This window comes from Glycine soja, chromosome 15 (genome assembly GCF_004193775.1).
Source record: "Glycine soja cultivar W05 chromosome 15, ASM419377v2, whole genome shotgun sequence".
Classification (NCBI taxonomy): Eukaryota; Viridiplantae; Streptophyta; class Magnoliopsida; order Fabales; family Fabaceae; genus Glycine; species Glycine soja.
In genome coordinates this window covers 34,463,079-34,607,257 of record NC_041016.1, presented here as the reverse complement: position 1 = coordinate 34,607,257, position 144,179 = coordinate 34,463,079, and positions in this window count along the sequence as shown.

Genomic DNA, 144,179 nt, shown 5'->3' with positions numbered 1-144,179 from the left:
TCTGTCCACTTTTTAGTGCTTAATAGTAGAAATTTTTTGTTATGCAGTTGAGGGCTTCAAATCATGGTTGTTGGACACGTGGAGTGCTTGCACTCACAAGAAGAAAGTGATGGCATCATCACTCATGGCTTTCTGGAATCTATCTTCTAAAATAGACAAGTTCGAGGCATCAGCACTCATCAGCACTCACGTAGGTGCAGTTTTTTTGCTTTGTGCAAAGACAAGTTTGTTAGAGAATTATGGAAAATAATAGTAGACATGTAACATCTTGAGAGAGAAAAGAGAAGAAAAAAACATAAATATAATGACTGAAACTCCCTTTGTTCCTATATTCCTATGTATAAGATTCAAATTTAAAATGATACTTGTTATTTTTTATAAGATTCAATTTAAAATATTTTAACATTGATTATTTTTAGACTAGATATATTAAAAGAAGAAAGAGAATGTATTGAAAACATCTTATCATATCTTGGATGATCTTTTAGGAGTGGTTTTCATATTTTGTTTCTAATCACTGCTGATGATGATGATTCTAATCACTGCCTAGCCTTCATGTTCATGAATTTGGTGAATCCTTGTTTGATAACAGCCAATGTCTCACCATGGAATTTTTTTTAATTAATTATTTTAATCATTTATATACTATGAATGAATTTGTACAGTGGTTGGTTTTTTGTTGTTTCAGGTAGTTCCTTTTCTTCTACTAGGAGTGGAGTATGGCCACCTAATTGCTGGAAACTTCATATGTCTGTCAACTTTTTAGTGCTTAATAGTAGAAATTTTTTGTTATGCAGCTCAGGGCTTCAAATCATGGTTGTTGGACACATGGAGTGCTTGCACTCACAAGAAGAAAGTGATGGCATCAGCACTCATGGCTTTTTGGAATCTATCTTCAATAAAAACTCGAATGTTCACAGGTAAGATAAGACCCTAGTAACAAAATTGGTATGAGCATGCTTTTCATGCAAAACTATTCATATGTCCATCTATTTTGAAGGACTAATACTTGGTCAAAAAGGTATCTTGAATCCTAAGGAGATTTGTTTTCTTGCAAGATATAGACAAAAGGTGATTTATTCCCTGAAGCTGGTCTACATAATAGAGTTGATGGTCTCATCATTGTTCGACATTTTCACTTGTTTTCCTAGTATGAGTTCTGCTTGCTTCATGTGTACTTATTTACATAATATTAATTTATTTATATGATGCTTAATTATATGTACTTATGATAATTAGTAAAAAATTAAAAGTCAAATAATTTTTAAATTTTCAGGTTATATTATGGTTTTATTATATACATAATTTAATATTTAATATTATATAATTCTTATATTATATAATTTAATATTACATACATAACTTTCAGCTTATACATAATTTTTATATTTTTAATATTATAGAAATAATTTTCAGCTTATTATATAATTTAATATTATTATATAATTTTAAAATTTTGATCTTATCATAATTACTTGACAATAATAAATTTTAAATTTTCAACTTATACATAGGTTTTAGTTAATTTAATATTATATTATTAATCTAACTAAGCAGCATTTTATATAATCTTAATAAATATGAATAATTATTTTTATTATCAATTTATAATATTAAATTTATATATAAAAATTATTTTAGAAATAACTACTTTCTACATCGGTCGTTTAATAACTGATCTAGAATGTAATATTTTCTACGTGGTTGGTTATGTCAGCACGACTTAGAAACCCCTTGTTTCTAAGTCGTGCTAACATAAGCAACGACGTAGAAAAGATTACATTCTAGATCAGTTATTAAACGATCGATGTAGAAAGTAGTTTTTCTACTACGTTACTGTTCTTTGCAACGACTTGCTTAGGGGCGTCTTTCTAAAATGGTCCTGTAACGACCGTCGTTGAAGGATCTGTGCTATACAACATCGTTAGTATCAAAGACGGGCGCCCACCGTCTTTGAAATGCTTATTTCACCGACGTAAAACGCAGTTTTCTTAGTAGTGATGATAGCTGCCGATAACATCGTTGCTGCCTACTCTAAGCTCCTTATCTTTTCTTTCCACCGTATTCCACGCTTTTTGGATTCTCTAAAGCATTTTTGCATTGCCTTCACTGAAACCCCATGCAATGAGAGGCGCGATACTCTCTTCCGATGGCACCCCTCTCACAGGGTAGCCTAGTTGTCTTATGGCCAACATGGGATTATAATTAATACAACCCCTTTCCCATCAAGGGGACGTTTAGGAACCCTTCACATGAGCACAAAACTCCGGCCCCTCCTTCCTTCCATCAGGGGAACCAATTAACGAAGGCCCCTACCGTACCTGCCAAGAGTTCTTCCTAATTTGCTTTCCCTTTCTCGGTACACATGCGATGACCTTGTAGGGGACAGACGAGTCTACTTTCATGACAAAAAATGTGGGAGACCAGCCATACATAAAGAGCGGGTGTGCAACAGACAATTCTCGCGCTGCTCTTCTTGCATCTCTGATCAAATGTGTCATAGGCATCGACCAAAACATCAACGACCGGGCTTTCCTTGCTATGGTGATAATCAAGAAAAGCATCGATCTCTGCTAGATCCACTAGCCCATCTACATTTGGAAAGAGGATGATCCCAAACACCAACAGTGCTAAAACATCAATGAATGAAGTCCACTCTCCTTGATCTGCCAAAGCTTTTGCTTTCTCTTCCAAGCGCTTCCTTGGTATCCCAACCACCCCATTTCTGTTTTGTTTCACTCGGTCTAGCTCTTGTGCCGAGATCTTGACCACTTTTTCTACTCTTGCCATGGAGGGGTATAACCCCGAAAATAGATACGACTTCCTTCCTCTTAGGGGGCATCCCTAGATCCCCTCAAACTCTTCAATGGTTGGTACCAACTGAAAGTCCCCAAATGTGAAGCACCTTAGCAGCTGGTCATAGTATTGAGCAAGGGATGCAATGACTTCAATGGAAACTTCTATCATAGCCAAATCATAGATTTTCCCATATGTTTTGTGGAAGGCTTGACGTCGAACTTGATCCATCTGCTGCCCTAGCTCTCGCAACCTGGCTACCTCTAGGCTCTTGGCTTTGACATGATAAAACCTTTTCTTAAAAGAGGGTGCTTGGTTCGACCCCATGTTTGCTACAATGAAAACTCTGTTGATCAATACTTCAACACCCTATCATAGAAAAAATATGATGAATGCATAACGGAATGTTTATGCTATGCATGACAAAATAAGTTTAACTATGGACACAAGAGTTTGAAAGAGCATCCCTTCTTACCCGTAATGCATCGGGTATCATGGTTTGTTTGCAGACATCACCATGGTGCCCAATGCATGACAATTAAGAAGGTGACGCAAACCTTTCGGCTTCCCGTGACAAAGATGACGATACAAATGTAATGCATGAGTGATGACACAACATGAGTATGCATGCATGAGAGCACGTGGTTGGTAGCACAAAGAGAAACATGACAATGCAATAAATTAATACCAAACTGGCATAACAACACGCCAAACACAGGAAAGACGCACACAATCATGACATCATAAAGATATGCATGGCTATATCAAGGAAACAAAACATAGTGTGTTTGTTCCGTGTCCCTATTTTAGGAACCTAATGGGAGGGACTAAAGGTTTACTACTTAGTGATAACTTCCAAAGGTGGTCGCACACATCTTTCAAAGGTTTCTAGAGATATCATCCTCTTTGATATCAAACATTGTGGCGGTAGGGACTACCAGCGACAACGTATCATCTAAGAGAAAAACTCTAGATGATGCTTCATTGTCATCAAGTGAGTCAGAGACTCAGCATAACCACAGATCAACCTCCACTTCCTATGTTTCCATGGACCCGGGTATAGGGCCCTAATAACTCACCGTGTGTGCAAAGGTGTAAGTGTCATGTGCGCATAGAACAAACAAATATTTCTAAACATGCATGTAATAAGTGAATAGGCACACTAAATGAAAAGCATCGAAAGAGTTATAAGAACACAAGAACATAAAAGAAAGAAAGGGAAACAAAACAAAGAGAAATTCATGATAAATATTGCACAAAAATTAAATGGCTTAACTCTCTAACAAAAGTCCCCAGTGGAGTCGCCAACTGTCGTAACCTACCCTTCGACAGGAGGGTGCGGCGAGACTCAGGAGTGCGTCTTCCAAAAAAAGAAAATGCGCAGGAGTTGCCACCAACGTTTATTCGAGGAAAATGTTAGAAAAACCAAAAAATGGTCTGCGAATTTTAAGAAAAAGGGTTCGGGAGTTATTGACATGCAGGGAAGGTATTACCTTAGCACCCTACACATTTGTCACAAGAGATGACAACCTTTAATCGAGTGTGCAAAATCATGACTTCAATATTTATTTATTTTTCCTTTTTTTGGTGTTTCTTTACTTTTTGGGCTTGACAAGAGCGTTGCCCTTGCTCCTACATATTCTCAAGCGTGGTGAGGAACTCAGACCTACGTAGTTCTTTAAAAGAAAAAAGTTATGCATTTTAAACTTGAAAGGTTCATTTTAACCAATAAAAATAAAAGAGACCGTTAAGGCGTTGGACCTCGAACGGACTCAAGCGACTTTTGTGGATAGAAAGCTCGATTACATGTTGATTTCATCTTGGTTTTACTTATTTACTTTCAATCTCATTAAAAGACATCTTGTGAGATAAATGATTAGTTGAAATTTTATTTTACAAGGATTAAATGAGATTACGACACAAATGATCGGCTAAAATTCGCTTTACATGAAGAAACTAGATTATTGATGGTAGAAGAATGAGATCAAGATATGCAAAGCAACAAGGAGGACCCTTAAGGGTGCATAGAGCGAATTCAAAACCTTAAAATAAATACTAAACTGTTGACGAACCAAGAACAAACGAAGAACAATGTAGGAATCGATCATGGTTGTGATTCGGAAGCGCCTCAACCTCATTTTTTTCTTCTTCTTTCTCCTTCTTCTCCTTAATTTCACCAAATCCTTTCAATATATGAAGGCTAAAATCCTTCCTTCAACCCCCTCACGCCTATTTATAGGAAATGAGAGGACTTGGTTCATTAGCAGCTCACCCAGGCGAGCTGGTTACTTCACCCCTAAGCTATTTGGGGGCCCAAGGGTCAGAAAAAGCTCCAAAATGACTTAGGGTCTGACACACATCACATTCGGGTTGTACCCTCGAGGAAATGGAGGTTGATGAATCTTTTCTTGGCTTATCGCCACCATTGCATTGTTGAGAAAATATGGGAGTAAATCAGCATATGATATTGGGATCGAGGTGAATTCTACAGGCTTTCTTTTAGGGAAATTCCTTCCCTAGTTGGTGTTTTGGTTGGTATTAGGGGTGGTGTTTGGTCTTGGCTGAGCAGCAGGTGGATTTTGAAGTCGATTTACGGGTGGCCTTTGTGGTTGATTGGGTGTTCTTGGTTGGTAGAATGGTGGGTAATGGGCAAAACTGATATTGGCTGAGTAGTGATATAGCTGGGTAGCATATTGGTACATGGGATTATAAGGGGCTAATGGAAAATTTAGCCTTGTAGGAACAATAGTCACAACATGGGCTTCTCCCTCCTTCTCCTTCCCTCCACTCATCTCTAGTCTTCTATTACTAGAATTCGCACAATCAGCATAATCAAATTTTCCTCTTCTCAGACCCACTTCGATCCTCTTGCCAGTAAACACTAAATTTGCAAAACTTGAAGGCATGTAACCTACCACCTTCTCATAGTAAAACTCTGGCAATGTGTCCATTATCATTGTTATCATCTCTCTTTCCATCATCAAGGGCACTACTTGAGCTGCCAGATCTCTTCACCTTTGAGCATATTCTTTGAATGATTCATTATCTCTCTTGCACATGTTTTGTAGCTGCATTCTATCAGAGACATGTCAGATTTGTATTGATACTGCCTAATGAAGGCATCCATTAGTTCCTTCAGGAAAGGATCTGAAAGGGTTCCAGGTTAGTATACCAGGTAATAGCTTCCCCAGCGAGACTCTTCTGGAAGAACTGCATCAGTAACTTTTCATCTTTCGCATATGCCTCCATCTTCCTACAATACATCTTCAGGTGATTCCTTAGGCAAATGGTCCTTTTGTATTTATCAAAATATGGCACCTTGAACTTCGGAGGAGTAACTACGTCGGATACCAAGCACAATTCTGATATGTCAGCAAAGCCATAATCTCCTCCTCCTTCAATGCCCTCAGCCTCTCCTCTATTTGATCCAATTTTTCTTCCTCAAATATAGTAGGAGGCCCTCCTCCCATCACAAAATGTAAGGTTTGTGATGGTAGTCGATACTGAGGGCCCCCCGGAGCGTTTGGCATGGGGACATTAGAAAACGCATGCCCTTCAGTGGTATATCCCAGATAAACCTTGAAATTCGTCAGAGTGTGGTCTTGGGGAGCTTCATGTGTTTCCCCCATGGGTTGAGAGACATAGGCATGAGTATGATCTGATTGGTGTTGTTGATTCTCAATGAATACGGGTACCAAATTATTGATATTCTCACTAGGAGCGTATACAACAATAGGCAGTGTATAATTGGGAGGCAAACCATATGGTGGAAAGGAAGACTTGCTCTGGAGCTGGACATAATGAGGCCCATATCCATTTGCCACCGCCTCACCTCCTTGACCTACTACATCTGAGACTGGATGACTCTCTTGATTGAAATCGGGCGTGTGAATCAGGTCCCTCTCAATAGTAGTACTAGCAACAACAGTTGTAGCAACATTGACCTCCATCATCTTCCTCATGCTTATTATTGCTTCCATCATCATTGTCATCTGCTCCTTCATGGTCTCCATATCGGCCTTCATTTGCTCTATACTTGTTCTATGTCACACATTATCCTTGTCTTGGCACGCGTCTAGTAAGGGTGTTTTAAAGTGTAGTCTTGCTTTTATTAGCACAATGATTACTTTTTTCTGATTTCAAGGAATGAATGTAATGAGAAGTGCATAACAATATGACAAAACAAATAAGCATGAAAGCATGTTAATTTTCTAGAGAGAGTGCCTTGGATAAGAAGCTTAGAAAGGAAGCTTCAATGGAGGAAAAGAACGAGAGAGAGAGAGGGGGGGGGGAGGCATGAAATTGAAGGAGGAAAAGAGGGAGAGAAGTTGAACTTTGAAGTGTGTCTCAAGAGACTCTCATTCATCAAAGTTACAACAAGTGTTACACATGCTTCTATTTATAGCCTAGATAGCTTCCTTGAGAAACTTCCTTGAGAAGCTTCCTTGAGAAATTTCCTTGAGAAGCATCCTTGAGAAGCTAGAGCTTAGCTATACACACCCCTCTAATAACTAAGTTCACCTCCTTGAGAAGCTTCCTTGAGAAACTTCCTTGAGAAGATTCCTAGAGAAGATAGAGCTTGGCTACACACACCCCTCTAATAGCTAAGTTCACCTCCTTGAGATGAGAAGCTAGAGCTTAGTTACACATACCTCCTATAATAGCTAATCTCTCCCATGCCAAAATAAATGAAAATACAAAAAAGTCCCTACTACAAAGACTACTCAAAATGCCTTGAAATACAAGGCTAAAACCCTATCCTACTAGAATGGCCAAAATACAAGGCCTAAAAGAAGGAAAAACCTATTCTAATATTTATAAAGAAGAGTGGACCCAACCTTGGCCCATGGGCTCAGAAATCTACCCTGAGGTTCATGAGAACCCTAGGGCCTTCTTTAGCAGCTCTAGCCCAATCCTCTTGGAATCCTCTATCCAATACCCTTTGAGGGTAGGATTGCATCATCCCCTCCCCTTTGGAAAGGATTTGACCTCAAATCCCAAGGTTCTTGATACTTTAGGCTCCTTCCCTCGACAATTGTAAAAAGAATAAAAACATATATATTAGTGGTGTTGGGTATGTTAGAGTAGGGTAAGGTCTAAAAACCCCAAGTATAGAAAAATATGGGAAAAACCTTTTGTAAAAGTTTGTTAAGTCATCGCAGCCCCAAATTTCCCTTATACTTGGTGGAGTGGGCCAATCAGGAATGACCTTTATTCTCTTAGGGTCCGTGGGAACCCCTTGACCACTATTTAAAAAATTAAGGAAAGTAATGCAATAAAATGTACCTTTTTCTATATTTTCATGTTGATTATTCCTACAAAAAAGTACGACAAGCCTACGGTGTCCCATATGAGCACCTAGTTTTGTATTAAAACCAAAAATAAGAACAAACCTACCTAATGAGTCCCTGTGTACATGAATTATGAAGATGTTGGGTGCATGAGTGATTTTACAAACGATGGTTGCAACACTCAACACATTCATCATATCACTTATCTTAGGGATTTGGTGCATAACAATACCTATTTTGGGCAACAAAAAACCACAAGGATTTAAGCTCTTATGAACCAAATCCTCATCCATCAACTTCTTTACTTGAATAATAACCTCAAGCCCAAGAGGTGTGGGAGTGCTAACAAGTGTCTTTTTACAAAGGAGAAGATGTGGAGGTTGTCTAAGAGGGGAAGTTTCTTTAATTTTTGTTTTTATTTCAAAATGACTTTCCTTCTTAGCTAACCTCTTGGAGGAGATACTTACCTCCTTACACTTTTTCTTAACCATTAAAGGTTGTCCTTCTTCTTGGGGGCATATTTCTTCACTAGATTATTCCCCTTTTGCTGCTTCACTTTCACTAAAGGAAGGTGAAGTAGTAGCCTCATCTTGACTACTATAAATTTCTTGGCCCCTCATAATCATTATTTTCTTGGTGGGGCATTTAGAAGTAATGTGTCCTCTTCCAAGACATTTAAAGCATTTTATAGAGCTAGTATTCTCTTGCATACTAGCCTTAAGGGGTTGCTTTTCTATTGTCTTTCCCTTATCATCTTTGGGGTTAGAAGGTGCTACCCCTAAGATGCCTTGACCTTGGTATTTCTTTGGATATGGATGAGAGCCATAAGATTTTGAAGTAGACTTCCTTTTAAGTTGTTGCTCTACCCTTATTTCCCAATCTAAGTAAGCCTCTACATTTTCCTTCCCATGGAAGTATGGGAGGTTAATGTTAGCCTCTTGAAGCTTTCTTTCCTTTCCTCTCCTATGGGAGTGAGTTCTAAGATGTGACCTATGCCTTCCTTCATAATAGTCATGAAGTTCTTCACTTAGGCTATTGCAAGAGTCATGACTACTATAGGAGGTGTCGCAACCTACCCTTCGGCGGGAGGGCGACGCGTGACTCGCGGGATGCGTATTCCATGAAAGGAATACGCGCGGAGTCGCCACTGTCATACCCTAATTTCGTCCGGGGACTTTTGCTCGATGACGTGCGACCATTCTTTGGTCCTCGTGAGGTGCTTGGCACCCATCATTAGGCAATTTGTGAAATTCCAGGACATGCCGAAAAACCAAAAAAATATTGATGCACAATCCGTAAGTTTCCGTGACACACCGGAAATCAAATGGAAGCATCGTTGCATAATTAAGTGAGGTTCCGTAACATTCCGTAAGTCAAAAAGGGGATGATTATGTAATCCGCAAGGTTCCGTAACATTACGGAAAGAAAACAAGTATCGTTACGAAATTCGTAAGTTTCCGTAACTTCACGAAAAAAAGAATCACCAAAAAACAGCAGAGGGGGGTGTACTTAGTAAAAATGGGGGTGCAAATAGCACCCAGGCCCACTTGGGCCCTCCGGAATATTCCTCCAGAAGGCGGTTGCTTCTGGAGGAAGCAACCCTGCTCGCCTGGGCGAGCTGAGCTCGCCTGGGCGAGCTGGGCGGCAACCACCTCCCCTATTTTGCTATAAATAGGGGAGGAAGTGAAGAAGGAAGGGGTTCAGCCCCTGAGGCACTTTTCTCTCTTTCGAATTTGCTTGGAAAAATCGTTTCCGTGAAGAAAATCTAAGCCGAGGCGCTTCCGAAACGTTTCCGTAACGTTTTCCGTGAGGAATTTCGCAAAGGTTTCAACCGTTCTTCGACGTTCTTCATTCGTTCTTCATCGTTCTTCGATCTTCAACGGGTAAGTACCTCGAACCAAGCTTTTCGATTCATTCTATGCACCCGTGGTGGTCCACATTGTGTTTCGTGCATTTTTATTCTCGTTTTGTTTACTTTTTATACCCCCTGTTGACGTGCTTAAGCCATTTTACTTAAGTCATTTCTCGCTTAACTTAAAAATAAAATAAATTTCCACCGAACGTTTGAATTGTATTATCCATTAACTTCGGTTAAAATAAATTCCGACCGTTCGGTCGTGCCGTAACCACGTTGGAAATCAAAAAGAGGTAAAAAAATAATATAATAATCAAAAAAACATCTGTTAGCCAAATAAAGCGGAAAATCAATCGGACGTTTTCTCTTTGGGATTTTCTCATTCTTAATCGAATTGATTAATAACTAAAGTGAAACTAAGGCTAAAATCAACTCGCCTAGTCAAGCTCGTCCACAAAAATAGGTTTTTGAAGTTTGTCATTTCAATTTCTCACTAAGTAAAATGGATCATTTTTAAGGTCCAACGCCTTAAAATGATCACCTCTTAAAGTAAAAAAGAATCACTTGATAAGAAAGAACTACGTAGGTCTGATTTCCTCATCGCAAATTGAGGAATACGTAGGAGCAAAGGGAAACACCCTTGTCGACCACAAAAAAGAAAAAATATAAAAAGGATATAAAGGGTATAAGGACATAAAAGGGAACATAAAAATCAAAATCATGTTTGCACATTCGATTAAAGGCTGCCGTCCCTTGGGACGGACGTGTGGGGTGCTAATACCTTCCCCGTGCGTAAATACAACTCCCGAACCTTTTCACTTAAAAGTTCGTAGATCGCGTCTTTTCCGGTTTTTCCGACGTTTTCCTCAAATAAACGTTGGTGGCGACTCCGCGCGTATTCCTCTCGTGGAACACGCATCCCGCGAGTCTCGCGTCGCCCTCCCGCCGAAGGGTAGGTTGCGACAGTTGGCGACTCCACTGGGGACTGTTTTTTTAGAGAGTTAGGCCATTTAATCTTGTGCAATGTTTTATCATGACTTTCTCCTTTGTTGGTTTCCTTTCATTATGTTCCTGTGTATATAAACTCTCTGTTGCTTTTAGTGCGTTTTAAATGTATGCATGAGGTAAATATTTATTCATTTGATGCACACAAACACCAACACTATTTGCACACACTGTGAGTGAAAAAGGGCCCTATACCCGGGTTCGTGGGAACATAAGGAGTAGAGGTGAATCTGTGATCATGCTAGGTCTCCGACTTGCTTGATTACAGTGAACCCTCATCTAGAGCTTTTCTCTTTGAAAACTTATTGTTGCTAGTAGTCCCTGCTGCTACAATATGTTCTTCAAAGAGGATAATACCTCTAGAAACCATCAAAAGAGATATGACTACCTTGGGGGTTATCACTAAATGCCTAGTTAGTTCTCTCCCTTATAGGTCCCTTAAATAGGGGCACAAGCAGACACGCTGCGTGCCATTTTTCACACTGCCATGCATAAGTATCATATACCCTTTCGCTTATGTTCAGTAAATATCGTCATACTGTGTACATTCCCGCATTGTGTCTTTTGCATAGGCATCGCATATGGGTTCTGTCTTGATCCCTTCTGTAAACAAACCAACGGAGGGTCCGTGTCGCCTTCTTAAAAACGTGTGTTGGGGCATTCTGCTACCCCTAGACGTCGTATCTAAGAAGGGGACAAATTCCCCGGACCCCCGCTTTTCTAGATTGCATCTGTGTCATATGCATTCCATCATGCATTCATCCATCCCACCCAAGATAGATGTCGGAGTTTTGATTCGCACTAGATTTTATTTCACTTTAGTAAAACATGGGATCAAGTCAAAAGCCTTCGCTTAAAAAGAGGTTTTATCAAGTCAAAATCAAGAGCTTAGAGGTCACCAGTTTACGAAAGTTGGGGCAATTAATGGGTCAACTTCAACGGCAAGCCTTCCGCAAAGCCTATGGTAAGCATTTTGGGACCTAGCTAGGGTAGAAGTCTCCATGGAACCAATTGCCTCCCTCGCCCAGTATTATGATCAGCCGTTGAGGTGCTTCATCTTTGGGGACTTCCAGCTATCACCAATGGTGGAAGAATTTGAAGAGATCCTAGGATGTCCTCGAGGGGGAAGGAAACCATACCTCTTCTCAGGGTTCTACCCCTCATTGGCCAGAATTTCTAAAAAAGTCCAAATCTCGGCGCAGGAATTAGACCGCCAAAGGCAAGTCGAAAATGGGGTGGTCGGAATACCGAGAAGATATTTGGAGGTAAAAGCAAGAATCTTGGCAGATAAAGGCGAGTGGACCCCATTCATAGATATTCTCACACTGTTGATTTTCTAGGGAGTCCTCTTTCCAAATGGGATGGGTTGGTGGACCTGGCAGCGATCGACGTTTTTCTCGCCTATCATAACCACAAGGAAAGTCCGGTTGTCGCTATGCTAGCCGACCTATATGACATCTTCGACCGAAGATGTGAAGAAAGCAATGCAAGGATTGTTTGCTGTACTCCAGCTCTCTATGTGGGGCTGGTTTCACACCTTTTTCTCCAAGAAGGTAGGCCCGTCTATCCGCTACAAGGTTACCGCTCGTGCGTCGAAAAAGGAAAGGCGAATTGGGACCAACTCTTGGCTAGCATGGGGGGGCGTCTGTTAATTGGTTCCCTCGCTAGAAGGAAGGAAGAATCAAGATTCTATCTTCATGCGAAGGATGTCCAAATGTTCCCTTGATGGGAACAAGGGGTTGTATTAATTATAATCCCGTTCTCGCCATAAGACAGCTTGGCTACCCCATGAGAGGAGCGCCATTAGACGAAAGCATCACGCCTTTCATCGCACGGGGTTTTAGTGACCACAACGCGAGGGTACTCCAAGGAGTTCGCAAGGCATGGGATGCGGCGTGAAGAAAGGACAGAGAGCTTAGGGGAAGCAGTAATGGGATCATCGGCGGCTATCATAAGTGGCTGAGAGTCCGAACACAAGGACTGGATTGGCTCCCAAATCTAAAGACTGTGAGAGACGATGAGGTTAAAGCTTCGGAAGAAAGTGATGAGGTACAAGCCCTAAAGGCAGAGCTTGAAAGAGCCTGGGTAGTCGAAGAGAAGTTCAAGTCCATAGCCATCAAAGTCTGAAAAGAGTATGATGAACTAAGGGATGTCAATATGGCCACTGATGAAGCCTTGGAATGAGAAACCAAGAAGGCCCGAAAGGAAGAACACGACCAAAGCAAAGTTTTGAGGGGCTTTATAGGGCAGCAATAGTGAGCTCAAGCTCCGAAGAGGTGAAAGGAATCATCACGGGTCAAAGGCATGATCTTGAAGGACGAGCTAAAGGCTTGCCTTAGGTCGAAAAGAAATTTGTCCCAACAGTTAAGCGAGACTGAAGGGAATATGTGGGCCGTCATCGATGAGTGCAAAGAGAAGCTAAATCTAGCGGCGACTCATGAGCAAAGGCTAGAGGATGAGTACGCCAAGATATCAGCAGAAAGCGAAGCAAGGGAAAGGGTAATTGATTCATTGCACCAAGAGGCAACAATGTGGACGGACCGATTTGCTCTTACTTTGAACAGGAGTCAAGAACTTCCCCCATTGCTAGCCAAGGCCAAAGCAGTGGCGGACACCTGCTCCGCCCCCGAGGAGATCCACGGACTTCTCAGCTATTGTCAGCATATGATAGACTTAATGGACCATATGATTAGAAACCGCTAGGAAGTTTGTATTGTCGCTCAGATCTTGACTAGTTATAACTTTTTGAATAAGATGAGTTTATCTCACGTTTTTACTCCAAAAATCAGTGCGAATCAAGTCACTCCTGCATTTTATCTCTAGCATGCATTGTATGTTGGTCTCGTCCTTTGTCACGGGAAGCCGGAAGGTCCATATCACCTTCTTAATTGTACACATGGGGCACTGCGCCCCCAAATGCGCAAGTAAGAAGAGATAATTTTCCGGGCTCTCGTGTCCGTAAAATGCATTCATATCATGCATCGCATACGCATCTCGTCATAACATCATAATGGACATATCCTGCATTTGTCCGTTATCATATTCCAGCCTCACATTTTGCATGAGTCATGGCATCATCATGCATATGCGTTCAACAAACTTTTTGATCTGCAAAATTGCATACCATTTGTTTTCATGTTTGCTCATCCTTGTGTTTTCCTCTACAAAACAAAAACAAAAAAGGGGGAAGCGTGAAACTTCACACTACATTCTTAGTTTCATGTGTTAGGCACCACGAGCCAACCATGTTGGGATCATAAACCCGTTTCACTTTAAAAAATAATTGAACATGGTACCTAATGCATGGTTAACTAGGAAATGGTGTTTCTTCGGGCATCTCAATTTCATAATTACATTTTCCGTGCATAAGCTTAAAGTATGCCCGAGTCATTCATCCCTATGAGATGTTGTTGAAGTATTGGCGATCAGAATTGCCATTCCTTGGATTATAGGGTTGAACCAAGCTCATGCTTTCACAAAAAGGTTCATCAAGTCAAGTTGAAATATGGAAGTAACCGTCTTGCAAAATTGGGGCAAAAGATGAATTGAGTCACATCACTGCTTCGTCTACTGCCAAACATATTTAGGATTATTGATGTCCTTGTTACTTCCAGTTTCACCTTGACAAAGATGTCATGGACCATGTTGAAAATCTAAATTGATTCAACCCCATATCTTGCGTAAAAATTCGCAATACTTCAACTGTACATCGTTCGCATGCATCCATGCTTTTCATTGGTTGCATTGCTCGTTGCATTCTTTCCTTGAAAAATAAAATAAAATGAACTTAATCATTGTTATAAAAAAAAAAACATGCTTTACGGCGTTCTCACCGAACTTGTGCTAGAGCTAGAGTAATGGGTGAAGTAGAGGAGATACAAGAGAAGATGAAGGCCGAAAATGGAGGCCATAAAAGAGCAAATGGCCACAATGATGAAGACCATGATGAGCATGAAGAAGATAATGGAAGCCAATGCGGTTATAATCGCCGCTATTAGCGCTGTCACTAAAGGTGAACCCGATGCTCCCATCTGGCCTCAAGCAAATGAATCATCCAACCTCAAATATGGTAGGCAAAGATTTGGGAAGTACGGATGACCCCATGATGTGCAAATTCAAAACGAGCACGCCTTCCCATCATATGGCTTGCCTCCCAACTATACACCACCCAATGTGGCATACACTCTCAATGAAAATCTCAATAACTCCACTCCGATACTCATTGAGAACCAATAACCTCATCAGGCACATATCTCTCAAACCATGGGGGAGACACATGAAATTCCCCACCACAATCTAGCTGACTTCGAGCCTTGGCTCGGATATGCCACTGAAGGGCAAGCAGTTGGTGGTATACCCTTTGAAAACACTTTGGAGGGCCCTCAGTTTCGCCCAAACCACAACCATTGCGTTTTGTGGTGGGAAGAGCCCCTCCTGCTATGGCCGAAAAGGGAAAGGCGGATCATCTAAAGGAAAGGCTCAGGGCCATTGAAGGAGGTGAAGATTATGCCTTTGCTAACCTAGAAGAGTTGTTCCTAATACCCAAACATGGTCATTCCCAAGTTCAAGGTGCCGGACTTTGGCAAGTACAAGGGGACTACTCGCTCCAAGAACCATCTAAAGATGTACTGTCGGAAGATGGGGGCATACGCAAAAGATGAGAAACTGCTAATACATTTTTCCTGAGAAAGTCTTACTAGGACAACTGTCGCCTGGTATACTAACTTAGGAACCTTCTTGAGTCCATTCTTGGAAGGACCTAATGGTTGCCTTCATTAGGCAGTGTCAGTACAATTCTGATATGGTTCCGGATAGGATGCAACTACAGAACATGTGCAAAAAGAGGGACGGATCATTCAAAGAACACGCCCAAAAGGTGGAGGGATCTGGCGGCCCAGGTGGTACCCCCAATAATGGAAAGGGAGATGATAATCGTGATGGTAGACACATTATCGGTACTCTACTATGAAAAGATGGTGGGCTGCGCACCCTCAAAGCTTTGCAGATTTGGTCTTCGCCAGTGAAAGGATCAATGTGGGTCCGAAAAGAGGCAAATTTGATCATCCTACTTAGACGACTGAGAAAACTGGGGCAAATAAAGAGGGTGAGGATGAGGGAGAAACCCATGCTGTGACTGCCATTCCTGTACGACCAAGTTTCCCACCAACCCAACAATATCTTTACTCATCCAATAACAAACTTTCTCCTTACCCACCACCCAGTTATCCACAAAGGCCATCCCTAAATCAACCACAAAGCCTGTCTACCGCACTTCCAATGACGAAGACCACCTTTAGCACAAACCAAAAAAACACCAACCAAGAAGTAAATTTTGCAGCGAGAAAGCCTGTAGAATTCACCCCAATTCCACTGTCCTATGCTGACTTGCTCCCATATCTACTTGATAATTCAATGGTAGCCATAACCCTAGCCAAGGGTCATCAACCTCCATTTCTCCGAGAATACGACTCGAACGCAATGTGTGCTTGTCACGGAGAAGCCCCGGGGCGTTCCATTGAGCATTGTAGGGCTCTGAAGTGTAGGGTGCGAGGTCTAATTGATGCTGGCTGAAATTTGAGGAGAATCGTGTGTAAATCCTGACATTGACAAGAGATGCCACACATGGGGCAATTTTGAAAGCTGTTGTTAGATGTCTCTAATGACTCACCAGGATTTTCAACTTTCACCGGAATGTGGGTGTAAGCCATTGGTCTGTTTGCTCAAGCAACCTGCGATCCTGAGTGTTGACTTCCAAGACCGTTCAATCAGAGATTACTCATCTTGCACGTTGGTGGGGGTGCCGTAAAACAACGACAAAGTTCAAAACAAATAAGTTTCAAAATAAAAAATAAAAAGGCATTTGATTGACTGTGTTTTCAAGTAAAAATATAGACGTTCATGTGACCTCATTTTGTCTTTTTAGAGAGAAGTGAGTTATCAAGAATAGGATGTTGGACAAATGGCCTCAGTTACCTTAAGAAAAAGGGGGGTTGAATTAAGATGCAAAGACTATTCCCCAATTGAACTATCACTCTTTCTTTTTGGATTAACAATGCACCCTTAACATGAATTACTCAAAAGACAATTCAAAATAAACTTCTTTAAAGCAAAAGATAAATAGCAATAAAAGAAGTTTAAAGGAAGAGAGGAATGCAAACTTGATTTATACTGGTTCGGCCACTTCCCGCGCCTACGTCCAGTCCTCAAGCAACCCACTTGAGATTTTCCACTCTCTTTGTAAAACTCCTTTTACAAAGTCTGAACCACACAGGGACAACCCTTCCCTTGTGTTCAAGAATCCTCTACAACAAGAGACTCTCAGTCTCTTAATCCCTTTTCAGAAGTAAGAAGAAGAGAAGAAGAAATCTCTCTTAAAAGGGATAGATTGTACAATGAAGATCAATCAAAAATTCCTTATTGAATATGCAAGTGGTTGACCAAGGAATCTTTTGAGAGGATAAGACATTTCAGTTCAGAAAAACTCTTGATCTTTCGAGAGGATAAAACTGTTTGGGCAATGAAAACTCACTTTAAAACATTTGAATGGCCATTCATAAATCATTTGAATAGATATGTCTCTTGGAAATTATTTTCTGGAAATCCCCTCTTGTAATCAATTACAAGACTTATGTAATCAATTACAGGTTTTAAAAATTTGAATTAAAACATTTTCAAACTGCTGGTAATCGATTACCAGAGAGCAAATCTCAATTTGAAAGGATAGAATTCCTTGGTCAAACCTTTTGCTTCTTCAATTTGGAAACTTCTTCCTAAGATTCTAGAGATCAACTTGATCATATATCTTGATTTTCTTGGATTCTTGTCTTGAATAAAACTTAGAAGCACTTGATCCTTTAGCATCATCAAGACATCAAAACATCTTGCTTCTACATAGGAGTCATTTGACTTAATCCATCAACTGAAAGATCCTTCAACTATTTCTCGTCCTTAGAAAATTCTTTTTGCAAGAATCAACTGCTTCTTTCATTCTTCCTCACTACGAGGTCGTGAAAACAAGACAACACTTGGTACCTCTAAGCCCTACACTGGGGCAACGAAAGGCACCATGCAAAAACCTCAAGCGAACCTAGGGGCAGATTAGAAGTTCTCACCCAATAGGTTCCCTCCTACAAGGTCATGACGAAAGACAATGATTGGTACCTCAAAGCCTTACACTGGGGCAATGAGGGGCACCGTGCATGAGCCTCAAGTGAACATAGGGGCCGATCAAAAGTTCTCACCCATCGATGTTTTTAACAAAAAAAAAGGGGGACAAACCCTAGGATTTCAATTGATTGATCAAACATCAAACGACTCCATTGCCGTCACTCCAAAATGGTCAAGTGACTAAATCAAACAGAACACACACTCTGAGGGAGTTCCCGGAGAGATTTGCAAAAAAGATAGGATGAGGTTGCATGAATTATCACCTCTTTCAAAAGGACAGTCAATCTGTGTTTTGAAAAAAAAAAAAAAAATCAAAATCAAAATCACAAAATAGGGAAAGAATGTCATGAACATTGTACAATTTTCCATAACATTGCATTATTGCATACAAAGCCTGCATTTACTGCATTTCAAGATGAAGGTTGCATACATTTGCATCCCCAAAAAAATCATTATGTTCATATTAGGTAATAAGTGAATAGATGAGAGGCCCTCTCAAAGAGTCGACCTCTTCCTTTCTTGTAAAGTCCTTTGGTACTTGTACCTATTGGCTCACCTCCAGAGGACTACATGTCCTCGCCTTGAGAGGGCTGCACGCCCTCACCTTGGGTACTAGTTACCCTCACCTTTTAGAGGACTACACGTCCTCGCCAACAGAGGGCTGCACGCCCTCACCTTCAGAGGACTACATGTCCTCGCCTTGAGAGGGCTGCACGCCCTCACCTTGGGTACTAGTTACCCTCACCTTTTAGAGGACTACACGTCCTCGCCAACAGAGGGCTGCACGCCCTCACCTTCAGAGGACTACATGTCCTCGCCTTGAGAGGGCTACACGCCCTCACCTTGGGTACTAGTTACCCTCACCGTTGAGAGGACTACACGTCCTCGCCTTGAGAGGACTACACGTCCTCACCATCAGAGGGCTGCACGCCCTCACCTCCAGAGGACTACATGTCCTCGCCTTGAGAGGGCTACACGCCCTCACCTTGGGTACTAGTTACCCTCACCGTTGAGAGGACTACACGTCCTCGCCTTGAGAGGACTACACGTCCTCACCATCAGAGGGCTGCACGCCCTCACCTCCAGAGGACTACGTGTCCTCGCCTTGAGAGGGCTACACGCCCTCACCTTGGGTACTAGTTACCCTCACCGTTGAGAGGACTACACGTCCTCGCCTTGAGAGGACTACACGTCCTCACCATCAGAGGGTTGCACGCCCTCACCTCCAGAGGACTACATGTCCTCGCCTTGAGAGGGCTACACGCCCTCACCTTGGGTACTAGTTACCCTCACCGTTGAGAGGACTACACGTCCTCGCCTTGAGAGGACTACACGTCCTCACCATCAGAGGGCTGCACGCCCTCACCTCCAGAGGACTACATGTCCTCGCCTTGAGAGGGCTACACGCCCTCACCTTGGGTACTAGTTACCCTTACCGTCAGAGGACTACACGTCCTCGCCTTGAGAGGACTACACGTCCTCACCATCAGAGGGCTGCACGCCCTCACCTCCAGAGGACTACATGTCCTCGCCTTGAGAGGGCTACACGCCCTCACCTTGGGTACTAGTTACCCTCACCGTTGAGAGGACTACACGTCCTCGCCTTGAGAGGACTACACGTCCTCACCATCAGAGGGCTGCACGCCCTCACCTCCAGAGGACTACATGTCCTCGCCTTGAGAGGGCTACACGCCCTCACCTTGGGTACTAGTTACCCTCACCGTTGAGAGGACTACACGTCCTCGCCTTGAGAGGACTACACGTCCTCACCATCAGAGGGCTGCACGCCCTCACCTCCAGAGGACTACATGTCCTCGCCTTGAGAGGGCTGCACGCCCTCACCTTGGGTACTAGTTACCCTCACCGTCAGAGGACTACACGTCCTCGCCTTGAGAGGACTACACGTCCTCACCATCAGAGGGCTGCACGCCCTTACCTCCAGAGGACTACATGTCCTCGCCTTGAGAGGGCTACACGCCCTCACCTTGGGTACTAGTTACCCTCACCGTCAGAGGACTACACGTCCTCGCCTTGAGAGGACTACACGTCCTCACCATCAGAGGGCTGCACGCCATCACCTCCAGAGGACTATAAGTCCTCGCCTTGAGAGGGCTACACGCCCTCACCTTGGGTACTAGTTACCTTCACCTTCAGAGGACTACACGTCCTCGCCTTCAAAGGGTCATGTGCCTTCACCTTTGTAGGGCTACACGCCCTCACCTTCAGAGGACTACACGTCCTCACCTTTAGAAGACTACACGTCCTCGCCATCAAAGGACTACATGTTCCCCATTTTCAAAGGGGGGCATGCCCTCACCTTTAGAGGATTGCACGTCCTTGCCATCATAGGACTACACTCCCTCGCCTTCGAAAGGCGACACGTCCTGAACTTCAGAGGGCTACACGCCCTCGCCTATAGAGGACTACGCGTCCTCACTTTCAGTGGGCTCCATATCCACACCTTAAGATAATTTAAGGTCCTCTGTCCTTAAATGCTTAACCGAGACTTGCACTCCCGGTTAAGGGACCAGTAGTTTCCTTTTAACGGTTCCTGGGCCACCCCCTGATATTGGAGGAGGGCCAACTGTGCGAGCACAACCAGAGAGGGAGGCTATCACACAGCTACTATGCATACTGGGGCAAGATTTCACCCGTGCCGCTGCAAAGAGAAGAGTGCGGACCATGCGCACCAACATGACCACTCTTACACAGATATAGATGACATTGCTACTTAGCAACATTCTGCCCAGCGACCGCAATGCCAATCTCCCCCTGCGGAAGTATCAGTTGGTCTGTGCCGTCCCGACATGGGTAAGTATGCATATGGTTCAACTGATTTCTGATACCATTTATTTGTTTGCAGGGATCGCACCCACAAAGACACCCAGTGAACCTGAAGAAGTCCAACAGGGCCCTGGGGTTTCCAGCTCTGGTTACGGGCCTCTATCAGTCCTACGGGGTGCCCGTACCCCCCCGGCAAGGTCACGTCATCATAGGTAAGTATGCACATCGCTCAACTGATTTCTGATTTCATCTATTGTTTGCAGGGATCGCGACTGCAAGACACCTAGTGGACCCGAAGAAGTCCAACAGGGTCTTGGAATTGTCAAGCTCTAATTACGGGTCTCTGTCAGTTCTACGGAGTACCTGTCACCTCCAGCAAGGGCATCAGGCCCCCTACTAATCGAGCTTTCATCAAGAAGTACTGCGCCCCAGACAGGCGTAGGGCGAAACACCACAGCAGTATTGGGATGGTCGGCAACGGGAAACAGACGCACCGCCATCACCTCTAGAGTTCACCTCTGCTCATCCACAAAAAGGTTTGAGTATTGCCTACGCAACATGGCCGACCAATAGGCGACCAAGTCCAAAGCCAAATGTAAGAAAAGTACTAGGTCAGTGACCGACAAGTCATAAGGCGTCCAGCTAAAGACGTTAAAGAAGCGCTACTAGGAGGCAACCTAGTACCTTTTGAATCTATGCTTGTTATTTGATCACTTTTTATAGTAGGATGCACCTAGTTGCTCATGATCCTGGGGATTTAAATAAAACAAGCGCAAGCTCGGAAGGTAGTCATACCTCACAAAATATATATATGTATGTTTAGGTAGTGAAAATACCTTAGATATGCATGTATGTAAACAAAAAAAAACACTTCACAAAATATATATGTATGTTTAGGTAGAAAGATACCTTAGATATGCATGTATGTAAACAAAAAAATAATTCACAAAATATATATATGTATGTTTAGGTAGAGAGATACCTTAGATGTGCGTGTATGTAAACAAAAAAATACCTCACAAAACATATATATGTATGTTTAGGTGGCAAGATACCTTGGATATGCATGTATATAGCAAAAATACCTCACAAAAATATGCACATGTTTAGGTAGCAAAATACCTCATGAAAAAAAAGAAGAAAAAAAAACAAACAAGAAAAACAAATAAACAAATGATAAAAAAGGAAAAGAAAAATAAGTTGTCAAGCTGAAAAACCAACATGCTTTTGAAAAGAGATGACTTCCAACTTTTCTTTGGAAAAATTCACTGATCATAACTAGTTTTTGAAAAAATGTGTATACACCTGAAGGGTGAATGCTGTGAAGATTTTCCCAGACGCCCGAAATGGACTCGGATGAATGCACAAATTGATAAAAGAACATATTTTGGAAACATTGGGTTGATTAAAATAGAGGAAATGAATCCTGAACCCTAGCATCACATGACCATAAAAATTTGACATTTGAGTGTCCGCATAGATGCATGCATGACCAGTTTTGCATAAAGTTTCCAAATCATCATTTTTGCATTTGTGTCATGGAAATAATGTGGGGCATCCCTTTTACCCTTGAACCAAACCAAGCCCTGACATGTATCATGTCTAGCCATTCTACAAGCTTTGAGCCAAAATCCTGACTCACCATAAACCTTGGCCCAGGGTGAGAATGTCAATCCTTACCCTCGGAAGCAAAAAAGAATAGAAGGGAAATTTCCAATCAAAGAAAAGAAAAGGAAAATTTCCAATGAAAGAGAAAAAAGAAAAGAAAGGAAATTCCCAATCAAAGAGTGGGAGAAACAAAAAAGAAAAGAAAGAAAATTCCCAACCAAAGAATGGGAGAAAGTAAAAAAGGAAGGAAGCTCCTGGTCAAAGAAACCAGAAGAAATGTGCAGAGAGGTCTTTGGACCAGACAATATCTGAACAGTACAGAATTGTCACCACATGAACAAAAAGGAAGGAAAGGAAACCACGACCTAAAATGGTCTTCTCCCTTTAATTACCAACCAAAATCCCGTGCGCTAGCGACCTTTTTTTCTCGCCCCGCACTAAACAAAAAAAAACAGAAAAAGAAAAAGCCAGGAAAATCAAAAGCCAAAAACACACAAAAGCCGAAAGAAGAAACCACCAAAAGAACCCATTCCCAAGGGAAGCCCTATTGATCCATGATCACGCATGTAATTTTTGATTTGATAGGAAATAATTTGCAAAGTCAAGTCATGACATATCTATGGTTCGGAATTAGGATGAAACACTTACCTGTGCGAGATTGATACACTTTGAATGGATTTCTTCTATTTTTGTCGAACCCAGTGTTTCCTCTAAATGGTCATTTAGAAACGAAATGCTAACATCCAAAATCTCATTTATGGTTATGGGAGATTTCATCAGCAGACTCTCCTTCCCCGGTAGACGCATTGTTTTTCACTCAAAAAAGCATATGCTGCTCTAAATCAGTTGGAATATTTGTCTCTTTGCTAAAGCATGTTTGCATTTTAGTGGAGAAAACACCGAGACTTTTTCCAGTCTCACAAGTTATCCAGAACTACGTAGGTCTGAGTTCCTCATTGGAGGATACGTAGGAGCAAGAGCCTCGCTTTTGTCGACCACACCGCCTTTTGTTGCCATGACTCAAGAGCTGGTAGCCCGCGGAGACACCTTACGGTTATCCGCACCTCGTCATTCAGTGACCCCAAGTGTGATTCACGAGCAGAGACCAATATGGTCATCTGCGCCCTTTCCGGAGATGTCAGCATTTTCCGATGGAGACTTTTCAAGTCTCACAAGTTATCCAGAACTACGTAGGTCTGAGTTCCTCATTGGAGGATACGTAGGAGCAAGAGCTTTGCTTTTGTCGGCCGCCCCATAATCTTTGTCATACTGACCCTGGGGTCATGTGACGTGCACCCTTGTATCATCCAGAGGCGGCGGGCCCGATGATACGCGGAGATACCTTACGGTTATCCGCACCCTTTTGTCATCCAGAGCCGGCGGGCCCGATGATACGCGGAGATACCTTACGGTTATTCGCATCCTTTTGTCATCCAGAGGCGGCGGACCCGATGACAAGCAGAGACCAAGTTTGGTCATTCTGTACCCTTGTATCATCCAGAGGCGGCGGGCCCGATGATACGCGGAGATACCTTACGGTTATTCGCACCCTTTTGTCATCCAGAGGCGGCGGGCCCGATGACAAGCAGAGACCAAGTTTGGTCATTCTGCACTCTTGTATCATCCAGAGGCGGCGGGCCCGATGATACGCGGAGATACCTTACGGTTATTCGCAACCTTTTGTCATCCAGAGGCGGCGGGCCCGATGACAAGCAGAGACCAAGTTTGGTCATTCTGCACCCTTGTATCATCCAGAGGCGGCGGGCCCGATGATGCGCGGAGATACCTTACGGTTATTCGCACCCTTTTGTCATCCAGAGGCGGCGGGCCCGATGACAAGCAGAGACCAAGTTTGGTCATTCTGCACCCTTGTATCAGCCAGAGGCGGCGGGCCCGATGATACGCGGAGATACCTTACGGTTATTCGCACCCTTTTGTCATCCAGAGGCGGCGGGCCCGATGACAAGCAGAGACCAAGTTTGGTCATTCTGTACCCTTGTATCATCCAGAGGCGGCGGGCCCGATGATACGCGGAGATACCTTATGGTTATTCGCACCCTTTTGTCATCCAGAGGCGGCGGGCCCGATGACAAGCAGAGACCAAGTTTGGTCATTCTGCACCCTTGTATCATCCAGAGGCGGCGGGCCCGATGATACGCGGAGATACCTTACGGTTATTCGCACCCTTTTGTCATCCAGAGGCGGCGGGCCCGATGACAAGCAGAGACCAAGTTTGGTCATTCTGCACCCTTGTATCATCCAGAGGCGGCGGGCCCGATGATACGCGGAAATACCCGAGTGGTTATCCGTATAAACATTCTTTTGCTATCTGTAAGACAGAACGCTTGATAGCATGCAGAGGCTGACATAGTCTTCTGCACCTTTTGTTCCTCCGGGAACAACAAGTCATTTACATGCGGAAATTTCATGGTCACCCGTGACTCTCGTCAACCGAGAGGAGCGAAATTAGTGTCATACACTGATTTTCGGGGACCTTTGCTTGATAACATGCGACCATTCTTTGGTCCTTGTGAGGTGCTTGGCATCCATCATTAGGCAATTTGTGAAATTCTAGGAGTGACAAGTCATGGTCACCCGCGACTCTCGTCAACCGAGAGGAACGAAATTAGTGTCATACACTGATTTTCGGGGACCTTTGCTTGATGACAAGCGACCATTCTTTGGTCCTTGTGAGGTGCTTGGCACCCATCATTAGGCAATTTGTGAAATTTTGGGAACAACAAGTCATTTGCATGTGGAGATTTTATGGTCACCTGCGACTCTCGTCAAATCGAGAGGCACGAAATTAGTGTCTTATCTTTACTTTCCTTTTATCTCCAATAAAAGACAAGTAAAGAGGGGCAACTGTCATACCCTAATTTCGTCCGGGGACTTTTGCTCGATGACGTGCGACCATTCTTTGGTCCTCGTGAGGTGCTTGGCACCCATCATTAGGCAATTTGTGAAATTCCAGGACATGCCGAAAAACCAAAAAAATATTGATGCACAATCCGTAAGTTTCCGTGACACACCGGAAATCAAATGGAAGCATCGTTGCATAATTAAGTGAGGTTCCGTAACATTCCGTAAGTCAAAAAGGGGATGATTATGTAATCCGCAAGGTTCCGTAACATTACGGAAAGAAAACAAGTATCGTTACGAAATTCGTAAGTTTCCGTAACTTTACGAAAAAAAGAATCACCAAAAAACAGCAGAGGGGGGTGTACTTAGTAAAAATGGGGGTGCAAATAGCACCCAGGCCCACTTGGGCCCTCCGGAATATTCCTCCAGAAGGCGGTTGCTTCTGGAGGAAGCAACCCTGCTCGCCTGGGCGAGCTGAGCTCGCTTGGGCGAGCTGGGCGGCAACCACCTCCCCTATTTTGCTATAAATAGGGGAGGAAGTGAAGAAGGAAGGGGTTCAGCCCCTGAGGCACTTTTCTCTCTTTCGAATTTGCTTGGAAAAATCGTTTCCGTGAAGAAAATCTAAGCCGAGGCGCTTCCGAAACGTTTCCGTAACGTTTTCCGTGAGGAATTTCGCAAAGGTTTCAACCGTTCTTCGACGTTCTTCATTCGTTCTTCATCGTTCTTCGATCTTCAACGGGTAAGTACCTCGAACCAAGCTTTTCGATTCATTCTATGCACCCGTGGTGGTCCACATTGTGTTTCGTGCATTTTTATTCTCGTTTTGTTTACTTTTTATACCCCCTGTTGACGTGCTTAAGCCATTTTACTTAAGTCATTTCTCGCTTAACTTAAAAATAAAATAAATTTCCACCGAACGTTTGAATTGTATTATCCATTAACTTCGGTTAAAATAAATTCCGACCGTTCGGTCGTGCCGTAACCACGTTGGAAATCAAAAAGAGGTAAAAAAATAATATAATAATCAAAAAAACATCTGTTAGCCAAATAAAGCGGAAAATCAATCGGACGTTTTCTCTTTGGGATTTTCTCATTCTTAATCGAATTGATTAATAACTAAAGTGAAACTAAGGCTAAAATCAACTCGCCTAGTCAAGCTCGTCCACAAAAATAGGTTTTTGAAGTTTGTCATTTCAATTTCTCACTAAGTAAAATGGATCATTTTTAAGGTCCAACGCCTTAAAATGATCACCTCTTAAAGTAAAAAAGAATCACTTGATAAGAAAGAACTACGTAGGTCTGATTTCCTCATCGCAAATTGAGGAATACGTAGGAGCAAAGGGAAACACCCTTGTCGACCACAAAAAAGAAAAAATATAAAAAGGATATAAAGGGTATAAGGACATAAAAGGGAACATAAAAATCAAAATCATGTTTGCACATTCGATTAAAGGCTGCCGTCCCTTGGGACGAACGTGTGGGGTGCTAATACCTTCCCCGTGCGTAAATACAACTCCCGAACCTTTTCACTTAAAAGTTCGTAGATCGCGTCTTTTCCGGTTTTTCCGACGTTTTCCTCAAATAAACGTTGGTGGCGACTCCGCGCGTATTCCTCTCGTGGAACACGCATCCCGCGAGTCTCGCGTCGCCCTCCCGCCGAAGGGTAGGTTGCGACAGCCACCAACGTTGATTTGAGGAAAACGTCGGAAAAACCGGAAAAGACGCGATCTACGAACTTTTAAGTGAAAGGTTCGGGAGTTGTATTTACGCACGGGGAAGGTATTAGCACCCCACACGTCCGTCCCAAGGGACGGCAGCCTTTAATCGAATGTGCAAACATGACTTTGATTTTTTATGTTCCCTTTTTATGTCTCTATATCCTTTATACCCTTTTTATATTTTTTCTTTTTGTGGTCGACAAGGGTGTTTCCCTTTGCTCCTACGTATTCCTCAATTTGTGATGAGAAAATCAGACCTACGTAGTTCTTTCTTATCAAGTGATTTTCTTTTACTTAAAAGGTGATCATTTTAAGGCGTTGGACCCTAAAAATGATCCATTTTACTTAGTAAGAAATTGAAATGACAAACTTCAAAAACCTATTTTTATGGACGAGCTTGACTAGGAGAGTTGATTTTAGCCTTAGTTTCACTTTAGTTATTAGTCAATTCGGTTAAGAATGAGAAATCCCAAAGAGAAAACGTCCGATTGATTTTCCGCTTTATTTTACTAAAAAGATATTTTTTTGATTATTATATTATTTTTACTTTTTTTTTTATTTCCAACGTGGTTACGGCACGACCGAACGGTCGAAATTCATTTTAACCGAAGTTAACGGATAATACAATTCAAACGTTCGGTGGAAATTTATTTTATTTTTAGGTTAAGCGAGAAATGACTTAAGTAAAATGGCTTAAGCACGTCAAGAGGGGGTATAAAAAAGTAAATGAAACGGGAATAGAAATACACAAAACAAAATGTGGACCACCGTGGGTACATAGAATGAATAGAAAAGCTTAGTTCGAGGTACTTACCCGTTGAAGATCGAAGAACGATGAAGAACAAATGAAGAACGTCGAAGAACGGTCGAAACCTTTGCGAAAGTCTTCACGGAAAATGTTACAGAAACGTTTCGGAAGCGCCTCGGCTTAGATTTTCTTCATGGAAACAATTTTTCCAAGCAAATTCAAAAGAGAGAGAAGTGCCTAAGGGGCTGAACCCTTTTCTTCTTCACTTCCTCCCCTATTTATAGCAAAATAGGGGAGATGGTTGCCGCCCAGCTCGCCCAGGGGAGCCACGTTGCTTCCTCCAGAAGCAACAGCCTCCTAGAGGAATCTTCTGGAGGGCCCAAGTGGGCCTGGTTGCTATTTGCACCCCCATTTTTACTAAGTACACCCCCCTATGCTTTTTTTGGTGATTCTTTTTTCGTAAAGTTACGAAAACTTACGAATTTCGTAACGATACTTGTTTTCTTTCCGTAATGTTACGGAACCTTGCGGATTACATAATCATCCCCTTTTTGACTTACGGAATGTTACGGAACCTCACTAATTATGCAACGATGCTTCCATTTGATTTCCGGTGTGTCACGGAACCTTTACGGATTGTGCATCAATATTTTCTTTTGTTTTTCGGCATGTCCCGGAATTTAACAAATTGCCTAATGATGGGTGCCAAGCACCTTACAAGGACCAAACAAAGGTCGCATGTCATCAAGCAAAGGTCCTCGGACGAAATTAGGGTATGACAGTTGCCCCTCTTTACTTGTCTTTTATTGGAGATAAAAGGAAAGTAAAGATAAGACACTAATTTTGTTCCTCTCGATTGACGAGAGTCGCGGGTGACCATAAAATCTCCGCATGCAGAAGACGATGTCAGTCTCTGCATGCTATCAAGCGTTCTGTCTTACAGATAGCAAAAGAATGTTTATACGGATAACCACTCGGGTATTTCCGCTCGTCAGCGTGACTCAAAAGTCAGTATGACAAATCTTGTGAGTGCGGAAGATGATGTAAATCTCCGCATGTCAACAGGCTTGTCGGCCGCGATTGACGAAGGGTGCAGAATGACCAAATTTTGTCTCTGCATGCCATCGGACACAACTGTGTCTGAATGGCAAAGGGGTGCGGAATGACCAAATTTTGTCTCCGCATGTCATCGGGCCCGCCGCCTCTAGATGACAAAGGGTGCAGAATGACCAAATTTTGTCTCTGCGCGCCATCGGACATGACTGTGTCTGAATGGCAAAGGGGTGCGGAATGACCAAATTTTGTCTCCGCATGTCATCGGGCCCGCCGCCTCTGGATGACAAAGGGTGCAGAATGACCAAATTTTGTCTCTGCGTGCCATCGGACACGACTGTGTCTGAATGTCAAAGGGGTGCAGAATGACCAAATTTTGTCTCCGCATGTCATCGGGCCCGCCGCCTCTGGATGACAAAGGGTGCAGAATGACCAAATTTTGTCTCTGCGTGCCATCGGACACGACTGTGCCTGAATGGCAAAGGGGTGCGGAATGACCAAATTTTGTCTCCGCATGTCACATGACCTCAGGGTCAGTATGACAGATCTTGTGGGGCGGCCGACAATAGCAAGGCTCTTGCTCCTACGTATCCTCCAATGAGGAACTCAGACCTACGTAGTTCTGGATAACTTGTGAGACTTGAAAAGTCTCCATCGGAAGATGCTGACATCTTCGGAAAGGGCGCAGATGACCACATTGGCCTCTGCTCATCAATCACACTTGGGGTCACTGAATGACGAGGTGCGGATAACCGTAAGGTGTCTCCGCGGGCTACCAGCTCTTGGGTCATGACAGCAAAAGGTGGTGTGGTCGACAAAAGCAAGGCTCTTGCTCCTACGTATCCTCCAATGAGGAACTCAGACCTACGTAGTTCTTGATAACTTGTGAGACTTGAAAAAGTCTCGATGTTTTCTCCACTAGAATGCAAACATGCTTTAGCAAAGAGACAAATATTCCAACTGATTAGAGCAGCATATGCTTTTTTTGAGTGACAAACAATGCGTCTACCAGGGAAGGAGAGTCTGCTGATGGAATCCCCCATAACCATAAATGAGATTTTGGATGTTAGCATTTCATTTCTAAATGACCATGTAGAGGAAACACTGGGTTCGACCAAAAATAGAAGAAAATCACTCAAAGTGTATCAAACTCGCACAGGTAAGTGTTTTATCCTAATTCCGAACCATAGATATGTCATGACTTAACCTTGCAAATTATTTCCTATCAAATCAAAAATTACATGCGTGATCATGGATCAATATGGCTTCCCTTGGGAATGGGTTCTTTTGGTGGGTTTTCCGGTTTTTGAGTTTTTTTGGCTTTTTCCTTTTCTATTTTGGTTTAGTGCGGGGCGAAAAAGTCGCTAGCACACAAGATTTTGGTTGGCAATTAAAGGGAAGAGACCATTTTAGATCGTGGTTTCCTTTCCTTCTTTTTGTTCATTTGGTGACAATTCTGTATTGTTCAGATATTGTCCGGTCCAAAGACCTCTCTGCACATTTCTTCTGGTTTCTTTGACCAGGAGCTTTCTTCTTTTTTACTTTCTCCCATTCTTTTTTCTTTGACTTGGAATTTTCTTTCCTTTCTTTTCGCTTTCTCCCACTCTTTGATTGGGAATTTCCTTGCTTCCTTTTTTTCCTTTGATTGGAAATTTTCCTTCTCTTTTTCTTTGATTGGAAATTTTCCTTCTCTTCTTTTTTGCTTCCGAGGGTAAGGATTGACATTCTCACCCTGGGTCAAGGTTTATGGTGAGTTAGGATTTTGGCTCAAGACTTGTAGAATGGCTAGGCATGATACATGTCAGGGTTTGGTTTGGTTCAAGGATAAAAGGGATGCCCCACATTATTTCCATGACACAAATGCAAAAATGATGATTTGGAAATTTTATGCAAAACTGGTCATGCATGCATCTATGCGGACACTCAAGTGTCAAATTTTTATGGTCATGTGATGCTAAGGCTTAGGATTCATTTCCTCTATTTTAAATCAACCCAATGTTTCCAAAATATGTTCTTTTATCAATTTGTGCATTCACCCGAGTCCATTTCGGGCGTCCGGGAAAATTTTCACAGCGTTCACCCTTCAGGTGTATACACATTTTTTTTTTCAAAAATTGGTTATGATCAATGAATTTTTTTCAAAGAAAAGTTGGAAGTAATCTCTTTTCAAAAGCATGTCGGTTTTTCAGCTAGACAACTTATTTTTCTTTTTCCATCTTTTTTCCTTACTTGCTTTCTTTTTCCTTATTTGCTCTCTTTTTTCTTTATTTGCTCTCTTTTTCTTTATTTGCTCTTTTTTTCTTTTTTTCGTTTTTATTTTTATTTTTATCACGATTTTTGTTTGTTTTACATAAATATTTTTTTTGACGATGTTCCTAAACGAAGAACTCTACACGGTTCCAGAATTTCAAACATCATTGATAGTAATGATATAAACACTAACGCAACAATCTAAATAAAAATGTATGCGTTGTACAAATGAAAATCGAAACAACAAAAACAAACATTAGTCTCTCAAGTCAAAACATAACATATAAATGATAAAAGAAATATGAAAGAAAACATGAATCTGGGGATCTCCCAGTCATGTATCTCCACTCCCTCCCAAGAAGTCAAGCAAATCGGCCATCTCCTCGTCCTCGTGGGCCTCCTCTCCATCGCCGGGAGCTTCTGGGGGCGCCTCTCCTGCTTGGGCCTCGGGCCCATCAGACCGGTTCCTCCTCTGGCCATACTCGCATTCCTGGCCCTCTTCCAACACCAACGGATATCCCAGGAGCTGGCCGATAGCGTCGGCATCAAACGGGATCCACTGACCCCTTACCCAGGACCTCATGTCGCGCACGCCCTCCTCTGTTGGCCAAGCATTGGCATAAAACTCAAGGACTATTTCTGGATCGAACTTGGCCATGGGAGTAACCAGTGATGTCCACCGCCGACGCCCTATTTCCTCCTGGAAATCAGTATACTCGTCGTCCCTGAGCTGGACGCGTCGCTCCCGGAGAAACGACCATCCCTTGATGGCCTCGAAGCGCTGCTGGTGTACAGCGCTCCTAAAGCGATGACTGTCATACTCAGGAGCGGAACTAGTTCCTTCGGCCGCCTTGTCCTTCCTGGACCTCTTTGAGGCAAGCTTCCTCGGGGCCATTTCCTGCGAAGGCAAACATTTGGAAAGTTAGTTTTACCAAGAAATGCTACTCTTAAAGCAAAAATAGCATACAACCTCCTCCAATAAACACAAACATCAATGTAAATTTAGAGCAAACTCATGCACATACTTCTTTACGAACGTTCACTTGCACAAGACATTCTTATAACTAAGAAAATTGCACCTATGTGCAATCAAGGCACCTTCGTTACCTAGATTATTTATATGTACTTCCAAGGCATATTTGTTACCTACATCTCATGCACTTCCTTGGCTAAATTTACATACATGAGTACTCAAAGCATTTGGGATACCAAAAATTGCACATGTGCACATTCCGGTATTTCTAATATTTATGCATATACAAACTTTGTGATGAATCTTGGCTATCTACACAATAAGGTGATACATTTCATGCTTTACTCAAGTGTTTTTGCTACCTAAAGCCGCATGCAAATTCAAGTATATTTTCTTTTGCTGACTAAAATTGTATTCAAATTAAAAGGTATTTTTGTAAGGTATTTTCTTTACATAACATGCAACATATTTATATTTTTTTTTTTGGGTGAGACAATTCATGGGGCTCCGAATAAAAGGCGAGGATGGAGGATTGCACTAGAGGGTCCTCACTAGTCAATCATGAAGCATGGCTCCAAACTCTTTGGTGGAGGATGCATGAACAAAAACACAATTCATGGGGCTCCGAATAAAAGGCGAGGATGGAGGATTGCACTAAGCAATCACTACGCATGGCTCCAAACTCGTGGGTGGAGGATGCATGAACGAAAACGCAATTCATGGGGCTTCGAAAAAGGGGTAGAGAATGGAGAATTGCACTAAGCAATCACTACGCATGGCTCCAAACTTGTGGGTGGAGGATGCATGAACGAAAATGCAATTCATGGGGCTCCGAAAAAGGGGTAGAGAATGGAGAATTGCACTAAGCAACCACTACGCATGGCTCCAAACTCGTGGGTGGAGGATGCATGAACGAAAACGCAATTCATGGGGCTCCGAAAAAGGGGTAGCAGGACCGAATGGTCCACCGGGTTTTTTCCACCTAAAAAGGCAAACATGCTTTTTGCAAAGAAAAATAAATCATTCGCGAGAACACCATGTCTTAGAAAAACAATATACTTATGCTAAGGGTAATCTTCCTTGTGCCCGAAAATGAAAGGAAGGATGTCAACTTTTAGCTATTGAATGAACATTCAGGGGAAACATTAGGTTAAGCTGAAACTGGGAATAAATCACTCATAGTGTATAAAAACTCACACAGGCAAGTGTTTTACCCTAATCCCAAACCATAACTGCACTACGACTTTATTTTGCACACGATTTCCTATCGAATCAAAGATCACACGTACGATCACGGATCAATAGGATTTTCTCGAGGGTAGTGTTTTTTGAGAGGAAACTGGGTGTTCCGGTCTTTTCCTCTTTGTTTATGTGAGGCGGGATATCGCCAGTCGAGAATGATTTTGAGTGGCAATCTGAAAGGAAGAACCACCAAAAATGGGTTTTCCTTTGCCGACAGTCACCTACCTTGCCGAAACTTTATCTGGCTTGAAGAATTTCTGTTCTCTTTCTTTCATTGATCGGGAATTACTCGGTTTCCCTCCGATCTTTTCCTTTTTCACTTTCTTTCGATCTTCGATCAGGAATCCTTCTTTTTCTTTCTTTTTTATTGTTCTTTTATTTGTTTTCATCTGTTTCTTTTTTCTTTCTTTCCATTTCTTCCTTTTCTTTCTTTTCACTTCTCTTTCTCCATTCCTTTCTTTGGGAAATCGGGTTTTAGCATTCTATTTGCTCTCCCTCGAGGAGATGAGATTTCGCTGTCCTTTGCTTTGGGGGAAAGGATGAGGATTCTTTTGATAGGCCAAGGTTCAAAAAATTCTAAGGTTGTGTCTCAATGGGGGCTTTTATCGTGGGAGCCCGATCTTGATATCTGGGGTAAAACAAATTTGGGTGTCAAGGTGTCGGTCTCAGGCCGAACTTCCATATTATTCCACAAGGCACGCCGACAATGATGATTTCGAAACAACGTGCAAAATTAGTCATGGCCACAGCCAGGTGGGCACTCAAGCATCCCATTCACGGCATTGTGATACTACGGTCGGGAATTTACACAAACAGACCGAACGTTTCCCAATTATGTTCTTTCATCAGTTCAATGAATTCATCCATTCTTATTTCGGTTATTCAGGAAAATAAACTCTTAGCGTCAGTCCCATGTTTCCAAAAGATATGTTTGCTCTCTACGAATGATTTATTCTTCCTAACTATAACATGTCGACCTTCGAGGTCTTCCTTTCTTTTTCCTTCTCTCTCTTTTTTTTTCTCTTTTTTTTTGTTTCATTTTTATATTCACAAAACTATACACCCATTGCTATTTGTGAGAAAGCTTTTCTTTGTACATCTACATTCTTATACATGACAAACTTTTTTTGTACACGCATTGGAACTCTTTCTCTTTACGTCACACGGTCTACATAAAAACTCTATTCTTGTTCAAAGATACACTCGTGGTTTATACAAAAATTTCTTTATATACATTTGTCGCTCACACACACAAGAATTTCTCTCCACGCATCACTTACACACACAAAAACCTTCTATACACATTTTCCTTTTACATACATATATATATAAAAACATTTTTCTTTTTCTTCATATATGTAGACATTTTATTCACAACACTTCTTTCCTTTTTTATCATGATTTTGGTTCATTTTATTTTTAGGACGACGTTCCTAAATGGAAAACTCCACACGACTCTGGAATTTCAAAAAAAACACTATTGACAACAACGAAACAAGTACTAACGTAACAACTCAAACGATATGTATGTACAAATCAAAAATCAATCAAAACGAAACAAACGTTAGTCCCTTAGTTAAACAAAAATAAAATGATACGTAACAGGAAAAACGGAAACATAAACATAACATAACATAAAAAAGAAATATGGATCTAGGGATCTCCCAATCATGTGGCTCCGCTCCCTCCCAAGAAATCAAGCAAATCGGTCATCTCCTCGTCCTCGCGGGCCTCATTTGCCTCGTCGGGAGCCTCTGCGGGTGCCTCTGCTGGTGCCTCTCCTGCCCGGGCCTCAGGCCAATCTCTGGGCCATGCGACCTTTGCCCATAACTGATCCGGAGTAGGGCATGGAAAAGAAGTAAAACCCTGGCTCTGCAGGCTGAGGCTCAACTAGTAAAGACAATCATGGGTCTGTACATGCGCCCGGTGGTTGGCCGCTTGCTGGCGAACCAAATGCCGTAAATACTGCTCCGTATCAAATGATCCAGCTGGGCCAGCCTGATGAGGTGGCAGCGCGTCTGCGGCCTGCGGAGCATCACCCTGGGCCTGTCTCTCCGTGCAATACTTCTCAATAAAAGCTCGGGTGATGGGCGGCCGAATCACCTTGCTAGGTGCGACGGGGACTCCGAACGACTGGCAGAGTCCTGTGATCAAAGCGGGAAATCCCAAGGCCCTGTTGGACTTATCCGGGTCCAGAGGGTGCCTGGTAGGCGCCATACCTGCAAATAGATAGATGACATCAGCGATCAACTGAGCCACGTGAATGCTCATCCGTGTCAGGATGGTGTACACCAGCTGACACTTCGGCAGGGGGAGGTCGGAATTATGATCGCTGGTTTGGATATTGCTGAGCAGCAAGGTCATCCAGATCTGGGTCAGGGTGGTCATGTTGGTGCGCATGATCCGCACCCGTCTCCCAGCAGCAGTCCGGGCAAAATCCTGCCCTGGTATACACAGTAACTGGGCGATGGCCTCCTCATCAAACCCATCGGCCTGGTTCCTCCTCTGGCCATACTCGTACTCCTGGCCCTCCTCCAGCACTAAAGGGTATCCCAGGAACTGGCTGAGGGCATCCGCATCGAAAGGGATCCACTGACCCCTCACCCAAGATCGCATATCTCACACACCCTCCTCTGTAAGCCAAGCATTGGCATAAAACTCAAGGACTACGTCTAGGTCGAACTTGGCCATGGGGGTAACCAGCGATGCCCACCGCCGGCGAACTATCTCTTCCTGGAAGTCAGTATACTCGTCATCCCTCAGCGCTCCTAAAACGATGGCTGTCATATTCGGGAGCGGAACTGGTTCCTTCAACCGCCTTGTCTTTCCTGGATCTTTTTGAGGCAAGCTTCCTTGGGGCCATTTCCTAAAAAGACAAACATTTTGGGAAGTTAGTTTCACCAAGAAATGCTACCTTCAAAACAAAAACGGCATGCAACTTCCTCCAATAAACACAAACATCAATGTAAATTTAAAGCAAACTCATGCACATGTTTCCTTACGAACATACATTCGCACAAGCTATTCTGCTAACTAAAAATTGCACTCATGCACAATCAAGGCGTATTTTCTACCTAAATCACATGCATTTCCTTTGTTAAATTTACATACATGCATACTCAAGGTATTTTGGCTACCGAAAATTGCACACATGCACATTCGGGTATTTCTAATACCTATACATACACAAATTTCGTGAGGAATCTTGGCTACCCACACAATAAGGTGCTACATTTCATGCTTATTCAAGTGTTTTTTGCTACCTAAATCTGCATGCAAATTCAAGTATATTTTTTTTGCTAACTAAAATTGCATTCAAATTCAAGTATATTTTTTTGCTAACTAAAATTGCATTCAAATCAAAAAGGTATCTTTGTAAGGTATTTCTTTACATAACATGCAACATATATATTTTTGTGAGATATTTTGACTACCAAAAAATTACATGTACACAAATCCAAGCATCTTGCTACCACATCCAAAGGTGTAAATTGCTAAAGGTATTTTGCTACCTATTCTACACCTACATGTTCATGATGAACAAAATTTCTAAACATCTAGGTGTAAGGAAACTATTTATGGCGTAGCCCATAGCTGATTGCTGGCCAAAAAAGGGTAGCTTCACCAAATATGCACCCACTCTTGCGTTCTCTTGCATCCAAAAACAAGCTTCGGTTCCTAGGCCTAGGGTGTATGTGGGGCAATTATTCTAGCCCTTATGAAACTGAATACATGCTCCAAAGACAGCAAACACGCGCAAACCAAATTGTCCCATAGGTTGTATCCCTACAAAATCATGCTCAAATGCCTTGAGGCATTTCACTGAACACTTGGTGGGCGCACGTTTAGGCATTAATAGCAAGAGAATGGGGACAATGTGGCATGCCCCATTGCTCAAAAGTGCATTATAGGCCTAGGGCCATCTCATACAAACCCTCAATTCAACCCAATCAAGCAAGAAAACAAACCAAAATTGCCCCACGTATTTGAGTACATTCCCACAATCTAGAGCACCAAAGGAAGATCAAAATACACCAATGGAAAGCTAGAAAGCTTAAGGAAGGAATACTTACTTGTAGGTGACGAAATAAAGCGCAAAACGGAATCAAAAATGCAAAAAATGATGACCCTAGGGCTGCAAACTCGTAAATCCCGTGAGTATTGCTTTTGAAATGAGGGGGAAGCAGTTTTTGAGTGCAAAAACGTTCCCCTCCCTCGTTTTTATATTTTTGGTGCAGGGGTTGCTCGCCCAGGCGAGCTAACCTGCTATATATATATATTGTTTTTAGGGGAAACATAACCATGGCCCCCTCTCTCTACAGGTTAATGTTTGCCTATTCGAACCTACTTAAGTTAGAATTAGGCATCGATTACTTATTTTAAAACAAAAAATAGTAATAATCACTGTGAATTCAAAGGATACTGGGCTGCCTCGCAGCGACGTTCTCTGCTTGTCCAACGCCGGGAAGGGACGACGATCGGTCAGTCGTGACCCTATCCTCCATTCGCATCCGTTCCTAAGTACCTACAAGTAGGAAACAAACAATATGTGGCCAAGCGTGACCAGGTCATCATCTTACCCTGGTTGATTTTTGCCGTCAACTCGTCTCGACTTCTGACCGTGGTCTAAGACAATTCTGTCCCTGTTACCACAAGATATGCATATGTACGTGCATGCATGAATGTTTTTTAATGCAATGATTTTCTTAGTGAAGGTTGGTTAGGTTCAGTTTTAATTTAAGCGTTTGGGGCACCCCATGAACCAAGCGAAGAGGGCTTAGGCGATTATAAACTAACACAATGTTTAAAACCAAAGGGAGGACTGAAGCCTAACCCATCCCCTCTTCTTTTAAAGAAACGAGACAATTACAATGAAAGGGAATCCCTGGAGGAAAACAAGAAAAACAAAAACTCAAAAGTAAAAGAACATGCAACGGTCCTCTCAATTGCCCCAGACTTCAAGCGTAATATTGCTTAACGGCATCGAAGTTTACGGGCGAGGGTAGCTCTTCGCCATCCATGTTGGTGAGTATCAGAGCACCCCCAGAAAAAGCTCTTTTCACCACGAAAGGTCCTTCATAATTCGGGGCCCACTTGCCTCGATTGTCCTTAACAGCGTGGGACATCTTCTTCAGCACAAGGTCCCCCTCGTTGAACTTGCATGGGCTCACCTTTTTATCGAACGCGTTCTGTATCCTTCGTTGATATAGGCGCCCATGGCTCATGGCTGTCAAACGCTTCCCTTCAATAAGGTTGAGCTGGTCGTAGCGTGCTTGAGCCCATTCTGACTCCTTTAGGCCTGATTCCGCTATTATCCTCTAAGAAGGAACCTCTACCTCAAATGGGAGTACTGCTTCCATCCCATAAACCAAGGAATACGGCATTGCCCCAATAGAAGTTCGTACTGAGGTCCTATATTCGTGCAAGGCGAAAGGCAACATCTTATGCCAATCTTTGTATGACACTGTCATCTTCTGGACAATCTTCTTAATATTTTTATTTGCAGCCTCTACAACCCCATTCATCTTTGGCCGATAAGGGGTGGAGTTATGATGCTGGATCTTGAAATCCTCGCACATTTCCTGCATCATCTTGTTGTTCAGATTGGTGCCATTGTCAGTGATGATCTTCCTAGGGAGTCCGTATCGACAAATCAGCTCCCTCTTGATGAATCTGACTACCACACTTCTCGTGACATTAGTATAAGAAGTTGCTTCGACCCATTTGCTGAAGTAGTCTATCGCCACAAGAATGAAGCAGTGACCATTCGAAGCCTTGGGTTCGATGGCCCCAATGACATGTATCCCCCACATGGAAAAAGGCCAAGGGGCGGACATAACATTCAGAGGATGTGGCGGAACATTGACATTGTCCGCGTATGCCTGACATTTATGACACTTCCTTACATGGGCGCAGCAATCACTCTCCATGGTTAGCCAGTAATAACCGGCTCTAAGGATCTTCTTGGCCATAGCATGACCATTGGCATGGGTCCCAAATGAACCCTCGTGGATCTCCTCAATCATGAAGTTTGCTTCTTTGGCATCTACACATCGTAGGAGGGTCATGTCGTGGTTTCGTTTGTACAGGATGGTACCACTTACAAAGAAACTAGTAGCCAATCTCCTCAACGTCATTTTGTCATTGTCAGAAATCCCTGGTGGATATTCTTTGTTCTCGACATATTGTTTGATGTCGGCCACGGTTTCCCATCTCGCTCTTCCTCTATTGCATAACAATATGCTGGCCTACCCTGAGATCTGAATTCGATGTGCGGCAGATCCCCGTGTGGGGCAAGTTGAAACATGGATGCCAGGGTGGCTAATGCATCGACCATTTGATTCTCTTCCCGAGGTATGTGGTGGAAAGAAATGTCGTCAAAGAACTTGGCTAACCTCAAGATGTGAGTTTGATAGGGTATCAACTTCGGATCCCTAGTTTCCCATTCTCCTTTCAACTGGCGTATCACCAAAGCCGAGTCTCCATACACTTTGAGTAGTTTCACATCGAAATCAATGGCCGCCTGAACCCCGAGGGCGCATGCTTCGTACACGGCCATATTGTTGGTACAATCAAAACCTAGCCTAGCCGTGAAAGGAATACACTGATCATCCGGGGATACAAGGACTGCCTTTACTCCATGGCCCAAAGCATTAGATGCCCCATCGAAGCAAACAATCCATTTTTCTGTGTCCCCGTGCGTCCGCTTCTCTTCAAACAGGGCCATGATATCTTCATCTGGGAACTCAGGGTGCATCGGCCGATAATCCTGGATGGGTTGCTGGGCCAAATAATCTGCCAAGGCGCTTCCCTTTACCGCCTTTTGGGTGACGTAAACGATATTGAATTCAGATAGTAGTACCTGCCACCTAGCGATTCGTCCCGTGAGGGCCGGTTTCTCAAAGATGTATTTCATGGGATCCATTTTGGAAATAAGCCACGTGGTATGGCTGAGCATGTACTGCCTAAGCCGATGTGATGCCTATACCAGAGCACAACACGTCCTTTCCAGCATTGAGTAATTCATCTCACATGCGGTAAACTTCTTGCTTAGATAGTAAATGGCTTGCTCCTTTTTCCCAGAATCATCGTGCTGACCCAACACGCACCCCATAGACTCGTCCAACACGGTCATGTATAGGAAAAAAGGTCTTCCTGTTACAGGTGGCATGAGCACCGGGGGGTTTGCGAGACTCTGTTTGATCTTCTCGAAGGCCTCTTGGCAGTCACTGTTCCACAGGACCGCCTGGTTCTTACGTAATAGCTTGAAAATGGGCTCACATGTAGGGGTGAGTTGCGAGATAAATCTCGCGATATAATTCAACCTGCCCAAGAACCCCCGAACCTGCTTCTCCGTGCGTGGTTCCGACATTTCAAGGATGGCCTTCACTTTCTCGGGATCTATCTCTATCCCTTTCTGAGTTACTATAAATCCCAAAGGTACACTTGGTTGGGTTTAGCTTCAGTTGGTATTTCTGCAACCTTCCGAACAACTTACGTAGATTGACGAGGTGTTCGACCTCAGTCCGAGATTTGGCAATCATGTCATCTATGTAGACCTCTATTTCCATATGCATCATGTCATGGAACAATGCCACCATGGCACGCTGATAGGTTGCCCCAGCATTTTTGAGCCCAAAGGCCATCACTTTATAGCAGAACGTCCCCCATAGGGTGACGAAAGTGGTCTTCTCTACATCTTCGGGTGCCATCTTTATTTGATTATACCCCGAAAAACCGTCCATAAACGAGAAAAGGGCGAACTTAGCTGTATTATCTACCAATACATCAATTTGTGGCAGAGGAAAATTTTCTTTAGGACTGGCTCGGTTTAAGTCCCGATAGTCTACACACATTCGCACCTTGCCATCCTTTTTCGGGACTGGGACAATGATGGCCACCCACTCCGAGTATCGCGCCACAGCTAAGAAACCCGCATCGAACTGCTTTCTTACTTCTTCTTTGATCTTCAAAGACATCTTGGGTCTCATCCTTCGTAGCTTTTGTTTAACTGGGGGAGACCCAAGATTCAAAGGCAACGTATGCAAAGACATCTTGATATTCTTCAAGAAGGGTTATCAAGCCTTGGTGGATAGGTGCGGTCATACTGGTTCCCACTTTTACTTCTTTCTTTTCCTCCCCGGTCCCTAAGTTCACCAGTTCGGTTTCTTCTTGGTGAGGCTTCATTTCGCGTTCTTCCTGAGCGATCAACCTCTCCAACTCTGGTGAAAGGATGTCCTCTTCCTCTTCTTCGTTCATCATTTGGCTTACATCTCGGTCGAAATTGACTGTCAAACCCTCGTTGTTAGGATCCTCAAAGAATCGACCCTCATATCTATACCAAACAAGACAAAAGAAACAAAAACATGCAAAATGATATGAGAAAAGGTGGAACTGCAAGAACAGATGAAACAAGATCTCTTTGTTTATTTAATAAGGTAGGTTTTACAAAACAAAAGAGAAAGGGAGTCTATAGACTCTAATTACATTGAATCAGCGGTATAGACCTCTGACTGGCTTATCACGCGCCAGTTCCCCACTTGGGAATCGGGATGGCATGGTTGTACGAAATTTGGCGGGTCTTGAGGGAACTCCTCTCCTACTGCGGCCACTTCTTCCTCGGACACCATTCCGACACTAGTGAAAGATTGGCTAAGACGGCCGAGCCATACTCTGTCTGCCCGAAATCTTGACGGCACATTCCTCCTCCCCAGCATCCCGGGTTCATACCCTAATCCATACTTGTACGGATTTCCCTTAATATCGACCACGTCGGCATTCCCGAGGCCGTCCTTGCCTAGACCCATTCCGGGCTCAAATCCGTTCCTGAGCATAACCCGTGCCACCATTATGGCCGCATTGGAGAGAGAAGGTAGCAACGGGCTCGGTTCCACAGAGGCGCAGCTCACCACCTCGAAGGATTGGAAAGCCGTTTCCAATGACTCTTCCGCCGCTTCTACGTATGGTGCGGAGGAGGGGCAGCTCACCAACATATCCTCTTCACCCGACACTATCACTAAAAGTCCGCCCACCGCGAACTTCAATTTTTGGTGGAGTGTCGAAGGGACGACTCCCAGCGCATGAATCCAAGGTCTCCCTAAGAGACAGCTATAGGCGGGATTTATGTCCATCACTTGAAACACCACATTGCAAGTGTGGGGGCCTATCTGAAGGGGAATGTCGATTTCCCCCATCACTTCCCGCCGAGTACCATCAAAGGCTCGTACCACCATCGAGCTCGGTTTTAAACGTGACGCACTAAAAGGAAGCTCTTCCAAAGTGGTCTTCGGCATCACATTTAAACTTGATCCATTGTCGATAAGTACCTTTGCGACAACATGGTCCATACATCTCACCGACACATGTAGAGCCTTGTTGTGTCCTCTCCCCTCAACGGGAATCTCTTCTTCCGCAAACGCGATGTAATTATTGGTGGTTATATGATTAATGATGCCTTCAAAACCCTCCACTGAGATATCATGGGCTACATGGGCATCGTTGAGGACTTTTATCAACAGTGCACGATGAGGCTCGGAGTTTATGAGCAGTTCAAGCAATGAGATCCTTGCTGGAGTTTTATTCAGTTGCTCGACTACCTTAAACTCGCTTTGTTGGATGAGGCGGAGGAAGTCATGAGCCTCTTCTAGAGTCACTGTCTTTCCTTGAAGACCCTCCTTCTTTTCAGCCCCTTTTACCACCGGAGAATCCACTTCTTTCGACGGGGTGGCTACGTCTGTGGGCTCTTGGACCATGGGCGCTTTCCCCTTGGAGGGCAACTCCGCCGAATGAGGGGAAGCGAACACCCGACCACTGTGGTTTACGCCACTGAGGCCGGTGATGTTGGTCACCTTGGCTGACAGGGAGTCAACTTCGGTTGCAACTCTCTCCTCGAACGCGGGAGGGGTATACTTCCACTTTAGTTATTAGTCAATTCGATTAAGAATGAGAAATCCTAAAGAGAAAACGTCCAATTGATTTTTCGCTTTATTTTACTAAAGGGTATTTTATTATTTTTTATTTATATTATTATTTACCTCATTTTTTGGTTTCCAACGTGGTTGCGGCACGACCGATCAGTCGGAATTCATTTCAACCAAAGTTAACGGATAATACAATTCAAACGATCGGTGGAAATTTATTTTATTTTTAGGTTAAGCGAGAAATGACTTAAATAAAATGGCTTAAGCACGTCAAAAGGGGGTATAAAAAATAAATGAAACGAGAATAAAAATACATGAAATAAAATGTGGACCACCACGGGTACATAGAATGAATCGAAAAGCTTGGTTTGAGGTACTTACCCGTTGAAGACTGAAGAATGATGAAGAACGAATGAAGAACGTCGAAGAACGTTCGAAAACCTTCGCGAAATCACTCGCGGAAACGTTACGGAAGCGCCTTGGCTTGGATTTTCTTCACGGAAACAATTTTCCTAAGCAAATTCGAAAGAGAGAGAAGTGCCTAAGGGGCTGAACCCTTTTCTACTTCACTTCTCTCCCTATTTATAGAAAATTGGGGGAGAAGCTTGCCACCCAGGGTTGCTTCCTCCAGAAGCAACAGCCTTCTGGAGGAATCTTCTGGAGGGCCCAAGTGGGCCTGGTTGCTATTTGCACCCCCATTTTTACTAAGTACACCCCCTGCCTTTTTTGGTGATTCTTTTTTTGTAAAGTTACGGAAACTTACGAATTTCGTAACGATACTTGTTTTCTTTCCGTAATGTTACGGAACCTTGCGGATTACATAATCATCCCCTTTTTTTGACTTACGGAATGTTACGAAACCTCACTAATTGTGCAACAATGCTTCCATTTGATTTCCGGTGTGTCACAGAACCTTACGGATTGTGCATCAATATTTTCTTTTGTTTTCCGGCATGTCCCGGAATTTCACAAATTGCCTAATGATGGGTGCCAAGCACCTCACAAGGACCAAACAAAAGTTGCATGTCATCTAGCAAAGGTCCCCGGACGAAATTAGGGCATGACAGTTGCCCCTTTTTACTTGTCTTTTATTGGAGATAAAAGGGAAGTAAAGATAAGACACTAATTTCGTTCCTCTCGGTTGACGAGAGTCGCGGGTGACCATAAAATACCTCCGCATGTAAATGACTTGATGTCCCCGGGGGAACAAAAGGTGCAGAAGACGATGTCAGTCTCTGCATGCTATCAAGCGTTCTGTCTTACAGATAGCAAAAGAATGTTTATACGAATAACCACTTGGGTATTTCCGCCCGTCAGCGTGACTCAAATGTCAGTATGACAGATCTTGTGAGCGCGGAAGATGACGTAAATCTCCGTGTGTCAACGGGCTTGTCGACCGCAACTGACGAAGGGCGCAGAATGACCATAATTTGTCTGTGCGTGCCATCGGACACAACTGTGTCTGAATGGCAAAAAGGTGTGCGGAATGACCATAATTTGTCTCCGCATGTCATCGAGCCCGCCGCCTTTGGATGACAAAAGGGCGCAGAATGACCATAATTTGTCTCTGCGTGCCATCGGACACAACTGTGCCTGAATGGCAAAAAGGTGTGCGGAATGACCACAATTTGTCTCCGCATGTCATCGGGCCCGCCGCCTCTGGATGACAAAAGGGCGCAGAATGACCATAATTTGTCTCTGCGTGCCATCGGACACAACTGTGTCTGAATGGCAAAACGGTGTGCGGAATGACCATAATTTGTCATCGCATGTCATCGGGCCCGCCGCCTCTGGGTGACAAAAGGGCGCAGAATGACCATAATTTGTCTCTGCGTGCCATCGGATACAGCTGTGTCTGAATGGCAAAAAGGTGTGCGGAATGACCATAATTTGTCTCCACATGTCATCGGGCCCGCCACCTCTGGATGACAAAAGGGCCCAGAATGACCATAATTTGTCTCTGCGTGCCATCGGACACAACTGTGTCTGAATGGCAAAAAGGTGTGCGGAATGACCATAATTTGTCTCCGCATGTCACATGACCTCAGGGTCAGTATGACAGAGATTGTGGGGCGGCCGACAAAAGCAAGGCTCTTGCTCCTACGTATCCTCAATGAGGAACTCAGACCCACATAGTTCTAGATAACTTGTGAGACTTGAAAAAGTCTCCACCGGAAAATGCTGACACCTCCGGAAAGGGCGCAGATGACCACATTGGCCTCCGCTCGTCAATCACACTTGGGGTCACTGGATGACGAGGTGCGGATAACCGTAAGGTGTCTCCGCGGGCTACCAGCTTTTGGGTCATGGTAACAAAAAGCGGTGCGGTCGACAAAAGCGAGGCTCCTGCTCCTACGTATCCTCCAATGAGGAACTCAGACCTACGTAGTTCTGGATAACTTGTGAGACTAGAAATAGTCTCGATGTTTTCTTCGCTAAAATGCGAACGTGCTTTAGTAAAGAGATAAAACTTCCAACTAATCAGATCAACATATGCTTTTCGGACAAAAAATAATGTGTCTACCGGGGAAGGAGAATCTGCTGATGAAATTTTCTCATAACCACAAATGAGATTTTGGATGTTTAGCATTTCGTTTCTAAATGACCATTTAGAGGAAACACCGGGTTCGACAAAAATAGAAGAAAATCACTCAAAGTGTATCAATCTCGCACAGGTAAGTGATTCATCCTAATTCCGAACCATAGATATGTCATGACTTGACTTTGCAAATTATTTCCTATCAAATCAAAAATTACATGCGTGATCATGGATCAATAGGACTTCCCATGGGAATGGGTTCTTTTGGTGGGTTTTTCGGCTTTTGTGTGTTTTTGGCCTTTTCCTTTTCTGTTTTTGTTTTGCGCGAGGCGAACAAGTCACCGACGCACAGGATTTTGGTTGGTAATCAAAGGGAGAAGACCACTTTCAGGTCGTGGTTTCCTTTCCTTTTTTGTTTATTTGGTGACAATTCTGTACTGTTCAGATATTGTCTGGTCCAAAGACCTTTCTGCACATTTCTTCTGATTTCTTTCGATCCTTGATCAGGAGCTTTCTTTCCTTCCTTTTACTTTCTCACATTCTTTGGTTGGGAATTTTCTTTCTTTTCTTTTCGCTTTATCCCACTCTTTGATTGGAAATTTCCTTTCCTCTTTTTTTTCTTTGATTGGAAATTTTCCTTCTCTTCTTTTTTGCTTCCGAGGGTAAGGATTGACATTCTCACCCCGGGTCAAGGTTTATGGTGAGTTAGGATTTTGGCTCAAGGCTCGTAGAATGGCTAGACATGATACATGTCAGGGTTTGGTTTGGTTCAAGGATAAAAAGGGATGCCCCACATTATTTCCATGACACAAATGCAAAAATGATGATTTGGAAACTTTATGCAAAACTGGTCATGTATGCACCTATGTGGACACTCAAGTGTCAAATTTTTATGGTCATGTGATGCTAGGGATCAAGATTCATTTCCTCTATTTTTGTCAACCCAATGTTTCCAAAATATGTTCTTTTATCCATTTGTGCATTCATCCGAGTCCATTTTGGGCGTCCGGGGAAATTTCACAGCGTTCACTCTTCGGGTGTACACACATTTTTTTCAAAAACTAGCTATGATCGGCGAATTTTCCTTTCAATCAAAAATCGGAAATCATCTCTTTCAAAAACATGTTGGTTCTTTATCTTCTATTTTCCTTCTTTTTCTCCTTACTTGATCTCTCTTTCCCTTTTTTTTTATTATTTTTATCATGATTTTTGTTTGTTTTATTTTTTTGGACGATGTTCCTAAACGAAAAAACTCTACACGGTTCCAGAATTTCAAACATCATTGATAATAATAATATAAACACTAACGCAACAATCCAAACAAAAATGCATGCGCTGTACAAATGACAATCGAAACAACAAAAGCAAACATTAGTCTCTCAAGTAAAAAAAAATAACATAACATAAAAATGATAAAAGAAATATGAAAGAAAACATGAATCTGGGGATCTCCCAGTCATGTAGCTCCACTCCCTCCCAAGAAGTCAAGCAAATCGGCCATCTCCTCGTCCTCGTGGGCCTCCTCGCCATCACCGGGAGCTTCTGGGGGCGCCTCTCCTGCTTGGGCCTCGGGCCAATCTCCGGGCCATGTGACCTCTGCCCTGAACTGGTCTGGAGTAGGGCATGAAAAAGCAGCGAAGCCCTGGCTCTGCATGCTGAGGCTCATCTGGTACAGACAATCATGGGTCTGTACATGTGCCCGGTGGTTGGCCGCCTGTTGGCGTACCAAATGCCGTAAATACTGCCCCATGTCAAATGACCCAGCCTGGCCAGCCTGATGAGGTGGTGGTGGCGCGCCTGCGGCCTGTGGAGCATCACCCTGAGCCTGTCTCTGGGTACAATACTTCTCAATAAAAGCCCGGGTGATGGGCGGCCGAATTACCTTGGTAGGTGCAACGGGGACTCCAAACGACTGGCAGAGTCCTGTGATCAGTGCGGGAAATCCCAGGGCCCTGTTGGACTTATCTGGATCCAAAGGGTGCCTGGTAGGCGCCATACCTGCAAAAATATAGATGGCATCAGCGATTAACTGAGCCACATGGATACTCATCCGCGTCAGGATGGCGTACACCAGCTGACACTTTGGTAGAGGGAGGTCGGAATTATGATCGGTGGGCAGGATGTTGCTGAGCAGCAAAGTCATCCATATCTGAGTCAGGGTGGTCATATTGGTGCGCATGATCCGCACCCGTCTTCCGGCAGCAGTCCGGGCAAAATCTTGCCCCGGTATACATAGCAACTGGGCGATGGCCTCCTCATCGAACCCATCAGACCGGTTCCTCCTCTGGCCATACTCGCACTCCTGGCCCTCTTCCAGCACTAACGGATATCCTAGGAGCTGGCCGATAGCATCTGCATCAAACGGGATCCACTGACCCCTCACCCAGGACCTCATGTCACGCACGCCCTCCTCTGTTGGCCAAGCATTGGCATAAAATTCAAGGACTATTTCTGGATCGAACTTGGCCATGGGGGTAACCAGTGATGCCCATCGCCGACGACCTATTTCTTCCTGGAAATCGGTATACTCATCGTCCCTGAGCTAGACGCGTCGCTCCCGGAGAAATGACCATCCCTTGATGGCTTCGAAGCGCTGCTGGTGTACAGCGCTCCTAAAGCGGTGACTGTCATACTCAGGAACGGAACTAGTTCCTTCGGCCGCCTTATCCTTCCTGGACCTCTTTGAGGCAAGCTTCCTCGGGGCCATTTCTTGTTGGTGATGAATAAAAGCGTAAAACGGAATCGAAAAATGCGAAAAGTAGAGATCCTAGGGCTGCAAACTCGTAAATTCTGTGGGTATGGCTTTTGAATGGGGGGAAAAGAAGTTTTTGAATGCAAAAACGTCCCCCTTTCTTCGTTTTTTATATTTTGGTGCAGGGGTTGCTCGCCCAGGCGAGCTAACCTGCTTTTTTTTTTTTTTTTTTTTTGAGGGGAACATTAACCATGTCCCTTCCTTTTTCATGGGTTAGCGTCTCGCCTAACTTGAACTTACTTAAGTTAGAATAAGGCGTCGATTACTTATTTTAAAACAAACAAATAGTAAAAGAAAACTGCGAATACAAAGGATACTGGGCTGCCTTGCAGCGACGTTCTCTGCTTGTTTAGCGCAGAGAAGGGGCAACGATCGGTCGGTCGTGACCCCACCCCCACTCGCATCCGTCCCTATGTACCTGCAAGTAAGAAACAACCAGGTGTGGCCAATCTTGACCGCGTCGTTGTCTTACCTTGATTGGTTTCTGCTGTTCATGTTTTGTCTCTACCCCAGAAGGTAGCTCAAGATGATCCTGCCCCTGTTTTACCACAACAATATGCATGCGTATGCGTATGCATGAATGTTTTCAAACGCAGCAAATTTTAGTGAAAGTTGGTTTAGGTTCAATTTTAATTAAGCGCTTGGGGCATCCCATGAACTGAGCGGAAGGGCTCAGGTGATCACAAATTAACGCAAGGTTTGAAACCAACGTGAGGACTAAAACCTCGGATCCACGTTCATTTCTTTAAAAGATTGTAACGAGAGATACAGTAGACGGGGAATCCCTGGGGAAATCCAGAAAACACATAAAGATAAAGAACATGCAGCGACATCCTTAATTGCCCCAGATTCTAAGCATAATATCGCTTGACGACATCAGAATTCACGGGTGAAGGTAGCTCTTCGCCATCCATGTTGGTAAGCATCAGGGCTCCTCCGGAAAAAGCCCTCTTCACAACAAAAGGCCCTTCGTAGTTTGGGGCCAATTTTCCTCGATTGTCCTTGACAGCATGGGACATTTTCTTTAGCACAAGGTCTCCCTTATGGAACTTGCGCAAGCGTACCTTTTTGTCGAATGCACTCTTCATTCTTTGCTGGTACAAGCGCCCATGACTCATGGCCGTTAAGCGCTTACCCTCAATAAGGTTGAGCTGGTCATAGCGCGTTTGAGCCCACTCTGATTCCTTTAATCCGGATTCTGCCAAGATCCTTAATGACGGGACTTCTACCTCAAACGGTAACACAACCTCCATCCCATATACCAATGAAAACGGCGTTGCCCCAGTTGACGTTCGCACTGAAGTTCGGTAACCGTGTAACGCGAATGGGAGCATCTCGTGCCAATCTCTGTACGACACGGTCATCTTTTGGATAATCTTTTTGATATTTTTATTGGCCGCTTCCACGGCTCCATTCATCTTTGGCCGGTAGGGCGTGGAATTGTGATGCTGGATTTTAAACTCCTCGCACATTTCCCCCATCATCTTGTTATTCAGGTTGGTGCCGTTGTCCGTGATAATCTTCCTTGGCAAACCATATCGGCAGATGATCTCTTTCTTAATGAACCTGACCACCACACCCCTCGTGACATTGGTGTAGGAGGCCGCCTCGACCCACTTGGTAAAATAATCTATCGCTACGAGGATGAAGCGATGACCATTTGAGGCCTTGGGCTCAATGGCCCCAATGACATCTATCCCCCACATGGAGAAAGGCCAAGGGGCGGACATGACATTCAGAGGATGCGGTGGAGCATTGACATTGTCTGCGAACGCTTGACATTTGTGGCATTTCCTTACATGGACACAACAATCACTTTCCATGGTAAGCCAGTAATAACCTGCTCTTAGGATCTTTCTGGCCATAGCATGCCCGTTGGCGTGCGTTCCAAACGAGCCCTCATGGACTTCCTCGATCATGTGATTCGCCTCCTTGGCATCCACGCACCGCAGGAGCGTCATGTCGTGGTTTCTCTTATACAGTATGCTTCCGCTCATGAAGAAGTCGGCCACCAATCTTCTCAATGTCCTCTTATCAGTGTCGGCAATCTCTGGCGGGTATTCTTTGCTTACGACATATCGCTTGATGTCGAAATACCAAGGCTTACCGTCCCGTTCCTCTTCTACTTGGCAACAATGCGCGGGTTTGCCACGACACCAAAATTCAATGTATGGTAGGTCTCCGTGTGGCGTTAGCTGGAACATAGACGCCAAAGTAGCAAGCGCATCTGCCATTTGATTTTCCTCGCGGGGAACATGATGGAAAGAGATCTCATCAAAGGTTTTAGCCAATTGGTTGATATAGGCTTTGTAGGGTATCAGCTTGGGATCTCTAGTTTCCCATTCCCCTCTCAGCTGATGGATTACCAACGCTGAGTCGCCGTATACCTTGAGTAGTTTGACATTGGAGTCAATCACTGCCTGGACGGCCAGGGCACATGCTTCATATTCGGCCATGTTGTTGGTGCAGTCGAATCCTAACCTGGCTGTGAAAGGTACGCATTGATTGTCCGGAGAGACCAATACTGCTCCAACGCCATGGCCTAGAACATTCGACGCTTCGTCAAACCATACAGTCCATTTGCCCCGATCTTCATCCAATTTTTCCTCAAACAAGGCCATGATGTCCTCATCCGGGAATTCGGGATGCATGGGCTGATAGTCGTTAAGAGGCTGCTGAGCCAAATAATTTGCTAAGGCGCTTCCTTTTATCACCTTTTGGGTGACGTAAACTATATCAAACTCGGATAGCAGGACTTGCCACCGGGCGATTCGTCCCGTGAGAGCTGGCTTCTCAAAGATGTACTTAACCGGGTCCATCTTGGATATCAACCAGGTAGTATGGCTCAGCATGTACTGCCTTAGGCGATGGGATGCCCATACTAAAGCACAACACGTTCTTTCGAGCAAGGAGTAATTCATTTCACAGGTCGTGAACTTCTTACTTAGGTAGTAAACAGCGCGCTCTTTCTTTCCGGATTCGTCATGTTGCCCCAGCATACACCCCATTGACTCGTCCAAGATTGTCATGTACAAGATGAGAGGCCTTCCAGGTACTGGTGGCATAAGCACAGGGGGATTCATGAGGCACTTCTTGATCCTTCCGAAAGCCTCTTGGCAACCCTCATTCCAGCGGTCAGTTTGGATTTTGCGTAAGAGTTTGAACAATGGCTCACAAATGGCGGTGAGCTGCGATATGAATCTGGCAATATAATTCAAGCATCCCAGGAAACCTCGGACTTGCCTCTCTGTACGGGGTTCCGGCATCTCAAGGATAGCCTTCACCTTTTCGGGGTCTACCTCTATCCCTTTCTGGCTTACAATGAAACCAAGCAATTTCCCTGATTTGACCCCAAAGGTACACTTGGCGGGGTTCAACCTTAATTGATATTTCTTAAGCCTTTCGAACAACTTCCGCAAGTTGACAAGGTGTTCTTCCTCGGATTTAGATTTAGCAATTATGTCTTCCACGTAGACCTCGATCTCTTGATGCATCATATCATGGAACAAAGCTACCATGGCCCGATGATAAGTTGCCCCGGCATTCTTGAGTCCAAAGGACATCACCTTGTAACAGAATGTCCCCCACAGGGTGACGAAGGTAGTCTTTTCCATATCCTCTGGCGCCATCTTTATCTGATTGTAACCGGAGAAACCATCCATGAAGGAAAATAAAGCGAAATTGGCCGTATTATCTACGAGGATATCGATGTGTGGCAAAGGAAAATTGTCCTTGGGACTGGCCCGATTCAGGTCCCGATAATCCACACACATTCGTACTTTCCCATCCTTCTTAGGGACCGGTACAATGTTGGCAACCCATTCTGGGTACCGAGCGACGGCCAGAAAACCAGCGTCAAATTGCTTCTTCACTTCTTCTTTTATCTTCAAGGATGTTTCGGGCTTCATCCTTCTCAGTTTCTGCTTTGCCGAGGAACACTCGGGATTTAGAGGTAATCGGTGTTGTACAATGTTAGAACTCAAACCGGGCATATCTTGGTATGACCAAGCAAAGATGTCTTGGTAGTCTCTTAGCAGGATTATTAATTCTTCACGGATAGGTGCGGTAATACCTGTGCCTATCTTTACTTCCCTTTTTCCACTGCCAACTCCCAAGTCTACTAGTTCTGTTTCTTCTTGATGAGGCCCATTTCTTGGTCCTCATGGGCGACTATCCTTTCTAATTCTGGGGGAAGTCTCACATCCTCGTTCCCTTCATCTTCCGTTTGATTCGCTTCTTGCTCGAAGTTGATAGGCGGGTCCCAGGTATTAGTACCTTCGGGGGACTCGTCATCGGATCTGCCGTTTCAGAAATAAAGTAGTAAACATGCAAATGGATGAGAATGGGTAGAGACGTAGGAACAGATGAAGAAAGATCCTTGTATTATAAATTCAAAAACAAAAGACACAAAGCCTTAACAAAAGAAAAACTCTAAAGCCTAGGCCCAACTATAGAGCTTTTAAAACGTTAAAGGTTTACATTATGCTCGTTGCGTAAATGTCGGGGCATTCCTCCACTCGCCAATTTCCCAGCTGGAAATCAGGAGGGCATGGTCGTACCAAATCCAATGTACTCGAAACATCATCTTCGTATATCGCGACCACTTGACCTTCGTCCCCCAGACCCGCGCTTATAAAGCTTCTTCTTATGTGGCAGGGCGGGCTTCCTTCACCTTCTTGTCTCAACCGCGAGCTTTGACTACCGTTCTTCCTTCCCACGATGCTTCTCTTTATATCTGCCTGAGTAGGCTTATAGCCTAACCCATACTTCCCACGATTTCCTTTGGCATTTATCAGGCTAGTTATGCCGCCATTGTCTTTGCCTAAACCCATTCCGGGTTCGTAACCGTTCCCCAACATAACTCGGGCCATCATTACTGCTGCATCGGACAGGCAAGCTTGCCCAGAGAAGGAGTCCACGGAGGAAATGCTTACCACCTCAAAAGACTGGAAAACGGTTTCTAATGACTCCTCTGCGGCCTCTACATAAGGCATAGAGGATGGGCAGCTCACCAAGATGTCTTCCTCGCCTGATACGATGACCAGATGCCCTTCCACTACGAATTTCAACTTTTGGTGGAGTGTAGAGGGAACAACTCCCACTGAGTGGATCCACGGCCGCCCCAACAGACAGTTGTAGGGGGGGTTAATATCCATTATTTGGAAGGTAACTTGACAGGTGTGAGGGCCTATCTGTACCAGGAGATCGATCTCCCCCCTAACCTCTCGGCGGGTGCCGTCGCAGGCACGAACCACCATTGAACTTGGCTTTAGGTGGGAAGCATTGAATGGTAATTTCTCCAAAGTGCTCTTAGGCATCACGTTTAAACTGGAACCATTATCGATGAGCACTTTGGCTACGATATGGTCCATACACTTGACTGACACGTGCAAAGCTTTATTATGTCCTCTCCCCTCGGCGGGGATTTCTTCTTCGGCGAAGGCGAGATAGTTGTTGGCAGTGATATTATTGACCAGCCCCCTGAAACCTTCTACCGAGATGTCTTGGGCCATGTGGGCCTCGTTCAGAACTTTTACTAGCAGAGCCCGATGAGGCTCGGAGCTCATGAGTAACTCCAACAGCGAGACCCTGACCGGGGTTTTGTTGAGCTGTTCGATAACCTTGAATTCGCTCTGCTGAATTATACGGAGGAACTCGCTGGCTTCCTCTAGCGACACCTCTTTTTTACCATCCTTTTTCTCCGGAAGACCTTTCGCCAGAATATCTTTATTCAAAGCGTGGGGTGCTTCGCCATCTTGTTCCTCCACCACTTTTCCTTTCCCCTTGACATTCGCGGGTTGGGCTGGTAGGTCCGGAGGCGCAAACACACGACCGCTACGGGTCACACCACTCAGTCTCGTGATATTTGTTACCTTAGCCGACAACGAGCTGACGTCGGTGGCTTCTTCTTCCTTCCCCCTCGGAGGTGTATATCTCCATGGGACTGCGTGGCTATTTTGGTATGGGAAAGGAACAGGTTTAGCTGCTAAGGGGTGTCCGGGATTTTGCGAAGCTGTGCCCTTGGTGAAGTATATCACCAAGGGTTTGGGCTTCGCAACACTGCTCCCATCCGTGGACTGCATGCATATATGTTGCTCCTCTCTTCCTTCACTGCTAACTTTCAGTCGACCTTGATCTATCATTCGCTGTAACAATTCCTCTACTCCCAAACACGTTTCCATGTCATGCCGCTCGCCGGAATGCAGCAAACAGGAATCCTCCTTACGCCCACTATGAGGAATCACACCTCCCTTTTGTAGGGCCTCAAAGATAAACCTCCTAGGGGTTGCCATATCCCTTAAAGGTTTAGACCTGCGCGGCCTATCAGACTCAACGGCGTTAACCGCTCCCCCTCCATGATTGGCGAGCGGGTTGGTTTTCACATTGGGCCGATCCTCTTGGAAAGTCAGCCATCCAACATCTATCAAATGTTGGACCTTGTATTTAAAGGCCAAGCATTTTTCAATGGAATGCCCCGGGACACCCCCATGGTACTTGCAAGTTGCATTAGGGTCATACCACTTTGGGAAAGGGGGTTGGAGGACCTTTCCGGGAGTTACCACGGCCAAATGGTTGGCGATGAGGGATGGCAAGAGGTCTTCGTACGTCATTGGGAGTGGGGTGAATTCTTGAAATGGCCTCGAAGGGAAGTTCCTTGTTGCGTTGGAATTACCGGCTGGGCGAGTTGTGTTCGGAGTTGGAACTTGGGGAGCTTCCCTCTGGGTGGGTGCCTTAGGCTGCACAGGTGCTGAACTAGAGGCATTCCCGGTATGAGCCGAGAAGCTCGGGTGATGTTGCGCGTACTGATGGGTACCATGAGGTGTTTACGGGGGTTTGACCCACGCGGGTGTTGAAGAGACGGCATGGGCATCTCCTTCCTTCCTTTTTGCCCCCGTTGTCCCGATTCTTTTGGCATTCGCACTCGTGGAGGAAACGTAATCGAACTTTCCTCTTTTCAACCCTACCTCGATTCTTTCCCCGGTGAACACTAGGTCCGTGAAGCTGGACGGCATGTAACCTACTAGCTTCTCATAGTAGAACATTGGCAGAGTGTCTATCATCATGGTGATCATCTCTCTCTCAACCATGGGAGGAGCCACTTGTGCCGCCAGGTCTCTCCACCGCTGTGCGTGTTCTTTAAAGGTTTCGCCCTTTTTCATGAACATATTCTGCAGCTGAGTACGATCGGGAGCCATATCGGAATTATACTGATATTGCCTTAGGAAGGCAGTAATCAGATCCTTCCAAGTACGGATACGGGAAGCTTCCAAATTAGTGTACCAAACTACCGCGGCTCCGGCCAAGCTATCTTGAAAAAAGTGTATTAATAGCTTCTCATCCTTAGAGTGTGCGCCCATCTTGCGACAGTACATCTTGAGATGGTTCTTGGGACAAGTCGTCCCTTTATACTTGTCGAAGTCCGGTACTTTGAACTTCGGGGGGATAACAACATCGGGTACTAAGCAGAGATTCGTCATGTCTGCGAACGGATAGTCCCCAAATCCTTCCACAGCTCTCAATCTCTCCTCGAGGAGATCGAGCTTCCTCCTTTCTTCAGTTGCCGGGGGCGGTCCTTCCATGGACAAAACTATTGGTTGTGTTGTGATGTTGGGCTGAGGCAACGTGCTGGGTGCCGGCCCTTCGGGGATCGGGGGATAGAACTCGACATCCCTTCGAGCATAGTCTTGAGGGTCTTCGTGGACCTCGTCGGGCTGTTGAGGAGGCTCTCTTTCAAGGACGGGAGAAGCAATATGGCCCGCATCGTCTTGCAGGACGGGTGGTGAGTAGTTGGGCGACAATCCATAAGGGTAAGCCGCTCGGTTGTATCCCAGATGAGGGTTGCCGTCGTGCCCCAGCGTGTTCCTTCCCCGTCCTACTATGTTTGAGGGAGGATGGCGCGCGGTTGCCAAGAGAGTTGGGTCTGCTTCGGCAGCCGAATTGACAGCGGCAGCGGTGGCCACGTTTTTCTCCATGAGCTGCCTCATTCCTAACATGGCCTCCATCATGGAAGCCATCTGTTCTTTCAGAGCCGACATGTCGGCTTTCATCTGTTCCTGTGTCTCCTCTTGATCACCCATCGTTCTAGATTTGGATCTGGTGCGATAGGGATGCCTTGGGGTGCGTTTTGTTATGGTGTTTTTCCCTAAAAAACCAAACGTGAGGAGTGGGTAATGAAAGAAAGAATGCATGCTAGAGATAAAATGCAGGAGTGATTTGATTCGCACAAGCTTTTTGGAGTAGAAACATGGGACCAACTCATTTTATTTCAGAAAGTCGTATCTAGTCAAGGTCTGAGAGACCATACAAGTTTTCTAGCGATTTCTAATTATGTGGGCCATTAAGTCTATCATATGCTGACAATAGCCGAGAAGCCCATGAATTTCTTCGAGGGCGGAGTAGGTGTCCGCCATTGCCTTGGCCTTGGCTAACAATCGGAGAAGTTCTTGACTCCCGTTCAAGGTAAGAGCAAACCGATCCATCCACATGGTTGCCTCTTGGTGTAAAGAGTCGATCACCCTTCCTCTAGCCTCTTTTTCCGCGTATACTTGGGCATACTCGTCCGTGACCCTATGCTCGTGGGCCGTGGCTAGACCTAACTCTTCTTGGTACTTGGCGATGATAGCTAGCATGTTGGTCTCCGTCTCGCATAAACGCTAAGACAAGCTCCTTTTGGACCTTGAACAGGTGACTAACTCCTCTTTCAAGACCATGCTATGCGCTCGCGACTGGTCCCTCTCTTCCCTTCGCAGCTTGAGTTCATTGTTGCTACCCTACAGAGCTCCACGAAATTTGTTACGGCCATACTCTTCCTTGCGAGCCCTCTTGGCCTCTTGTTCAAGGGCTCTTGCGGTAGTTGCATTCTCTTCCCGTAATCCGGCACACTCCTTCCGGATGTGTGTAGCGGCCAACTTGAACTTCTCCTTGGCAAGTTTCGCCTTTCCTAACTCGCTTTTGAGAGCTTGGACTTCTTCGTCCTCTTCCGGTGCTTCGAAACTCTCTTCGCTGATGACTTTTAACTTGGCGAGCCAATCTAAACCTCGTATATGAACTTTCAGCCATTCATGGTAACCACCAATGATGTCATTACGAATGCCCCTAAGTTCTTCATCTTTCCTTAACGGGGTTTCCCATGCCTTATGGATTCTTTGTATAGCCTTGAAATTTTGCGCGCCGAAATCCCTCACAAGGAAAGGAGACATGCTTTCTTCCATCGGTGCTCCCCTCATGGGGTACCCTAGTTGTCTTATAGCGAGCGCGAGATTGTAGTTAATACAACCCCTCGTTCCTATCAGCGGAATGTTTGGGTACCCTCCACATGAGAAAAGGACTCCCTCCTTTCCTTCCTTCCATCGGGGGAACCAATTGATTGTTCTACCTCCTATCCCAGCCAAAAGCCGGTCCCAATCTATTCTTCTCTTTTCAGTACACGAGCGATGGCTTTGGAGCGGACATGGATGCCTCGTGTCTTGCAGGAACAGGTGTGAAACCAACCAAACACAGAGAGCGGGCAAGCAACAGAGGATCCGTGCACTACTCTTTTCGCACCTTCGGTCAAATGTGTCAAATAAATCTGCCAAGACAGCTACCACCGGACTTTCCTTGCTATAGCGGTATGCAAGGAACGCGTCGATTGCGGCTAGGTCCACCAAACCATCTACGTTTGGAAAGAGGACGACCCCAAAGATTAGCAATGCTAACACATCCATAAACGGAACCCAATCTTCTTGATTTGCCATATCCCTCGCCTTGTCTTCTAGGTACTTCCGTGGTAGGCCCGCTATGCCGTTTCGAGTTTGTTTTACGCGGTCCAAACCTCTTGCTGAATCCTTGACCACAGTTGCAATTCTGCTCAAAGAGGGGAGACAACCGGAGAAAAGATATGGTTTTCTTCCCCCGAGAGGACATCCTAGAATCTCCTCAAATTCTTCAATGGTCGGTACCAATTGGAAGTCTCCGAACGTGAAGCATCTCAAAGGCTGGTCGTAGTATTGGGTGAGTGATGCAATGGCTTCTATGGATACCTCTGCTATGGTCAACTCTAAGATCTTTCCGTAAGTCTTGCGGAAGGCTTGCATTTGGAGAGGTTCCATCAACCGCCCTAATTCCTTGATGCTGGTGGTATCTAGGCCTTTAACCTTGACTTGGTAAAACCTCTTGCCGGTTTGATTTGTCCCCATGCTTACTAAAAAAAGTTGGTGCAAATCAAAACTCCGATATCTCATGGGTGGAATGGATGAATGCATGAAGGAATGCATATGACACAGATGTAATTTAAGAATGCGGGTGCCTGGGACATTGTCTCCTTCTTAGACACAATGTCTAGGGGTAGCAAAATGCCCCAACGTATGTATTTAAAACGGTGACCCGGACCCTCCGTTGATTTGTCTATAGAGGGGATCAAGACAGAACCCGTATGCGATGCATATGCAAAAGGCGCAATAAGGGAATGTACATAGTATGACAATATTCACTGAACATAAGCAAAAGGGTATATGATACTTATGCATGGCAGTGTGAAAAATGGCACGCAGCGTGTTTGCTCCGTGCCCCTATTTAAGGGACCTATAAGGGAGAGAGCTAACTAGGCATTTAGTGATAACCCCCAAGGTAGTCATATCTCTCTTGATGGTTTCTAGAGGTATTATCCCCTTCGAAGAACATACAACAGCAGTAGGGACTACTAGCAACAATATGTTTTCAAAGAGAAAAACTCTAGATGAGGGTTCACTGTAATCAAGCAAGTCGGAGACCTAGCATGATCACAAATTCACCTCCACTCCTTATGTTCCTATGAACCCGGGTATAGGGCCCTTTTTCAACTCACAGTGTGTGCAAATAGTGTTGGTGTTTGTGTGCATCAAATGAATAAATATTTACCTCATGCATACATTTTAAAACGCACTAAAAGCAACAAAGAATTTATATACACAAGAACATAAGACAAATAAAGGGAAACCAACAAAGGAGAAAGTCACGAAAAAACATTGCACAAGATTTAAATGGCCTAACTCTCTAAAAACTAGTCCCCAGTGGAGTCGCCAACTGTCGCAACCTACCCTTCGGCGGGAGGGCGACGCGTGACTCGCGGGATGCATGTTCCACAAAAGGAATACGCGCGGAGTCGCCACCAACGTTTATTTGAGGAAAACATCGGAAAAACCGGAAAAGACGCGATCTACGAACTTTTAAGTGAAAGGCTCGGGAGTTGTATTTACACACGGGGAAGGTATTAGCACCCCACACGTCCGTCCCAAGGGACGGCAGCCTTTAATCGAATGTGCAAACATGACTTTGATTTTTACATTCCCTTTTTATGTCTTTATATCCTTTATACCCTTTTTATATTTTTTCTCTTTTTGTGGTCGACAAGGGTGTTTCCCTTTGCTCCTACGTATTCCTCAATTGCGATGAGGAAATCAGACCTACGTAGTTCTTTCTTATGCGTGAATCAAGTGATTCTTTTTTACTTGAAAGGTGATCATTATAAGGCGTTGGACCTTAAAAATGATCCATTTTACTTAGTAAGAAATTGAAATGATAAACTTTCAAAAAACCTATTTTTGTGGACGAGCTTGACTAGGCGAGTTGATTTTAGCCTTAGTTTCACTTTAGTTATTAGTCAATTCGATTAAGAATGAGAAATCCCAAAGAGAAAACGTCCAATTGATTTTTCGCTTTATTTTACTAAAGGGTATTTTATTATTTTTTATTTATATTATTATTTACCTCTTTTTTTGGTTTCCAACGTGGTTGCGGCACGACCGATCGGTCGGAATTCATTTCAACCAAAGTTAACGGATAATACAATTCAAACGATCGATGGAAATTTATTTTATTTTTAGGTTAAGCGAGAAATGACTTAAATAAAATGGCTTAAGCACGTCAAAAGGGGGTATAAAAAATAAATGAAACGAGAATAAAAATACATGAAACAAAATGTGGACCACCACGGGTACATAGAATGAATCGAAAAGCTTGGTTTGAGGTACTTACCCGTTGAAGACTGAAGAACGATGAAGACCGAATGAAGAACGTCGAAGAACGGTCGAAAACCTTCGCGAAATCACTCGCGGAAACGTTACGGAAACGTTACGGAAGCGCCTCGGCTTGGATTTTCTTCACGGAAACAATTTTCCTAAGCAAATTCGAAAGAGAGAGAAGTGCCTAAGGGGCTGAACCCTTTTCTACTTCACTTCTCCCCCTATTTATAGAAGATTAGGGGAGAAGCTTGCCACCCAGCTCGCCCAGGCGAGCAGGGTTGCTTCCTCCAGAAGCAACAGCCTTCTGGAGGAATCTTCTGGAGGGCCCAAGTGGGCCTGGTTGCTATTTGCACCCCCATTTTTACTAAGTACACCCCCTGCCTTTTTTGGTGATTCTTTTTTCGTAAAGTTACGGAAACTTACGAATTTCGTAACGATACTTGTTTTCTTTCCGTAATGTTACGGAACCTTGCGGATTACATAATCATCCCTTTTTTTTGACTTACGGAATGTTACGGAACCTCACTCATTGTGCAACGATGCTTCCATTTGATTTCCGGTGTGTCACGGAACCTTATGGATTGTGCATCAATATTTTCTTTTGTTTTCCGACATGTCCCGGAATTTCACAAATTGCCTAATGATGGGTGTCAAGCACCTCACAAGGACCAAACAAAAGTTGCATGTCATCAAGCAAAGGTCCCCGGACGAAATTAGGGTATGACAAGAAGCTAGAGCTTAGCTACTGATGCAATCCTACCCCGCACGGGCATTGGCTAGAAGACTCCAAGTAGATTGGGCTAGAGATCCAAGGGAAGGCCCTAGGGTTCTCATGAGCCTTAGGGTAGATTTCGAGCCCATGGGCTAAGTATGAGCCCGCTTATCTTTGTAAATATTAGAATAGGTTTTTCCTTCGTCTGGACCTTGTATTTTGGCCATTCTAGTAGTATAGGGTTTTAGCGTTGTATTTCGGTGCCTTTTGAGTAGTCTTTGTAATAAGGACTTTTTTTGTTATTTTCATGTTTTTTTGTCATGGTGGTGAGCTTAGCTATTATAGGAGGTGTGTAGCTAAGCTCTAGCTTCTCATCTCAAGGAGGTGAGCTTAGCTATTAGAGAGGTATGTGTAGCTAAGCTCTAGCTTCTTTAGGAATCTTCTTAAGGAAGCTTCTCAAGGAGGTGAGCTTAGTTATGAGAGGGGTGTGTGTAGCTAAACTCTAGCTTCTCAAGGAAGTTTTCTCAAAGAAGCTTCTCAAGAAAGTTTTCTTAAGAAAGCTTCTCAAGGAAGCTACCTAGTCTATAAATAGAAGCATGTGTAACACTTGTTGTAACTTTGATGAATGAGAGTCTTGTGAGACACAACTCAAAGTTCAACTTCTCTCCCTTTTTCTTCCTTCAATTTCGTGCTCCCCCCTCCTTCTTTCTCTCCCTCTTTCTTTTCCTCCATTGAAGCATCCTCTCCAAGCTTCTTATCCAAGGCACATCTTGGTGGTGAAGCTCCGTCTTCCATGGCTTATTCCTTAATGGATAGCGCCTCCTCTCACCTCCTTTCCTTTGTCTTCCGCTGCATCTCCATGGTGGAAAATCACCATTAAAGGACCCCATTGAAGCTCAAAGATCCAGCCTCCATAGAAGCCCCACAAGCAAGCTTCCATCAAGTGGTATCAGAGCACAAGAGCTTCAAGTAGGTGCTCCTTAAACCTCCATTAATTTTTTTCTTTACCTTCTCTTCCATTGTTGTTTCTTCATTTTTCTCCATGTATCTCCTCACATGTCTTGTTCTAAATGTTGTTAACATGATTCTTTAGAGTTTCCACCGATTAAACTTGCTATAGAAGTTAGATTTGATTTTCTATGGTTCAAATTTCTTGTTCTTGTTCTTGAACCATGAATTGTGTTGAGTTTAGGTTCCTTTGAGTTTTGTCTTGTTATTTTTTGTGGCTGAATCCTAAACCATAAAATTCTTACAAAAATATTAAAGTAGAAGAAAACCTCAAAAATCTAGAGTGACTTGTTCACCTATTGTAGTTTTGTCATAGAAGTCATGTCTAGTCATGAAACTTGTCATATAAGATTTCTTATGTTGTGCTGAATTTTATTTTCTTGTTTCTTTGTCTAACTCATTTGTTCATGAGTGTATGAAATTCTTTTATCCTATTATTTGATTTGAGTCAAATCTTTCATGTTAATTAGTCCTTAACATGTTCATGCAAAATTCTTAGAAAGTCTTTGATTGTGAACCTTTTCTTGAACTTTTAGGTTTCCTTATGATTGTGTCTATTGTGAATTTGAGTTTTGGTGATTGAATTGCTGGCTTAAATGTTGATACTAAGTGAATATTAAACTCCAAAAACTGTGGTAAACAATCCTAGTGAGTTCAACATACATAGGAAGGTTGAAAGTAAGCCCAAGGCAATCAATATACCATGCTTAAAAAAAAATCGCTGGTGCTGGCAGCTTGGACAGACAAACTTGTAAAAATTACTGAGAATTGGTTACTTCGAATTTTGAGCTGAAAGTTTTACTAAATTTTCTAGACATCTGGGAAAAAGTTAGAAAAAAATAAGCAAGTGATTTGGATAAAATGAAAAAATACGAAAAATCACACAAGTGGGCAGGAAAATCAGTATCCAGAAAAAAAAAGGTGAAAGAGAAGTGTGCTTGTTGTTTTGGCTCAAAATTTATTCTATAATTGGAAATTTCAATTGAAAATTAGTGTGAAGACAAGTGCCAAAGCTAGAGGTTTTTTGAGTCTTTTTTTTTCAGTTTTTTTTTTTACTGTACTCTAGAGCCATTCTAAGTTTCTCTTTGAGTCCTAGCTTGCTTCTATGTCCTTTTCATTGCTTTAATTGTTGAATAATCCTTGAAAAATTGTCTTGTTAAAACTCCATTGGTTTAGCTTTCATTTCATTTTTTTTTTGGTCTTTGGTTATTGCTTGTCTCTTTGTTTCCTTGTTTGTGGGTTGCCATATAGGGAATTGGAAGGAGGATTGGTGCCATCCCTTGAAGAATTTGAGTCAAGAAGCAAGGGGCCAACCACCTTAAGAGCTATTGGACTAAGAAGAATTCCAAATTGAGTGAATCACCAAAGAGAGAACAACCACCAAAATTGAGGATCGTTTTGAAATTTTGTAATTTGCAATTTACTTACCTTCATTGCTTTCAAGTTTTGTAACAAAAAGGCCTTTCATTGGAAGTGTGTTGGGAGCCTCCAATAGGTTACCAAACTTCCATTTGTGTGTAATAATTTTAGGCAATTTTTCCTTAGGATAGTGAGTGTTTTGTTGGAAACCTTTAATGTGGTCATCCAAACACTCTTAGGATTCGCCTAGTTTACATTTCTTGCCAAACCGCCTAGATAGTTTTCCTTTTACCAATTAGTTGTTTACCTTATCTTTCACACCTCTTTTAGTGTTTATTTTGGCTAGTTTCAACCATAGTTTCTTTTACCTTTTTTTTTCAAACCTCCAACAAGAAAGAACCACAACTTAGGAACCAACATGAGTCATCATTCATCTAGTGTTAATGGCGAGGGTACTAGTCATAAAGACCCTTTATCTAGAATCTTAGATGAGTTGAGTTCCCTCAAGTTATGGAAAGAAAAACAAGAGAGAAAAGAAAAAGGAAAAAAAAGAGTGGAAGAAATAAGTCAAGATGAAAGAAAGAAAATAAGAGAGGAAGAAAGAAGAAAAATAATGAAAGAAATGAAAAGAGAAAAACATGCCTCCTATAGTAGTCATAACTCTTGCAAGAGCCTAAGTGAACAACTTCGTGACTATTACGAAGGAAGGCATAGGTCACATCTTAGACCTCACTCCCATAGAAGAGAAAAGGAAAGAAAGCCTCAAGAGGCTAACATTAACCTCTCATACTTCCATGGGAAGGACAATGTAGAGGCTAACTTAGATTGGGAAATAAGGGTAGAGCAACAACTTAAAAAGAAGTCTACTTCAAAATCTTATGGCTCTCACTCTTATCCAAAGAAAGACCAAGGTCAAGGCATCTTAGGGGTGACACCTTCTAAGCACAAAGATGATAAGGGGAAGGCAATAGAAAAGCAAGCCCCTAAGGCTAGTATGCAAGAGAAAACTAGCTCTATAAAGTGCTTTAAATGTCTTGGAAAAGGACACATTACTTCTCAATGTCCCACCACAAAAACCATGATTATGAGGGGCCAAGACATTTATAGTAGCCAAGATGAGGCTACTACTTCACCTTCCTCTAGTGAAAGTGAAGAAGCAAAAGGGGAAGAATCTAGTGAAGAAATCTACCCCCAAGAAGATGGACAACCATTAGTGGTTAAAGAGAAGTGTAAGGAGGTAAGTGTCTCCTCCAAGAGGTTAGCTAAGAAGGAAACTCATTTTACAATAAAGACAAACATTAAAGAAACTTTCCCTCTTAGACAACCTCCATATTTTCTCTTTTGTAAAAAGACACTTTCTAGCATTGCCACACCTCTTGGGCTTGAGTTTATTCCTCAAGTAAAGAAGTTATTGGATGAGGGTTTGGTTCGCAAGAGCTTAAATCTTTGTGCTTTTTTGGTGCCCAAAATAGGTATTATTAGGCACCAAGTCCCTAAAATAGGTGGTATGATGAATGTTTTGAGTGGTGCAACCCTCTTTTGTAAAATCACTCGTACACCTAACATCTTCATGGTGTGTGTACATAGGGACCCATTAGGTAGGTTTGTTCTTATTTTTAGTTTCAATACAAACTTAGGTACTCATATGGGACACCTTAGGTTTGTCATACTTTTTGGTAGGAATAATCAATATGAAAATACAGAAAAAGGTATGTTTTATTGCGTTACTTTTCTTAATTTTTCAAATAGTGATCAACGGGTTCCCATGAACCTTAAGAGAATAAAGGTCATTCCTGAGTGGCTCACTCCACCAAGTATAAGAAAAATTTGGGGCTTCCATGACTTAACAAACTTTTACAAAAGGTTTGTCCCATATTTTTCTATACTTGTAGCACCACTCATTGAGTTGGTGAGAAACCATGTTCCTTCATGGGAAGATGCCCAGGAAATGGGTTTTCAGACCTTACCTTACTTCAACATACCAAACACCACTAATACATGTGTTTTTGTTCTTTTTACAGGTGTTGAGGGAAGGAGCCCAGAGTATGAAGAACCTCGAGATTTGAGGTCAAATCCTTTCCAAGGTGGAGGGAATGATGCAATCCTACCCCGCACGGGCATTGGCTAGAAGACTCCAAGTAGATTGGGCTAGAGATCCAAGGGAAGGCCCTAGGATTCTCATGAGCCTTAGGGTAGATTTCGAGCCCATGGGCTAAGTATGAGCCCGCTTATCTTTGTAAATATTAGAATAGGTTTTTCCTTCGTGTGGGCCTTGTATTTTGGCCATTCTAGTAGTATAGGGTTTTAGCCTTGTATTTCGGGGCCTTTTGAGTAGTCTTTGTAATAAGGACTTTTTTTGTTATTTTCATGTTTTTTGTCATGGGGGTGAGCTTAGCTATTATAGGGGGTGTGTAGCTAAGCTCTAGCTTCTCATCTCAAGGAGGTGAGCTTAGCTATTTGAGAGGTATGTGTAGCTAAGCTCTAGCTTCTTTAGGAATCTTCTTAAGGAAGCTTCTCAAGGAGGTGAGCTTAGTTATAAGAGGGGTGTGTGTAGCTAAACTCTAGCTTCTCAAGGAAGTTTTCTCAAAGAAGCTTCTCAAGGAAGTTTTCTTAAGAAAACTTCTCAAGGAAGCTACCTAGTCTATAAATAGAAGCATGTGTAACACTTGTTGTAACTTTGATGAATGAGAGTCTTGTGAGACACAACTCAAAGTTCAACTTCTCTCCCTTTTTCTTCCTTCAATTTCGTGCTCCCCCCTCCCTCTTTCTCTCCCTCTTTCTTTTCCTCCATTGAAGCATCCTCTCCAAGCTTCTTATCCAAGGCTCATCTTGGTGGTGAAGCTCCTTCTTCCATGGCTTATTCCTTAATGGATGGCGCCTCCTCTCACCTCCTTTCCTTTGTCTTCCGCTGCATCTCCATGGTGGAAAATCACCATTAAAGGACCCCATTGAAGCTCAAAGATCCAGCCTCCATAGAAGCCCCACAAGCAAGCTTCCATCAGCTACACACACCCCTCTCATAACTAAGCTCACCTCTTTGAGAAGCTTCCTTAAGAAGATTCCTAAAGAAGCTAGAGCTTAGCTACACATACCTCTTTAATAGCTAAGCTCACCTCCTTGAGATGAGAAGCTAGAACTTAGCTACACACCCCCTATAATAGCTAAGCTAACCCCCATGACAAAAAACATGAAAATACAAAAAAAAGTCCTTACTACAAAGACTACTCAAAATGCCCCAAAATACAAGGCTAAAACCCTATACTACTAGAATTGCCAAAATACAAGGCCCAAACGAAGGAAAAACCTATTCTAATAAATACAAAGATAAGCAGGCTCATACTTAGCTCATGGGATCGAAATCTACTCTAAGGCTCATGAGAACCCTAGGGCCATCCCTTGGATCTCTAGCCCAATCTACTTGGAGTCTTCTACCCAATACCCTTGCGGGATAGAATTGCATCAAGCGCTACGCAATAACTTCGCGGGGCTCCAGACTCGATGGTGGAGGACACATGAATAGCGCTAGGCAATAAATTCATGGGTCTCCGAATATAGTGGAGAATGGAGAATTGGCGAAAAGCGCTATGCAATAACTTCGCGGGCTCCAGACTCGACGGTGGAGGATGCATGAACAGTGCTAGGTAATGAATTCATGGGGCTCCGAAAAAAAGTGGAGAATGGAGAATTGGCAAACAGCGCTACACAATAACTTCGCGGGGCTCCAGACTCAAAGGTGGAAGACACATGAACAGCGCTAGGCAATGAATTCATGGGGCTCCGAAAAAAGTGGAGAATGGAGAATTGGCAAACAGCGCTACGCAATAACTTCGCGGGGCTCTAGACTCGAAGGTGGAGGACACATGAACAGCGCTAGGCAATAAATTCATGGGGCTCCGAAAAAAGTGGAGAATGGAGAATTGGCGAATAGCGCTACCCAATAACTTCACGTGGCTCCAGACTCGATGGTGGAGGACACATGAACAGCGCTAGGCAATAAATTCATGGGGCTCCGAAAAAAGTGGAGAATGGAGAATTGGCGAACAGCGCTACGCAATAACTTCGCGGGGCTCCAGACTTGATGGTGGAGGATGCATGAACAGTGCTAGGCAATGAATTCATGGGGCTCCGAAAAAAAGTGGAGAATGGAGAATTGGCGAACAGCGCTACGCAATAACTTCGCGGGGCTCCAGACTCGAAGGTGGAGGACACATGAACAACGCTAGGCAATAAATTCATAGGGCTCCGAAAAAAAGTGGAGAATGGAGAATTGGCGAACAGCGCTACGCAATAACTTCACGGGGCTCTAGACTCGTTGGTGGTGGATGCATGAACAGAAACGCAATTCATGGTGAATTGCACTAAGCAATCACTACGCATGGCTCCAAACTCGTGGGTGGAGGATGCATGAACGAAAACGCAATTCATGGGGCTCCGAAAAGGGGTAGAGAATGGAGAATTGCACTAAGCAATCACTACGCATGGCTCCAAACTCGTGGGGGGAGGATGCATGAACGAAAACGCAATTCATGGGGCTCCGAAAAGGGGTAGAGAATGGAGAATTGCACTAAGCAATCACTACGCATGGCTCCAAACTCGTGGGGGGAGGATGCATGAACGAAAACGCAAATCATGGGGCTTCGAAAAAGGGTTGGCAGGACCGAATGGTCCACCGATTTTTTTTTCCACCTAAAATGGCAAACACGCTTTTTGCAAAGAAAAATAAATCATTCGCGAGAGCACCATATCTTAGAAAAACAATATACTTATGCCACGGGTAATCTTCCTTGTACCCAAAAATGAAAGGCAGGATGTCAACTTTTAGCTTTTGAATGAACATTCAGGGGAAACATCGGGTTAAGCTGAAACTGGGAATAAATCACTCGTAGTGTATAAAAAACTCACACAGGCAAGTGTTTTACCCTAATCCCAAACCATAACTGCACCACGACTTTATTTTGCACACGATTTCCTATCGAATCAAAGATCGCACGTATGATCACGGATCAATAGGATTTTGTCGAGGGTAGTGTTTTTTTGAGAGGAAACTGGGTGTTCCGGTCTTTTCCTCTTTATTTATGTGGGGCGGGATATCGCCAGTCAAGAATGATTTTAAGTGGAAATCTGAAATGAAGAACCACCAAAAAAAGGGTTTCCCTTTGCCGGCAGTCACTTACTTTGCCGAAAATTTATCTGGCTTGAAGAATTTCTGTTCTCTTTCTTCCATTGATCGGGAATTACTCTGTTTTCCTCTGATCTTTTCCTTTTCCACTCCCTTTCGATCTTCGATCAGGAATCCTTCTTTTTTCTTACTTTCCATTTCTTCCTTTTCTTTCTTTTCACTTCTCCTTCTCCATTCCTTTCTTTGGGAAATCGGGTTTTAGCATTCTATTCGCTCTCCTTTGAGGAGATTCCGTTGTCTTCTGCTTCGGGGGAAAGGATGAGGATTCTTTCAATAGGCCAAGGATAAAAAAAAAGTCTAAGGTTGTGTCAATGGGGTCTTTTATCGTGGGAACCCGATCTTGATATCTGGGGCAAAACAAATTTGGGTGTCAAGGTGTCGGTCTCGGACCGAACTTCCATATTATTCCACAAGGCACGTGCAACAATGATGATTTGGAAACAACGTGCAAAATTAGTCATGGCCACAGTCAGGTGGGCACTCAAGCATCCCGTTCATGGCATTGTGATACTACGGTTGGGAATTTACACAAACAAACCCAATGTTTCACAATTATGTTCTTTCATCAGTTCAACGAATCCATCCATTCTTATCTCGGTTATTTAGGAAAATAAACTCTTAGCGTCAGTCCCTTGTTTCTAGAAGATATGTTTGCTCTCTACGAATGATTTATGCTTCCTAACTATAACATGTCGACCTTCGATGTCTTCCTTTCTTTTTTTTTGGTTTCATTTTTATATTCACAAAACTATACACCTATGGCCCTCTATGAGGAAAACTTTTCTTTGTACATCTACATTCTTATACATGACAAAACTTTTTCTGTACATGCATTAGAACTATTTTTCTTTATGTCACACAGTCTATATACAAACCCTATTCATGTCCGAAGATTTTTTCGTTTTTCCCAACACACACATGTGGTTCATACAAAAATTTCTTTATATACACTCGTTGCTCACACACACGAGAATTTCTTTCCACACATCATTTACACACACAAAAATCCTTCTATACACATTTTCCTTTTACATACATATATAAAAAAAACCATTTTTCTTTTTCTTTATATACGTAGACATTTTATTCACAACGCTTCTTTCTTTTTATCATGATTTTGGTTCATTTTATTTTTATTTTGGACGATGTTCCTAAAAATGAAAAATTCTACACGATTCCGGAACTTCAACAAACACTATTGACAACAACGAAGTAAATACTAACGTAACAGTTCAAACGACATGTATGCACAAAACAAAGGTCAACCAAAACGAAACAAACGTTAGTCCCTTAGTTATAAAACAAGATAGCATACAAATGATAAATGATGGAACATACGAATTTGGGGATCCCACGGATATGTGGCTCCGCATGCCCCCAGACTCTTGGGTCATGGTAACCAAAGGTGGGGTGGTCAACAAAAGCAGGGCTTTTGCTCCTACGTATCCTCAATTTGTGATGAGGAACTCAGACCTACGTAGTTCTTGCTAACTATGAGACTAAAAATAGTCTCAGTGTTTTCTTCACCAAAATGCGAACATACTTTAGTAAAGAGACAAAACTTCCCACTGATCAGAGCAACATATGCTTTTTGGATGAAAAACAATGTGTCTATCGGGGAAGGAGAGTATGCCGATGAAATTTTCTCATGACCATAAATGAGCTTTTGGATGTTAGCATTTCGTTTCTAAATGACCATTTAGAGGAAGCACTGGGTTCAACATAAATAGAAGAAAATCACTCAAAGTTTATCAATCTCACACAGGTAAGTGTTTTATCCTAATTCTGAACCATAGATATGTCATGACTTGATCTTGCAAATCATTTCCTATCAAATCAAAGATTACATGCGTGATCATGGGTCAATAGGACTTTTCCTTGGGAATGGTTTGTTTTTCTTGGTGGGAAATTTGGCTTTGAGTGTTTCTGCCTTTTCCTTTCCTGTTTTTGTTTAGTGCGGGGCGAGAAAGTCGCTAGCGCACATGATTTTGGTTGGCAATCAAAGGGAGAGGGCCACTTTGGGTCGTGGTTTCCTTTCTTTTTTGTTTACTCAGTGACAATTCTGTATTGTTCAGATATTGTCTGGTCCAAAGACCTTTCTGCATATTTCTTTTGTTTTCTTCCGATCCTTGATCGAGAATTTTTCTTTCTTTTTTTTGCTTTCTCCCACTCTTTCATTGGGAATTTTCTTTCTTTTTTATGTCTTCTCCCTTTCTTGGTTTGGGAATTTTATTTTCTTTTTGTGTCTTCTCCCTTTCTTGGATTGGGAATTTTCCTTCTCTTTGTGTTTTCTTTTGAGGGCAAAGATTGACATTCTCACCCTGGGTCAAGGTTTATGGTAAGTTGGAATTCTGGCTCAAGGTTTGTAGAACGGCTGGTCATGATATATGTAAGGGTTTGGCCAGCGGTTCGGGGATGTCCCACATTTATTCCCATGATACACATGCAACAATGATGATTAGGAAATTTTATGCAAAACTGGTCATGCATGCACCCATGTGGACACTCAAACATCAAGTTTTTATGGTCATGTGACACTAGGGCTCAGGATTCATTTTTCCTATTTAAGTCGACCCAATGTTTCCAAAATATGTTCTTTTATCAATTTGCGCATTCATCCGAGTCTATCCTGGGTGTTCGAAAAACTTTTCACAGCATTTACCCTTCAAATGTGTACACACATTTTTTTTTCAAAAACTGGTTAAGATCAGTAAAATCTTTCAAAGAAAAGTTGGAAATTATCTCTTTTCACAAGCATGTTGTTTTTTAGCTAGACAACTTATTATTATTATTATTATTATTTTTATTATTTTTCTTTCTATATTTTTTTCTTCTTATTCTTTTCTTGCTTGCTCTCTTTTTTTTTCATGAGGTATTTTGCTACCTAAACATACGTATATTTTTGTGAAGTATTTTGTTATATACATGCGTGTCCCAGGTATCTTGCTACCTAAACATACATATATATGTTTTGTGAGATATTTTTGCTATATACATGCATATCCAAGGTATCTTGCTACCTAAACATACATATATATATTTTGTGAAGTATTTTTTTGCTACATACATGCATGTCCAAGGTATCTTTCTTCCTAAACATACATATATATATATATATATATATATTTTGTGAGTTATGACTACCTTCCGAGCTTGTGTTTTATTTAAATTCCTAGGATCATGAGCAACTAGGTGTGTCCTGCTATGACTTGAGAAACAAAGGTGATCAAATAACAAGCAGAGATTTAAAAGGTACTAGGTTGCCTCCTAGCAGCGCTTCTTTAACGTCTTGAGCTGGACGCTTGATGGCTTGTCGGTCACGGACCTAGTACTTTGCTTACCTTTGGCTCTGGACTTGGTCGCCTATTGGTCAGCCATGGGTCGTAAGCAACGCTCTAACCTTTTTGTGGATGAGCTGAGGTGAACTCTAGAGGTGATGGCGGTGCGTCTGTTGCCCGCTGCTGGCCATCCCTAGACTGCTGTGGTGTTTCGCCCTGCGCCTGCCTGGAGACGTAATACTTCTCGATGAAAGCTCGATTAGTAGGGGGCCTGATGCCCTTGTTGGAGGTGTCAGGCACTCTGTAGAACTGACAGAGACCCGTAATTAGAGCTTGACAACTCCAAGACCCTGTTGGACTTCTTCGGGTCCACTGGGTGTCTTGCAGGCGTGATCCCTACAAACAATAGATGAAATCAGAAATCAGTTGAGCAATGTGCATACTTACCTATGATGACGTGACCTTGCCGGGGGGAACGGGCACCCTGTAGGACTATAGAGGCCCATAACCAGAACTGGAAACCCCAGGGCCCTGTTGGACTTCTCCTGGTCCACTGGGTGTCTTTGTGGGTGCGATTCCTGCAAACAATAGATGGTATCAGAAATCAGTTGAACCATATGTATACTTACCTATGTCACGATGGCATGACCTCGCTGGGGGGAATGGGCACCCTGTAGGACTGACAGGGGCCCATAACCAGAGCTGGAAACCCCAGGGCCCTGTTGGACTTCTTCGGGTCCACTGGGTGTCTTGTGGGCGCGATCCCTGCAAACAATAGATGACATCAGAAATCAATTGAGTCACGTGCATACTTACCTATGTCACGATGGCATGACCTCGTTGGGGGGACGGGCACCCTGTTGGACTGACAGAGGCTCGTAACCAGAGCTGGAAACCCCAGGGCCCGGTTGGACTTCTTCGGGCCCACTGGGCGTCTTGTGGGCGCGATCCCTACAAACAATAGATGACATCAGAAATCAATTGAACCATGTGCATACTTACCTATGTCATGACGGCACAGACCAACTGATACATCTGCAGGGGGAGATTGGCATTGTGGTCGCCGGGCAGAATGTTACTAAATAGCAACGTCATCCATATCCATGTAAAAGTTGTCATGTTGGTGCGCGTGATCCACACTCGTCTTTTTGTAGCATCACAGGTGAAATCTTGCCCCGGTATGCATAGTAGATGCGGGATAGCCTCCCTCTCTGGATGTGCTCGCACAGTTGGTCGCCCTCTAATATTAGGGGGTGGCCTAGGAATAGATAAAAGGAAACTACTGGCCCCTTAACCGGAAGCGCAAGTCTCGGTGAAGCATCTAAGGGCAAAGGACCTTATATTCTCTTAAGGTGTGGATATGGAGCACACTGAAAACGAGGACGCGTAGCCCTTTAAAGGCGAGGGCGTGCAGCCCTCTACAGGCGAGGACATATAGTCCTCTAAAGGTGATAGGTACTAGTACCCAAGGGTCCACCTTTATGAGAAAGCAAGAGATCGACTCATCGAGAGGGCTGGTCATCCAACAAGATTGGACACGAGATGTAGGAAATCTATTCAATTAACATGATTTTTAGGGATGCAGACGCATGCAACCTTTGTCGTGAAATTTGGTAATGCTGACCTCATATGAAACAATGCAATGCAATGGAAAGTTGTACAATGTTCATGACATTCTTTCCCTATTTTGTGATTTTGATTTTGATTTAATTTTTTTTGGAAAACACAGATTGACTGTCCTTTTGAAAAATGTGATAATTCATGCAACCTTATCCTATCTTTTGCAAATCTCTCCGGGAAATCCCTCAGAGTGTATATTCTGTTTGATTTAGTCACTTGACCATTTTGGAGTGATGGCAATGGAGCCGTTTGACGTTTAATCAATCTATTGAAATTCCAGGGTTTGTCTCCCCCTTTTTTTTCTTTGTTTAAAAACATCGACGGGTGAGAACTTTTGATCTGCCCCTATTTTCACTTGAGGCTCATGCACGATGCCCCTCATTGCCCCAGTGTAAGGCTTTGAGATACCAATTGTTATCTTTCGTCATGACCTTGTAGCTGGGAACCTATTGGGTGAAAACTTTCTAATCTGCCCCTAGGTTCACTTGAGGTTTTTGCATGGTGCCTTTCATTGCCCCAGTGTAGGGCTTAGAGGTACCAATTGCTGTCTTGTTTTCACAACCTCGTAGTGAGGAAGAATGAAAGAAGCAGTTGATTCTTGCAAAAAGAATTTTCCAAGGACGAGAAATAGTTGAAGGATTTTTCAGTTGATGGATTAAGTCAAATGACTCCTATGTAGAAGCAAGATGTTTGGATGTCTTGATGATGCTAAAGGATCAAGTGCTTCTATGTTTTATTCAAGACAAGAATCCAAGAAAATCAAGATACATGATCAAGTTGATCTCTAGAATCTTTAGGAAGAAGTTTCCAAACAAAAGGTTTGACCAAAGAATTCTATCATTTCAAATTGAGATTTTCTCTCTGGTAATCGATTACCAGTAGCTGAAAATGTTTATCACAGTCACTAGAAATTTGAATTCGAAATTTATAATGTGTAATTGATTACACATGGATGGTAATTGATTACCAGAAGTTTATTGAACGTTTTAATTCAAATTTTAAAACTTGTAATCGATTACCAGAGGGGATTTTCAGAAAATAATTTCCAAGAGTCACATCTATTCAAATCTTTTATGAATGGCCGTCAAAGGTGACTTGGAAACACGAATTTAAAGAGAGTTTTCATTGCCCAAAAAAGTTTTATCCTCTCAAAAGATTAAGAGTTTTTCTAAACTGAAATGTCTTATCCTTTCAGAAAGATTCCTTGGTCAACCACTTGCATATTCAATAAGGAATTTGGATTGATCTTCATTGTACAATCTATCTCTTTTAAAAGAGATTTCTTCTTCTCTTCTTCTTATTTCTGAAAAGGGATTAAGAGACCGTGGGTCTCTTGTTGTAGAGGATTCTTGAACACAAGGGAAGAGTTGTCCTTGTGTGGTTCAGACTTTGTAGAAGGAGTTTCACAAAGAGAGTGGAAAATCTCAAGTGGGTTACTTGAGGACTGGACGTAGGCACGGGAAGTGGCCGAACCAGTATAAATCAAGTTTGCATTCCTCTCTTCCCTTAAACTTATTTTATTTATTGCTAGAAGTTTATTTTGAATTGTCTTTTGAGTAATTCATGTTAAGGGTGCATTGTTAATCCGAAAAGAGAGAGTGAAAGCTTAATTGGGGCATAGTCTTTGTATCTTAATTCAGCCCTCCTTTTTCTTAAGGTAACTGAGGCCATTTGTCCAACATCCTATTCTTGATAACTCACTTATCTCTAAAAGACAGACTTTTCAGAATGATAAAATGAGGTCACATGAACGTCTTGAAAATACAGTCAATCAAATGCTTTTTTTTTTTTTTAAAACTTATTTGTTTTGAACTTTACACATTGTTTTACGGCACCCCCACCAACGTGCAAGACGAATAATTTCTGATTGAACGGTCTTGGAAGTCAACACTCAGGAGCGCATGTCGCTCGAGCAAACAGACCAATGGCTTGCACTCACATTCTAGGGGAAGCAAAGATGTAATTATGAGGGATGAGAGAGACAAGGATGTCAAATTTATCCATTTTATTTAGCATTGTAATTGTGGTTTACAATAATGGCATAAACTTGAAAATCCTGATGAGTCATTAGAGACATCTAACAACAGCCTTCAAAATTGCCCCATGTGTGGTGTTGCTTGTCAATGTTAGGATTCAACAAGCGATTCTCCTCAAATTTCAGCCAGCCCGCATCAATTAGGCCTTGCACCTTACGCTTCAGAGCCCTACAATGCTCAATGGAACTCCCCGGGGCTTCTCCATGACAAGCACACGTTGCGTTCGAGTCATATCCTCGAAAAAATGGAGATTGAGGAAACCTAGCAGGGGTTATGGCTACCATTGCATTATCGAGTGGATATGGGAGCAAGTCAGCATAGGACACCGGAATTTGGGTGAATCCTATAGGTTTTTTTTTCGCTGCAAAACGCATTTCTTGGCGGGTGTTTTGGTTTGTGCTAAAGGTGGTGTTTAGAATTGGTAGGTGGGTTTTGTGGTTTGACTTAGGGATGGCCTTTATGGATAACTGGGTGGTGGGTAAGGAGATGGGTTGTTATTGGTTGAGTAATGACATTGTTGGGTTGGTGGGAAACTTGGCCATATAGGAATGGCAGCCACAGCATGGGTTTCTCCCTCATTCTCATCCTCTTCATTTGCCTCAGTTTTTATCAAAGTAGGATGATCAAATTTGCCTCTTTTCAGACCCACTTCGATCCTTTTGCCGGTGAAGACCATATCCGCAAAGCTAGAAGGTGTGTAACCCACCATTTTCATAGTAGAATACTGGTAATGTGTCTACCATTACGATTATCATCTCCCTTTCCATCATTGGGGGTGCCACTTGGGCTGCCAGATCCCTCCACCTTTGGGCGTATTCTTTGAAAGATCCGTGCCCCCTTTTTGCATATGTTCAGTAATTGCATCCTATCCAAAGCAATTATACTGACACTGCCTAACGAAGGCAACCATTAGGTCCTTCCACGCATGGGCTCAGGAAGGTTCCAAGTTAGTGTACCAGGTAACAGCTACCCCCAGTAAGACTTCCTTGGAAGGAATGTATCAGCAATTTCTCATCTTTTGCGTATGCCCCCATCTTCCGACAATACATCTTTAGATGGTTCGCGGGTCAAGTAGTCCCCTTGTACTTGTCAAAGTCCAACACCTTGAACTTGGGAGGGGTGATGATATTGGGTACTAGGAACAATTCTTCTAGGTTAGCAAAGGCATAATCTTCACCTCCTTTAATGGCCCTGAGCCTTTTCTCTAGATGATCCAACTTTCCCATTTCTGCCATAGCATGAGGGTTTTTACTTGTTGTGGAATGCAAGAGGTGTTGCTGGGGGTGATACTGAGGGCCCTCCAAAGGGTTTTGTAGGGGTATACCACTAATTGCCTGCCCTTCAGTGGCATATCCGAGGCAAGGCTCGAAGTCGGCTAGATTGTGGTGGGGCATTTCATGTGTCTCACCCATGGGTTGAGAGATATGTGCATGATCAGTTTGGGGTTGTCGGCTCTCAATGAATATGGGAGTGGAGTTATTGACATTCCCACTGGGAGTGTACGCTACATTGGGTGGTGTACAGTTGGGAGGAAAGCTAGGTGGCGGGAAGGCGTGCTTGTTTTGACTTTGCGCATAATGGGGGCCGCCCGTACTTCCCAAATCTTTGCCTACCATAGCTGAGGTTGGATGATTCATTTGGTTGAGGCCCGATGGGGGAATCGGGTTCACCTTAGCAACAACGCCGGTAGCGGCAATTGCAACCGCATTGGCTTCCATTATCTTCTTCACGCTCATCATGGTCTCCATCATTGTGGCCATTTGCTCTTTCATGGCCTCCATGTTGGGCCTTCATCTACTCTTGCACCTCCTCTACTTCACCCTTTACTCTACTTCTAGCACGGGTTCGGTAAGGGCACCGTAAAGCATGTTCTTTTCCTTTTTTATAGCAATGATTAAATTATTTTTTTCAAGGAAAGAATGCAATGAATAACATGGATGTATGCGAATGATGCACATTTGAAGTATTGCGAATCTTTACGCAGGATATGGGGTTGAATCAATTTAGATTTTCAACATGGTCCATGACATCTTCGTCAAGGTGAAACTAGAAGTAACAAGGACATTAGCAGTCCTAAATGTGTTTGGCAGTAGACGAAGCAATGATGTAACACAATCAATCTTTTGCCACAACTTTTGCAAGATGGTTACTTCCATACTTCAACTTGACTCGATGAATCTTTTCGTAAAAGCACGAGCTTGGTTCAACCCCATAACCCAGGAATGGCAATTTTGATCGCCAATACTTCAACAACATTTCATAGGGATGAAAGATTTGGGAATACGCATGCTATGTATGGAAAATGTAATTATGAGATTGAGATGCCCGAAGAGACATCCTTTCTTAATTAACCACACATTAGGTACCATGCTCAATCATTTTGTTTGTTGTTTGTGTTTTGTTTTTAATTTTAGAAATGGGTTTATGATCCCAACATGGTTGGCTCATGGTACCTAACACATGCAACTAAGAATGCATCATGAAATTTCATGCTTCCCTTTTTTTTGTTTTTGTTTTGTAGAGGAAGGCACAAGGATCATGTATGAGCAAACATGTAGAACAAAAAGGTATGCAATTTGTAGATAAAAAAGACAGTGAACGCATATGCATGATGATGCAATGACTCATGCAAAATGTGAGGCTGGAATATGATAACGGACAAATGCAGGAACGATATGTTCATTATGATGCCATGAAGAGATGCTTATGCGAGGCACGATATGAATGCATTTTACAGACACGAGAGCCCAAAAAGTTATCTCCTCTTACTTGCACACTTGGGGGTGCAGTGCCCCATGTGTACAGTTAAGAAGGTGATATGGACCTTCCAACCTCCCGTGACAAAAGACGAGACCAACAGACAACGCGTGCGTGACGACATGACGCATACACGCAAAAGCATAACATGGGGATGTACACAGCATGACAATATCCACAAATAATCGTACAACAAAGGCGTACATGACATTTAGGTCTACATGCATGGTAGTGTTAAAAATGGCGCGCAGCGTGTTTGCTCCATGCCCCTATTTTAGGGACCTATAGGACAATATCTAGGGGTCTCTAATAACTACTCCCAACAATTCATAACTCACACGGCTATTTTCTAGAGGTATCATCACTCAAGATAATAATATTGTGGCGGTATGGAATACCAGCGACAACACATTATAAAGAGAGAAAGCTCTAGATGAGGTTTCACTATTATCAAGCAAGTTGGAGACCTAGCATGATGATAGATTCACCTCCACTCCTTAAGTTCCCATGAACCCGGGTATAGGGCCCCTTTTTTACTCAAACCCGTGGGTGCTTAGTGTAAAAATGTGAAAAAAGACAGCAGTTATTACACTTTACACAGTTCAATAAATGCACACACGAGGTTTCACAATTCCACAATTCCTTAGAACAGGCCTAACTCACAAAAAGTCCCCAGTGGAGTCGCCAACTGTCGCAACGTGCCCTTTTGTGGGCGAGCGAGGCGAGGCTCACGGGTGCGCTTTCCAAAGGAGGAAAGATGCGCGGAGTCGCCACCAACGTTTATTTGTGGAAAACGTCGGGAAAAGCGAAGGAAACTGGTCAAAACGAAAATTCTAAGTTTGGGAGTTGTATTTACATTTGAGGAAGGTATTAGCACCTCTCACGTTTGTCTCAAAGGACAACAGCCTATTTTTTAGAATTGTGGAAATTGTATTACCTTAACTTTTATTTCTTTTTATTTTTTGAGGTCGACAAAAGCGGGGCTTTTGCTCCTACGTACCCTCCTTTGGAGAGGAAATCAGACCTACGTAGTTCTTTCTTAAGAGTGAATCAAACGATTCTTTTTACTTGAATTGTGATCATATTTAAGGCGTTGGACCTTAAAAATGATCCTTTTTACTTGGTAAGAAACTGAAATGATAAACTTTCAAACCCTATTTTTAGTGACTTTTTTGTGGACGAGCTTGACTAGGCGAGTTGATTTTAGCCTTAGTTTCACTTTAGTTATTAATCTATTCGATTAAGAATGAAAAATCCCAAAGAGAAAACGTCCGATTGATTTTCGCTTCATTTTACTAAAAGACATTTTTTGATTATTATATTATTATTTTACCTCTTTTTTGATTTCCAACGTGGTTACGGCACGACCGAACGGTCGGAATTCATTTTAATCGAAATTAACGGATGATACAATTCAAATGATCAGTGGAAATTTATTTTATTTTTTGATTAGGCGAGAAATGACTTAAATAAATGACTGAAGCACGTCAAAAAGGGGGTATAGAAAGCAAATGAAAACGAGAATAAAAATACATGAAACAAAATGTGGACCACCACGGGTACATAGAATGAATTGAAAAGATTGGTCTGGGGTACTTACCAGTTGAAGACTGAAGAAAACGAAGAACGAACGATGAATGTCGAAGAACGGTTGAAAATCTTCGCGTAATTACTCACGAAAATGTTACGGAAGCGCCTCGGCTTGGATTTTCTTCACGGAAACAATTTTCCTCAGCAATTTCGAGAGAATAAGAAGTGCCAAGAAGGCTGAACCCCTTCCCTCTTCACTCCTCCCCCTATTTATAGCAAAATAGGGGAGGAGCTTGCCACCCAGCTCGCCCAGGCGAGCTTAGCTCGCCCCGGCGAGCAAGGTTACTTCCTCCAGAAGAAACAACCTTCTGGAGGAAGAATCTGGAAGGCCCAAGTGGGCCTGATTGCTATTTGTACCCCCCCTTTTTACTAAATGCACCCCCTTTACCTTTTTTGGTAATTCTTTTTCCGTAACGTTACGAAACTTTACGAATTTTGTAACGATACTTATTTTCCTTCCGCAAGGTTACGAATCCTTACGGATTATGTATTTACTCTTTTTTAGCTTTCGAAGAAGTTATGAAAACTCACGGATTGCGAAAAACACCTCCTTTTGATTTCTGTCACATTACGGAATTTTCACGGATCACGTAAGCCTGCTCCCTTTTGATTTTCAGCATGTCTCGGGACTTCACATATTGTGCAAAAAAGGGTTCCAAGTATCTCAAAGCAGCCAATCAAAGGTTGTATATCATCAAATAATAATCCCCGGACGAAATTAGGGTATGACACCACGGAACGGTCTTATTGCTTTAATATGCAAACGGCGTCGGCTTGGGCGCTGTCCGGGGGTATATGGGTGTGGAGTCGGTCCCTTTCCTAGTAAAACATATTACTAGGGCCTTGGGGGTTAGAGGAACCTTCTTTTCTTCCGACTGCATGCAAATATGTGGTTCCTCCTTCCCTTCTTTGGACACTTCAAGCTGCCCCCAGTCTATGAGCCGCTGAAGCAATTCTTCCATTGCGGGACAGGTTTCCATGTCGTGTGACTCCTCAAGGTGAAACAAACATTCGTCCCTTTCGTCTCCACCACGGGAGACCATGCACGCCGCTTGCAGTGATTGGTAGATGAAGCGTCTAGAAGTAGCCACCTCTCCTAATCTCTTTGCCCGCGATGGCCCATCCTCTTCGACGGCATTCACGCTAGCCCCTCCATGACTAGCTAGCGGGTTGGTTTTAACATTTGGGCCTTCCTCTTGAATCAATAGCCAGCCGACACTAATCAGGTGCTGCACCTTATACTTGAACGGGATGCAGGAGTCAATGTTATGTCCGGGAGCTCCACTATGGTACGCACACTTGGCACCCGGGTCGTACCACTTGGGGTAGGGTGGCTGGAAGACCTTCCCGGGTATGGCCACCACCAAATGATTCTCCAATAATGAAGGCCATAACTCGGAGTATGCCATGGGAATAGGAGAGAAGTTATCTTTCGGGTGTGGACGCTGTGCATTATTATAGCTCGTGTCGGGGGCTGTATTATTGACTGGCCGAGGCGTGGCTGGAGCTGTGCGTTGGGCCGGCGTTCTTTTTGTCGCGGGTGGTCCTTTCACTTGAGTCGGGAGGGAACTCCCGGCTCAGATTGAAAAGTTCAGGGGGTTAGGCTGGTATGAGCTTTGGATATTTTGGGGTGCTTTCATCCACGTCGGGGCGGTGGTGACCGCATGGGTATCTCCTTCCTTTTTCCTCGCGCCCACCACTGGGGCTCTTCTGTTGTTGTTGGGGGCCACGTTGGAAGCATATTCGAACTTGCCTTTTCTTAGTCCGGATTCAATTCTTTCTCCGATGAAGGCAAGATCCGCAAAGTTAGCTGGCATGTAGCCTATCAGCTTTTCATAGTAGAACGTGGGCAACGTATCTACCATAATTGTGATCATCTCTCTCTCTCCGTCATGGGCGGGATGACTTGGGCTGCGAGATCTCTCCATCTTTGGGCATACTCCTTCATGGACTCATGTTCTCGCTTGGTCATACTCTGAAGCTGGTTCCGATCGGGAGCCATATCCGTATTGTATTGGTACTGCCTAATGAAGACAGTCGCCAAGTCTTTCCATCATCAGATCTGGGAAGCTTCCAGATTGGTATACCATGCCACAACCGCTCCGGCCAAGCTGTCTTGAAAGAAATGGACCAACAGCTTTTCGTCCGCAGAATACGCCCCCATCTTTCGGCAATACATCCGAAGATGCCCTTTCGGACATGTCGTCCCTTTGTACTTATCGAAATCCGGTACTTTGAACTTGGGAGGGATGACGATGTCAAGCACGAGACATAGGTCCAATAAATTCAAGAACGGGTAATTGCCGAGGCCCTCTACTGCTCTTAGCCTTTCTTCAAGGGCATCAATCTTTCTTTTATCTTCTGTGAAGGGAACAGATTCTTTTACGGGTGCGGGTGAAGATGGGACATGGCGAACTATGTTTGGTTGAGGTAATTCAAGGGGGGATGGATCCTTGAGGGGAAGTAGAGGGCCTAGATGGGTATCTCCTTCGTCGTCTTCTTGCAGGGGGTAATCGGCATAAGGAGGAAGTTGCCCCTCGAAGGTAGGGGCTTGGCTCACATCTTTCGGAGCGGCACGGGGAGTGAAGTCCAGAGGCAAGCCATAAGGGTAAGCTTGCGGACTATACCTCCGACCGAACACCATCGGGTTTCTATCTCGGCCCAAGTTTATTGTGGGCTGCAGCACTGGTTCCGCTTCCCTAACTGCATTGGAGGCGGTTGCCGTGGCATTATCCTCTAGAGTTTTCTGGAGTTTTAATATGGCCTCCGTGATAGAATCCATTTGATCTTTTAAGGCCGATAGATCGGCCTTCATCTGCTCTAGCACGCCCTCTTCATTATCCATTTTTCTGGATCGAGTGTTATAGGGGTGCCTTTGTGCTTTCTTAGTTATGGTGAATTTCCTAAAGAAACAAACAACGGTGAGTATGCCACCAAAACATGAATATGCAAATGAATGATCGGAGCACTTGGATCCACCCCAAGGTTTTTTAGATAATGTGATGAGTTCAAAACTTCTCGTTTTATAAAAAGAACAAAGCTTTCATCTAGCCAAGATTATACAAAAGTGTTACAAGAGAACCTAACGGTTTCTAATTATATGGGCCATCAAATCTATCATGTGTTGACAGTAATTGATTAGCCCATGAATCTCCTTGGGGGCTGTACACACTTTGGCAATGGCTTTTGCTTTGGCTAATAGTCGCGGGAGATCTTGACTTCCATTCAAGGTCAAGGCGAACCTATCCATCCACATAGTCGCTTCTTGATGCAATGCGTCAATCACCCTCCCTCTTGCTTCTTTTTCGGCGTACACTTGTGCAAAATCCTCCACTAGCTTTTGTTCACGGGTCACAGACTGGTTCAACTCTTCCTTGTATGGCCCTATGATAGTTAGCATGCTTTGCTCTGTGGGTTCCAAGTGTTGAGCCAAACTTCTCTTGGACCTTGCGCAAGCAGCTAACTCTTCTTTTAAGATCATGTCGTGCACCTGTGACCAGTCTCTTTCCTCTCTTCGGAGCTTGAGCTCATTGTTGCTACCCCACAAAGCCCCTTGGAATTTCTCTCGACCATATTCCTCCTTGCGGGCCCTTTTGGTTTCTTGTTCAAGGGCTCTTGCAGTGGCCACGTTTTCCTCTCGTAACTCGGTGCACTCCTTTCGGATGTGTGTAGCAGCTGATTTGAATTTTTCTTTGGCGAGTCTCACCTTCCCTAGCTCTAATTTTAGAGCTTGGACTTCCTCATCTTCCTCCGGAGCTTCGAAGTTCTCCTCATCGATAACTTTCAATTTAGAGAGCCAATTTAACCCTCGCGTGTGAACTTTTAGCCATCCATGATAACCATCGATGACGCCATTACGGATGCCTCTAATCTCCTTGTCTTTCCTCAACGGACTTCTCCACGCCTTGTGGACTCTTTGTATCACCTTGAGACCTTGCGCGCCTAAATCCCTCACAAGGAAAGGCGAGAGACTTTCTTCTGTTGGTGCTCCCCTCATGGGGTACCCTAGCTGTCTTATGGCAAGTGCGGGATTATAGTTAATACAACCCCTCGTCCCTATCAACGGAACATTAGGGTAGTCCCCACACGAGAAAAGAACTCCCTCCTTGCCTTCCTTCCATCGAGGAAACCAATTGATTGCACTGCCTCCTATCCCAGCAAAGTGTTGGTCCCAATCGACTCTTCTTTTTATGACACACGAGCGATAACTTTGAAGCGGACACGGGTGTCTTATGTCTTGTTGGAATAGGTGCGAAACCAACCACACACAGAGAGCGGGTAAGCAACATACAATCCGTGCACTATTTTTCTCGCACCTTCGGTCAAAGGTATCAAATAAGTCCGCCAAGATAGCCACCACTGGACTCTCCTTGCTATGGTGTTATGCAAGGAAAGCGTCAATTACGGCCAAGTCCACCAAACCGTCCACATTCGGAAAGAGGACAACCCCAAAGATCAGCAGAGCTAGTATATTCGCAAACGGGCCCCACTTCTCTTGGCTCGCCATATCCCTTGTCTTGCCTTCCAAGTATTTCTGCGGCAGGCCTACTACGCCATTTCGAGTTTGCTTCATGCGGTCCAACTCTTTTGCCGAATCTCCGACCACAGCTGCAATCTTACTCAAGGAGGGAAGAAACCCGGAGAAAAGATACGGTTTTCTTCCCCCAAGAGGGCATCCTAATATTTCCTCAAACTCTTCAACAGTTGGTACCATTTGGAAATCCCCAAACGTGAAGCACCTCAACGGCTGATCATAGTATTGGGTGAGGGATACGACAGCTTCCGTAAATACCTCCGCTGCGGTCAAATCTAGAATCTTTCCGTACACTTTGTGGAAGGCTTGCTGATCGAGGCCGTACCCGAATCAAATAAACATGAAAATGCAGTAACTAGGAAGTGATCCTAGGTCGTTTCCCAACGAGCAGTGACAAGCCAAATGTTCATAATATACTTACAGTAACAGTAACGATGGGGGGGGGGGGGTTGGTTGTTTGGTAATTAAAGAGCAGAACAAATAAAATGGAATACGAAACTACTAATATTAAAAACGAGTTGTTTCCTCTGATTCAGAAGCCACTCTCTTATCCTGGGTTATGGAGAATTCGTCCCTAACAGTCAACCACTTAATCCAACCCTATTTCAATTTACTAAGCGAAAATCAACTTAGGGTTTTCAATACGTGATTAGGCACCACATACACCAGTTAGCCCTTCGTCCATTAAGCATGAACGCAAGTTAGGCTCAGAGGCAATTAATCGAACACGAAGCGTGCACTGATTAATATTCACGAAATTGGGATAACTGGTGAAGGGAAAACTGCTAGGAAACCACATTACAAACGAAACCTCAAAGAGAGTTGGGCTTCGTCCTCAAAAGGAAACAACACCAGAAAATCTAGCCTTCCATGGATTCAAACAGAAAACGCAAATGAAATATGAAGCAGAAACGTAAATGAACAAGAACGTAAATGAACAGAAACGTAAATGAACAGAAACGTAAATGAAAGTAGAAGAAGAAGCAAGAATGAACTCGTAATTAGAAGCAGAAAACGGAAATTTGCATTAAGAACGAAAACTGTAACAAGGGAACAGAAAAACGTGAAAACCTAAAACCAAAGCTCTGAATAATGAAAATAGCATAGCAGAATAGAATGCCCTGCACGAATCCCAAGGCAGCTATTTAAAAAGAGTCACTCAAAGTCACTGGGCCCTATTACAATACTCTGGCCCAAAACGAAATAAACACTGAACAACATAAAATAAAATTGCGAAATTTCCTAATTAGAAATGAACTACGGTAAGCGCTGCTTTATTTGCCCTCTTCAAGTCCACAACCAAAATCCGGATTAAGCCCAATGTTTCATTAATTCCTGAAATTAGATTAAAAACATCAAATTAGCTAAATGAGCCCAAATAATAAAACTGCCTAATTAATTGACAATTAAGACCAATCCATAATTAAAATGGTGCAAAAAGGGTTTAGAAAATAGAAGAAAATGATGGCACATCACTTGCCTTTAGAGAGGTCCCATCAATCGTCCCAATTCCTTGAGGCTGGTGGCATCTAGACCCTTAACCTTGACTTGATAAAACCATTTGCCGTTTTGATTTGTCCCCATCATTTACCTAAAAAAGGGGTGGATCAAGACTCCGATATGAATGATGTAATGCGTATGCATGAAACAGAAAGAAAATAAAACAAAGGGGAATTTACATATACGAGACCGCAAAGATCCACCTTTTTAATGCTACGTTTTAGGCATCACGGCGCCACAACGTAAGTATTAAAAGGTTACGCATTACACTTAAAGAAACTAGCAAAACTATATTTAGCGCTATTTGCAGAGAAATGCATGAGAACAAATGGCACAAAGCGTGTTTGCTCCATGACCCTAATTGGGAACCTATAGGACAATATCTAGGGGTCTCTAATCACTACCCCCAACAATTCATAACTCACATAACTGTTTTCTAGAGCTATCATCACTCAAAATAATAATATTGTGGCGGTATGGAATACCAGCGACAACATATTATAAAGAAAGAAAGCTCTAGACGGGGTTTCACTATTATCAAGCAAGTCGGAGACCTAGCATGATGATAGATTCACCCTCACTCCTTAGATTCGCTGGAAAGCACACAAGATCGTCAAGTACTTAAAATTAAAACGGAGTGATCCGAGTATCAAACTCAAGGATCTTGCTTATTAGATAGAGTTTTATTCAGAAGTAAGGCATTGTTGGAACAAAATTGATAAACAATGGTTAAAAACAGAAATAAACTACTTCTATGATAAAAATAGTAAATGCAAGTAAGTAAAAATTGACAGCAATAGGTAAAAAGCGTTGGGTCTTTCTAACAAACAAGCTGATGCATATGAAGATATTTCTATAATCAATCATACTTTTGTGTTCTATGTTGTAGTCTAAAATACTAAACCTCGATCCCTCGTAAGTTTAGACTAATTTAACCTAAGCTTTGTCCGCAGATCCCTCTTGTAAGACTAGGCTTAACTCAAACATCATTATCGTAACAGCATATTCAGAAAACCAAAACCCCAACAATCCATCCCTGGCAATGTGGTTATTCAGTCCTGCTTCTATCAAGTTCTAAGGCAACAGTACATTTCCCAATGCTAAAGTCACCTAACTGTACACAAAAATGGTTGATCAGACCAAGAGCATGCATAAATTAAGCATTGAAAGAAGCATTGAACACATAAAACACAATTAATTAGATATTAAAGTAATTACATCAGTTGTTCCTCAGAAATCCCCAACAAGGGTGTTTAGCCAGCCATTACAGAAAAACCCTAACACAAATGAGATTGAGAGTACCGAATAATTTTTCCTTACACAAGAAGGGGGATCCCTCCTCCTCTTCTCAACACCTCACAATCACTCTACAGCTCACTAATTTCTCTCTAATTGAAGAACCCTAGGCTTCTCTTCAAAGCTGCCCCTCTTGCAGCCTCCAGAGCTTCTATCTCAAATTCTATGACAAAATATGCAGCTTTGGTTTCACACAAATTGTACCCTAATTCTGACAATTCAGGCTAAAATAGGCTCTGAAATTACGACGTCGCGCTTAGCGCGAGCTAGTGGATTTGAGCTTAGCACCAATCATGTGCTGAGCCTGGCTAAAGATAACCATTGCGCTTAGCGAGTAGATCTCACGCTTAGCGCATGGCCTTGATATTGATTCTCTGCCTAATTCTTCTATCGTGCTAAGCACATTGAAGCTGCGCTTAGTGGTGGATGCGCACTGAGCCCAAATAGTGAGCTGAGTGCAACTGCTTCCTTTAGCACTTCAAGATTTTAGCCTCTTTTGACCTGAAATTGTGCAAATTTTATCATTAAATCATATGGGTGATACTCTAGAGACAACTATAACAATAAAACAAGATTTATTTACAAATCCCTACAAAATAACTATAAATTGGGGAAACTATACAAGTTTTGGAAAATGTTTTCTATACAAAAGTTAGTCATATAAGATGACTAACAAAATCCCCCAAATTTACAGGTTTGCTTGTCCTCAAGCAAAGAAAGAACAGTTCACTTGTCCTCAAGTGACAAAATACAACGATTAATCAAAGTGGTGTTTGCTTCACAGAAAAATTCAATCATATGAAATGAATATCATGGAATACTTCAATCAATACTTTTCACAAACATGCAGCTTTTCAAAGATAGTAACATATGCATTAGAGTCACAACTGAAATAAGCTAGTGAGAATGGCAGATATCAAGGAAAGAATCATCAACCAAAGCCTCACAGTCATTGTTTCATGCAAGCTCAAGTGTTTAGGCTCATTCCATTATAAACAACTAACACAAGTCCCAACTTTTGCATATCATCTCATACCATACAGAAATAAACACATAAAATGAATCCGAAGGACTTTCTAGGTTTTTAATGAGGTTGGGCTGCCAACAAATCATGGTTTTTCTAGGATTCAAAAGCTTAGATTCTAGGAGAACATTCATCCATAGATAAACCTTTACTTTTCATTGATTTGTTGCACACACACTTTTATACATTTTTATTTATACTTACAGTTTTTATATATATATAGAAAACAGTGTTTATATGCTGCTCTGTTTTGACCATTGTATTTATTTACCTAGTATTTCCCCCAAATTTGGAACAAATTTACCTTGGCAATTACTCTCCCAAATTTGGGACAAATTTACTTTGAACCAAGCTTTCTGTGGATGATGCTCTCCTACAACCTAAGACAAGGTAGCAGGAAATAACACTATATAGGATCAAGGTTCAATCAATCAATAATTCATTCAGCTCAAACTGGGTGCAAGGGATAAATCATTCAAGCACATGGTCAACTTTTTGGCTAAGTGGCTATCAAAATCAAACATGGCCTTCATCATCCTCAATTTCATGCACTCAGTTCATACTTCAGAGGTTCATGCAAACATCAATAGTAAATGATAGTCGTTTCTCTCCAAATTTTAGGATCACACTCTCACCGGGATACGGTCAATGCATTCCTTCATAATCAATCTGACAAACTGACTAACATTTTCAGTCAAAGTTCTAATCACCTGTTCTTTCTCTTCTAGTGGATGCAACCTTGATCAAAACAAAGTCTATACATTCCAGTCCACTAAATTCATACAACTCTCATTCATTTCAAACACAACCATTCATTTCAAACAAAACATACCACTAAATATCAAATTCAACCAGTTCACTGTTCAAACAAGCTTTTTGTACAAACAATCAACACTAAAATAACTGGAATTTAAATGACTGAAATTTAAATAAATGAAACATAAAGCAAACTAAATAAATAATAACTAAATTGTTCATGATTTGTAAAAAAAAAAAACAAAATTTAAACATCCTGCTCATCTTGTGCCTGGTCTTCATTTAAATCCAGCACTGGAGTAGCTGGTACATCCTGAAGAATGGGCTGCTCTAGCATGGGATCTAGTGAAGATACCTCCTCATGAGCCATAGATGTATCTGCAACAACTGAAGAGGGCTCAAGAGGAGTGAACTCATCCTCTGCTAAGACTGGCTCCTCTATTGCCTGCTCAGGCTCTTGGGCTGCGGAGGTCCCATCCCCTCTAGAAGGAGAAGGCTAGACTCCTAGCCAAGCCACCTAATTCAAGAACTCATATGTGCTCATAATAGATGGCAGGCCTGAGCTCTGAAGACTCTGCATGATAATGACCTACCCTCTATGGAGGCTCTGCATCATAGAGTGAAGCATCTCTAGAGTAAACATAAAATCTGATGTAGGAGTAGAAGAAGCTGGGAGTTGAACTGGAAACTGAGCTGGTATGGAAGCAGGAATAGTTGGAGTAGAAGAAGAAGGTGCTGCTGTAGTAGGATTTGGTAAAGTAGATGAAGGAGGAGCAGAAGCATCTGGTGCTGCTGAAGTAGGGGGAGCCTCAGATCTCTTACCCCTGGGCTTCCTTGGCCCTCTGAATGTCACTATTGGATCATCTAGATTCCAATAGTTCTTCTTTATATATGCCAAGTTCATGGTAGGGCTAAGGCTCTCCAAGGATCTGGAATCTGATGTGACCCCTCTAGTTGATGCAATCCTACCCCCTAATGGCATTGGATAGAAGACTCCAAGAAGATTGAGCTAGAGATGCAAGAGAAGGCCCTGAGGTTCTCATGAGACTTAGGGTAGATTTTGGGCCCATGGGCTAAGTATGAGCCCACTTATCTTTGTACATATTAGATTAGGATTTCATTATTTTTGGATCTTGTATTTAGGGCTCCATAATGTAGGTAGGGTACCCTAGAAATGTAGGATTTTTCAGCCCTTGTATTTTTGGGCACCTAGACTAGTTTTTGTATTAGGGGTAGTTTTGTAATTTCACATGCACTAAGTGAATATTTGATGTGTGTGTTGGAAAATAAATTTAATTGTATTGGGAGAAGCCCAATTCAATTAAATTTTAGAGGGCGAGGTGAGCATTTGCTTGCTACACCCCATTGCCACATCATAGAGTCACACTTTGTGCATGTCCTTCATGCTTTGCATGCCTCATGAAACCTAAGCACACTTAGTGGAGAATATTGGACTTGATCTTGTATTAGTGGGCTGAACCATAGCTAAAATTCACTAATCATAATTAGTAAAATTTTGGCTCCAAAATTTGGCTCCATAAATTCAATTTCAAATTCAAGTGAAATTTGAATAGAAATTCAAATTTCCCTCCAATTTTGTGTGACACTTAGGCTATAAATAGAGGTCATGTGTGTGCATTTTTTCAACTTTGATCATTTGAAAATTAAAATTCAGATTTCAGAGCTCTCTTAGAGCACAAAATTTCGTGCTCTTCTCTCCCTCTCCCTTCATTCATCTCCTTCTTCCTCCAAGCTCTTATCCATGGCCTCCTATGGTGGTGAGCCTCTTCTAGACTGATCTTCTCCTTGAAGTGGTGTCTCCTCTCTCTCTTCCTTCTCCATTCTTCTACCATTCATCTTCCAAGAAGCAAAGGAATCCATTGATGAAGAAGATCCTAGGCCTACAAGCTCCAATGGATCTTACATCATGTGGTATCAAGAGCTTCTTTAGGTGATGCTCTTTTGCTTCCTCTATCTTTTTGTTCAGTGAATTCTATTTAATTCCTTGTTCTTCATCTTATTCTCCATGTATATCCTCCATTGTCTTGTGGTTTGGTTCTGTTTAGAGTAGATTAAAAAAAAACAAACCGATTAAATCTTAGATCTACACTTGTTCTTGCATTTCTATGGTTCAAATTTTGTAGATCTACTCTTGAATCATGTTTTTGTGTTGATTTTAGGTTCTACCATTTTTCATTCATAATATTCTTGTGCCAAACCTTTTGATCTAAATTTTCTTCCAAAATATTGATTAGAAAAAAAAAACAAAAAAAGCTAAGTGTAAATCACTTAATTCATGTTGTCTTAGAGTCATGTTTAGTCATAGTAATTGTCACATTATGTTCTAAGTTTGTGTTGAATTTTTATTTTGTTTATTGAATTCTAGATACATTTGTTCATCTATTCTTGTCATTCTTAGCCTATCTTTTGAATTTTGAGTCTAATTCATGCATGTTATTTAAATCATAACATGTTCTAAATCAATTCCTTGAAGTACTCTTGTTGTTGAACTCTTTTTTTGTTTTCTAAGTTTCCTAATGATGCCTATGATGAAGTTGAGTTGTGGTGCTGAGTTGTGGCTGGATTTGTGAATCAAAATAAGTCTTAAGCTCTCTTGAATTGTGTTATTCAAGATAATTGAGCATAAGCAAACACAAGTTGTAACTATCCAAGCCTTAAGCAACATAATGTAGAAGCAAGCTTCAAGATGAATCAAGATTGATTCAAAGAGTTTTGATGATAACAAAGATGATGACAAAAAGCAAAGCTCAAAAGTCAAGAACACTTCATGATAACAAAGATGATGATCTCAAGAATCAAAGAATGAGTTCAAGATTGAATCAAGAACACTTCAAGGTTCAAGAGGAAATTTGATTTCAAGAATCAAGTTTCAAGATTCAAGTTCCAAGAATCAAGATCAAGATTCAAGACTAAAGATTCAAGAATCAAGAGAAGACTCAATCAAGATAAGTATTAAAAAGTTTTTTTAAAAAACTGAGTAGCACATGAATTTTTCTCAAAAACCTTTTACCAAAGAGTTTTTACTCTCTGGTAATCGATTACCAGATTATTGTAATCGATTACCAATAGCAAAATGTTTTTCAAAAAGCTTTCAACTGAATTTACAACGTTCCAATTGATTTCAAAATGTTGTAATCGATTACAATGATTTGGTAATCGATTACCAGTATGTTTGAACGTTGGAATTCAAATTTAGATGTGAAGAGTCACATCCTTTCACAAAAAAGCTTTGTGTAATCGATTACACTGATTTGGTAATCTATTACCAGTGATAGTTTCTGAACAAAATCAAAAGATGTAACTCTTCCAATAGTTTTCAAGTTTTTCTAAAAGTCATAACTTTTCCAAATGGTTTTTAAGTTTTTCTAAAGGTTATAACTCTTCTATTGGTCTCTTGACTAGACTTGAAGAGTCTATAAAAGTAAGGTTTTGATTTTTCATTTTATTCAATTCATTCTTTAGACAACAAACTTTTGCTAATTGATTTCTGAATCTCTTTGAACTCCTTCTTCTTCCTTTGCCAAAAGCTTTCTAAATTTTTTTGGTTTTCCAAACCTTAAAAACAAAACTTGTGCTATTCATCTTTTTATTTCCCTTCTCCCTTTGCCAAAAAGAATTAGCCAAGGACTAACCGCCTAAATTCTTTTTCTGTCTCTCTTCTCCCTTTTCCAAAAGAACCAAGGACTAACCGTCTGAATTCTTTTGTGTCTCACTTCTCCCTTGTCAAAGAATTCAAAACGACACAGTCTGAGAATTCTTTTGATTCTTCCCTTTCCCATATACAAAAGATTTCAAAGGACTAACCGCCTGAGAATTCTTTTGTATCCCCATTCACAAAGTTTCAAAGGTTTAACCGCCTGAGAACTTTGTCTTAACACATTGGAGGGTACATCTTTTGTGGTACAAGTAGAGGGTACATCTACTTGGGTTTTTGACTGAGAACAAGAGAGGGTACATCTCTTGTGGATCAGTTCTAGTGGAGGGTACATCCACTAGGTTGTTCAAATAGAACAAGGGAGGGTACATCCCTTGTGGATCTTTGCTTGTTAAAGGATTTTACAAGGTTGAAAAGAAATCTCAAGGACCGCAGGTCACTTGGGGACTGGATGTAGGCACGGGTTGTTGCTGAACCAGTATAAAAACTCTTGTGTGTTTCTCTCCTTCTTCCCTACTCTTTAAATTTCCGCTGTGCACTTTAATTCCCGCTTTTACTTTCGGTTAAGTTTCTTTTCTATTCTTCATTTACTTAACAACATAGTAAAATCCTTAGAAGAGTAATTTTTTAATTGGTAAAGGTTTAGGAATAATTAATTCAACCCCCCTTCTTAATTATTCTAAGGCCACTCAATCCAACACATAAACACTACTCTTGATTTCTAGGTTGAAATTGTTTGTGCTGGCAGCTTGAACATACAAACTTGTATAAATTACTGGGAATTGGTCACTACGTGTTTTGAGCTGAAAGTTTTACTGAATTTTCTAGACATCAGGACCAAATTTATGAAAAAAGAACCAAGCAATTTGGATTAAAGGAAAAAATAATAAAAATCACACAAGTTGGCAGAAAAATCAGTGTCCAGGAAAAAAAAGTGAAAGGGAAGTATGCTTGTTGTTTTGGCTCAAAATTTTTTTCGATAATTGGTGCCATTTTTACACCAATCCTAGTTATGAAATTTCAATTGAAAATTAATGTGAAAAAAAAAGTTCCAAAACTAGAGGTTTCTTGAGTCTTTTTATTTTGGTTTTTTTACTCTACTCTAGAGCCATTCTAAGTTTCTCTTTGAGTCCTAGCTTGCTTTTATGTGCTTTTCATTGCTTTAATTGTTGAAAAAACCCTAAAAATTTGTCTTGTTAAAACTCTATTGGTTTATCTTTCATTTCATTTTTTTGGTCTTTGGTTATTGCTTGTCTCTTTGTTTCCTTGTTTGTGAGTTGCCATATAGGGAATTGGAAAGGAGGATTGATGTCATCCCTTGAAGAATGAGTCAAGAAGCAAGGGGAAACCCACCTTAAGAGCTATTGGACTAAGAAGTACTCCAAATTGAGTGAATCACCAAAGAGAGAACAACCGCCAAAATTGAGGACCTTTGTGTAATTTTATAATTGACAATTTACTTACTTTCATTGCTTTCAAATTTTGTAACAAAAAGGCCTTTCATTGGAAGTAAGTTGGGAGCCTCCAATAGGTCACCCTACTTCCATTTGTGTGTAATAATTTTAGGCAATTTTCCCTTAGTATTGTGAGTGTTTTGTTGGGAACCTTAAATGTGGTCATCCAAACACTCTTAGGCTTCGCCTAGTTTACATTTCTTGCTTACTTTCATAGCTTATTTCCTTTACCTTCCATTGTCAAACCGCCTAGATAGCTTACCTTTTACCAATTAGTTTTTACCTTATCTTTCACACCTCTTTTAGTGTTTATTTTGGCTAGTTTCAACCATAGTTTCTTTTACCTTTTTGTTTTCAAACCCCCAACAAGAAAGAACCATAACTTAGGAACCAACATGAGTCTTCATTCTTCATCTAGTGTTAATGGTGAGGGTTCTACTCCTAAGGACCCCTTGTATAAGATATTAGATGAGTTGAGATCCCTTAAGTTGTGGAAAGAAAAACAAGAGAGAAAAGAAAAAGGTAAAAAAATAGTGGAAGAAATAAGTCAATATGAAAGAGAGAAAATAAGAGAGGAAGAAAGAAGAAAAATAATGAAAGAAATGAAAAGAGAAAAACATGCCTCATATAGTAGTCATAACTCTTGCAAGAGCCTAAGTGAAGAACTTCATGACTATTATGAAGGAAGGCATAGGTCACATCTTAGACCTCACTCCCATAGGAGAGAAAATGAAAGAAAGCCTCAAGAGGCTAACATTAACCTCCCATACTTCCATAGGAAGGACAATGTAGAGGCTTACTTAGATTGGGAAATAAGGGTAGAGCAAAAACTTAAAATAAAGTCTACTTTAAAATCTTATGGCTCTCATTCTTATCCAAAGAAAGACCAAGGTCAAGGCATCTTAGGGGTAGCACCTTCTAAGCCCAAAGATGATAAGGGGAAGACAATAGAAAAGCAACCCCCTAAGGCTAGTATGCATGAAAAGACTAGCTCTATAAAGTGCTTTAAATGTCTTGGAAGAGGACACATTACTTCTCAATGCCCCACCAAGAAAACCATGATTATGAGGAGCCAAGACATTTATAGTAGCCAAGATGAGGCTACTACTTCACCTTCCTCTAGTGAAAGTGAAGAAGCAAAAGGGGAAGAATCTAGTGAAGAAATATACCCCCAAGAAGAAGGACAACCTTTAATGGTTAAGGAGGAGTGTAAGGAGGTAAGTGTCTCCTCTAAGAGGTTAGCTAAGAAGGAAAGGCATTTTGAAATAAAGAAAAATATTAAAGAAATTTCCCCTCTTAGACAACCTCCACATTTTCTCTTTTGTAAAAATACACTTGTTAGCATTGCCACACCTCTTGGGCTTGAGTTTATTCCTCAAGTAAAGGAGTTGTTGGATGAGGGTTTGATTCGTAAAAGCTTAAATCGTTGTGCTTTGTTGGTGCCCAAAATAAGTATTATGAGGCACCAAATCCCTATGATAGGTGGTATGATGAATGTGTTGAGTGGTGCAACCCTCTTTTGTAAAATCACTCATGCACCCAACATCTTCATGATTTGTGTACACAGGGACTCATTGGGTAGGTTTGTTCTTATTTTTTGTTTCAATACAAACTTAGGCGCTCATATGGGACACCTTAGGTTCATAATTTTTTGTAGGAATAATCAACATGAAAATAAAGTAAAAGGTATGTTTTATTCCATTACTTTCCTTAAATTTTTAAATAATGATCAAGGGCTTCCCATGGACCCTAAGAGAATAAAGGTCATTCCTGAGTGGCCTACTCCACCATGTATAAGGGAAATTTGGGGCTTCAATGACTTAACAAAATTTTGCAAAAGGTTTGTCCCTTATTTTTCTATACTTGTAGCACCAGTCATTGAGTTGGTGAGGAACTATGTTCTCTCATGGGAAGATGGTCAGGAAAGGGGTTTTCAGTCCTTACCCTACTCTAACATACCCAACATCACTAATACATATGTTTTTATTCTTTTTACAGGTGTTGAGGAAAGAATCCCTGAGTTTCAAGAACCTATGGATTTGAGGTCAAATCCTTTTCAAGGGGGAGGGAATGATGAAATCCTACCCCCCAAGGGCATTGGATAGAAAACTCCAAGAAGATTGGGCCAGAGATGCAAGAGAAGATCCTAAGGTTCTCATGAGCCTTAGGGTAGATTTTGGGCCCATGGGCTAAGTATGAGCCCACTTATCTTTATACATATTAGATTAGGATTTCATTATTTTTGGGTCTTGTATTTAGGGCTCCATAATGTAGGTAGGGTACCCTAGAAATGAAGGATTTTTCAGCCCTTGTATTTTAAGGCACCAAGACTAGTTTTTGTATTAGGGGTAGTTTTGTAATTTCACATGCATTAAGTGAATATTTGATATGTGTGTTGGAAAATAAATTTAATTGAATTGGGAGAAGCCCAATCCAATTAAATTTTAGAGGGGGAGGTGAGCATATGCTTGCTACACCCTATTGCCACATCATATAGTCACACTTTGTGCATGTCCTTCATGCTTTACTTGTCTCATGACATCTAAGCACACTTAGCGGAGAATCTTGGACTTGATCTTGGATTAGTGGGCTGAACCATAGCTAAAATTCACTAATCATAATTAGTGAAAATTTGGCTCCAAAATTTGGCTCCACAAATTCAATTTCAAATTTAAGTGAAATTTGAATAGAAATTCAAATTTCCCTCCAATTTTGTGTGACACTTAACCTATAAATAGTGGTCATGTGTGTGCATTTTTTCAACTTTGATCATTTGAAAATTAAACTATAGATTTCAGAGCTCTCTTAGAGCACAAAATTTTGTGTTCTTCTCTCCCTCTCCCTTCATTCATCTCCTTCTTCCTCCAAGCTCTTATCCATGGCCTCCTATGATGGTGAGCTTCTTCTAGACTCATCTTCTCCTTGAAGTGGCGTCTCATCTCTCTCTCTTCCTTCTCTATTCTGCTGCCATTCATCTTCCAAGAAGAAAATGAATCCATTGATGAAGAAGATTCTAGGCCTACAAGCTCCAATGGAGCTTACATCACTAACTTTACACAAAGTTGTGATTAAGGCTGGAAATCCAAGCCTAGAGGAGTCATGCTGGGCAATAATAGAAATCTGATGGGAGATGAGGTAGCCCAAATTCATGTCCATATTCATGATGATACCATAGATCAACTTGACCCGATCTAGTGTGATGTCAGAAGTGTGGGAGGTAGGGACCAAGTTGGAGTATGAAAGAACACTCCAAGTCTGAGCAAGTGTAGTCATGTTCTTCCTTAATATATTCAAAGGTTGACCATCAGCATTCAGCTCAAATCCCCTCCCTGGGATGCAGAGCTTAGCAGCTAACTCTTGAGGATCAGGCCTCAAGAGTGCAAACCTAGAATAAGCTGATAATGTCTCCCCCTCCTTAATGATCATAGGGGTCTTTAGGAATGTGTTGAGGGCTTCTTCATCAAATTTTATCAAATGACATCTGACCCTCACCTGCTTTGGTGATTTGTCCTCTGGATCATAGAGGTTAGCATAGAATTCTTTTACTATGGCAACATCAATGTTGCCTTCCTTAAAGCTGGTCAATTCTTCATCCCATCTTCTTCTGTCCAATTCTTCCTTGAATTCATCAAATTCAGTGTGGTAGATTACCACATTTCTCTCTGGCAGCAACATCCTAGGAATAATAATGTCATTATACATGTCCCAAGCTTCTTGTGAATGGAATCTTGATCTGTCAAATCTAATTTGGGAAGCTGAAGAAGCAGATGATTTTCTTTTCTTTGAAGCCATCTAAAAATATAAGATCGAACAACAAGATTAATCAAGGTTATTTTCAACAAAACAGAAAAATAAAACTAAAAATTGAACTAAGCGCTTAGCGCAGCAGGCTGGGCTTAGCGCGCCTTATAAAATTTTACTCATGGGCTAAGAACAGCAGACTCGCGCTTAGCCTAAATACACAAAAAATATTTTTCTGCAGATTAGGCTTAGCGTAGCATGCTGGGCTTAGCTTAGCCTTAGCAGAATGACCATTAGGCTTAGCGCACAGGGGGCGCTTAGGCTAACCACAAAAACTCTAAAACAATAAGAGAGTTGAGCTTAGCGCAACAGGGTGCGCTTAGCTCAACCTCCTCAACGCACAACAAGGGCTTAGCATAGCATCTGCGCTTAGCCTTATTCAAAGGACTGACTAACAAAAGCGTATTGGCGCTTAGCCTGATAGGTCAGGCTTAGCACTGAACAAAAATTTCAAAAATCCTAATTGTCTGAAACACTAGTCTCGTTTAGCGCACAGACGTGCTTAGCGGGTTCATCGCTTTCGTTCATCAGCAGGGATGAACGCGCTTAGCGCAACATGGTCTGCTTAGCGCGATCATCTGGAAATCCAAAAATTTAATAGCTACAATGAACAGGCTAAGTGCAGCAAGTGTGCTTAGCGCGTTCATCGCGATTTCTAAATAGAAACACAGGGGTCTTCACCCCTTTCAGCCACATTACCCCTAATGGGCTTCTAAATTACCTAAAATCCTAAAATGACTAACCCTAAAGCTAGAATCCCTAACCTAAACAGCAATGCAAGCTAACAAAGCAAGAAATCATCTATCCTAAGGTTCAAAGTATGAAAATGAAAATGGAAATGAAGCACTACTTACTTGGATTGTGATGGAATGCAACAAGAAGCAAGGAAGATGCAGAAAGTACTTGAGGCACAGCAGCAAAATGCACACACGCAGAAGGTAAGCACAACAAAGGATGCACAAGTTTTGTGTAGAGGTAACTGCCTAAGGCAGTTCTATTTTATTTTGGCATTTTTGATTAGCGTGCTTAGTGCGTAGTTGTGCTTTAGCATGCCCACGTGACGTTTGAGTTTAAAATCCCAAACGCTTAACCTAACCTTGTGCGCTAAGCCTAACTTGAAGTTTCAAATTCCAGTGAGCATCTGGGGCTTAGCGCAGTAGGCTACACTTAGTGCTTTCTGCAACACAAAATTATTTTCTGCAATATGCGCTTAGCCTGAGCTGTAAGGCTTAGCGAGCAATCAAGCTTTAACTTACAGAGAGTAGTTCAGGCTTAGCGCAACAAGCGCGCTAAGTGCATTTCCAAGTATTTCAAAATAGTGAAGGATTGGCGCTTAGTGCATCTTGCCCTGTTAAGCCTAAGTCATTGAGTTCAATTACAGAAGGATATGGGGCTTAGCTCGGGATAGTGTGCTTAGCGCTCCTACAATAAATTTTTCCAAAGAAGGAGTGGTGCTTAGCGCATCATCCCCGCTAAGCCCACTGCTTGAAGTTCAATTCCAATGAAGATGTTGGGCTTAGCGCGGTGATGTGCACTTAGCTGAACTATTCAACCAACTAGTCAGGGGTCTAAGCGCTTAGCACGAGCAAGCTCAGGCTTAGCGCGTGAAAGACAGGGCGCTTAGTGCAAGGGTTGCGCTTAGCGGATGGCCAACTGAAAAAAAAAATTCTGAGTCTTTTCTGTCCATCTCTTCACATGAGCTTAAAAACCCCCTTGTCTCAATACTAAACAAGCTTAAATCACATACAATCACAAGAAATTATCCTAAACTAAATGCAAGAAAGACAAAATTAAAAATGACTAGGTTACCTCCCAGCAAGCGCTCTTTTAACGTCATTAGCTTGATGCATCTTCATATTATCCTGGTTCCAACAAGGTTCCAACTTCTAGAACCTTCTCTAGTCTCTTTTCCTCTATCACATTCACCTTAAAACAAACATTTTGGTAAGGCAAATCTTTCTCTTCATGAAACATATCAAAACTGATTTGTTGGTCATCTATAGCCATTTATAGTTTCCTCTTCCCCATGTCTACCACACAGCTTGCAGTGGACATAAAAGGTCTTCCAAGAATTAGGGGAATGTCAGCATCTTCTTCAATGTCTATCATTACGAAATCAACTGGAAATATCAAATGTTTGACCCTAACCAAAACGTCTTTAATCACTCCATATGGTCTTGTGATGGAGCGATAAGCCAACTTAAGGGTCATGCGTGTGGGCATTATCTCTATCTCTCCAAGTCGCCGACACATGGAGAGAGGTATTAAATTGATACTAGCTCCCAAATCAATGAGATCTTGACCCACAGTAACCTAGCCGATAGAACATGATATCGTGACACTTCCGGGACCCTTATGCTTGAGTGGATGGATGCGTTGAATGACCGCACTACAATTGCCCTCCACAACTATTGTGTCACATTGTATGTACCGGTTTTTCTTTGTCAACATGTCTTTTAAAAATTTGGCATGGAGTGGCATCTATAGGAGAGCTTCTCCAAAAGGCAAAGTGATCTCCAGCTTCTTGAAAATGTTAAGAAATCTGGCTAAGTGTTGCTCTTTATCCTTCTTGGAAGGTACCAATGGATATGGTACTTCCTTGCCTTCAGCTGAAGTAATCTCTCTCTTTTTCTCTCTTGAAACCTCACTTTTGCTCTTCTTTTTCTCCTCATCAACCTTCTCTTTTTCTTTTTCATTTTTCTGATTTTTTTTCTTTTTCTTTGTCTTCTTCTTTTTCTTTTATTTCTTTTTGTTTTTCTTCTTCTTGTTCTTCCTTCATCTTTATTCCTATTTCACTTTCTTTTATTGGTGTCTCTCTCTCCTATTGGTCATCTTCGTCTTCCACAACTTCCTCAAGTTCAACAAAATCAGAAACTGCTTCTAGTGCCAGCTTAGCTATCAGCTATTATTTATATCCCTTCACCTTCTCTTCAGCTCTACCTTCCTCAGCTTGTATTTCCATTCTGCTTCTCGTCATCACAGCCTTACACTCTTCCTTGGAATTTTTCTCCATGTTTACTGTAAAACTGCTTGATGGTCTATCTGCTAATTTCTTCACGAGCTCGCCCACTTGGACTTCCAGATTGTTGATAGCAGACTCAATGCTCTTCTGATTAGACATTGACACTTGCATGAATAGAGCTAGAGTATCTTCCAGCTTTGTGGTTCGGTCATAGAGACTAGGCATCTGCTGTTGTGGCCTTGTAGATGGACCACTCTGGTCTCTGTTGAACTGGTTTCCAGGGTGATTCCTCCATTATCCCTACTGTTGATACTGCTGGCTATTCGGAAATCCGGAAAATCCTCCTGCATTAAAATTGCCTCTAGGCTGATTCCCCATATAATTGACTTCATGAGCTAGTTCTTTATTGGGGATACAGCCGCTAGAATTGTGAGCTCCATCACAGATGGCACACCCTGCAACCTCCAAATAGTAGATGGTAAAGATTGCGCAGAATGTATTTGAGTTGGCAACTTACTTAGGGTTTCGGTCAATGCTTCTAATTTCTTGGACAAGAACTTGTTCTGTGCCAACAACGCATCTTGTGATGTAAGTTCCAGAAGACTTTTCTTTGTTGGTATGTGGGATCTATCTCTGAGAATAGCAATGTCACTTGCAGCCATATTTTCAATAAGATCCATGGCTTCTTCAAGGGTTTTCAACTTTATCTTTCCCCTAGCAGAAGCATCTAATAGCTGCTTGGACTGTGGCCTTAACCCATCAATAAAAATGTTTAGCTGAATCGGTTCTGAGAATCTGTGAGTGGGTGTCTTTCTCAATAGACCACAAAATCTTTCTAAGGCCTCACTCAGGGATTCATCTGGAAATTGGTGAAAATAAGAGATGGTTGTTTTTCCTTCTGCAATCTTAGACTCCGAGAAATACTTCTTTAGAAATTTCTCAACTACTTCATCCCAAGTCTTAAGACTGTTGCCTTTGAACGAGTGAAGCCACCTCTTAGCTTCTCTAGACAATGAGAATGAAAACAAGCTCAATCGAATTGCATCTTCAGGCACACTAGCCAATCAAATAGTATTGCATATTTCAATGTAAGTGGCCAGGTGTGCGCATGGGGTCTTCATTTGGTAGACCATGAAACAAATTATTTTGAATCAACTGTATCAAAGAAGGAAGATATGTGATTATTTATGCCTGAACCTCTGGTTGTGCAATGCTGGTGAAAAATTGTGGCACACTTGAACTTGAGTAATCTTCTAGGGTCACTCTCCTTGGCTCTTCTGCCATGATAACTTCTTCAATTAAATTTGTATGAGATTGCCCTAGAATAGGAAAGCTAGAAGACACCTCGAAAGATCGAGGTTCTTCTTCTGGAGTTGCTGCTGCTTCTAAGTCCTGTAAAAAATTTCTAATTCTCTCTGTGTTGCGCCTCTTGCAAGTAGCGTTAATCTCCAAATCGATGGGGATCAAATCACCTGTAGTAGATCTTCTTTGCATACAAGAGAGGCAGAACAACAATTATCCAGTTCAAAAGAACAATAAAATGTGCAGTAACTAAAATATGAACAAAAAGAATCAATGAATCAAAGAGAAAAATATTAAGCAATGTCGTAAAACTGAACTGAACTCTTCTAATGAATTAAGTTCCCCGGCAATGGTGCCATAAATACTTTGTTGGATTTCCCCTGCAGTTTCTTTTTGGTCCAATTTTCCTTTATACAAATATGTTTAAGGGAAATCTGATTCGCTGGAAAGCGCATCGGGTCGTCAAGTATTTAAAATTAAAATGGAGTGATCCGAGTATCGAACTCAAGGAACTTGCTTATTAGACAAAGTTTTATTCAGAAGTAAGGCATTGTTGGAAACCCATTGATAAACGATGGTTAAAAACAGAAATAAGCTACTTCTATGGTAAAAACAATAAATGCAAGTAAGTAAAAATTGACAGCAATAGGTAAAAAGCGTTGGGTCTTTCTAACAAACAAGCTGATGCATATGAAAATATTTCTCTAATCAATCATGTTTTTGTGTTCTATGTTGTAGTCTAAAATACTAAACCTCAATCCCTCGTAAGTTTAGACTAACTTAACCTAAGCTTCGTCTGTAGATCCCTCTTGTAAGACTAGGCTTAACTCAAACAGCATTATCGTAACAGCATATTCAGAAAACCAAAACCCAAACAATTCATCCCTGGCAATGTGGTTATTCAGTCCTGCTTCTATCAAGTTCTAAGGCAACAGTACATTTCCCAATGCTAAAGTCACCTAACTGTACACACAATTGGGTGATCAGACCAAGAGCATGCATAAATTAAGCATTGAAAGAAGCATTGAACACATAAAACACAATTAATCAGATACTAAAGTAATTACATTAACTATTCCTTAGAAATCCCCAACAAGGGTGTTTAGCTAGCCATTATAGAAAAATCCTAACACAAATGAGATTAAGAGTACAGAATAATTGTTCTTTACACCAGAAGGGGGATCCATCCTCCTCTTCTCAGCACCTCACAATCACTTTATAGCTCACTAATCTCTCTCTAATTGAAGAACCCTAGGCTTCTCTGGAAAGCTGCTCCTCTTGCTGCCTCTAGAGCTTCTATCTCGAACTCTATGCCAAAATATGCAGTTCTAGTTTCTCACAAGTTGTACCCTAATTCTGACAATTTAGGCTTAAATAGTCTCTGAAATTACGACGTTAAGACTTTGATGATGAATCAAGAGATTTTGATGATGAACCAAGCATCAAGAACCAAGCAATTTTGATGATGCCAAAAGCCCAAGTGATTGATTTAAGATTGATTCAAGACTTCAAGATCAAGAATCCAATCCAAGATTCAAGATTCAAGAGAAGAAATCAAGAAGCAACAAGTCAAAACTTCATATAGGATAAGTATTAAAAGATTTTTTCAAAAACCAAATAGCACAGTTTTGTTTTACAAAAGAATTTTCTCAAATTTTCTAAGTTACCAAAGTGATTACTCTTTGGTAATCGATTACCAGTTAGCAGTAATTGATTACCAGTGACCAGATTGGTTTTCAAAATATTTTCAAATGATTTGTAACATTCCAAAATTCTTTTTAAATAATGTTATCGATTACACTATATTAGTAATCGATTACAAGTGAATCTGAACGTTGGAATTCAAATCCAATTGTGAAGAGTTGCAACTTTTCATAAAATACATTGTGTAATCGATTATACCATTGTGGTAATCGATTATCAGTGAATAGTTTTGAAGAAAAAGTTAAGAGTTATAACTCTTAACATGATTTTCTCAAAAGTCATAACTCTTCCAATGGTTTTTTGACCAGACATGAAGAGTCTATAAAAGCAAGATCTTGGCATGCATTTTACAAGCATCCAAAACACATATCTCTTTCAAATCTTTTTTTGACCATTGCCCATTGTCTTTCTTTGCAAAAACTCTTGCCAAAAAGCGTTCTTAACTTCAGTTTCAAAACTTTGTTTTTCTGCAAGTGGAAATTTTGCAAAAAACCAAAGTGTGCTATCTTTTCTTCCTTCTCCCTCTTGCCAAAAGATTCAAAGGACTAACCGCCCAAGAATTCTTTTGATTCTTCCTTCTTCCTCTTGCCAAAAGATTCAAAGGACTAACCGCCTAAGAATTCTTTTGATTCTTCCTTTTCCCTCTGAACGAAAGATTTCAAAGGACTAACCGCCTGAGATATCTTTTGTTTCCCCTTACAAAGATTCAAGGGACTAACCGCCTAAGAATTCTTTGTCTTAACACATTGGACTAGACGTAGGCACGGGTTATGGCCGAACCAGTATAAATCATGTGTTTGCTTTCTTCTTCCCTACACTCTTTATTTTTCCACTGTGCACTTTTTATTTCCACATTACTTTTGTCTATGTTATTGTTTCTATTCTTTACTTTCTCATAACTTAGTAGTAAAGCCTAATAATTGAATCTAGTAACATTAAGAAGCATAAATTTTTAATTAGTCAAGACACGTTCATAATTAATTCAACCGCCCCTTCTTAATTATTCCAAGGCCACTTGATCCAACAATGTGGTTATTCAGTCCTGCTTCTATCAAGTTCTAAGGCAACAATACATTTCTCAATGCTAAAGTCACCTAACTGTACACACAAATGGGTGATCAGACCAAGAGCATGCAAAAATTAAGCATTGAAAGAAGCATTGAACACATAAAACACAATTAATTAGATATTAAAGTAATTACATCAGTTGTTCCTTAGAAATCCCCAACCAGGGTGTTTAGCCAGCCATTACAGAAAAATCCTAACACAAATGAGATTGAGAGTACAGAATAATTGTTCCTTACACAAGAAGGGGGATCCCCCTTCCTCTTCTCAGCACCTCACAATCACTCTACAGCTCACTAATCTCTCTCTAATTGAAGAACACTAGGCTTCTATGCAAAGCTGCTCCTCTTGCTGCCTCCAGAGCTTCTATCTCGAATTCTATGCCAAAATATGCAGCTCTGGTTTCTCACAAATTGTACCCTAATTCTTACAATTCAGGCTTAAATTGGCTCTGAAATTACAACGTCGCGCTTAGCGCGGGTTAGTGGATTTGAGCTTAGTGCCAATCATGCACTGAGCCTAGCTAAAGACAACCATCGCGCATAACGAGTGGATCTTGCACTTGGCGCGCGGCCTTGATATTGATGCTCTTCCTAATTCTTCTATCACGCTAAGCACACTGAAGTTGCACTTAGCGATGGATGCGCGTTGAGCCCAGATGGTGAGCTGAACGCAACTGCTCCCCTTAGCACTTCAAGATTTTAGCCTCTTTTGACCTGAAATTATGCAAATTTTATCATTAAATCACATGGGAGATACTCTAGAGACAACTATAACCATAAAACAAGATTTATTTACAAATCCCTATAAAATAACTATAAATTGGGGAAACTATACAAGTTTTGGGAAATGTTTTCTATACAAAAGTTAGTCGTATAAGAAAACTAACAACGTGTAATCATGTTTTTTACACTGAAGAACATATTTATAATGTGCAGATCTTGCTTAAATCCACTATTGGAGCTTAACGTGACATTTCATGCTGAGCGCAATTCCTCTCAGGTTGGAATTGCACTTAGCGCATTTGTCTTGCTAAGGGAGATTTATAGAAGAGTTGTTTTCCAAATCCCAATGACCAAAGCATGAAGGTTTGGGGTATAAACCTATAGTCCAAATTTAAAGGCGATCCAACAGTTGACGAGTCTAGGATTGCGGTTTTATTGGAACATGTTTAGGTAAAACCTAAAATCTCATAGTTTCAACGTGGGTCAATCAAACTCCACATAACCTAACATCCACATCAAGAAATCACACATAGATAACTCACACAACACCTCAAATCATCCAAATCAATCAAAAAACAAAAGAATTACATGAAACATTAATTTTAAGTTATCGAAATTCCAGGGCATTACAATCCAATGCAAAAGTAATCTACAGTGCGATATAGTGGTCTTACCAGGATAGAAGTATATGGGTAGTGGCTTACTGTGACACAAGATCTGCAGTAATACTAACCTAAGATGCGGAGATTCTTGTCCATCTATCCCCAAGGAAGTCCATCCTCCACCAACCTATCCCACACTAGGTATGGGGTGCCACCAAGCAACCCCGAACTTTTTGTGCACTCTCCAACACAATAGAAACTATATGAGTCGAGCTCATACTACAGCAACACGACTGAAGTCGTTGACTCATGCACCTGTGCGTCAACGCATCACTATCAACAACACACAAATAACTCTAATTAAGTCAATAAGGTACAATACTTATCCTCATTCAATCAACAACTACAACAGGATCCTATCCAGAGTGATCCCAAATTGAGGATAAGCAGAGGTTCTCCAAGAGCAACCCCTCAGTGCAAAATTCTCATCAAGCAACTTTGCCAACAACAAATCACTCACAACATCAATTTTTTAAAAACCGATGTTAAAATGACGATCTTAACATCGATATTTAAAAAACCCATGTTGTGAGTGCTTACACAACATAGGTTTTTAAAAAACTAATGTTGAAATCATTCTATTAACATTGGCTTTTCTAATATCGATGTTAACGATGACATTTTATTTACAAAAATGCTACTGCCCTTTTGTTAACATCGATTTTCATAAAACCGATGTTAAATTGATGATGTTAAAAGTTTTTTTTAATAGTGACTAATATGCTAGATTCAGCAATCAAAGATCTTGAAGTCATTCAAGAAGATACAAGATCAAAAAGTATTTTAAGTACGGTAAGAAAAAAATTATTTTTCACCAGAAAACAAGTTAGGACAAGGAGGCTTTGGACCTATTTATAAGGTGACACTAATCCATCAACTATGCCTTGCTAGAGGAAAACTTTGAGTTTCCTCGACTGAAATGTTTTGTAATTAATATGGGTGATACACAAACTAACACATTATTTTCCATTGAGAAGATTGTACTAGAAGCAAGTTTGTAGACAGGAAGAAGCATTTCAACATAATTAAAGGAACTTGTAACACCCCATTTTTTGTAAAATAAATTAAAAAGGATTTTATTTAAAAATAAATAGAGTTTTAGGAAAATAATGAATTTTTTATTAAATAAATAAAGAGAAATACTTTTATTAATTAACATAATTTTTTTAAGGTAAATAAAATAAATATTTGTTTTTAGGAAATGAAAAAAATGTTATATTCATTTGATAAAGAGTGTCATACCCTAATTTCGTCCGGGGACCTTTGCTTGATGACATGCGAGTTTTGTTTGGTCCTTGTAAGGTGCTTGGCACCCATCATTAGGCAATTTGTGAAATTCCGGGACATGCCGGAAAACAAAAGAAAATATTGATGCACAATCCGTAAGGTTCCGTGACACACTGGAAATCAAATGGAAGCATCGTTGCACAATTAGTGAGGTTCCGTAACATTCCGCAAGTCAAAAAGGGGATGATAATGTAATCCACAAGGTTCCGTAACATTAAGGAAAGAAAACAAGTATCGTTACGAAATTCGTAAGTTTCCATAACTTTACGAAAAAAGAATCACCAAAAAAAGACAGGGGGTGTACTTAGTAAAAATGGGGGTGCAAATAGCAACCAGGCCCACTTGGGCCCTCCAGAAGGCTATTGCTTCTGGAGGAAGCAACCCTGCTCGCCTGGGCGAGCTGGGTGGCAAGCATCTCCCCTATTTTGCTATAAATAGGGGAGGAAGTGAAGAAGAAAGGGGTTCAGCCCCTTAGGCACTTATCTCTCTTTCGAATTTGCTTGGAAAAATTGTTTCCGTGAAGAAAATCTAAGCCGAGGCGCTTCCGAAACGTTTCCGTAAGGAATTTCGCGAAGGTTTCGACCGTTCTTCGACGTTCTTCATTCGTTCTTCATCGTTCTTCAATCTTCAACGGGTAAGTACCTCGAACCAAGCTTTTCGATTCATTCTATGTACCCGTGGTAGTCCACATTGTGTTTCGTGTATTTTTATTCTCGTTTTATTTACTTTTTATACCCCCTTTTGACGTGCTTAAGCCATTTTATTTAAGTCATTTCACGCTTAACCTAAAAATAGAATAAATTTCCAACGATCGTTTGAATTATATTATCCGTTAACTTCGGTTAAAATGAATTCCGACCGTTCGGTCGTGCCGTAACCACGTTGGAAATCAAAAAGAGGTAAAATAATAATATAATAATAAAAAATTATACCTTTTAGTAAAATAAAGCGAAAAATCAATTGGACGTTTTCTCTTTGGGATTTCTCATTCTTAATCGAATTGGCTAATAACTAAAGTGAAACTAAGGCTAAAATCAACTCGCCTAGTCAAGCTCGTCCATAAAAATAGGTTTTGAAGTTTGTCATTTCAATTTCTTACTAAGTAAAATGGATCATTTTCAAGGTCCAACGCCTTAAAATGATCACCTCTTAAGTAAAAAAAGAATCACTTGATAAAAAAGAACTACGTAGGTCTTATTTCCTCATCGTAATTGAGGAATACGTAGGAGCAAAGGGAAACACCCTTGTCGACCACAAAAAGAGAAAAATATAAAAAGGGTATAAAAGATATAAAGACATAAAAAGGGAACATAAAAAATCAAAGTCATGTTTGCACATTCGATTAAAGGTTGTCGTCCCTTGAGACGGACGTGTGGGGTGCTAATACCTTCCCCGTGCGTAAATACAACTCCCGAACCTTTCACTTAAAAGTTCGTAGATCGCGTCTTTTCCGGTTTTTCCGACGTTTTCCTCAAATAAACGTTGGTGGCGACTCTGCGCGTATTCCTTTCGTGGAACACGCATCCCGCGAGTCACGCGTCGCCCTCCCGCCGAAGTGATTCTTTTTTACTTAAAAGGTGATCATTTTAAGGCGTTGGACCTCAAAAATGATCCATTTTACTTAGTAAGAAATTGAAATGACAAACTTCAAAAACCTATTTTTATGGACGAGCTTGACTAGGCGAGTTGATTTTAGCCTTAGTTTCACTTTAGTTATTAGTCAATTCGGTTAAGAATGAGAATTTCCAAAGAGAAAACGTCCGATTGATTTTCCACTTTATTTTACTGAAAAGATGTTTTTTGATTATTATATTATTTTTTACCTCTTTTTTTGATTTCCAACGTGGTTACGGCACGACCGAACGGTCGGAATTCATTTTAACCGAAGTCAATGGATAATACGATTCAAACGATCGGTGGAAATTTATTTTATTTTTAGGTTAAGCGAGAAATGACTTAAATAAAATGGCTTAAGCACGTCAAGAGGGGGTATGAAAAGTAAATGAAACGAGAATAGAAATACACAAAACACAATGTGGACCACCACGGGTACATAGAATGAATCGAAAAGCTTGGTTCGAGGTACTTACCCGTTGAAGATCGAAGAACTAATGAAGAACGTCGAAGAACGGTTGAAACCTTTGCGAAATTCTTCACGGAAAACGTTACGGAAACGTTTCGGAAGCGCCTCGGCTTAGATTTTCTTCACGGAAACAATTTTTCCAAGCAAATTCGAAAGAGAGAGAAGTGCCTAAGGGGCTGAACCCTTTTCCTTCTCACTTCCTCCCCTATTTATAGCAAAATAGGGGAGATGGTTGCCGCCCAGCTCGCCCAGGTGAGCTCAGCTCGCCCAGGCGAGCAGGGTTGCTTCCTCCAGAAGCAACAGCCTTCTGGAGGAGGGCCCAAGTGGGTCTGGTTGCTATTTGCACCCCCATTTTTACTAAGTACACCCCCCTGCCTTTTTTTTGGTGATTCTTTTTTCGTAAAGTTACGGAAACTTACGAATTTCGTAACGATACTTGTTTTCTTTCCGTAATGTTACGGAACCTTGTGGATTACATAATCATCCCTTTTTTGACTTACGGAATGTTACGGAACCTCACTAATTGTGCAACGATGCTTCCATTTGATTCCCGGTGTGTCACGGAACCTTACGGATTGTGCATCAATATTTTCTTTTGTTTTCTGGCACATCCCGGAATTTCACAAATTGCCTAATGATGGGTGCCAAGCACCTTACAAGGACCAAATAAAAGTCGCATGTCATCAAGCAAAGGTCCCCGGACGAAATTAGGGTATGACAGTTGCCCCTCTTTACTTGTCTTTTATTGGAGATAAAAGGAAAGTAAAGATAAGACACTAATTTCGTTCCTCTCGGTTGACGAGAGTCGCAGGTGACCATAAAATTTCCGCATGCAAATGACTTATCGTTCCCGAGGGAACAAAAGGTGCAGAAGACGATGTTAGTCTCTGCATGCTATCAAGCGTTCTGTCTTACAGATAACAAAAGAATGTTTATACGGATAACCACTCGGGTATTTCCGCCCGTCAGCGTGACTCAAAAGTCAGTATGACAGATCTTGTAAGTGCGGAAGATGATGTAAATCTCCGCGTGTCATCGGGCCCGCCGCCTCTGGATGACAAAAGGGTGCAGAATGACCATAATTTGTCTCTGCGTGCCATCGGACACGACTGTGTCTGAATGGCAAAGGGGTGCGGAATGACCAAATTTTGTCTCCGCATGTCATCGGGGCCGCCGCCTCTGGATGACAAAAAGGGTGCAGAATGACCATAATTTGTCTCTGCGTGCCATCGGACACGACTGTGTCTTAATGGCAAAGGGGTGCGGAATGACCAAATTTTGTCTCCGCATATCATCGGGCACGCCGCCTCTGGATGACAAAAGGGTGCAGAATGACCATAATTTGTCTCTGCGTGCCATCGGACACGATTGTGTCTGAATGGCAAAGGGGCGCGGAATGACCAAATTTTGTCTCCGCATGTCATCGGGCCCGCCGCCTCTGGATGACAAAAAGGGTGCAGAATGACCATAATTTGTCTCTGCGTGCCATCGGACACGACTGTGTCTGAATGGAAAAGGGGTGCGGAATGACCAAATTTTGTCTCCGCATGTCATCGGGCCCGCCGCCTCTGGATGACAAAAAGGGTGTAGAATGACCATAATTTGTCTCTGTGTGCCATTGGACACGACTGTGTCTGAATGGCAAAGGGGTGCGGAATGACCAAATTTTGTCTCCGCATGTCATCGGGCCCGCCGCCTCTGGATGACAAAAAGGGTGTAGAATGACCATAATTTGTCTCTGCGTGCCATCGGACACGACTGTGTCTGAATGGCAAAGGGGTGCGGAATGGCCAAATTTTGTCTCCGCATGTCATCGGGCCCGCCGCCTCTGGATGACAAAAGGGTGCATAATGACCATAATTTTTCTCTGCGTGCCATCGGACACGACTGTGTCTGAATGACAAAGGGGTGCGGAATGACCAAATTTTGTCTCCGCATGTCACATGACCTCAGGGTCAGTATGACAGAGATTGTGGGGCGGCCGACAAAAGCAAGGCTCTTGCCCCTACGTATCCTCCAATGAGGAACTCAGACCTACGTAGTTCTAGATAACTTGTGAGACTTGAAAAAGTCTCCACCAGAAGATGCTGACATCTCCGGAAAGGGCGCAGATGACCACATTGGCCTCTGCTCATCAATCACACTTGGGGTCACTGAATGACGAGGTACGGATAACTGTAAGGTGTCTCCGCGGGTTACCAGCCCTTGGGTCATGGCAACAAAAGGTGGTGTGGTCGACAAAAGCGAGGCTCTTGCTCCTACGTATCCTCCAATGAGGAACTCAGACCTACGTAGTTCTGGATAACTTGTGAGACTTGAAAAAGTCTCGGTGTTTTCTCCACTAAAATGCAAACATGCTTTAGCAAAGAGACAAATATTTCAACTGATTAGAGCAGCATATGCCTTTTTGAGTGTAAAACAATGCGTCTATCGGGGAAGGAGAGTCTGCTGATGAAACCCCCCATAACCATAAATGAGATTTTGGATGTTAGCATTTCATTTCTAAATGACCATTTAGAGGAAATACTGGGTTCGACAAAAATAGAAGAAATCCACTCAAAGTGTATCAATCTCGCACAGGTAAGTGTTTTATCCTAATTCTGAACCATAGATATGTCACGACTTGACTTTACAAATCATTTCCTATCAAATCAAAGATTACATGCGTGATCATGGATCAATAGGACTTCCCTTGGAAACGGGTTCTTTTGGTGGGTTTTTCGGCTTTTGATTTCTTTGGCTTTTTCCTTTTCTGTTTTGGTTTAGTGCGGGGCGAAAAGTCGCTAGCGCACAAGGTTTTGGTTGTCAATTAAAGGGAGAAGACCATTTTAGGTCGTGGTTTCCTTTCCTTCTTTTTGTTCATTTGGTGACAATCCTGTATTGCTCAGATATTGTCCAGTCTAAAGACCTTTCTACATATTTCTTCTGTTTTCTTTCGATCCTTGATCAGGAGCTTTCTTTCCTTCCTTTTTACTTTCTCCCATTCTTTGATTGGGAATTTTGTTTCTTTTCTTTTCGCTTTCTCCTACTCTTTGATTGGGAATTTCCTTTCCTCTCTTTTTTCCTTTGATTGGAAATTTTCCTTCTCTCCCTTTTTTTTGCTTTGATTGGAAATTTTCCTTCTTTTCTTTTTTTGCTTCCAAGGGTAAGGATTGATATTCTCACCCTGGGTCAAGGTTTATGGTGAGTCAGGATCTTGGCTCAAGGCTTGTAGAATGGCTAGACATGATACATGTCAGGGTTTGGTTTGGTTCAAGGATAAAAGGGATGCCCCACATTATTTCCATGACACAAATGCAAAAATGATGATTTGGAAACTTTATGCAAAACTGGTCATGCATGCACCTATGCGGACACTCAAGTGTCAAATTTTTATGGTCATGTGATGCTAGGGCTCAGGATTCATTTCCTCTATTTTAGTCAACCCAATGTTTCCAAAATATGTTCTTTTATCCATTTGTGCATTCATCCGAGTCCATTTTGGGCGTCCGGGAAAATTTTCACAGCATTCACCCTTCAGGTGTACACACATTTTTTTCAAAAACTAGTTATGATCAGTGAATTTTTCAAAGAAAAGTTGGAAGTCATCTCTTTTCAAAAGCATGTTGGTTTTTCAGCTAGACAACTTATTTTTCTTTTTCTTACTTGCTCTCTTTTTTTCTTTTTTTTTTCTTACTTGCTCTCTTCTTTCCTTACTTGCTCTCTTCTTTTCTTACTTGCTCTCTTCTTTTCAGTTCATTTTTTCTTTTCTATTTTTATTTTGATTTTTGTTTGTTTTACATATATATTTTTTTGACGATGTTCCTAAACGAAGAACTCTACACGGTTCCAAAATTTCAAACATCATTGATAGTAATGATATAAACACTAACGCAACAATCCAAACAAAAATGTATGCGCTGTACAAATCACAATCGAAGCAATCAAAAACAAACATTAGTCTCTCAAGTAAAAAAAAAATAACATAAAAATGATAAAAGAAATATGAAAGAAAACATGAATCTGGGGATCTCCCAGTCATGTAGCTCCACTCCCTCCCAAGAAGTCAAGCAAATCGGCCATCTCCTCGTCCTCGTGGGCCTCCTCGCCATCACCGGGAGCTTCTGGGGGCGCCTCTCCTGCTTGGGCCTCGGGCCAATCTCCGGGCCATGTGACCTCTGCCCTGAACTGGTCTGGAGTAGGGCATGAAAAAGCAGCGAAGCCCTGGCTCTGCATGCTGAGGCTCATCTGGTACAGACAATCATGGGTCTGTACATGTGCCCGGTGGTTGGCCGCCTGTTGGCGTACCAAATGCCGTAAATACTGCCCCATGTCAAATGACCCAGCCTGGCCAGCCTGATGAGGTGGTGGTGGCGCGCCTGCGGCCTGTGGAGCATCACCCTGAGCCTGTCTCTGGGTACAATACTTCTCAATAAAAGCCCGGGTGATGGGCGGCCGAATTACCTTGGTAGGTGCAACGGGGACTCCAAACGACTGGCAGAGTCCTGTGATCAGCGAGGGAAATCCCAGGGCCCTGTTGGACTTATCTGGATCCAAAGGGTGCCTGGTAGGCGCCATACCTACAAAAATATAAATGGCATCAGCGATTAACTGAGCCACATGGATGCTCATCCGCGTCAGGATGGCGTACACCAGCTGACACTTCGGCAGGGGGAGGTCGGAATTATGATCGCTGGGCAGGATGTTGCTGAGGAGCAACGTCATCCATATCTGGGTCAGGGTGGTCATGTTGGTGCGCATGATTCACACTCGCCTCCCTGCAGCAGTCTGGGCAAAATCTTGCCCCAGTATACATAGCAGTTGAGCGATGGCCTCCTCATCGAACCCATCAGACCGGTTCCTCCTCTGGCCATACTCGCACTCTTGACCCTCTTCCAGCACTAACGGATATCCCAGGAGCTGGCCGATAGCATCGGCATCAAACGGGATCTACTGACCCCTTACCCAGGACCTCATGTCACGCACGCCCTCCTCTGTTGGCCAAGCATTGGCATAAAATTCGAGGACTATTTCTGGATCGAACTTGGCCATGGGAGTAACCAGTGATGTCCACCGTCGGCGCCCTATCTCCTCCTGGAAATCAGTATACTCGTCGTCCCTGAGCTGGACGCATCGCTCCCGGAGAAACGACCATCCCTTGATGGCCTCGAAGTGCTGCTGGTGTACAGCGCTCCTAAAGCGGTGACTGTCATACTCAGGAGCGGAACTAGTTCCTTCGGCCGCCTTATCCTTCCTGGGCCTCTTTGAGGCAAGCTTCCTCGGGGCCATTTCCTGCGAAGGCAAACATTTGGAAAGTTAGTTCTACCAAGAAAAGCTACTCTTAAAACAAAAATGGCATACAACCTCCTTTAATAAACACAAACATCAACGTAAATTTAGAGCAAACTCATGTACATACTTCCTTACGAACGTTCACTTGCACAAGATATTCTTCTAACTAAGAAAAATGCACAATCAAGGCACCTTCGTTACCTAGATTATTTATATGTACTTCCGAGGTGTATTTGTTACCTACATCACATGTACTTCCTTGGCTAAATTTACACACACGCATACTCAAAGCATCTTGGCCACCAAAAATCGCACACGTGCACATTCTGGTATTTCTAATACCTATGCATATACAAACTTTGTGATGAATCTTGGCTCATAGCTGATTGCTAGCCAAAAAGGGTAACTTTACCCAATATGCACCTCCTCTTGTGTTCTTTTGCATAAAAACTTTGGTTCCTAGGCCTAGGATATATGTAGGGCAATTACTCTAGCCCTTTCGAAACTGAATGCATGCCCCAAAAAATAGAAAATATGTGCAAACTAAAATGCCCCATGGGTTGTTTCCTTACAAAAATCACGCGCTAATGCCATTGAGGCATTTCACCGAACACTTGGTGGGCGCGCGTTTAGGCATCAATAGCGAGAGAATGGGGACAATGTGGCATGCCCCATTACTTCAAAATGCATTATAGGCCTAGGGCCATCTCATACAAACCCCCAATTCAACCTAATCAAGCAAGAAAACAAACCAAAATTGCCCCACATATTTGAGCACATTCCCACAATTTAGAGCACCAAAAGGAGATCAAAATACACCAATGAAAAGCTAGAAAGCTTAGGGATGGAATACTTACTTGTTGGTGATGAATAAAAGCGCAAAACGGAATCAAAAAATGCGAAAAATGATGACCCTAGGGCTGCAACTCGTAAATCCCGTGGGTATGGCTTTTGAAAGGGGGGAAAAGAAGTTTTTGAATGCAAAAACGTCCCCCCTTTCGTCACTTTTATATTTTGGTGCAGGGATGGCTCGCCCAGGCGAGCTCAGCTCGCCCAGGCGAGCTAACCTGCATTTTTTTTTGAGGGGATCATTAACCATGTCCCCTCCTTTCTCATGGGTTAGCGTCTTGCCTAACTTGAACTTACTTAAGTTAGAATTTAGGCGTCGACTTATTATTTATTATTATTTTCTTTTAAAACAAATAGTAAAAGAAAACTGTGAAGACAAAGGATACGGGGCTGCCTTGCAGCGACGTTCTCTGCCTGCTTAGCACGGAGAAGGGGCAACGACCAGTCGGTCGTGACTCCATCCCCACTTGCATCCGTTCCTAAGTACCTGCAAGTAATAAACAACCAGGTTTGGCCAATCTTGATCGCGTCGTTGTCTTACCTTGACTGGTTTCTGCTGTTCATGTTTTGTCCCCACCCCAGAAGGTAGCTCAAGATGATCCTGCCCCTGTTTTACCACAACAATATGCATGCGTATGCGTATGCATGAATGTTTTCAAACGCAGCAAATTTTAGCGAAAGTTGGTTTAGGTTCAATTTTTATTAAGCACTTGGGGCATCCCATGAACTGAGCGGAAGGGCTCAGGTGATCACAAATTAACGCAAGGTTTGAAACCAACGTGAGGACTAAAGCCTCGAATCCACGTTCATTTCTTTGAGAGATACAGTAGACGGGGAATCCCTGGGGGAAATCCAGAAAACACATAAAGATAAAGAACATGCAGCGACATCCTTAATTGCCCCAGATTCTAAGCATAATATCGCTTGACGACATCAGAATTCACGGGTGAAGGTAGCTCTTCGCCATCCATGTTGGTAAGCACCAGGGCTCCTCCGGAAAAAGCCCTCTTCACAACAAAAGGCCCTTCATAGTTCGGGGCCCATTTCCCTCGATTGTCCTTTACAGCATGGGACATTTTCTTTAGCACAAGGTCTCCCTCATGGAACTTGCGCAAGCGTACCTTCTTGTCGAATGCATTCTTCATTCTTTGCTGGTACAAGCGCCTATGACTCATGGCAGTTAAGCGCTTGCCCTCAATGAGGTTGAGCTGGTCATAGCGCGTTTGAGCCCACTCTGATTCCTTTAATCTGGATTCTGCCAAGATCCTTAATGACGGGACTTCTACCTCAAACGGTAACACAACCTCCATCCCATATACCAATGAGAACGGCGTTGCCCCAGTTGACGTTTGCACTGAAGTTCGGTAACCGTGTAACGCGAATGGGAGCATTTCATGCCAATCTCGGTATGACACGGTCATCTTTTGGATAATCTTTTTGATATTTTTAATGGCCGCTTCCACGGCTCCATTCATCTTTGGCTGGTAGGGTGTGGAATTATGATGCTGGATTTTAAACTCCTCGCACATATCCCCCATCATCTTGTTATTCAGGTTGGTGCCGTTGTCCGTGATAATCTTCCTTGGCAAACCATATCGGCAGATGATCTCTTTCTTAATGAACCTGACCACTACACCCCTCGTGACACTGGTGTAGGAAGCCTCCTCGACCCACTTGGTGAAATAATCTATCGCTACGAGGATGAAGCGATGACCATTCGAGGCCATGGGCTCAATGGCCCCGATGACATCTATTCCCCACATGGAGAAAGGCCAAGGGGCGGACATGACATTCAGAGGATGCGGTGGAGCATTGACATTATCTGCGAACGCTTGACATTTGTGGCATTTCCTTACATGGACACAACAATCACTTTCCATGGTAAGCCAGTAATAACCTGCTCTTAGGATCTTCCTGGCCATAGCATGCCCGTTGGCGTGCGTTCCAAACGAGCCCTCATGGACTTCCTCGATCATGTGATTTGCCTCCCTGGCATCCACACACCGCAAGAGTGTCATGTCGTGGTTTCTCTTATACAGTATGCTTCCGCTCATGAAGAAACCGGCCGCCAACCTTCTCAATGTCCTCTTATCATTGTCGGCAATCTCTAGCGGGTATTCTTTGCTTACGACATATCGCTTGATGTCGAAATACCAAGGCTTACCGTCCCGTTCCTCTTCTACTTGGCAGCAATGCGCAGGTTTGCCACGACACCAAAATTCAATGTAGGGTAGATCCCCGTGCGGCGTTAGCTGGAACATAGACGCCAAAGTAGCAAGCGCATCCGCCATTTGATTTTCCTCGCGGGGAACATGATGGAAAAAGATCTCATCAAAGGTTTTAGCTAATTCCTTGATATAGGCTTTGTAGGGTATCAGCTTGGGATCTCTAGTTTCCCATTCCTCTCTCAGCTGATGGATTACCAACGCTGAGTCGCCGTACACCTTGAGTAGTTTGACATTGGAGTCAATCGCTGCCTGGACGGCCAGGGCACATGCTTCATATTCGGCCATGTTGTTGGTGCAGTCGAATCCTAGCCTGGCTGTGAAAGGTACACATTGATTGTCCGGAGAGACCAATACTGCCCCAACGCCATGGCCTAGAATGTTTGACGCTCCGTCAAACCATACGGTCCATTTGTCCCGATCTTCGTCCAATTTTTCCTCAAACAAGGCCATGATGTCCTCATCCAGGAATTCAGGATGCATGGGTTGATAGTCGTTAAGAGGCTGTTGAGCCAAATAATCTGCTAAGGTGCTTCCTTTTATCGCCTTTTGGGTGACGTAAACTATATCAAACTCGGATAGCAAGACTTGCCACTGGGCGATTCGTCCCGTGAGAGCCGACTTCTCAAAGATGTACTTAACCGGGTCCATCTTGGATATCAACCAGGTAGTATGGCTTAGCATGTACTGCCTGAGGCGATGGGCTGCCCATACTAAAGCACAACACGTTCTTTCGAGCAACGAGTAATTCATTTCACAGGTCGTGAACTTCTTACTTAGGTAGTAAACAGCACGCTCTTTCTTTCCGGATTCATCATGTTGCCCCAGCATACACCCCATTGACTCATCTAAGATTGTCATGTACAAGATGAGAGGCCTTCCAGGTACTGGTGGCATAAGTACGGGAGGATTCATTAGGCACTTCTTGATTCTTCCAAAAGCCTCTTGGCAATCCTCATTCTAGCGATCAGTTTGGTTTTTGCGTAAGAGCTTGAACAACGGCTCACAAATGGCGGTGAGCTGCGATATGAATCTGGCAATATAATTCAAGCGTCCCAGGAAGCCTCGGACTTGCCTCTCAGTACGAGGTTCTGGCATCTCAAGGATGGCCTTCACCTTTTCGGGGTCTACCTCTATCCCTTTCTGGCTCACGATGAAACCAAGCAATTTCCCTGATTTGACCCCAAAGGTACACTTGGCGGGGTTCAACCTTAATTGATATTTCTTAAGCCTTTCGAAAAACTTCCGTAGGTTGACAAGGTGTTCTTCCTCGGATTTAGATTTAGCAATTATGTCGTCTACGTAGACCTCGATCTCTTGATGCATCATATCATGGAACAAAGCTACCATGGCCCGTTGATAAGTTGCCTCAGCATTCTTGAGTCCAAAGGACATCACCTTGTAACAGAATGTCCCCCACAGGGTGACGAAAGTAGTCTTTTCCATATCCTCCGGCGCCATTTTTATCTGATTGTAACCGGAGAAACCGTCCATGAAGGAAAATAAAGCGAAATTGGCCGTGTTATCTACGAGGATATCGATGTGTGGTATAGGAAAATTGTCCTTGGGACTGGCTCGATTCAGGTCCCGATAATCCACACACATTCGTACTTTCCCATCTTTCTTAGGGACCGGTACGATGTTGGAAACCCATTCTGGATACCGGGCGACGGCCAGAAAACCAGCGTCAAATTGCTTCTTCACTTCTTCTTTTATCTTCAAGGATGTTTCGGGCTTCATCCTTCTCAGTTTCTGCTTTACCGGGGGATACTCGGGATTTAGAGGTAATCGGTGCTGTACAATGTCAGAACTCAAACCGGGCATATCTTAGTATGACCAAGCAAAGATGTCTTGGTAGTCTTTTAGCAGAATTATTAATTCTTCACGGATAGGCGCGGTAATACCTGTGCCTATCTTCACTTCCCTTTTTCCACTGCCAATTCCTAAGTCTACTAGCTCTGTTTCTTCTTGATGAGGCCCCATTTCTTGGTCCTCATGGGCGACCATTCTTTCTAATTCTGGGGGAAGTCCCACATCCTCGTTTCCTTCATCTTCCGTTTGATTCATTTCTTGCTCGAAGTCGATAGGCGGGTCCCAGGTATTAGTACCTTCGGGGGACTCGTCATCGGATCTGCCGTTTCAGAAAAAGAAGTAAACATGCAAATGAATGAGAATGGGTAGAGACGTAGGAACAGATGAAGAAAGGTCCTTGTATTATAAATTCAAAAACAAAAGACACAAAGCCTTAACAAAAGAAAAACTCTAAAGCCTAGGCCCAACTATAGAGCTTTTAAAACCGTAAAGGTTTACATTATGCTCGTTGCGTAAATGCCAGGGCGTTCCTCCACTAGCCAATTTCCTAGCTGGAAATCAGGAGGGCATGGTCGTACTAAATCCAATGTACTCGGAACATCATCTTCGTATATCGCGACCACTTGACCTTCGTCTCCCAGACCCGCGCTTATAAAGCTTCTACTTATGTGGCAGGGCGGACTTCCTTCACTTTCTTGTCTCAACTGCGAGCTTTGACCACCACTCTTTCTTCCCGCGATGCTTCTCTTTATATCTGCCTGAGTGGGTTTATAGCCTAAACCATACTTCCCACGATTTCCTTTGGCATTTATCAAGCTAGTTATGCCGCCGTTGTCTTTGCCTAAACCCATTCCGGGTTCGTAACCGTTCCCCAACATAACTCGGGCCATCATTACTGCTGCATCGGACAGGCAAGCTTGCCCAGAGAAGGAGCCCACGGAGGAAATGCTTACCACCTCAAAAGACTGGAAAGCGGTTTCTAATGACTCCTCTGCGGCTTCCACATAAGGCATAGAGGATGGGCAGCTCACCAAGATGTCTTCCTCGCCTGATACGATGACCAGATGCCCTTCCACTACGAATTTCAACTTTTGGTGGAGTGTAGAGGGAACAACTCCCACTGAGTGGATCCACGGGCGCCCCAATAGACAGCTGTAGGGGGGGTTAATATCCATTATTTGGAAGGTGACTTGACAGGTGTGAGGGCCTATCTGTACTGGGAGATCGATCTCTCCCCTAACCTCTCGGCGAGTGCCGTCGAAGGCACGAACCACCATTGAACTCGGCTTTAAGTGGGAAGCATCGAATGGTAATTTCTCCAAAGTGCTCTTAGGCATCACGTTTAAACTGGAACCATTATCGATGAGCACTTTGGCTACGACATGGTCCATACACTTGACTGATACGTGCAAAGCTTTATTATGCCCTCTCCCCTCGGCGGGGATTTCTTCTTCGGCGAAGGCAAGATAGTTTTTGGCAGTGATATTATTGACCAGCCCTCTGAAACCTTCTACCGAGATGTCTTGGGCCACATGGGCCTCGTTCAGAACTTTTACTAGCAGAGCCCGATGAGGCTCGGAGCTCATGAGTAACTCCAACAGCGAGACCCTGGCCGGAGTTTTGTTGAGCTGTTCGATAACCTTCAATTCGCTCTGCTGAATTATACGGAGGAACTCGCTGGCTTCCTCTAGCGACACCTCCTTTTTACCATCCTTTTTCTCCAGAAGGCCTTTTGCCGGAATATCTTTATTCGAAGCGTGGGGTGCTTCGTCATCTTGTTCCTCCACCACTTTTCCTTTTCCCTTGACGTTCGCGGGTTGGACTGGTAGGTCCGGAGGCGCAAACACACGACCGCTATGGGTCACACCACTCAGTCCCGTGATATTTGTTACCTTAGCCGACAACGAGCTGACGTCGGTGGCTTCTTCTTCCTTCCCCCTCGGAGGTGTATATCTCCATGGGACCGCGTGGCTATTTTGGTACGGGAAAGGAACAGGTTTAGCTGCTAAGGGGTGTCCGGGCTTTTGCGAAGCTGTGCCCTTAGTGAAGTATATCACCATGGGTTTGGGCTTCCCGACACTGCTCCCATCCGTGGACTACATGCATATGTGCTGCTCTTCTCTTCCTTCACTGCCAACTTCCAGTCGACCTTGATCTATCATCCGCTGTAACAATTCCTCTACTCCCAAACACGTTTCCATGTCATGCAGCTCGCCGGAATGCAGCAAACAGGAATCCTCCTTACACCCACTATGGGGAATCACACCTCCCTTTAGTAGGGCCTCAAAGATAAACCTCCTAGGGGTCGCCACATCCCTTAAAGGTTTAGACTTGCGCGGCCTATCGGACTCAACGGCGTTAACTGCTCCCCCTCCATGATTGGCGAGCGGGTTGGTTCTCACATTGGGCCGATCCTCTTGGAAGGTCAGCCATCCAGCATCCATCAAATGTTGGACCTTGTATTTAAGAGCCAAGCATTTTTCAACGGAATGTCCCGGGACACCCCCATGGTACTTGCAAGTTGCATTAGGGTCATACCACTTTGGGAAAGGGGGTTGGAGGACCTTTCCGGGAGTTACCACGGCCAAATGGTTGGTGATGAGGGACGGCAAGAGGTCTTCGTACGTCATTGGGAGTGGGGTGAATTCTTGAAATGGCCTCGGAGGGAAGTTCCTTGTTGTGTTGGAATTACCGGCCGGGCGAGTCGTGTTCGGAGTTGGAACCTGGGGAGCTTCCCTCTGGGTGGGTGCCTTAGGCTGCACGGGTGCTGAACTAGAGGCGTTCCCAGTATGAGCCGAGAAGCTCGGGTGATGTTGCGCGTACTGATGGGTACCATGAGGTGTCTGCGGGGGTTTGACCCACGCGGGCGTTGAAGAGACGGCATGGGCCAAGCTATCTTGAAAGAAGTGTATTAATAGCTTCTCATCCTTAGAGTGTGCACCTATCTTGCGATAGTACATCTTGAGATGGTTTTTGGGACAAGTCGTCCCTTTATACTTGTCGAAGTCCGGCACTTTGAACTTCGGGGGGATAACAACATCGGGTACTAAGCAAAGATCCGTCATGTCTACGAACGGATAGTCCCCAAATCCTTCCACGGCTCTCAATCTTTCCTCGAGGAGATCGAGCTTCCTCCTTTCTTCAGTTGCCGGGGGCGGTCCTTCCGTGGACAAAACTATTGGTTGTGTCGCGATGTTGGGTTGAGGCAACGTGCTGGGTGCCGGCCCTTCGGGGATCGGGGGATGGAACTCGACATCCCTTCGAGCATAGTCTTGAGGGTCTTTGTGGACCTCTTTGGGCTGTTGTGGAGGCTCTCTTTCAAGGACGGGAGAAGCAATATGGCCCGCATCGTCTTGCAAGACGGGTGGTGAGTAGTTGGGCGGCAATCCATAAGGGTAAGCCGCTCGGTTGTATCCCAGGTGAGGGCTGCCATCGTGCCCCAGTGTGTCCCTTCCCCATCCTACTATATTTGAGGGAGGATGGTGCGCAGTTGCCAAGAGAGTTGGGTCTGCTTCGGTAGCCGAACTGACAGCGGCAGCGGTGGCCGCATTCTTCTCCATGAGCTGCCTCATTCCTAACATGGCCTCCATCATGGAGGCCATCTGTTCTTTCAGAGCCGACATGTCGGCTTTCATCTATTCCTGTGTCTCCTCTTGATCACCCATCGTTCTAGATTTGGATCTGGTGCGATAGGGATGCCTTGTGGCGCGTTTAGTTATGGTGTTTTTCCCTAAAAAACCAAACGTGAGGAGTGGGTAAAGAAAGAAAGAATGCATGCTAGAGATAAAATGCAGGAGTGATTTTGATTCACACAAGCTTTTTGGAGTAGAAACATGGGACCAACTCATTTTATTTCAAAAAAAAGGTTGTATCTAGTCAAGGTCTGAGAGACCATACAAGTTTCCTAGCGATTTCTAATTATGTGGGCCATTAAGTCTATCATATGCTGACAATAGCCGAGAAGCCCATGAATCTCTTCGGGGGCGGAGTAGGTGTCCGCCATCGCCTTGGCCTTGGCTAACAAGCGGGGAAGTTCTTGACTCCCGTTCAAGGTAAGAGCAAACCGATCCATCCACATGGTTGCCTCTTGGTGTAAAGAGTCGATCACCCTTCCTCTCGACCCTATGCTCGTGGGCCGTGGCTAGACCTAACTCTTCTTGGTACTTGGCGATGATAGCTAGCATGTTGGTCTCCGTCTCGCATAAACGCTGAGACAAGCTCCTTTTGGACCTTGAACAAGCAACTAACTCCTCTTTCAAGACCATGCTATGTGCTCGCGACTGGTCCCTCTCTTCCCTTCGCTGCTTGAGTTCACTGTTGCTACCCCACAGAGCTCCGCGAAATTTGTTACGGCCATACTCTTCCTTGCGAGCCCTCTTGGTCTCTTGTTCAAGGGCTCTTGCGGTAGTTGCATTCTCTTCCCATAATCCGGCACACTCCTTCCGGATGTGTGTAGCGGCCAACTTGAACTTCTCCTTGGCAAGTTTCGCCTTTCCTAACTCACTTTTGAGAGCTTGGACTTCTTCGTCCTCTTCCGGTGCTTCAAAACTCTCTTCGCTGACGACTTTTAACTTGGCGAGCCAATCTAAACCTCGTATATGAACTTTCAGCCATTCATGGTAACCACCAATGATGCCATTACGAATGCCCCTAAGCTCTTGATCTTTTCTTAACGGGGTTTCCCATGCCTTATGGATTCTTTGTATAGCCTTGAAACTTTGCGCGCCGAAATCCCTCACAAGGAAAGGAGACATGCTTTCTTCCGTCGGTGCTCCCCTCATAGGGTACCCTAGTTGTCTTATAGCGAGCGCGGGATTGTAGTTAATACAACCCCTCGTTCCTATCAGCGGAATGTTTGGGTACCCTCCACATGAGAAAAGGACTCCCTCTTTTCCTTCCTTCCATCGGGGGAACCAATTGATTGTTCTACCTCCTATCCCAGCCAAAAGCTGGTCCCAATCTATTCTTCTCTTTTCAGTACACGAGCGATGGCTCAGGAGCGGACATGGATGCCTTGTGTCTTGCTGGAACAAGTGCGAAACCAACCAAACACAGAGGGCGGGCAAGCAACAGATGATCCGTGCGCTACTCTTTACGCACCTTCGGTCAAATGTGTCAAATAAATCTGCCAGGACAGCCACCACCGAACTTTCCTTGCTATGGTGGTATGCAAGGAAAGCGTCGATTGCTGCTAGGTCCACCAAACCATCTACGTTTGGAAAGAGGACGACCCCAAAAATTAGCAAAGCTAACACATCCATAAACGGGACCCAATCTCCTTGATTGGCCACACCCCTCGCCTTGTCTTCTAGGTACCCCCGTGGTAGGCCCGCTATGCCGTTCCGAGTCTGTTTTATGCGGTCCAAACCTCTTGCTAAAACCTTGACCACAGTTGCAATTCTGCTCAAAGAGGGGAGACACCCGGAGGAAAGATATGGTTTTCTTCCCCCGAGAGGACATCCTAGAATTTCCTCAAATTCTTCAATGGTTGGTACTAACTGGAAATCTCCGAACGTGAAGCATCTCAAAGGCTGGTCGTAGTATTGGGTGAGTGATGCAATGGCTTCTATGGATATCTCTGCTATGGTCAACTCTAAGATCTTTCCGTAAATCTTGTGGAAAGCTTCAATTTTGAGAGGTTCCATCAACCGCCCTAATTCCTTGATGCTGGTGGTATCTAGGCCTTTAACCTTGACTTGGTAAAACCTCTTGCCGGTTTGATTTGTCCCCATGCTTACTAAAGTGAGACAAAAAGCTGGTGCAAATCAAAACTCCAATATCTCATGGGTGGGATGGATGAATGCATGAAGGAATGCATATGGCACAGATGTATCTTAGGAATGCATATGGCACAGATGCATAAAGCAATGAAAAGCACAAAAAAGCAAGCTAGGACTCAAAGAGAAACCTAGAATGGCTCTAGAGTAGAGTAGAAAAACTCTAAAAAAAAGACTCAAGAAACCTCTAGTTTTGGCACTTGTTTTCACAATAATTTTCAATTGAAATTTCAGAACTAGGATTGGTATAAAATAGGCACCAATTATAGAACAAATTTTGAGCCAAAACAACCAGCACACTTTCCTTTCACTTTTCTTTTTTTTTCCTAGACACTGATTTTTCTGTCAACTTGTGATATTTTTCTTATTTTTTCCTTTAATCCAAATCGCTTGGTTCTTTTTTTATAATTTTGTTCCAGATGTCTAGAAACTTCAGTAAAAGTTTAATCTCAAAAAACGTAGTGACCAGTTCCCAGTAATTTATACAAGTTCGTATGTTCAAGCTGCCAGCACCAGCGATTTCAGCCTAGAAATCAAGAGTAGTGTTTATGTTGCTTGAGGCTTGGATAGTTACAATTTGTGTTTTCTTATGCTCAATTATCTTGAATAACACAATTAAAGAGAGCTTAATACTTATTTTGATTCATAAATCCAGCCACAACTCAGCACCACAACTCAACTTCATCATAGGCATCATGTAGGAAACTTAGAAAGCAAAAAAAAAAAAAAGTTCAAGAACAAGACTACTTCTAGGAATTGATTTAGAACATGTTATGAACTAAATAACATGCATGAATTAGACTAAAAATTCAAAAGATAGGCTAAGAATAACAAGAATACATGAACAAATGTATCTAGAATTCAATCAACAAAATAAAAATTCAACACAAACTTAGAACATAATGTGACAATTACTATGACTAAACATGACTCTAAGACAACATGGATTAAGTGATTTACACTTAGATTTTTGTGTTTTTTTTTCTAATCAATATTTTGGAACAAAATTTAGATCTAAAGGTTCAGCACAAGAATATTATGAATGAAAATTGATAGAACCTAAAATCAACACAAAAACAAGATTCAAGAGTAGATCTACAAAATTTGAACCATAGAAATGAAAGAACAAGTGTAGATCTAAGATTTAATCGGTTTATTTTTTTTTTGAATCTACTCTAAATAGCACCAAACCACAAGACAATGGAGGATATACATGGAGAATAAGATGAAAAACAAGGATTAAAAGAGAATTCACCGAACAAAAAGATAGAGGAAGCAAAAGAACATCACCTAGATGAAGATGCTCTTGATACCACATGATGCAAGCTCCATTGGAGCTTGTAGGCCTAGGATCTTCTTCATCAATGGATTCCTTTGCTTCTTGGAAGATGAATGGCAGCGGAATGGAGAAGGAAGAGAGAGAGGAGACGTCACTTCAAGGAGAAGATGAGTCTAGAACAAGCTCACCACCATAGGAGGCCATGGATAAGAGCTTGGAGGAAGAAGGAGATGAATGAAGGGAGAGGGAGAGAAGAGCACGAAATTTTGTGCTCCAAATGAGCTTTGAAATCTGAAGTTTAATATTCAAATGATCAAAGTTCAAAAAAATGCACACACATGACCTCTATTTATAGCCTAAGTGTCACACAAAATTGGAGGGAAATTCAAATTTCACTTGAATTTGAAATTGAATTTGTGGAGCCCAACTTTGGAGCCAAAATTTCACTAATTATGATTAGTGAATTTTAGTTATGGTTCAGCCCACTAATCCAAGATCAATTCCAAGATTCTCCACTAAGTGTGCTTAGGTGTCATGAGGCATGAAAAGCATGAAGGACATGCACAAAGTGTGACTATATGATGTGGCAATGGGGTGTAGTAAGCAAATGCTCACCTCCCCCTCTAAAATTTAATTGGATTGGGCTTCTACCAATTCAATTAAATTTATTTCCAACCACACACATCAAATATCCACTTAGTGCATGTGAAATTACAAAACTACCCCTAATACAAAAACTAGTCTAGGTGCCCCAAAATACAAGGGCTGAAAAATCCTATATTTCTAGGGTACCCTACCTACATTATGGAGCCCTAAATACAAGGCCCAAAAATAATGAAACCTTAATCTAATATTTACAAAGATAAGTGGGCTCGTACTTAGCCCATGGGCCCGAAATCTACCCTAAGGCTCATAAGAACCCTAGGGCCTTCTCTTGCATCTCTGGCCCAATCTACTTGGAGTTTTCTATCCAATGCCCTTGCGGGGTAGGATTGCATCACAACGTCTAGGGGTAGCAGAGTGCCCCAACGTATGTATTTAAGACGGTGACCCGGACCCTTGGTTGATTTGTCTATAGAGGGGATCAAGACAGAACCCGTATGCGATGCATATGCAAAAGATGCAATACGAGAATGTACATAGTATGACAATATTCACTGAACATAAGCAAAAGGGTATATGACTATTTATGCATGGCAGTGTGAAAAAATGGCACGCAGCGTGTTTTCTCCGTGCCCCTATTTAAGGGACCTATAAGGGAGAGAGCTAACTAGGCATTTAGTGATAACCCCCAAGATAGTCATATCTCTCTTGATGGTTTCTAGAGGTATCATCCTTTTCGAAGAACATATTGCAGCAGTAGGGACTACTAGCAACAATAAGTTTTCAAAGAGAAAAGCTCTAGATGAGGGTTCACTGTAATCAAGCAAGTCAGAGACCTAGCATGATCACAGATTCACCTCCACTCCTTGTGTTCCCATGAACCCGGGTATAGGGCCCTTTTTTCACTCACAGTGTGTGCAAATAGTGTTGGTGTTTGTGTGCATCAAATGAATAAATATTTACTTCATGCATACATTTTACAACGCACTAAAAGCAACAAAGAGTTTATATACACAAGAACATAATGAAGGGAAACCAACAAAGGGGTAAGTCACGGTAAAACATTGCATAAGATTAAATGGCCTAACTCTCTAAAAACAGTCCCCAGTGGAGTCACCAACTGTCGCAACGTACCCTTCGGCGGGAGGGTGACGCGTGACTCGCGGGATGCGTGTTCCACGAAAGGAATACGCGCGGAGTCGCCACCAACGTTTATTTGAGGAAAACGTCGGAAAAACCGGAAAAGACGTGATCTACGAACTTTTAAGTGAAAAGGTTCGGGAGTTGTATTTACGCACGGGGAAGGTATTAGCACCCCTCACGTCCGTCCCAAGGGATGACAGCCTTTAATCGAATGTGCAAACATGACCTTGATTTTTATGTTCCCTTTTTATGTCTTTATATCCTTTATACCCTTTTTATATTTTTTCTCTTTTTGTGGTCGACAAGGGTGTTTCCCTTTGCTCCTACGTATTCCTCAATTGCGATGAGAAAATCAGACCTACGTAGTACTTTCTTATCAAGTGATTCTTTTTTACTTAAAAGGTGATCATTTTAAGGCGTTGGACCTCAAAAATGATCCATTTTACTTAGTAAGAAATTGAAATGACAAACTTCAAAAACCTATTTTTATGGACGAGCTTGACTAGGCGAGTTGATTTTAGCCTTAGTTTCACTTTAGTTATTAGTCAATTCGGTTAAGAATGGGAATTTCCAAAGAGAAAACGTCCGATTGATTTTTCGCTTTATTTTACTGAAAAGATGTTTTTTGGTTATTATATTATTTTTTACCTCTTTTTTTTTATTTCCAACGTGGTTACGGCACGACCGAACGGTCGGAATTCATTTTAACCGAAGTCAACGGATAATACGATTCAAACGATCGATGGAAATTTATTTTATTTTTAGGTTAAGCGAGAAATGACTTAAATAAAATGGCTTAAGCACGTCAAGAGGGGGTATGAAAAGTAAATGAAACGAGAATAGAAATACACAAAACACAATGTGGACCACCATGGGTACATAGAATGAATCCAAAAGCTTGGTTCGAGGTACTTACCCGTTGAAGATCGAAGAACGATGAAGAACGAATGAAGAACGTCGAAGAACGGTTGAAACCTTTGCGAAATTCTTCACGGAAAATGTTACGGAAACGTTTCGGAAGTGCCTCGGCTTAGATTTTCTTCACGGAAACAATTTTTCCAAGCAAATTCGAAAGAGAGAGAAGTGCCTAAGGGGCTGAACCCTTTTCCTTCTCACTTCCTCCCCTATTTATAGCAAAATAGGGGAGATGGTTGCCGCCCAGCTCGCCCAGACGAGCAGGGTTGCTTCCTCCAGAAGCAACAGCCTTCTGGAGGAATCTTCTGGAGGGCCCAAGTGGGCCTGGTTGCTATTTGCACCCCCATTTTTACTAAGTACACCCCTGCCTTTTTTTGGGTGATTCTTTTTTCGTAAAGTTACGGAAACTTACGAATTTCGTAACGATACTTGTTTTCTTTCCGTAATGTTACGGAACCTTGTGGATTACATAATCATCCCTTTTTTGACTTACGGAATGTTACGGAACCTCACTAATTGTGCAATGATGCTTCCATTTGATTCCCGGTTGTCGCAACCTACCCTTCGGCGGGAGGGCGACGCGAGACTCGCGGGATGCGTGTTCCACGAAAGGAATACGCGCGGAGTCGCCACCAACGTTTATTTGAGGAAAACGTCGGAAAAACCGGAAAAGACGCGATCTACGAACTTTTAAGTTGAAAGGTTCGGGAGTTGTATTTACGCACGGGGAAGGTATTAGCACCCCACACGCCCGTCCCAAGGGACGGCAGCCTTTAATCGAATGTGCAAACAAGACTTTGATTTTTTATGTTCCCTTTTATGTTCTTATATCCTTTATACCCTTTATATATTTTTTGTTTTTTGTGGTCGACAAGGGTGTTTCCCTTTGCTCCTACGTATTCCTCAATTTGGGATGAGAAAATCAGACCTACGTAGTTCTTTCGGAACAAAGTGTTTGGTTAAGTTGTTTTTGTCTTTTTTTTGCAAAATATGTTTTTATTGAGCAAAAGGTCATTTAAGGTGTTGAACCATTAAACGGTCTTTTGATTTTGAAAGGGGAGAAACGTTAAGGCGTTGGACCATTAACGATCTTTTGTTTTTGAAAGGAGAGAAACGTTAAGGCATTGGACCATTAACGATCTCTTGGGGTGGTCGACAAAAGCGGGGCTTTTGCTCCTACGTACCCTCAATGAGGAACTCAGACCTACGTAGTTCTTTCTTATCAAGTGATTCTTTTTTACTTTAAGAGGTGATCATTTTAAGGCGTTGGACCTTAAAAATGATCCATTTTACTTAGTGAGAAATTGAAATGACAAACTTTAAAAGCCTATTTTTGTGGACGAGCTTGATTAGGCGAGTTGATTTTAGCCTTAGTTTCACTTTAGTTATTAATTAATTCGATTAAGAATGAGAAATCCCAAAGAGAAAACGTCCGATTGATTTTCCGCTTTATTTTACTAAAAGATGTTTTTTGATTATTTATATTATTTTTTACCTCTTTTTTTGATTTCCAACGTGGTTACGGCATGACCGAACGGTCGGAATTTATTTTAACCAAAGTTAATGGATAATACAATTCAAACGTTCGGTGGAAATTTGTTTTATTTTTAAGTTAAGCGAGAAACGACTTAAGTAAAATGGCTTAAGCATGTCAACAGGGGGTATAAAAAGTAAACAAAATAAAAATGCACGAAACACAATGTGGACCACTACGGGTACATAGAATGAATCGAAAAGCTTGGTTCGAGGTACTTACCCGTTGAAGATCGAAGAACGATGAAGAACGAATGAAGAACGTCGAAGAACGGTTCAAACCTTTGCGAGATTCCTCACGGAAAACGTTACGGAAACGTTTCGGAAGCGCCTCGGCTTAGATTTTTTTCACGGAAACAATTTTTCCAAGCAATTTCCAAAGAGGGAGAAGTGCCTAAGGGGCTGGGATCCCTTTCTTCTTCATTTCCTCCCCTATTTATAGCAAAATAGGGGAGGTGGTTGCCGCCCAGCTCGCCCAGGCGAGCTCAGCTCGCCCAGGCGAGCAGGGTTGCTTCCTCCAGAAGCAACCGCCTTCTGGAGGAATCTTCTGGAGGGCCCAAATGGGCCTGGGTGCTATTTGCACCCCCATTTTTACTAAGTACACCCCCCTCTGCTGTTTTTTGGTGATTCTTTTTTCGTAAAGTTACGGAAACTTACGAATTTTGTAACGATACTTGTTTTCTTTCCGTAATGTTACGGAACCTTGCGGATTACATAATCATCCCCTTTTTGACTTACGGAATGTTACGGAACCTCACTTAATTATGCAACGATGCTTCCTTTTGATTTCCGGTGTGTCACGGAAACTTACGGATTGTGCATCAATATTTTTTTTTGGTTTTCCGGCATGTCCTGAAATTTCACAAATTGCCTAATGATGGGTGCCAAGCACCTCACGAGGACCAAAGAATGGTCACACGTCATCGAGCAAAGGTTCCCGGACGAAATTAGGGTATGACAGTTGCCCCTCTTTACTTGTCTTTTATTGGAGATAAAAGAAAAGTAAAGATAAGACACTAATTTCGTCCCTCTCGATTTGACGAGAGTCGCGGGTGACCATAAAATCTCCACATGCAAATGACTTGTTGTTCCCAAAATTTCACAAATTGCCTAATGATGGGTGCCAAGCACCTCACAAGGACCAAAGAATGGTCGCATGTCATCAAGCAAAGGTCCCCGAAAATCAGTGTATGACACTAATTTCGCTCCTCTCGGTTGACGAGAGTCGCGGGCGACCATGAAATCTCCACATGTAAATGACTTTGTTGTTCCCGGAGGAACAAAAGGTGCAGAAGACTGTGTCAGCCCCTGCATGCTATCAAGCGTTCTGTCTTACAGATAGCAAAAGAATGGGTGCAAATAACCATAAGGTATCTCCGCGTATCATGGGTGCAGAATGACCAAACTTGGTCTCTGCTTGCCATCGGACACAACTGTGTCTAAATAGCAAAGGGGTGCGGATAACCGTAAGGTATCTCCGCGTATCATGGGTGCAGAATGACCAAACTTGGTCTCTGCTTGCCATCGGACACAACTGTGTCTAAATAGCAAAGGGGTGCGGATAACCGTAAGGTATCTCCGCGTATCATGTGTGCAGAATGACCAAACTTGGTCTCTGCTTGCCATCGGACACAACTGTGTCTGCCTAGCAAAGGGGTGCGGATAACCGTAAGGTATCTCCGCGTATCATGTGTGCAGAATGACCAGACTTGGTCTCTGCTTGCCATCGGACACAACTGTGTCTGCCTAGCAAAGGGGTGCGGATAACCGTAAGGTATCTCCGCGTATCATGTGTGCAGAATGACCAAACTTGGTCTCTGCTTGCCATCGGACACAACTGTGTCTGCCTAGCAAAGGGGTGCGGATAACCGTAAGGTATCTCCGCGTATCATGTGTGCAGAATGACCAAACTTGGTCTCTGCTTGCCATCGGACACAACTGTGTCTGCCTAGCAAAGGGGTGCGGATAACCGTAAGGTATCTCCGCGTATCATGTGTGCAGAATGACCAAACTTGGTCTCTGCTTGCCATCGGACACAACTGTGTCTGCCTAGCAAAGGGGTGCGGATAACCGTAAGGTATCTCCGCGTATCATGTGTGCAGAATGACCAAACTTGGTCTCTGCTTGCCATCGGACACAACTGTGTCTGCCTAGCAAAGGGGTGCGGATAACCGTAAGGTATCTCCGCGTATCATGTGTGCAGAATGACCAAACTTGGTCTCTGCTTGCCATCGGACACAACTGTGTCTGCCTAGCAAAGGGGTGCGGATAACCGTAAGGTATCTCCGCGTATCATGTGTGCAGAATGACCAGACTTGGTCTCTGCTTGCCATCGGACACAACTGTGTCTGCCTAGCAAAGGGGTGCGGATAACCGTAAGGTATCTCCGCGTATCATGTGTGCAGAATGACCAAACTTGGTCTCTGCTTGCCATCGGACACAACTGTGTCTGCCTAGCAAAGGGGTGCGGATAACCGTAAGGTATCTCCGCGTATCATGTGTGCAGAATGACCAAACTTGGTCTCTGCTTGCCATCGGACACAACTGTGTCTGCCTAGCAAAGGGGTGCGGATAACCGTAAGGTATCTCCGCGTATCATGTGTGCAGAATGACCAGACTTGGTCTCTGCTTGCCATCGGACACAACTGTGTCTGCCTAGCAAAGGGGTGCGGATAACCGTAAGGTATCTCCGCGTATCATGTGTGCAGAATGACCAAACTTGGTCTCTGCTTGCCATCGGACACAACTGTGTCTGCCTAGCAAAGGGGTGCGGATAACCGTAAGGTATCTCCGCGTATCATGTGTGCAGAATGACCAAACTTGGTCTCTGCTTGCCATCGGACACAACTGTGTCTGCCTAGCAAAGGGGTGCGGATAACCGTAAGGTATCTCCGCGTATCATGTGTGCAGAATGACCAGACTTGGTCTCTGCTTGCCATCGGACACAACTGTGTCTGCCTAGCAAAGGGGTGCGGATAACCGTAAGGTATCTCCGCGTATCATGTGTGCAGAATCACCAAACTTGGTCTCTGCTTGCCATCGGACACAACTGTGTCTGCCTAGCAAAGGGGTGCGGATAACCGTAAGGTATCTCCGCGTATCATGTGTGCAGAATGACCAAACTTGGTCTCTGCTTGCCATCGGACACAACTGTGTCTGCCTAGCAAAGGGGTGCGGATAACCGTAAGGTATCTCCGCGTATCATGTGTGCAGAATGACCAAACTTGGTCTCTGCTTGCCATCGGACACAACTGTGTCTGCCTAGCAAAGGGGTGCGGATAACCGTAAGGTATCTCCGCGTATCATGTGTGCAGAATGACCAAACTTGGTCTCTGCTTGCCATCGGACACAACTGTGTCTGCCTAGCAAAGGGGTGCGGATAACCGTAAGGTATCTCCGCGTATCATGTGTGCAGAATGACCAGACTTGGTCTCTGCTTGCCATCGGACACAACTGTGTCTGCCTAGCAAAGGGGTGCGGATAACCGTAAGGTATCTCCGCGTATCATGTGTGCAGAATGACCAAACTTGGTCTCTGCTTGCCATCGGACACAACTGTGTCTGCCTAGCAAAGGGGTGCGGATAACCGTAAGGTATCTCCGCGTATCATGTGTGCAGAATGACCAAACTTGGTCTCTGCTTGCCATCGGACACAACTGTGTCTGCCTAGCAAAGGGGTGCGGATAACCGTAAGGTATCTCCGCGTATCATGTGTGCAGAATGACCAAACTTGGTCTCTGCTTGCCATCGGACACAACTGTGTCTGCCTAGCAAAGGGGTGCGGATAACCGTAAGGTATCTCCGCGTATCAGCTTTTGAGTCATGGCAACAAAAGGCGGTGTGGTCGACAAAAGCGAGGCTCTTGCTCCTACGTATCCTCCAATGAGGAACTCAGACCTACGTAGTTCTGGAAACTTGTGAGACTTGAAAAAGTCTCGGTGTTTTCTTCGCTAAAATGCAAACATGCTTTAGTAAAGAGATAAATATTCCAACTGATTAGAGCAGCATACGCTTTTTTTGAGTGGAAAACAATGCGTTTACCGGGGAAGGAGAGTCTGCTGATGAAATCCCCCATAACCATAAATGAGATTTTGGATGTTAGCATTTCGTTTCTAAATGAACATTTAGAGGAAACACTGGGTTCGACAAAATAGAAGAAAATCACTCAAAGTGTATCAATCTCGCACAGGTAAGTGTTTCATCCTAATTCCGGACCATAGATATGTCATGACTTGACTTTGCAAATTATTTCCTATCAAATCAAAAATTACATGCGTGATCATGGATCAATAGGGCTTCCCTTGGGAATGGGTTCTTTTGGTGGTTTTTTTTTTCGGCTTTTGTGTGTTTTTGGCTTTTGATTTTCCTGGCTTTTTCTTTTTCTGTTTTTTTTGTTTAGTGCGGGGCGAAAAAAAGGTCGCTAGCGCACGGGATTTTGGTTGGTAATCAAAGGGAGAAGACCATTTTAGGTCGTGGTTTCCTTTCCTTCTTTTTTTGTTCATTTGGTGACAATTCTGTATTGTTCAGATATTGTCCGGTCCAAAGACCTCTCAGCACATTTCTTCTAGTTTATTTGATCAAGAACTTTCTTTCCTTCCTTTTTTACTTTCTCCCATTCTTTGGTTGGGAATTTTCTTTCTTTTCTTTTTGCTTTCCCCCACTCTTTGATTGGGAATTTCCTTTCTTTTCTTTTTGCTTTCTCCCACTCTTTGATTGGGAATTTCCTTTCTTTTCTTTTTGCTTTCTCTTTGATTTGAAAATTTCCTTCTTTCCTTTTTTTGCTTCCGAGGGTAAGGATTATAGTGAGTCATGATTTTGGATCAAGGTTTGTAGAATGGCTAGACATGATACATGTCAGGGTTTGGTTTGGTTCAAGGATAAAAGGGATGCCCCACATTATTTCCATGACACAAATGCAAAAATGACGATTTGGAAATTTTATGCAAAACTGGTTATGCATGCACCTATGCGGACACTCAAGTGTCAAATTTTTATGGTCATGTGATGCTAGGGCTCAGGATTCATTTCCTCTATTTTAGTCAACCCAACGTTTCCAAAATATGTTCTTTTATCAATTTGTGCATTCATCCGAGTCCATTTTGGGCGTCTGGGAAAATCTTCACAGCATTCACCCTTCAGGTGTATACACATTTTTTCAAAAACTAGTTATGATCAGTGAATTTTTCCAAAGAAAAGTTGGAAGTCATCTCTTTTCAAAAGCATGTTGGTTTTTCAGCTTGACAACTTATTTTTCTTTTTTCCTTCTTTTTTTTTTTTTATCATTATCATTTGTTTATTTCTTTTTCTTGTTTGTTTTTTTTTCTTCTTCTTTTTTTTCCATGAGGTATTTTGCTACCTAAACATGTGCATATTTTTGTGAGGTATTTTTGCTATATACATGCATATCCAAGGTATCTTGCCACCTAAACATACATATATATGTTTTGTGAGGTATTTTTTTGCTACATACACGCACATCTAAGGTATCTCTCTACCTAAACATACAAATATATATTTTGTGAAGTAATTTTTTGTTTACATACACGCACATCTAAGGTATCTCTCTACCTAAACATACATATATATATTTTGTGAAGTATTTTTTTGTTTACATACATGCATATCTAAGGTATTTTCACTACCTAAACATACATATATATATTTTGTGAGGTATGACTACCTTCCGAGCTTGCGCTTGTTTTATTTAAATCCCCAGGATCATGAGCAACTAGGTGCGTCCTACTATAAAAAGTGATCAAATAACAAGCATAGATTCAAAAGGTACTAGGTTGCCTCCTAGTAGCGCTTCTTTAACGTCTTTAGCTGGACGCCTTATGACTTGTCAGCCACTGACCTAGTACTTTGCTTACCTTTGGCTTTGGACTTGGTCGCCTATTGCTCGACCATGTGTCGTAGGCAATGCTCTAACCTTTTTATGGATGAGCTGAGGTGAACTTTAGAGGTGGTAGCGGTGTGTCTATTGCCTGCTACCGGCCATCCCAATGCTGCTGTGGTGTTTCGCTTTGCGCCTGCCTGGGGGCGCAGTACTTCTTGATGAAAGCTCGATTGGTAGGGGGGGTCTGATGACTTTGCTGGGGGCGACAGACACTCCGTAGAACTGACAGAGACCCGTAATTAGAGCTTGACAACTCCAAGACCCTGTTGGACTTCTTCGGGTCCACTGGGTGTCTTGCAGGCGCAATCCCTGCAAACAATAGATGACATCAGAAATCAGTTGAGCGATGTGCATACTTACCTATGATGACATGACCTTGCCGGGGGGGTACGGGCACCCTATAGGACTAATAGAGGCCCGTAACCAGAGCTGGAAACCCCAGGGCCCTGTTGGACTTTTCCGGGTCCACTGGGTGTCTTGTGGGTGCGATCCCTGCAAACAATAGATGGTATCAGAAATCAGTTGAACTATATGCATACTTACCCATGTCGGGACGACACAGACCAACTGATACTTTTGCAGGGGGAGATTGGCATTGCGGTCGCTGGGCAGAATGTTGCTAAGTAGCAATGTCATCTATATCTGTGTAAGAGTGGTCATGTTGGTGCGCATGATCCGCACTCGTCTCTTTGCAACGGCACAAGTGAAATCTTGCCCCGGTATGCATAGTAGCTGTGTGATAGCCTCCCTCTCTGGTTGTGCTCGCACAGTTGGCCCTCCTCCAATATCAGGGGGTGGCCCAAGAACCGTTAAAGGGAAACTACTGGTCCCTTAACCGGGAGTGCAAGTCTCGGTTAAGCATTTAAGGACAGAGGACCTTAAATTATCTTAAGGTGTGGATATGGAGCCCACTGAAAGTGAGGACGCATAGTCCTCTAAAGGCGAGGGCGTGTAGCCCTCTGATGGCAAGGACGTGCAATCCTCTAAAGGTGAGGGCATGCCCTTCTTTGAAAATGGGGAACATGTAGTCCTCTGATGGCGAGGACGTATAGTCCTCTAAAGGTGAGGACGTGTAGTCCTCTGAAGGTGAGGGCGTGTAGCCCTACAAAGGTGAAGGCACATGACCCTTTGACGGCGAGGACGTGTAGTCCTCTGAAGTTGAAGGTACATGACCCTTTGAAGGCGAGGACGCGTAGTCCTCTGAAGGTGAAGGTAACTAGTACCCAAGGTGAGGGCGTGTAGCCCTCTCAAGGCGAGGACTTATAGTCCTCTGGAGGTGAGGGCGTGCAGCCCTCTGGTGGTGAGGACGTGTAGTCTTCTCAAGGCGAGGACGTGTAGTCCTCTGACGGTGAGGGTAACTAGTACCCAAGGTGAGGGCGTGTAGCCCTCTCAAGGCGAGGACATGTAGTCCTCTGGAGGTAAGGGCGTGCAGCCCTCTGATGGTGAGGACGTGTAGTCCTCTCAAGGCGAGGACGTGTAGTCCTCTGACGGTGAGGGTAACTAGTACCCAAGGTGAGGGCGTGTAGCCCTCTCAAGGCGAGGACATGTAGTCCTCTGGAGGTAAGGGCGTGCAGCCCTCTGATGGTGAGGACGTGTAGTCCTCTCAAGGCGAGGACGTGTAGTCCTCTCAAGGCGAGGACGTGTAGTCCTCTCAACGGTGAGGGTAACTAGTACCCAAGGTGAGGGCGTGTAGCCCTCTCAAGGCGAGGACATGTAGTCCTCTAAAGGTGAGGGCGTGCAGCCCTCTGATGCTGAGGACGTGTAGTCCTCTTAAGGCGAGGACGTGTAGTCCTCTCAACGGTGAGGGTAACTAGTACCCAAGGTGAGGGCGTGTAGCCCTCTCAAGGCGAGGACGTGTAGTCCTCTGATGGTGAGGGCGTGCAGCCCTCTGATGGCGAGGACATGAAGTCCTCTGATGGCGAGGACATGTAGTCCTCTGATGGCGAGGACATGTAGTCCTCTGATGGCGAGGACATGTAGTCCTCTCAAGGCGAGGACGTGTAGTCCTCTAAAGGTGATAGGTACAAGTACCCAAGGGTCCACCCTTATGAGAAAGCAAGAGATCGACTCATCGAGAGGGCCGGTCATCCCAAATCCACAAGATTTGGACATTAGATGCAGGAAATCTATGCAGTTAACATGATTTTTAGGGATGCAGATGCATGCAACCTTTGTCGTGAAATTTGGTAAATGCGGACTTCATTTGAAACAATGCAATGTAATGGAAAGTTGCACAATGTTCATGACATTCTTTCCCCATTCTGTGATTTTGATTTTGATTTAATTTTTTTGGAAAACACAGATTGACTGTCCTTTTGAAAGAGGTGATAATTCATGCAACCTCATCCTATCTTTTTGCAAACCTCTCCGGGAACTCCCTCAGAGTGTATGTTCTGTTTGATTTAGTCACTTGACCATTTTGGAGTGACGGGAATGGAGTCGTTTGATAATTAATCAATCTATTGAAATTCCAGGGCTTGTCTCCCCCTTTTTTTTTCTTGTTTAAAAACATCGACGGGTGTGAACTTTTGATCGGCCCCTATGTTCACTTGAGGCTCATGCACGGTGCCCCTCATTGCCCCAGTGTAAGGCTTTGAGGTACCAATCGTTGCCTTTCGTCATGACCTTGTAGGAGGGAACCTATTGGGTGAGAACTGCTAATCTGCCCTAGGTTCGCTTGAGGTTTTTGCATAGTGCCTTTCGTTGCCCCAGCTAGGGCTTAGAGGTACCAAGTGTTGTCTTGTTTTCACGACCTCGTAGTGAGGAAGAATGAAAGAAGCAATTGATTTTTGCAAAAAGAATCTTCCAAGGACGAGAAATAGTTGAAGGATTTTTTTCAGTTGATGGATTAAGTCAAATGACTCCTATGTAGAAGCAAGATGTTTTGATGTTTCGATGATGCCAAAGGATCAAGTGCTTCCAAGTTTTATTCAAGACAAGAATCCAAGAAAATCAAGATATATGATCAAGTTGATCTCTAGAATCTTAGGAAGAAGTTTCCAAATTGAAGAAGCAAAAGGTTTGACCAAGGAATTCTATCCTTTCAAATTGAGATTTGCTCTCTGGTAATCGATTACCAGCAGTTTGAAAATGTTTTAATTCAAATTTTTAAAACCTGTAATCGATTACATAAGTCTTGTAATTGATTACTAGAGGGGATTTTCAGAAAATAATTTCCAAGAGACATATCTATTCAAATGTTTTATGAACGGCCATTCAAATGTTTTAAAGAGAGTTTTCATTGCCCAAACAGTTTTATCCTCTCGAAAGATCGAGAGTTTTTCTGAACTGAAATGTCTTATCCTCTCAAAAAGATTCCTTGGTCAACCACTTGTTTATTCAATAAGGAATTTTTGATTGATCTTCATTTTACAATCTACCTCTTTTACGAGAGACCTCTTCTTCTCTTCTTCTTTTTTCTGAAAAGGGATTAAGAGACCGTGGGTCTCTTGTTGTAGGGGATTCTTGAACACAAGGGAAGGGTTGTCCCTATGTGCATTGTTAATCCGAAAAGAGAGAGTGAAAGTTTAATTGGGGAATAATATTCGTATCTTAATTCAACCCCCCTTTTTCTTAAGGTAACTGAGGCCATTTGTCCAACATCCTATTCTTGACAACTCGCTTCTCTAAGGAGACAAACTTTCTGGAATGATAAAATGAAGTCACATGAACGTCTATATTTTTACTTGAAAACACAGTCAATCAAATGCCTTTTAATTTTTTTTTTTTTTTATTTTGAAACTTATTTTTTATTTGAAACTTATTTGTTTTGAACTTTACTCATTGTTTTACGGCACCCCCACCAACGTGCAAGATGAGTAATCTCTGATTGAACGGTCTTGGAAGTCAACACTCAGGAGCACAGGTCGCTTGAGCAAACTGACCAATGGCTTGCACTTGAAAATCCTGATGAGTCATTAGAGACATCTAACAACAGTTTTCAAAATTGCCCCATGTGTGGCATCTCTTGTCAATGTCAGGATTTACACGCAATTCTCCTCAAATTTCAGCCAGCCCGCATCAATTAGACCTTGCACCTTACGCTTCAGAGCCCTACAACGCTCAATGGAACGCCCCGAGGCTTCTCCGTGACAAGCACACATTGCGTTCGAGTCGTATTCTCGGAGAAATGGAGGTTGATGAACCTTGGCTAGGGTTATGGCTACCATTGAATTATCAAGTAGATATGGGATCAAGTCAGCATAGGACACTGGAATTGGGGTGAATTCTACAGGCTTTCTCGCTGCAAAATTCACTTCTTGGTTGGTGTTTTTAGTTTGTGCTAAGGGTGGTGTTCGTCATTGGAAGTGCGGTAGACAGACTTTGTGGTAGATTTAGGGATGGCCTTTGTGGATACCTGGGTGGTGGGTAAGGAGAAGGTTTGTTATTGGCTGAGTAAAGATATTGTTGGGTTGGTGGGAAACTTGGTCGTACAGGAATGGCAGTCACAACATGGGTTTCTCCCTTATCCTCACCCTCTTTATTTGCCCCAGTTTTCTCAGTCGTCCTAGTAGGATGATCAAATTTGCCTTTTTTTTCAGACCCACATCGATCCTTTCACTGGCGAAGACCTAATCTGCAAAGCTTTGAGGGTGCGCAGCCCACCATCTTTTCATAGTGGAGTACCGATAATGTGATTATCGTCTCCCTTTCCATTATTGGGGGTACCACCTGGGCCGCCAGATCCCTCCACCTTTTGGGCGTGTTCTTTGAAAGATCCGCCCCCCTTTTTGCACATGTTCTGTAGTTGCATCCTATCCGGAGCCATATCAGAATTGTACTGACACCGCCTAACGAAGGCAACCATTAGGTCCTTCCAAGAATGGACTCAAGAAGGTTCCTAAGTTAGTATACCAGGCGACAGTTGTCCTAGTAAGACTTTCTCAGGAAAAATGTATCAGCAGTTTCTCATCTTTTGCGTATGCCCCTATCTTCCGACAGTACATCTTTAGATGGTTCTTGGAGCGAGTAGTCCCCTTGTACTTGTCAAAGTCCAGCACCTTGAACTTGGGAATGACCATGTTTGGGTATTAGGAACAACTTTTCTAGGTTAGCAAAGGCATAATCTTCACCTCCTTCAATGGCCCTGAGCCTTTCCTTTAGATGATCCGCCTTTCCCTTTTCGGCCATAGCAGGAGGGGCTCTTCCCACCGCAAAATGCAATGGTTGTGGTTGTGGGCGAAACTGAGGGCCCTCCAAAGGGTTTTGTAGGGGTATACCATCAACTGCTTGCCCTTCAGTGGTATATCCGAGCCAAGGCTCGAAGTCGTCTAGATTGTGATGGGGAATTTCATGGGTCTCTTCCACGGTTTAAGAGACATGTGCATGATCAGTTTGGGGTTGTTGGCTCTCAATGGGTATAGGAGTGGAGTTATTGACATTCTTATTGGGAGTGTACGCCACTTCGGGTGGCGTATAGTTGAGAGGCAAGCCATATGGCGGGAAGGCGTGCTCGTTTTGAATTTGTACATTATGGGGGCTGCCCGTACTTCCCAAATCTTTGCCTACCATATCTGAGGTTGGATGATTCATTTGGTTGATGCCGGATGGGGACATCAGGTTCACCTTAGCAACAACGCTGGTAGCGGCAATTGCAACCGCATTGGCTTCCATTATCTTCTTCACGCTCATCATGGCCTCCATCATTGTGGCCATTTTCTCTTTCATGGCCTCCATGTCGGCCTTCATCTTCTCTTGCACCTCCTCTGCTTCACCCATTACTCTAGCTCTAGCACGAGTTCGGTAAGGGCGCCGTAAAGCGTGTCCTTTTCTTTTTGATAACAATGATTAAGATCATTTTTATTTTATTTTATTTATTTATTTATTTTTATTTTCTTTTTCAAGGAAAGAATGCAATGAGCAATGCAACCAATGAAAAGCATGGATGTATGCGAATGATGTACAGTTGAAGTATTGTGCAGGATATGGGGTTGAATCAATTTAGATTTTCCACATGGTCCATGACATCTTTGTCAAGGTGAAACTGGAAGTAACAAGGACATCAACAATCCTAAATATGTTTGGCAGTAGACGAAGCAGTGATGTGACTCGATTCATCTTTTGCCCCAATTTTTGCAAGATAGTTACTTCCATTCTTCAACTTGATTTGATGAACTTTTTTCGAAAAAGCATGAGCTTGGTTCAACCCCATAACCCAGGGAATGGCAATTTTGATCGCCAATACTTCAACAACACTTCATAGGGATGAATGACTCGGGCATACTTTAAACCGTGCATGGAAAATGTAATTATGAAATTGAGATGCCCGAAGAAACACCATTTCCTAGTTAACCATGCATTAGGTACCATGTTCAATTATTTTTTAAAGTGAAACGGGTTTATGATCCCAACATGGTTGGCTCGTGGTGCCTAACACATGAAACTAAGAATGTAGTGTGAAGTTTCACGCTTCCCCTTTTTTTGTTTTTGTTTTGTAGAGGAAAACGCAAGGATGAGCAAACATGAAAACAAATGGTATGCAATTTTGCCGATCAAAAAGTTTGTTGAACGCATATGCATGATGATGCCATGACTCATGCAAAATGTGAGGCTGGAATATGATAACGGACAAATGCAGGATATGTCCATTATGATGTTATGACGAGATGCTTATGCGAGGCATGATATGAATGCATTTTACGGACACGAGAGCCCGGAAAATTATCTCTTCTTACTTGCGCATTTGGGGGCGCAGTGCCCCATGTGTACAATTAAGAAGGTGATATGGACCTTCCGGCTTCCCGTGACAAAGGACGAGACCAACATACAATGCATGCTAGAGATAAAATGCAGGAGTGATTTGATTTGCACAAGCTTTTTGGAGTAGAAACATGGGACCAACTCATTTTATTTCAAAAAAGAAGTCATATCTAGTCAAGGTCTAAGAGACCATACAAGTTTCCTAACGATTTCTAATTATGTGGGCCATTAAGTCTATCATATGCTGACAATAGCCGAGAAGCC